Below are 107,343 nucleotides of genomic sequence, written 5' to 3' on the forward strand. Positions count from 1 at the left end.
GTAGCGATTGTACTCTGGGGTCACCAGTTGTAGCGTACTGTACCCAGGGTCACCAGTAGCGCACTGTACCCAGGGTCACCAATTGTAGCGCATTGCAATTCGGGGTCACCAATTGTAGTGTACCAGTTCGGGTCACCAATTGTAGCGCATTGTACTCCGGGGTCACCAATTGTAGCGCATCAGTCTGGGTCACCAATTGTAAAGGCATTGCATCGGGGTCACCAATTGTAGCGCATTGTACCGGGTCACCAATTGTAGCGCATTGTACTCCGGGGTCACCAATTGTAGCGCATGTACTCCGGGGTCACCAATTGTAGCAAACTGTATGTGACCAGTTGTCAGGCTCTTTGTATGGGCTCACACGTACGTGCAAGATGTATGTACAGTGCAGTGCTGTGCTGAGGAGTTGCTGTGTGGTGAGAAGCTTGCTCAGAGATCCTGTTGGGTGAGGAGCTTGCTGAGGAGCTGGTTGGTGAGGAGCTTGTTGGGAGGTCTTGCTGGTTCTGGAGAGTAGAGTAGAATGAGTCTGATGATGATGATGATAATGGAGATAAAATGGCAATGGCTTGCCATGGGAAGGGAAAGAAGAGGTAAGGTAGAAGGAAAGTTATGAAACGGGAAGTAAAGTAGTAGCCAGGCCTACGCGTATTTATACGGTTGGTCAGCATCAGGGAAGTGGCTGCCAAGCTCTTTCAATAAACCGTTAATTATTATTATTATTATTATTATTAAAATGTGTGGCGCCAATCACCGTGCAGTTCGCGAGAGAGGCCTGGTGTGCTAAACTCGTCGCTGCTTGGCTGGTAAGCGGAAGGTCAGAAATCAGTCCGCGGTAGTACTCCTGCTTCCGCACCTGAAACCTAGTCTGTGGACGTCGCTGGCTGTAAGCTGATTGGCTGGTAAGCGAACGGCAGGTGATCAGTCGGCAGTTGTAGGGGAGAGTATCCACTACAGTACCTCGGGAGCAGAAGATCTTGCCTCACCGAGGTGCAGTTCTCATTCTGTCTCTCTTCTCTCGGCACTGTCGTTGTCCTCGACTTTTCCACAGAACCAATAACACACTCAGAACTTGAGGCATCATATACTGCAAATGGTTTTCCTGAAAAACAGAAACACATGAAACTAAAGGAAATATCTTAACATGGAACTTTAAGAATCACTGTTAGATCAAACGGTTAGTGAGGGTTGTGTGAGGATTGGACATTTAGATCTAAAAACCTTTACACGAGGAAACTTTTATGGATAAACTGCAGTGCTTTATAGGTATGAAAATATCATAAAAAGTGAGGAGAGATTCCCTACCGGTAACAAAGTGATGGCTGCATCATACTCCAGTCCAGTGTTTTGTTTGGCTGTGAGCTTCTTGAATGTTGACCAAACACATTATCCTCGTTTTTGGCTTCTTTTTTTTCCCTTATTGAATAATAACATCCGGTATACGTTTGGAACGTCTAATTATTTTCTACTTCTGAACGATTAGAACAGTTGAAAATAGCACAAATGTTCACCATCACTTAACACAACTACAGTTTCACCGTTAAGATCATGTTGTTTGACACTCAGTTGGCAAGGGTTATAAAATCACACGATGCGTTGGCGTCTTTGGTAAAGGGACTATATGCTTCAGTAGCCCAGGCATGGATGTAACTGTCTGCTCCTTCCTCTTATTTGGTTAGGCTCATATTATATGTGCACTGCCGAAATATTGTAGACGACCACAGATGTGTTTGTTTCCTGGGCACAGATGTGTTTATTCATTGGGCACAGATGTGTTTGTTCCCTGGGCACAGATGTGTTTATTCATTGGACACAGATGTGTTTGTTCCCTGGGCACTGATGTGTTTGTTTCCTGGGCACTGATGTGTTTGTTTCCTGGCACTGATGTGTTGTTCTGGCACAGATGTGTTTATTCATTGGACACAGATGTGTTTGTTCTGGGCACTGATGTGTTTGTTTCCTGGGCACTGATGTGTTTGTTCCCTGGGCACTAATGTGTTTGTTTCACACAGATGTGTTTGTTCCCTGGGCACAGATGTGTTTGTTTCCTGGGCACAGATGTGTTTATTCATTGGGCACAGATGTGTTTGTTCCCTGGGCACAGATGTGTTTATTCATTGGACAGATGTTTGTTCCCTGGGCACTGATGTGTTTGTTTCCTGGGCACTGATGTTTGTTTCCTGGGCACAGATGTGTTTGTTTCCTGGCACAGATGTGTATTCATTGGCACAGATGTGTTTGTTCCCTGGGCACTGATGTGTTTGTTCCCTGGGCACTGATGTGTTTATTCATTGGGCACAGATGTGTTTGTTCCCTGGGCACTGATGTGTTTGTTCCCTGGGCACAGATGTGCTTGTTCCATGGGCACAGATGTGTTTGTTCCCTGGGCACAGATGTGTTTATTCATTGGGCACTGATGTGTTTGTTCCCTGGGCACTGATGTGTTTGTTCCTGGCACTGATGTTGCCGGCACTGATGTGTTTGTTCCCCTGGGCACTGATGTGTTTGTTCCCTGGGCACAGATGTGTTTGTCTCTGGGCACTGATGTGTTTGTTCCTGGGCACTGATGTGTTTGTTCCCTGGGCACAGATGTGTTTGTTCTGGGCACAGATGTGTTTGTTCCTTGGGCACTGATGTTTTTGTTCCCTGGGCACGATGTGTTTGTTCCTGGGCACAGATGTGTTTGTTCCAGGGCACAGATGTGTTTGTTCCCAGGGCACAGATGTGTTTGTTCCCTGGGCACAGATGTGTTTGTTCCCGGGCACAGATGTGTTTGTTCCTGGGCACAGATGTGTTTGTTCCCTGGGCACAGATGTGATTGTTCTCTGGGCACTGATGTGTTTGTTCCCTGGCACTAATGTGTGTTTGTTCCCTGGGCACAGATGTGTTTGTTCCCTGGGCACAGATGTGTTTGTTCCTTGGCAGCTGATGTGTTTGTTCCATGTGATGGGCACATGTGTTTGTTCCCTGGTTGGGCACAGATGTGTTTGTTCTTTGGTTGGGCACATGTTTGTTTTGGTTAGCACAGATGTGTTTGTTCCTTGGTTGGCATAGATGTGTTTGTTCCTTGGTTGGGCACATGTTTGTTCCTGGCTAGGCACAGATGTGTTTGTTCCTTGGTTGCACAGATGTGTTTGTTCCTTGGTTGGGCAGATGTTTGTTCTTTTGTCTGGCACAGATGTGTTTGTTCTTTGGTTAAGCACAGATGTGTTTGTTCCTGGTTGGGCACAGATGTTTGTTCCTTGGTTGGGCACAGATGTGTTTGTTCCTGGTTGGGCACAGATGTGTTTGTTCCTGGTTAGCAACAGATGTGTTTGTTCCTTGGTTAGGCACAGATGTTTTTGTCTTGGTTAGGCAGATGGTTTGTTCCTTGTTAGGCACAGATGTGTTTGTTCCTGGTTGAGCACAGATGTGTTTGTTCTTTGGTTGGGCACAGATGTGTTTGTTCTTGGTTAGCACAGATGTGTTTGTTCCCTGGTTGGGCACAGATGTGTTTGTTCCCTGGTTGGGCACAGATGTGTTTGTTCTTTGGCTGGGCACAGATGTGTTTGTTCCTTTCGTTGGGCACAGATGTTTGTTCCTTGGTTAGGCACAGATGTGTTTATTCCTTGGTTGGGCACAGATGTGTTTGTTCCTTGGTTAGACACAGATGTGTTTGTTCCCTGGTTGGGCACATGCTTTGTTCCTGGTTGGGCACAGATGTGTTTGTTCCTTGGTTGGGCACAGATGTGTTTGTTCCTTGGTTGGGCACAGATGTGTTTGTTCTGTTGGGCACAGATGTGTTTGTTCTTTGGTTGGGCACAGATGTGTTTGTTCCTTGGTTAGGCACAGATGTGTTTATTCCTTGGTTGGGCACAGAGTGTTTGTCCTTGGTTAGACACAGATGTGTTTGTTCCTGGTTACACAGAAGTGTTGTTCCCTGGTTGGGCACAGATGTTTTGTTCCTTGGTTGGGCACACAGATGTTTGTTCCTGGTTGGGCACAGATGTGTTTGTTCGTTGGCACAGATGTGTTTGTTCTTTGGTTGGGCACAGATGTGTTTGTTCCTGTTGGGCACAGATGTGTTTGTTCCTTGGTTGGGCACAGATGTTTTGTTCCTTGGTTGGGCACAGATGTGTTTGTTCCTTGGTTAGGCACAGATGTTTTTGTTCCTTGGTTAGGCACAGATGTGTTTGTTCCTGGTTGGGCACAGATATGTTTGTTCCTTGGTTGAGCACAGATGTTTTGTTCCCTGGTTGGGCACATGTGTTTGTTCCCTGGTTGGGCACAGATGTGTTTGTTCCCTGGTTGCAAGATGTGTTTGTCTGGTTGGGTAGAGATGTGTTTGTTCCTTGGTTGGGTACAGATGTTTGTTCTTGGTTGGGCACAGATGTGTTTGTTCCTTGGTTGGGCACAGATGTGTTTGTTCCTTGGTTGGGCACAGATGTTTTTGTTCCTTTGGTTGGCACAGATGTGTTTGTTCCCTGGTTGGGCACAGATGTGTTTGTTCTTGGTTGGCACAGATGTGTTTGTTCTTTGGTTGGGCACAGATGTGTTTGTTCTTGGTTGGGCACAGATGTGCTTGTTCCTTGGTTGGGCACAGATGTGTTTGTTCCGCTGAGATGTGTTTGTTCCTTGGTTGGGCACAGATGTGTTTGTTCCTGGTTGGGCATAGATGTGTTTGTTCTTTTGCACAGATGTTGTTTGGGCACAGATGTTTGTTCCTGGTTTAGGCACAGATGTTTGTTCCTTGGTTGGGCACAGATGTGTTTGTTCTTTGGTTGGGCACAGATGTGTTGCTCCTGGTTAGGCACAGATGTGTTTGTTCCCTGGTTAGGCACAGATGTGTTTGTTCTTTGGTTGGGCACAGATGTTTGTTCTTTGGTTGGGCAAAGATGTGTTTGTTCCTTGGTTGGGCACAGATGTTTGTTCCTGGTTTGGCACGATATGTTTGTTCCTTTGGTTGGGCACAGATGTGTTTGTTCCTTGGTTAGGCACAGATGTGTTCTTTGGTTAGGCACAGATGTGTTTGTTCCTTGCTGGGCACAGATGTGTTTGTTCCTTGGTTAGCACAGATGTTTGTTCGGTTAGCACAGATGTGTTTGTTCCTTGGTTGGGCACAGATGCGTTTGTTCCTTGGTTAGGCACAGATGTGTTTGTTCTTTGGTTAGCACAGATGTGTTTGTTCCTTGGTTGGGCATGTGTTGTTCTTGGTTAGCACAGATGTGTTTGTTCTTTGGTTGGGCACAGATATGTTTGTCCTTTGGTTGGCATAGATGTGTTTGTTCCTTGGTTGGGCACAGATGTGTTTGTTCCTGGCTAGCAATGTATTTGTTCCTTGGTTGGGCACATGTTTTTGTTCCTTGGTTAGCACAGATGTGTTTGTTCTTTGGTTGGGCACAGATATGTTTGTTCCTGGTGTTGGTTGAGTGTTTGTTCCTTGGTTAAGCACAGATGTGTTTGTTCCTTGGTTGGGCGCTGATGTGTTTGTTCCTTGTTGGGCGCTGATGTGTTTGTTCCTGGTTGGGCACAGATGTTTGTTCCTTGGTTGGGCATGTGTTTGTTCCTGGTTGGGCACAGATGTGTTTGTTCCTTGGTTGGGCACAGATGTGTTTGTTCCTTGGTTGGGCACAGATGTGTTTGTTCCCTGGTTAGGCACAGATGTGTTTGTTCCTTGGTTGGGGCATGTTTTGTTCCTGGTTATGCACAGATGTGTTTGTTCCTTGGTTGGGCACAGATGTGTTTGTTCCCGGTTAGGCACAGATGTGTTTGTTCCTTGGTTGAGCACAGATGTGTTTGTTCTTGGTTAGGCACAGATGTGTTTGTTCCTTGGTTAGGGCACAGATGTGTTTGTTCTTGGTTGGCACAGATGTGCTTGTTCCCTGGTTGGGCACAGATGTGTTTGTTCTTTGGTTGGGCACAGATGTGTTTGTTCCTTGGTTAGGCACAGATGTGTTTATTCCTTGGTTGGAGCACAGATGTGTTTGTTCCTTGGTTAGACACAGATGTGTTTGTTCCTGGTTAGGCACGGATGTGTTTGTTCCTTGGTTGAGCACAGATGTGTTTGGTCTTGTTGGGTACAGATGTGTTTGTTCCTTGGTCAGTGTGTTCTGTTCACAGATGTGCTTGTTCCCCGTTGGGCACAGATGTGTTTGTTCCTTGGTTGGGCACAGATGTGTTTGTTCCCTGGTTGGGCACAGATGTGTTTGTTTGGTTGGGCACAGATGTGTTTGTTCTTTGGTTGGGCACAGATGTGTTTGTTCCATGGTTGGGCACAGATGTGTTTGTTCCTTGGTTGGGCACAGATGTTTTGTTCCTTGGTTGGGCACAGGTGTTTGTTCCTTGGTTAGGCACAGATGTTTTTGTTCCTTGGTTAGGCACATATGTGTTTGTTCCCTGGTTGGGCCAGATGTGTTTGTTCCTTGTTGAGCACAGATGTGTTTGTTCCTGGTTGGGCACAGATGTGTTTGTTCCCTGTTGGCCACAGTTGTGTTTGTTCCCTGGTTGGGCACAGTTGTGTTTGTTCCTTGGTTGGGTACAGATGTGTTTGTTCTTTGGTTGGGCACAGATGTGTTTGTTCCTTGGTTGGGCACAGATGTGTTTGTTCTTTGGTTGGGCACAGATGTGTTTGTTCCTTGGTTGGGCACAGATGTGTTTGTTCCTTGGTTGGGCACAGATGTTTTTGTTCCTTGGTTGGGCACAGATGTGTTTGTTCCCTGGTTGGGCACAGATGTGTTTGTTCTTTGGTTGGGCACAGATGTGTTTGTTCTTTGGTTGGGCACAGATGTGTTTGTTCTTTGGTTGGGCACAGATGTGTTTGTTCTTTGGTTGGGCACAGATGTTTGTTCCTTGGTTGGGCACAGATGTGTTTGTTCCTTGGCTGGGCACAGACGTGTTTGTCCCTGGTTGGGCACAGATGTGTTTGTTCCTTGGTTGGGCACAGATGTGTTTGTTCTTAGTTGGGCACAGATGTGTTTGCTCCTTGGTTGGGCACATGTTTGTTCCCTGGTTTAGGCACAGATGTGTTTGTTCCTGGTTGGGCACAGATGTGTTTGTTCCTTGGTTGCACAGATGTGTTTGTTCTTTTGCTGGGCACAGATGTGTTTGTTCTTTTGTTGGGCACAGATGTGTTTGTTCCTTGGTTGGGCACAGATGTGTTTGTTCCTGGTTTGATACGGATGTGTTTGTTCCTTGGTTGGGCACAGATGTGTTTGTTCCTTGGTTAGGCAGATGTGTTTGTTCCTTGGTTAGGCACAGATGTGTTTGTTCACTGGTTGGGCACAGATGTGTTTGTTCCTTGGTTGGGCACAGATGTGTTTGTTCTTTGGTTCGGCACAGATGTGTTTGTTTTGCACAGATGTGTTTGTTCCTTGTTGGCACAGATGTGTTTATTCCTGGTTGAGCACAGATGTGTTTGTTCCTTGGTTGAGCACAGATGTGTTTGGTCTTTGGTTGGGCACAGATGTGTTTGTTCCTTGGTTGGGCACAGATGTGTTTGTTCCTGGTTGGGCACAGATGTGCTTGTTCCTTCGTTGGGCACAGATGTGTTTGTTCTTTTGTGCACAGATGTGTTTGTTCCCTTGGTTGCAGATGCTTGTTCCTCTTGCAGATGTGTTTGTTCCTTGTTGGGCACAGATGTGTTTGTTCCTGGTTGGGCACAGATGTGTTTGTTCCTTGGTTACAGATGTGTTTGTTCTTTGTGCACAGATGTGTTTGTTCTTTGGTTGGGCACAGATGCTTGTTCCTTCGTTAGGCACAGATGTGTTTGTTCCTTGGTTGGGCACAGATGTTTTGTTCCTGGTTGGGCACAGATGTGTTTGTTCTTTGGGCACAGATGTGTTTGTTCTTTGGTTGGCACAGATGTGTTTGCACACAATGTTTTCTTCACATGTGTTTGTCTTGGGTGTTTGTTCCAAGATGTGTTTGTTCCTTGGTTGGGCACAGATGTGTTTGTTCTTTGGTTGGGCACAGATGTGTTTGTTCCTTGGTTGGGCACAGATGTGTTTGTTCCTTGGTTGGGCACAGATGTGTTTGTTCCTTGGTTAGGCACAGTTGTGTTTGTTCCTTGGTTAGGCACAGATGTGTTTGTTCCTTGGTTAGGCACAGATGTTTTTGTTCCTTGGTTAGGCACAGATGTGTTTGTTCCTTGGTTGGGCACAGATGTGGTTAGAGTGATTGTTCTGTAGGTGTGAACTCTTATATCGTGTACATTGCAAAAGTTGAGAAGTATTTTTTTTGTGCTTGCACGGGTGTGTGGGTGTGCGTGTGTTAGACAATCGTGACGAAATTCATGCTCATGCGTTCAAATGGTCCTCGCATGTTTTCAGATATACTTAAAATATACGTATTTATTATACCAATATTTAAAATTTTCCTTTACGAAAATTATTGTATTTAATATATTATGATTGTGTGTGGGATGTGGAAGAGAGGGATAAATGAGACAGTTAGGAGAGGGGTGAACAGTTAGAGTGGGGTGTGCACCGTGTGGGTGAGGGGTCGGGTGTGCACGCCACTGCTCAGCGTTACTGTGCAAGAGTCGAACAGTTACTCACTAGGAAGGCTTGGGACCGCACACGTCTCACCAGCTCCAGCCAACTTTGTTCTACATCACCCACGTATTCCCCCACTTACTCTACAGTACATCCCAGTCTGTCTCCAGGTAACACCCTCTTATATGTGGTCCTGTATAGTGTATCAACAGTGACGGGATCCAGCACGGGTGTGTACAAGTCGTGTATGTGGTACTGTACATGCACAGGAAAATGTGTGAGTAGCGAAGAGCAACATATGCCACAGGAGCTCAGGACAAGCACCACTTGAGTGACGCCTTGAGTGGAGTGTCGTTGATAACTTATTGATAAGATTGTATTGTTACCCTGAGGAGGTGAGAGACAATGGTCGGTAAAGGCTTCACCTGTCTGTCATAAGGGAGAGCTTCCTACTTAATGAACCAACAGGAAGCGACTTTACCTCCTTATATGGTGGAAACTGGGATAATTTTCGGGTGTTAGTGTATCATTATTGTATAATTAACAGTAAATAGGAAATGTTCAAGGTGACAGTGTAGGAGTTAGAGCCCGCTGTCTTACTGCTGCGAATCGGAAATAAGTAACACCTCTAATGATATTGGAGGTGCTAACGGTAAAACATAAACTGGTACTGTACGTTTTGGTAATTCTTCTCTCAGTGTTGACCTATAAAAGTAGTTACGGTTGTCTCCCAGCGTGAAGGAGGAGAGGAAGAGATGGAGGAAAATGGGCAGTAATTGTTAGATGTGTGCCTGAGGACTGAAGTACGTGGCGGCGACAGTGGTACTAGTTACAGACCCCAACACCTCCTACCCCTGCTGGCTAACACCTCCTACACCTGCTGACCCACCTTGCTGCGGCGTCATGATCTCCAGCACGTCCACACCGCTTGGAAAACTCTCTCGCCCTAATACCTGTGTTCCCACTCACCTCCACGTCACCGCCCTGGCCTCCGAGTCGTCAAATATTAACCTCACATTGCTTTTTACTCTGATCAGTGAAGGGCTTGTTACCTCTGGCGATCTTATTATACGGAACTAAATTTTATCTGCAGCAGTCACGAAGTACATAAAGTGTTGGGTTAATATAACACTGTGTTTCTAAATAACTTAAAGCTTTCATGTCGATAACTATTTAAGATTTACTTATATTTGGACATTATTTTGATACTGGAGTCTTCGTGTGTAGGTGGGGGGGGGGCACCGGAGACCAACACACACCTTGTTTATTGAGGATTTCTCTTCTCAGGGGAGTGTCGGAGACACCGCTAGGGCTTCCGGTGTTGTATTCACCACCTTAAGTAGTGCTTTCATGGTTGACATTTATTTATATTTTGGTGGATAATTTAAGTAACTAGGGCGATGGAAGCTTAACACTTATACTTCATCACTACACTTATTAAGATCATGCATTTGTTCTTAAGATAGGAAAATAATAATATACTGTCTCTCCAAGAAGTATCCCCCCCCCGGTCTGATGTAGTATTTGGAAATGAACACAATAACACGTGCACAACAGTCTCGGTTCAGTTGGTATTTCTGATTGTGAGTTGCAGCTTTCGTTCTTTCTTGCACCTGATAATCACCCTGATATCTGCAGTATACCACCTATGTATGTAATAAGTCATTCATGTCCAATGTATATTTTCAGCCTTCGGGCTGCAAACTTTTTCAATAAACCGTTTATTATTATTATTATTATTATTATTATTATTATTATTATTATTATTATTTATTATTATTATCTACACGAGTAACCCCGCTGATTTATGCATCTTAGATACTATTTCAACCCCAGGGGATGGGTTGCCAGATAGGAATATAACGTAACTATGTTTTCCTGAACCGAGGTTACATTAGAATCGCTTCGAACGAAATGTGAAACACAATGATCTGATATTACATTCATTTGCAAATATAGTAATTACAGGTGTATTATGATGCCATATCCAATTACAATGACTGCATTTCGATTTTATTTGTACCTCAATTGATGAGGTAACAATTATGAATATAACGTATCATCTCATGATTCGTGCTGGCATCGGAGCATTATCTGATACACACTACGAGGCGATGTTTGTCGGTGCAAGCTGTGTTTTCCAATGAGTCTCGGGTACTAGTGTTGTTCATGGATTTCCAGCAGAAAACACCCTCTATTTGACTGCCGTTGATATATTTTCGCTACATTAATATCATTATATTATTCTACTAAAGTTGGAGCACAGTGATGCACCATAATTACAACAAATGCCAGAAATAATAATTGGCGACCTCACATACTAGGAAGGCCGGCCTACCAACATCATGCAGGAATCAATTAGTGATCGGAAATACTCGTCAATTGTGACACATTGTATCGATGAGAATAGAGGCGATACTTTTTGGGGGGAGTGTGTATATGTCTTGTGTTGCTAGACACTTCACTCTCTACACTTGGTCAGTTACATTAATACCTGTGTTGCTCCTCACGTGGACGATGAAGTAATATTTTAGCAATCACTTCACCTGTCTATCACCTCGGTAACATATCCATGTCTTTAGTTATAATACAATAATTGGTGAAATATGTCAAGTCTGCGTGTACAGTCTATCACCACCACAGGATGTGGAACGTTCTGAAGGTCGTGATATGGGTCAAGGTCAGTGATCCCTGACATTTGCACATCCCGTCACTGTAAGGCACTTGTGTCCTAGATTACATGAGTCAAGAAGGCGCTGTAAACGCCTTTGCGCTTTACCTTGCACAGGATGCAAGGGGGTGCCCAATAAACTAGCCACCTCGCGGGGTAAATCAGGTATAGAAAAAAAAGGTCCAGGATGCGATGTCACTTAACTACTTCCCTGGTGGTTGTCCCGGTCCAGTACGTCTTAATTTTATTATCCACGGACAAATCATTACATATGAGGAAGACAATAGTCAGAGGTAAGGAGGTACACTGATTCTGCCGCGTGGGTACAGTGACCAACAGTTTTGAAGGAGAGAGAGAAACAGGATGCCATCGTGGTACCTCACGGCCGCCCCTTAACAAACTGCAAGGCCTCCAATTGCCGCCATCTGGCCACACATACTGTACCTACCTCACCGCCTCTCGTTAAATACCAAAGTTGGCAAATTTGTTAATATAATTTTATCTTTATCTGCACAATTAATTAATTCTCTAGCAAATTGAATACATGTGAGAATAATTTGTAGCGGTGTAAATTCCGTGAAGATATTCGTCAGTTAATTTTACGGGTTAATAGTTAATATGGTGGTTAGTGTACACGTTATTACTGTACACTACAACTGTTATCAGGGGTTAGTGTACGTAGCACTGATCTCAGCTACCCCACAGGTGTAGAACAAATGGGTTTAGTGGATTTAGGTATCTAACAGGTGTTCATAGTGATGTAAATTACACACCTGCACCCCTCATAAACTCAGGTCTCACAGGTGTTTATTGTGATGCAGTAGCTATTATTAACCCGTCGCCGGTTGATTAGCCTGGGAGTTTATGTACCCGGGACATCTACATAGACAGCCAAGCTATTCAGCCGTAAACCCTTAAACAACTGTATATCTGTAACTACTGTACAGTCGGCCACAAGAATAAGTATAAACCTACGGTTCGTGTTTGAGACAAAATATCTGGTAACACTGTCCTGAACGGAACAGAAAATTACAAAATGACCTGTAATTTATGTTTTATTCCTACATATATGTTATAAATACATTTGTTGTGAATGTTTTACTAGTGTCTTGTATTTATATTACAAGTAATATATTGTATCCAATGGTAGTAAACTTGTTGCCGAATGGGATTGCAGTTGTCGTACAGCTCCCACCTTCCCTCATATTTTTCTCTTGCCCTTCATTTTTTTTACTGATGTTTGGATTGGTAAAGGAAGCAAGAGGAGTTAGTAGAAGAATAAAGAAGGGGAAAAAGAAAATAGTTAGATATAACAGGTCGGGGGGGTGGGGGGGTAGCTGAGTTTCATCATGCGTCTGGATGCGCAGTTTCAACGTTACCAAACCATTTTCGGACCTTACAGCTACAGTGTACGTACTTATTCCTGTGGCCGACTGTACATATACAGTTTGTGTAATATCGCCGTTTAGGAACTTAGGTAAGGTAGGTTAGGTTAGGCTAGTTCAGGTCAGGTTAAGTTAGGTAGGTCAAGTCAAGTTAGGTTCTGTACATTGTCATTTGCGTTTTCTTGTTTAGTATGATGAAAATAACATATCCAGAAATTTTTGTGCAAAATTCTATAAACTCGTTCGGGGGCTGAGTAATGTAGTGATGGTTAGCGTAGACTACCTGGCTATTCAACCGGTGATGGCTTAATAGTCAGAGCCTTATTGTGATGCCAGGTGACTGACAAGTGCTCATAATAATGTCAGATGACTCACAAATGCTTATAATTATGCCAGGTGACTCACAGGTGTACTTATAGGTGATGCAGGGGTTCATACTGATGCCAGGTGACTCACAGGTGTACTTATAAGTGATGCAGGTGCTCATAATAATGCCAGGTGACTCACAAGTGCTCATAATAATGCCAGGTGACTCACAAGTGCTCATAATTATGCCAGGTGACTCACAAATGCTCATAATGATGCCAGGTGACTCACAGGTGCTCATAATGATGCCAGGTGACTGACACAGGTGTACTTATAGGTGATGCAGGTGCTCATAATGATGTCAGGTGACTCACAGGTGCTCATAATGGTGCCAGGTGATTCACAGGTGGTCATAATGATGCCAGGTGACTCACAGGTGCTCATAATGATGCCTGGTGACTCAGGTGCTCATAATGATGCCAGGTGTCTCACGGGTGCCCATAATGATGTCAGGTGTGTCACAGGTGCTCATAGTGATGCCAGGTGTCTCACAGGTGCTCATAATGTTGCCAGGTGAATCCAGTTACTCAATGATGCCAGGTGACTGACAGGTGTATTCATAATGGTGCCAGGTGACTCACAGGTGCTCATAACGATGTCAGGTGTCTCATAGGTGCTCATAATGATGCCAGGTGACTCACAGGTGCTCATAATGATGTCAGGTGTTTCACAGGTGCCCATAATGATGCCAGGTGTCTCACAGGATGCTCATAATGATGCCAGGTGACTCACAGGTGCTCATAGTGATGTCAGGTGTCTCACAGGTGCTCATAATGATGCCAGGTGACTCACAGTTGCTCATAATGATGCCAGGTGTCTCACAGGTGCTCATAATGATGCTAGGTGTCTCACAGGTTCATATAATGATGTCAGATGTCTCACAGGTGCACATAATGATGTCAGATGTTTCACAGGTGCTCATAATGATGCCAGGTGTCTCACAGGATGCTCATAATGATGCCAGGTGACTCACAGGTGCTGGTAATGATGCCAGGTGTCTCACAGGTTCACATAATGATGTCATATGTCTCACATCTGCTCATAATGAGGTCAGGTGTTTCACAGGTGCTCATAATGATTCCAGGTGACTCACAGGTGCTCATAATGATGCTAGGTGTCTCACAGGTGCACATAATGATGTCAAATGTCTCACAGCTGCACATAATGATGCCAGGTGTCTCATAGGTGCACATAATGATGTCAGGTGACTCACAGTTGCTCATAATGATGCCAGGTGTCTCAAAGGTGTGCATAATGATGCCAGGTGACTCACAGGTGCTCGTAATGATGCCAGGTGTTTCACAGGTGCTCAATGTTGCCAGGTGTCTCACAGGTTCACATAATGTTGTCAGATGTCTCACAGGTGCTCATAATGATGCCAGGTGTCTCACAGGTGCTCACAATGATGCCAGGTGCCTCACAGGTGTATTCATAATGGTGCCTGGGTTTTGTTAGCGTTAGGTTCGGTTGGGTTAAATAAGGCTTGGTTAAATTGGTTTAGATAGAACTGGTTACGATACGTTAGGTTATAAGTAAGGTTTAGTTAGGTTAGATAGGGGAGGTTAAGTTAGGTTAAGTTACGTTAGGTTAGATAGGACAGGTTAAGTTAGGTTATAGGTAAGGTTTAGTTGGGTTAGATAGGAGTTAACAGGTTGTTGCTGTTAGGTTAGATAGGAGGTTAAGTTAGGTTATAGGTAAGGTTTAGTTGGGTTAGATAGGGGAGGTTAAGTTAGGTTATAGGTAAGGTTTAGTTAGGTTAGATAGGGGAGGTTAAGTTAGGTTATAGGTAAGGTTTAGTTAGGTTAGATAGGACAGGTTAAGGTAGGTTATAGGTAAGGTTTAGTTAGGTTAGATAGGGGAGGTTAAGTTAGGTTATAGGTAAGGTTTAGTTAGGTTAGATAGGGGAGGTTAAGTTAGGTTATAGGTAAGGTTTAGTTAGGTTAGATAGGACAGGTTAGCGTTAAAGTGGTTATTCTTAAAGTGAAGTACCGTAAGCTGGAGGATCTGTTCAGGTGATCCGTGCGACACATCCACTAAGTTAGTATAGACTGGCGGGTGACCATTGCTCCCTGTTATTCTGCTTTGGTTTATAACGAGAAATGGAGTCACCAGATGTAAACAAACCACGTGTACATGACCTGTAAGTAAACGTCAGTGGCGAGAGAATCATTGGGTCGCAACTGTATAACTGATTTAAAAGGAAAATCTGTCTTATCTCGACCTAATTAAAAATACAGTTTTTATCACTGTGTAGATATATGCAGTAGTTAAGGTAAGGTATAATATATATATATATATATATATATATATATATATATATATATATATAATATATATATATATTTATTTATTTATTTATATATATATATATATATATATATATAGCTTGTTTGTGTGTGTGTAAAATCTATTTTGAGACCCACTAGTTACATGCCCCCCTCCCTTCTGTAGTTACCTGGTCATTACGTTAAGTGTGATATACTGCCTGTTCATGTTAGTTGACGAACGTTGTAATTTTAACCGTCTTTTCCTGTGTGCTGTGTGCGCGCGTGTGTGTGAGTGCGTGCGCGTGTGTGCGTACTGTATGTGCGTATGGTTATTGTTGTGATGTGTCCCAACAGTGAAGGTAACGTGTTGAGAGCAAGGGACGGGACTTCACGCTCTTACCACACCTATTGCTTTAATTGACCGGAATGTGTTAACGATATCGACTATAAATTGTAGTAATTACTGTACCGTACGTTATAGTAATACTGTATTTTACTGTAATATTTTGAAGCCATAGGTGGGAGGTCATGGTGGTGTGGTTGGGTGTGTTAATATAGTATAAGATGTGCCTTTGCGGTCATATATTCAGACACGATATATCCAAAACCTTTTATTTACTCTTAACTGTGAAGAAGTTAGTCATAATGGTGGTATTTATGTTATTATTAAAGGGGGCTTATGCGTCCAGTTTATAATGGTACAGTAATGGTACACTGAACGCCTCCACAACTGTATGTATGTGTTGTGAGGGGAACTAGTCAGCTCGTTCAAGGAATTATCATGTTTGATTCTTTTTCGTCTTACATGTGTTATGTTTGTTTGTGGTATGTATTGTTGTAGGTTATATTGTTGTGTTGTAAATTGTGTATTGTGTGTGTCAATGTTTACATCCTTGTGAAGTTGTAGGTTGTGGCGGTAACTCGACAGCTGGAGTGCGTATAGGCTGTTGTGTGTGTGTGTGTGTGTTTGTTTTTGTTTGTTTCTGTATGTCATGTTCATATGCTGTAGAAGACACCTGTAAAGTGATTAAGGATAGTTGATTGTTTCCAGTGTAGCGACTGTAAGCCTTCGTGTTGTGGGGACTGTTACCTCCTGTTGTTGTTATTGTTGTAAGTCATCTGCTGTAGTCACATTTAAAAAAACCCCATGTGGGAAAAAGTCTAACCTAATCTAACGTAACCTAACTTAACCTACCCCTTAACGTAACACTCTACAAGTTGGTGTACTGTACCTGTGGTTATAGGTGCCACACCCAGTTAGGTTATCTTGGAACACGACTCTCTCTGAACACTCATTAGTTCCCCCCATTTGTCATTTAGAATACTAATGAACCCCAAATGAAGCCAGGTGGGCCAAGATGGGGAGGGATTACGTGATGAGAGCGTCGAGGTGAAGTTTGTGTGTGTCGGGGGAAAACATTTATACCCCTATCAAAGTGACCAATGACCTGCTAAGAGATAGCGTCTTCTTATTGACTCATATCTGGTTCACTACTACTACTACTGATAATAATAATCGTAACCAGAATGACAATAATAATACTAACCAGAATGAACTCAAGCGAGGTGCTAAGTCGTGTCAGGTGGTGTCGCTCAAAGCTGTGATGTTAACCTGTGACATTTTGACCGTAGATACAGCAGCTCTCGTTATGGTGAGGGTAATAGGGAAATAAGTATATACTGTACAGATGTTATTAAGTGAGAGACATAGATACATACAGATCTGCTCGCCCTACTTACCTGCTCTCGCTGGCGTGTGTAAAGGTGTTGGTGCGTGTCTGTTATAGTGTTACCTTCAGCACCACCCTGATGATATTGTTCATTGTGTAAACATTCCTGTTCCCTCGCCTAGTAGGACGGTGTTTAGTGTAGGAATCCAGACTTAATGAGATGAGACGGCACAAGACTTAACAACAACAGTAATCCATCGTGTGGTTGTGGATTATTATTACTGTACTGTGGTGTAATGGTCAGCATACTCGCCTTGCAAGCGACCGGATCCGGGTTCGATCTCCGGACAGGATGAAACTAAGGGCAAGTTTCCTTACGCCACTTGCCTCTGTTTACCCAGCAGCAATTGGGGACCTGTTAATCGATTTGCGGATCGTATTCCGTGGTAGTGGTTAGCCAGTGCAGTTGGCGAGTTGTCCGGTCTTGGACTATTCCTTGACACTAGGACATGCAGCTCGTTGACTCAGGGTGTTGTGTTGGCGACAGCTTCTACACCTTTAACAAATTCACGCCTAGGTGGCCCTTGGGCTCATCCTCGTTACACGAGGTGCAACCATTATTATTGTACTGATGCTGATGTGTTATTGTAGGGTAATACCTTCACACCCTCCCTCACCTCCTTGTAAAATTAACAAACTCATCTCATGACCTAACCTTTAGCGTTACCATAATGTGGACGTAGTGGATTTATTCCAGTTGTTGGTTGTTTTACACGACCGGGAACTGTGGGGCGTGGTGGCCTAACTCCACCCAACACGACCTCCACACCGTCACGTCGACAGGAAAACATTACTCAGGGGTGAATCTCCGTTATTGCTGACGGTGTGTGACGTTTCTGGTCGTATCGTGAATAGCTCCAAGGGGTGAGTTAACATGGACTAGTATAGTATATGTTAGTGTTGGCCAGTGCTGTGTTGAGTGGCTGAGTTTTGCTTTCGGTTCAGTCATGACAGTAAGTTTCCATCATGTTTAAAGCAAGAAGGATGACCAGTTCATGGCCCGTTCACTAACCCCGTACATACATACTTGCGTGTGTGTGTAGGTGTTTGTGTGTGCAATGACTGCCTAGAACAATGTTAAACAAGCGTAACTGTTCCTCAACACCGGGCCGCGGCAGGTCACCAACTCCCGTGCACGTCGAAACTAACACTTGACCTCTAACTGTTACCTCGTATTGTTGACCTCTAACTGTTGCCAAGTTGGTGGTGTTTGTGTCTGGGTGTCACGTCTTGACTATCAACATCCAGTGTCGTTGTGACTGTCAGTGACCTGGTAACGTTCGCCTCAGGATATTACCTCGCAATTGTCAACATTGAAGGAAGTGAGGGCGTCCTTTGAGGGGTTATCGTGGCGAGGAGTTGGTGCCGTGCCCTATACTGTAGTAAAGTGAGATGAACAAGGGTAGAATTACTAAGTTCTGGAGGGTGAGGGGTGGGGTGGGTGTGGTAGGGTGTGGGAGGGGTGGTGAGGGAAAGGGGAGGTGGCTGTGGGGAATGGCTACTGATGACTAAACGGAAAGGTTGGTTTCGGAACTTTTATCTGCTTCCTTCATCTCTATACCCCCTCACACACACCCTCATAATGTCGCTGTTTGTACCACACCACCTCCTCATCTTCCCCACCTGTGCTCATCATCCCCATCTTCCCAACATATGGTCACTCCCTGCCCATACCACACCACCCCACTTCACGTACTACCACCACCTCGATATCACCATCCAATTCCCTCACATGTCTCTCTCTCCCTCCCATCCCGTACCATCCCAATCCCTCAGTATGGCTCTCATCCCCCTCACCCCTCCTTCCTCATATCTCTCACCAGCCATGACTTTTCTTTCTCTAGTCATTATTTCTCATCGTTTCCTTTCCCCTCCCACACACAAGTTGGGGGTTGCAGTGATCGTATTGCACATTGCAGTCCCAGTGATGAATATTGCAGTGCCGGTATTGCATATTGCACCGCCAAAATAGTCCCCGACCGTTTCGACCTTGATGGGCCGGAATCTGTATCATGGCGGTCGGTGTCAGTATTGAGTGGCGGTGAGGTGTCAATTTAACGTACTGGAGCCTCACCTGTTGACACTGACGGCAGATGGGGGAGGATAGTGAGGGGAGGGTTACTTAACTGTACAGGTATTCTAGGAGAGGGGGTAATGGGGCGAGGTTTACGCGAAGGTGTTGTACGAGGCAGAGGTGTGAGTACAGGTGTTGGACATAAAAGGGTGAGCACAGGTGCATCACGGGATAATGAAAACAATTGGTAAGGAAATAATGCTTAATGCGTGGAAAAAATGGTGCTTAAAACGAGTAGTAATTGGTACTTAATAGGAGGAGAAATTGAAGCTTAATAGGAGGAAAAGAGCTGCTTAAAATAGGAAAACATAATTGGTCAGTTGATGTACCAACCTCATGTATTGCACACAAAAAGAAGAATGTGATTTTGGTAGAGACGCATTGCTGTGGTGACTTACTGCTACCATCACCATTACTACTACCAACCCTAGCTACCACACACAGTTCAACTTAAGCTACCACCACTAAATCCCAGCTACCACCACACCACCACCACTAACCCTAGCTACCACCACCACACCACCACCACCACTACTACTAACCCCACCTAACCCCACCCACCACCACCACTACTAACCCCACCTACCACCACCACTAACCCCACTCACCACCACTACCAACCCCACCTACCACCACCACTACTAACCCCACCCACCACCACCACTACTAACCCCACCTACCACCACCACTAACCCCACCCACCACCACCACCACTACTACACCCCACCACCACCACCACTACTAACCACCCACACCACCACTAACCCCACCCACCACCACCACTACTCAACCCCACCACCACCACTACCAACCCCACCTCACCACCACTACTAACCCCACCTACCACCACCACTACTAACCCACCTACCACCACTACCACTAACCCCACCTACCACCACCACTACTAACCCCACTACCACACACCACTACTAACCCCCACCTACCACCACTACTTACCAACTCACCTACCACCACTACATAACTCCCACCTACCACCACCACTACTAACCCCACCACCACACCACTACTAACCCCACCTACCACCACTACTAACCCCACCCACCACCACCACTACTAACCCCACCTACCACCACCTACTAGCCCCACCTACCACCACTACTAACCCCACCTACCACCACCACTACTAACCCCACCTACCACCACACACTAACCCCACCTACACACCAGGCTGTGGAGTCGGAGTCGGAGGAAATGCTTAGGAATCGGAGTCGAGTCGGTAAAATTGTCCAGACTCCGACTCCGACTGAAGCTATTCTGTTCCTAAGAACAAACATATGAACTCAGGCATATTCATTGCAGTGATTCCACTGATCCCACTAATTTTCTAAATTATTACAATTTATTTCCATTTTATAATCATTATTATGATTTATTGTAGCAGGCACAGTATAGCACTATAATTTTGGACGATAGTCTCTTCTTTACCATTTGAAATTTGAATTATATCAAATTTTGTTTCGTTGAAAACTGCACAGAGGCTCTTAGCTACAAAACAATTAGCTACAACCTGTTTTTGGTGAGATTAAGGCAAATTTAATTTAATAACTTAATCATGTAAGGTTTATCCATTTCCTTAATAAGGTATTCATTTCTTTAATGTACATAAATATATAACTTTACTTTAAAAGGAATTGTAGGATCATCATTTGGATCACATCAGATTATGAGCTTAAACAAAATTCATATGCTGAGATCGAACTTTAGATATACATGTAAATGGTGTTTTCTAGTTAATATCTTGAATTCTTAATAAATTTATTTTTCTTTTGATTGAAACTTTGAAAGTCAAGCCTATCATCTTTGTAGTTCTTAAATATCGTCCAGATCATTAATAAAGCTGTAGCAGTATAGCCACGGTGTTTACTTTTACCTACGCAGGTTACAACATACAAATTACAATTAGGATGGTAGAAATAGTTGTTACAAATAGGCCAAGGAGTCGGAGTCGAGTCGAAGGTTTTGTCTTCGACTCCACAGCCTACCCTACTAACCCCACCTACCACCACTACTACTAACCCCTACCACTACTAACCCCACCTACCATCACTACCAACTCTGCTTTCTCACTTGAGTATTTTCTTGAATGTATAAAATCTCTTCTTGGAATTTTAGACCCTGGATGGTGAGAGGAGAGGAGGCGGAGTGGTGTGTGGGCGTGGGTGAGAGGGATAGGTGTGGGTGGGTAAATAATAATAATAATAATAATTAACGGTTTATTGAGAAAGTTCTGCAGCTCGAAGGATGAAAATATACATCGGACATAAATGACTTATTACATACATTGGTGGTTTAACAAAAGCCTTCATTAGAGAAAGGTAAAGGAACATACAGTGAACATACAGATTAATGTAGGTGTTGAACAGCAAACAGGTAGTGTAGTAACTCCCTCCCAGATGGTGTTAGGAGGGACCTCACATGGTGGAGTAGTTCACTCACAGATGGTGCTATGAGGGACCTCACGTGGTTTAGTAATTCCCTCATAGATGGTGTTATGAGGGGCCTGACGTGTAGTAATTCCCTCACAGATGGTGTTATGAGGGACCTCACGTGGTGCAGTAATTCTCTCACAGATGGTGTTATGAGGGACCTGACGTGGTGTAGTAGCTCCCTCACAGATGATGTTATGAGGGACCTCGTGGTGTAGTAGTTCCCTCACAGATGGTGTTATGAGGACCTGACGTGGTGTAGTAGTTCCTCACAGATGATGTTATGAGGACCTCACGTGGTGCAGTAATCTCTCTCACATATGGTGTTATGAGGACCTGACGTGGTGTAGTAGCTCCTCACAGATGATGTTATGAGGGACCTCACGTGGTGTAGTAGTTCCCTCACAGATGGTGTTATGAGGGACCTCACATGGTGTAGTAGTTCCCTCACAGATGATGTTATGAGGACCTCACGTGGTGTAATGGATTCCCTCACAGATGGTGTTATGGGGACCTCACGTGGTGTAGTAATTCCCTCACAGATGGTGTTATGAGGACCTCACGTGGTGTAGTAGTTCCTCACAGATGGTGTTATGAGGACCTCACGTGGTGTAGTAATTCTCTCACAGATGGTGTTATGAGGACCTCACGTGGTGTAGTAATTCCCTCGCAGATGGTGTTATGAGGGACCTCACGTGGTGTAATTCCCTCACAGATGGTGTTATGAGGGACCTCACGTGGTGTAGTAATTCCCTCAGATGGTGTTATAAGGGACCTCACGTGGTGTAGTAGTTCCTCATAGATGGTGTTGAGGACCTCACGTGGTAGTAACTCACTCACAGATGCTGTTATGAGGGGCCTGACGTGGTGTAGTAACTCCCTCACAGATGGTGTTATGAGGGGTGACGTGGTGTAGTAACTCCCTTACGGATGGTGTTATGAGGGCCTGACGTGGTGTAGTAACTCCCTCACAGATGGTGTTATGAGGGGCCTGACGTGGTGTAATACTCCCTCACAGATGATGTTATGAGGACCTGACGTGGTGTAGTAACTCCCTCACAGATGGTGTTATAAGGGGCCTGACGTGGTGTAGTAACTCCTCACAGATGGTGTTATAAGGGGCCTGACGTGGTGTAGTAACTCCTTACAGATGGTGTATAAGGGGCCTGACGTGGTGTAGTGCTCCTTCACAGATGGTGTTATGAGGACCTGACGTGGTTGTAGTAACTACCTCACAGATGGTGTTATGAGGGGCCTCACGTGGTGTAGTAATTCCCTCACAGATGGTGTTATGAGGGGCCTGACGTGGTGTAGTAACTCCCTCACAGATGGTGTTATAGGGGCCTGACGTGGTGTAATCTCCCTCACAGATGGTGTTATGAGGGCCTGACGTGGTGGTAACTCCCTCACAGATGGTGTTATGAGGGGCCTGACGTGGTGTAGTAACTCCCTCACAGATGGTGTTATGAGGGGCCTGACGTGGTGTAGTAACTCCCTCACAGATGGTGTTACGAGGGCCTGACCTGGTGTAGTAACTCCCTCACAGATGGTGTTATGAGGACCTGACGTGGTGTAGTAACTCCCTCACAGATGGTGTTATGAGGGGCCTGACGTGGTGTAGTAACTCCCTCACAGATGGTGTTATGAGGGACCTGACGTGGTGTAGTAACTCCCTCACAGATGGTGTTATGGGGGCCTGACGTGGTGTAGTAACTCCCTCACAGATGGTGTTATGAGGGGCCTGACGTGGTGTAGTAATCCCTCACAGATGGTGTTATGAGGGGCCTGACGGTGTAAGCTCCCTCACAGATGGTGTTATGAGGGGCCGACGGTGTAGTAACTCCCTCACAGATGGTGTTATGAGGGCCTGACGGTGTAGTAACTCCCTCACAGATGGTGTTATGAGGGCCTGACGGTGTAGTAACTCCCTCACAGATGGTGTTATGAGGATGAGGGCCTGACGGGTGTGGTAACCCTCACAGATGATGCTATGAGGGACCATGGTGGTGCACCCTCACAGATGGTGTTGGCGAGGGGCCTGACGGTGTAGTAACTCCTCACAGATGGTGTTATGAGGGGCCCAGACGTGGTGTAGTAACCCCTCACAGATGGTGCGGTGAGGGGCCTGATGGTGTAGTAACCTCTGGCTGGTATGTGTTATGAGGGGCCTGACGTGGTGTGTAGTAACCCTCACGATGGTGTTAAGAGGGGCCTGACGGTGTGCAACCTCGCCAGGATGGTGTTATGAGGGCCTGACGTGGTAGTAACTCCCCACAGATGGTGCTATGAGGGCCTGGACGTGCTGAGTGCAACTCCCTCACAGATGGTGTTATGAGGGCTGGACGTGGTGTGTAACCCCTCACAGATGGTGTTATGAGGGGCTGACGGTGTAGTAACCCCTGCCAGATGGTGTTATGAGGACCCCACGTGGTGTGGTAACTCACAGGATGGTGTTATGAGGGCCTGGATGGTGTAGTAACTCCCCACAGATGGTGTTAAGGAGGGCCTGACGTGGTGGCACCCCTCACAGATGGTAAGCGCAGGGGCCTGACGTGGTGTAACTCCCCACAGATGGTGGCCAGGAGGGGCTCATGGTGTAACCTCACAGATGAAAGTGAGGGCCTGACGTGGTGGGTAACCTCGCCAGATGGTGCGAGGGGCCTCGTGGTAGTAGTTCTCATAGATAAGCAGGAGGGACCCCTGTGGTGTAGTAGTTCTCACACATGGTGTGTTATGAGGGACCTCACGTGGTGTGGCAGTCTCACAGATGGTGCGTTATGAGGGCCTGACGGTGTAAAACTCCTCACAGATGGTGTTATGAGGACCTGACGTGGTGGTAGCAACCTCACAGATGGTGTTAGAGGGGCCTGATGTGGTTTAGTAACTCCCACAGATGGTGTTATGAGGGCCTGACGGTGTGTAGTAACTCCTCACAGATGGTGTTATGAGGGGCCTGACGTGGTTTAGTACCCCACAGATGAAAGCAGTGAGGGCCTATGGTGTAGTAACTCCTCACAGATGGTGCTAAGAGGTGCCTGACGTGGCTGCAGTAACCCTCACAGATGGTGTTAAGTGGGGGCCTGACGTGGTGTAGTACCCCTCACAGATGGTGTTTAAGTGAGGGGCCTGACGTGGTTCAGTAACTCCCTCACAGATGGTAGCTATGAGGGCCTGATGGTGTAGCAATTCTCAAGATGATGTTGGTGAGGGGCCTCACGTAGGTAGTAACCCCCCTGGCCAGATGGTGTTATGAGAGGCCTGACGTGTGTAGTAACCTCACAGATGGTGTTAAGAGGGACCCTCACGTGGTGTAGTAACTCTCAACAGATGGTGTTAAGAGGGCCTGGATGGGTTTAGCAACTCCCTCACAAGATGGTGTTATGAGGGGCCTGACGTGGTGTAGTAACTCCCCTGGGCTGATGGTGTTAAGTGAGGGCCTGACGCATTTAGCAACCCCACAGATGGTGTTATGAGGGACCCCATGGTGTGGTGTGCACCCCTGCCAGACAAAGCAGTGAGGGCCTGGACGTGGTAACCCCTGCCAGATGGTGTTATGAGGGGCCTGATGGTGGTACCCTCACAGATGAAAGCAGGAGGGGCCTGGACGTGAGCGAAAGTAACCCCCAGCACATGGTGTTATGAGGGCCTGACGTGGTGTGTAGCAACCCTGTTATGAGGGACCTGACGTGGTGTAGTAACTCCCTCACAGATGGTGTTATGGAGGGACCTGACGTGGTAGTAACCTCACAGATGGTGTTATGAGGGCCTGACGTGGTGTAATCCCTCGCAGATGGTGTTATGAGGGCCTGACGGTGTAGTAACTCCCTCACAGATGGTGTTATGAGGACCTGACGTGGTTGTAGTAACTCCCTCACAGATGGTGTTATGAGGGACCTGACGTGGTGTAGTAACTCCCTCACAGATGGTGTTATGAGGGACCTGACGTGGTTAGTAACCCCTCACAGATGGTGTTATGAGGGACTGACGTGTAGTAACTCCTCACAGATGGTGTTATGAGGGACCTGACGGTGTAGTAACTCCCTCACAGATGGTGTTATGAGGGCCTGACGGTGTAGTAACTCCTCACAGATGGTGTTATGAGGGACCTGACGTGGTAGTGAGAGGTAATAGGTGTGTGCGAGGTGTGGGTAGTGTGAGTGGTGATAGAGTGGGTGTGAGAGGTGATAGGTGTGGTGTTGGTGTGAGAGGAATGGTGGGTGGGAGGGTGTAAGAGTGAGTGAGTTGTAAAGGGTGGGTGGGTGTAAAGAGTGGGTGGGTGTAAGAGTGAGTGGGTGTAAGGGTGAGTGAGTGTAAAAGGGTGGGTGGGTGTAAAGAGTGGGTGAGTTGTAAAGGGTGGGTGAGTTGTAAAAGGGTGGGTGGGTGTAAAGGGTGGGTGGGTGTAAAGAGTGGGTGGGTGTAAAGAGTGAGTGGGTGTAAAGGGTGAGTGAGTAAAAAGGGTGGGTGGGTGTAAAGGGTGGGTGGGTGTAAGAGTGGGTGAGTGTAAAGGGTGGGTGAGTTGTAAAAGGGTGAGTGAGTTGTAAAGGGTGAGTGAGAGTGTAAAGGGTGGGCAGGTGTAAAGGGTGAGTGGAGTGTAAAGGGTGGGTGAGTTGTAAGGGTGAGTGGGTGGAAAGGGTGAGTGAGTGTAAAGGGTGAGTGGGTGTAAAGGGTGAGTGAGTGTAAAAGGGTGGGTGGGTGTAAAGGGTGAGTGGGTGTAAAGGGTGAGTGGGTGTAAAGGGTGAGTGAGTTGTAAAGAGGTGGGTGGGTGTAGAGGGGTGGGTGGGTGTAAAGGGTGGGTGGGTGTAAAGGGTGAGTGGGTGAAAGAGGTGGGTGGGGTATGCAAAGGGTGGGTGGGTGTAAAGGGTGAGTGGGTGTAAAGAGTGGGTGGGATTGTAAAGGGTGGGTGGGTGTAAAGAGTGGGTGAGGAGTGTAAAGGGTGGGTGGGTGTAAAGGGTGGGCAGGTGTAAAGGGTGAGTGGAGTGTAAAGGGTGGGTGAGTTGTAAAGGGGTGAGTGAGGTGTAAAGGGTGGGTGGAGTGTAAAGGGTGAGTGAGTGTAAAAGGGTGAGTGGGTGTAAAGGGTGAGTGGGTGTAAGGGTGAGTGAGTGTAAGGGTGAGTGAGTGTAAAGGGTGAGTGAGTGTAAGGGTGGGTGGGTGTAAAGGGTGAGTTGTAAAGGAGGTGAGGAGTGTAAAGGGTGGGTGGAGTGTAAAGGGTGGAGTGGGTGTAAAGGGTGGAGTGGGTGTAAAGGTGGGTGAGTTGTAAAGGGTGAGTGAGTGTAAAGGGTGGGTGGGTGTAAAGAGGTGAGTGGGTGTAAAGGGTGGGTGAGTTGTAAAAGGGTGAGTGGGTGTAAAAGGGTGAGTGAGTTGTAAAGGGTGGGTGGGTGTAAAGGGTGGGTGGGTGTAAAGGGTGATTTGTGAAGGGTGGAGTGAGTTGTAAGGGTGGGTGGGTGTAAAGTGAGTGGGTGTAAAGGGTGAGTGAGTGTAAAAGGGTGGGTGGGTGTAAGGGTGAGTGTGAGTGTAAAAGGTGAGTGAGTGTAAAGGGTGGGTGGGTGTAAAGGGTGAGTGGGTGTAAAGGGTGAGAGTGAGTTGTAAAGGGTGGGTGGGTGTAAAGGGTGAGTGGGTGTAAAGGGTGGGTGAGTTGTAAAGGGTGGGTGGGTGTAAAGGGTGGGTGGGTGTAAAGGGTGAGTGGGTGTAAAGGGTGGGTGAGTTGTAAAGGGGTGAGAGTGGGTGTAAAGGGTGGGTGGGTGTAAAGGGTGGGTGAGTTGTAAAGGGTGAGTGGGTGTAAGGGTGGGTGAGTTGTAAAGGAGGGTGGGTGTTAAAGGGTGGGTGGGTGTAAAGGGTGAGTGGGTGTAAGGGTGGGTGGGTGTAAGGGTGAGTGAGTGTAAAAGGTGGGTGGGTGTAAGGGTGGGTGGGTGTAAAAGGATGGAGTGGGTGTAAAGGTGGGTGAGTTGTAAGGGTGGGTGGGTGTAAAGGATGAGTGGGTGTAAAGGGTGGGTGGGTGTAAAGGGTGAGTGAGTGTAAAGGGTGGGTGGGTGGAAAGGGTGGGTGAGTTGTAAAGGTGGGTGGGTGTAAAGGATGAGTGGAGTGTAAGGGTGGGTGGGTGTAAAAGGGTGGGTGGGTGTAAAGGGTGAGTGGGTGTAAAGGGTGGGTGGAGGTTGTAAAGGGTGAGTGGGTGTAAAAGGGTGGGTGGGTGTAAGGGTGAGTGAGTGTAAAGGGTGGGAGGGTGTAAAGGGTGGGTGAGTTGTAAAGGGTGGAGTGAGTGTAAAGGGTGGGTGGGTGTAAAGGGTGGGTGGGTGAAAGGGTGAGTGAGTGTAAAGGGTGGGTGGGTGTAAAGGGTGGAGTGGTGTAAAGGGTGGGTGAGTTGTAAAGGGTGGGTGGAGTGTAAAAGGGTGGAGTGAGTGTAAAGGGTGGGTGGGTGTAAAGGGTGGGGTGAGTTGTAAAGGGTGGGTGGGGTGTAAGGAGGGGTGAGTGTGTAAAGGGGGTAAAGGTGGTGGTGTGTAAGCGGGTGGGAGTGGAAAGGGTGGGTGAGTTGGAAAGGGTGGGTGGGTGTAAGGAGTGGGTGAGTTGTGGGGGAGGAGTGTAAAGGGTGGTGGGGTAGGGGTGAGGAGGAAAGGGTGGGGTGTAAAGGGTGAGTGAGGAAAGGGTGGGGTGGGTGGGGCAGGTGTAAGGGTGGGTGGGGGTATAGGGTGAGGGGTGTAAAGGGGTGGGGTGGGTGGAGTGGGTGTAAAGGGTGGGTGTAAAGGGTAGGGAGTGTAAGGGTGGGTGGGTGTAAAGGTGAGCTGAGTGCTAAGGGTGGGTGGGTGAGGCAAAGGGTGAGCGAGTGCTAAGGGTGGGTGTAAAGGGGTAAGGGGTATAGGAGTGGGTGTAAAGGGTGGTGGGTGAGTGGTGTAAAGGTGGGCAAAGGGTGATGAGGGTGAAACTATCCTACTGTAAATGACGTAAAAGAGGCCACTTTAATAACTGTATGGTGCAGAGAGAGAGAGAGCTCTGTGTTTGAATCAACTGCGGCAAGGAGTTAGCTGTGTTTCTCAGCTCGTGTCTTACCATATTATTCTTGAAATTCTTTATAGGCATCATGCTTAAACTGTGACTGTCGGTGGTAGTGACTGTCGGTGGTGGTAGTGACTGTCGGTGGTGGTAGTGACTGTCGGTGGTGGTAGTGACTGTTTGGTGGTGGTAGTGACTGTCGGTGGTGGTAGTGACTGTTTGGTGGTAGTGATCACGGTGGTGGTAGTGACTGTCGGTGGTGGTAGTGACCGTCGGTGGTGGTAGTGACCGTCGGTGGTAGTGACTGTCGGTGGTAGTGGTCATGTCGGTGGTGGTAGTGACTGTCGGTGGTGGTAGGGCCGGTGGTGGTGGTAGTGACTGTCGGTGGTGGTAGTGACTGTCGGTGGTAGTGACTGTCGGTGGTGGTAGTGACTGTCGGTGGCGGTAGTGACTGGTTGGTGGTAGTGACTGTCGGTGGTGGTAGTGACCGTCGGTGGTGGTAGTGGCTGTTGCTGGTGGTGTGATGTCGGTGGTGGTAGTGACTGTTGGGGTGGTGATGCTGTGGTAGTGATTGGTGGTAGTGACTGCTGGGTGGTAGAGACCGTTTGTGGTGGTAGTGACTGTCGGTGGTGGTAGTGACTGTCTGGTGGTGGTAGTACTCTGGTGGTGGTAGTGACTGTCGGTGGTGGTAGTGACTGTCGGTGGTAGTGACTGTTGGTGGTGGTAGTGACTGTCGGTGGTGGTAGTGACTGGGTTGTGGTGGTAGTGGACTGGTGGTGGTGGTATTGTCGGTGGGTAGTGACTGTCGGTGGGAGGAGGTGGTGTAGTGACTGCTGGTGGTGGTAGTGACTGTCGGTGGTGGTAGTGACTGCTTGGTGGTGGTAGTGACTGTTTGTGGTGGTAGTGACTTGGGTGGTAGTGACTCGGTGGTGGTAGTGACTGTTGGTGGTGGTAGTGACTGTCGGTGGTGGTAGTGACTTGGTGGTGGTAGTGACTGTCGGTGGTGGTAGTGACTGTCGGTGGTGGTAGTGACTGTTGGTGGTGGTAGTGACTGTCGGTGGTGGTAGTGACTGTCGGTGGTGGTAGTGACTGTCGGTGGTGGTAGTGACTGTCGGTGGTGGTAGTGACTGTCGGTGGTGGTAGTGACTGTCGGTGGTGGTAGTGACTGTCGGTGGTGGTAGTGACTGTCGGTGGTAGTGATTGTCGGTGGTAGTGACTGTCGGTTGGTGGTAGTGACTGTCGGTGGTGGTAGACTGTTGGTAGTGACTGTCGGTGGTGGTAGTGACTGTCGGTGGTGGTAGTGACTTGGTGGTGGTAGTGGCTGTCGGTGGTGGTAGATCAATGGTGGTGGTAGTGACTGTCGGTGGTGGTAGTGACTGTTGGTGGTGGTAGTGACTGTCGGTGGTGGTAGTGACTTGATGGTGTGGTACGTCGGTGGTGGTAGTGACTGTCGGTGGTGGTAGTGACTGTCGGTGGATGTAGTGACTGTTGGTGGTGGTAGTGACTGTCGGTGGTGGTAGTGACTGTCGGTGGTGGTAGTGACCTGGTGGTGGTGGTAGTGATTGTTGGTGGTAGTGACTGCTGGTAGTGAATTCTGGTCGGTGGTAGTGACTGTCGGTGTAGTGACTTGGTGGTGGTAGTGGCTGTCGGTGGTGGTGGACTGTTGGTAGTGACTGCTGGTGGTAGTGGAGTGCTGGTGGTAGTGACTGTTGGTGGTGGTAGTGACTGTTGGTGGTGGTAGTGACTGTCGGTGGTGGTAGTGACCGTCGGTGGTGGTAGTGACTGTCGGTGGTGTAGTGACTGTTGGTGGAGGTAGTGGACTGCCGGTGTGGTAGTGGACTGCCGGTGGTAGTGACTGTCGGTGGTAGTGGACTGTCGGTGGTGTAGTGACTGTCGGTGGTGGTAGTGACTGTCGGTGGGTAGTGACTGCGGGTGGTGGTAGTGACTGTTGGTGGTGGTAGTGACTGTCGGTGGTGGTAGTGGACTGCCGAGGTGGTAGTGACTGTCGGTGGTGGTAGTGACTGTCGGTGGTGGTAGTGACTGTCGGTGGTGGTAGTGACTGTCGGTGTAGGGGCTGTCGGTGGTGGTAGTGACTGTCGGTGGTGGTAGTGACTGTCGGTGGTGGTAGTGACTGTTGGTGGTGGTAGTGACTGTCGATGGTGGTAGTGACCGTCGGTGGTGGTAGTGACTGTTGGTGGTGGTAGTGACTGCTGGTGGTGGGAGGACTGCTGGTGGCAGTGACTGTTGGTGGCAGTGATTGTTGGTGGTGGTAGTGACTGGTGGTGGTGGTAGTGACTGTCGTGGTGTAGTGACTTGGTAGTGGCTGTCGGTGGTGGTAGTGACTGTCGGTGGTGGAGTGACTGTCGGTGGTGGTAGTGACTGTTGGTGGTGGTAGTGACTGTCGGTGGTGGTAGTGACTGTCGGTGGTGGTAGTGACTGTCGGTGGTAGAGTGACTTGGTGGTGGTAGTGACTGTCGGTGGTGAAGTGACTGCTGGTGGTGGTAGTGACTGGTTGGTGGTAGTGACTTGGTGGTGGTAGTGACTGTTGGTGGTGGTAGTGACTGTTGGTGGTGGTAGTGACTGTTGGTGGTGGTGAGACTGTCGGTGGTGGTAGTGACTGTTGGTAGTGACTGTCTGGTGGTGGTAGTGACTGTCGGTGGTGGTAGTGACTGTTGGTGGTGGTAGTGATTTTCGGTGGTGGTAGTGACTGTCAGGGATGGTAGTGACTGTGTTAGATTTGACTGTTGGTGGTTGTGGTGACTGCTAGTGGTAGTGACTTGTGTTGGTGGTATGACTGTCGATGGTGGAAGTGACTGGTGGTGGTGAGACTGATCACTGACTGGAGACCTTGCTGACTGATTTAACCTCTGACCTCAATAATGTTTCCTCAGATGTGTTGTTTTTCTTGGTGGTTTCTCATCTCGTGTGTGTGGGGGGTTACTGACAGGTGGGGGAGAGGAGGAGTTTTGCCGAGTAATTTTTCTTCAGTATGTGCGTGATGTGACACTGTTGAGTAAGCAGATTTTGTGAAAGGCGGGACAGGTGTGTGTGTGTGTGTGTGGGGAGGGGGGTAGACTGCAACACACACACACACACACACCTGGAAACTGCAATTATAAGAGGATAAGAGGAGGAGGAAGAAGAGAAGGAGGAAGAGGAAAACAGCAGCAGGAGTAATCTGTAGGAGGAGGAGGGGGAGGTGGTGGTGGTGCAGGATCTTAAAGGTGTCCTGTCATACCTCCTCAGGGCAGCGCCGCAGCTCACGTGGTTACACTCATTCATTCACCATATTGCTGCCCACTTCCCTATCCTCTCCTACCGGTATCCCCTATCTTACACCTGCCTCCCATATCCTTGTCCTTCTCACACTCTTCTCTATCACTCCATCTTGTTACCTCCCAACACACTTTCAACACTTCCCTGCGTGTTAATGGCTAATGTTTCTTTCGTGTGTGTGTGTGTGTGTGTGTGAAGATCATCTCCTGGGTGCGGCCCTCCTTCAGCCAGCTGTCTTAGCCTATGTAAGGTATCTGGGTTGTTTTGCTCATACTGTCTCTCAGTTGTGTTATGCTTTATGTTTTTGATATGAAGTGAACTTACGTTCTTAGAGAAGTCTCATTCTGAGTCAGTTTTTAGCTGTACCTCGTTTTGTACTTTAGATTTAATTAACCGGAGGAAAATGTAAGGGAAATGTTAAAACAGTTGCAGTATATTTCGTAAATCCTGGTCTGTGACGTCAATAGTTAATGTTTTCATTCAACCTCAACATTGCAGCTCATGTTGTCATTTACAGTGAAGATGAGAAGATCTTTAGATAGTTGGACGCCTGCAACTAAGGAGGCATGTCGAGTTAGTTTGTTGATATAAATTTGGCTTTTATATTTGTATCCTTAATTTTGATTCATCAGGCAGTGTCATTAATGCCTCAGAACACAGGTAAAAATGGTTGTCCCAGTGAAGGATGCATTGTTCACTTCCTTGATGGTTGTGGCGGGGCAGACATGATTTTTTTTTACCTTGTGGCAGCCAGCACCTGGGTGACTGGAATTTGGGTTTTGTACTTAAGAGCCTTTCTTTAGGTGTGTAGGAAGCATTTTGACAAGGTAGTGTGGCCCAGCATCGGGGGAGGGGGCGTAACTTTGCAAGGGTGTTGGTCTTGGGGTGTAGGGGACATTTGACTTTATGTACTACTAAGGACACAAGACTTGGGCACATACATCATTTGGTTGAATTATTATGGAAGATGGAAATGTCATCCCCCTCTTCATCTCGCCCTGCACTTCCGGCGCCACCCTTTTGTAGATGTGAAGTTAAAATGTAATATCTGCTGAGGTTACAGATGTAGCCGTTGACGTCACTGGTCATGGGTGTGGTTAACTATTACTTACGCACAAGGGTCGAGGATGGAAATAACTGCAACACTCATATTTACCATTCGCTGTGTACATGTATTGGAGAAAACAACCATAGAGCTCTCGTGTTTTAGGGTCATCAAGTCTGAAGTCAAGACCACAGCTTTGAAAAAAGCTCTAACCAGCTCGAGTTGCCACTTAGCTGAAGTGAAATACTGTATATCGCCAGTTGTGCAGTAGTACATGAGCAGAAGGGACACTGCTGGGGTTATTGAATCTATTCTAGCTGAACTCGTGTCCTGGAAGAACGCTTGCACTGTATTACTACTTTTTTTGTGGCATGACGGAATTACGTTTGACATGCACTAGTTGCACTACCATTTGCAGGAATGTGTGATTTAATGGTCATCTTTGAGTATTAGGTTAATGGCCGGCTTGGAATATTGTGATATTTAAAGTCTGGAATTATCGGTTTAATGAAGCGCCTGCAGTGTTAAGAAAGGGATGTGTGGGAGTGTTTGTTTAATGGGTGGTTCTGATGTTAGTTTGATTTCATTTCGAGGTATTAGTCTTGGGATAGCCAGCTCCTGGGTGTTATTTAATAATAATAATAATAATAATAATAATAATAATAATAATAATAATAATAAGAAGAAGAAGAAGAAGAAAATTGGCATATGGCATGTTGAATTATGATTGTTGGAATATCAGATCTAACGGGAGTTTTTAAGAGCTTTAGATTGAGTAATTGTATATTGAGCAGAAAATGACAGGTGAAGTGAATGAGCCTCTGTATATAGCCTTATGGCAGTGCGTGAGAAGTGCCTGGCACCGTAGGACAAGGCTAATCAATATAGCGGCTGAGTTGGATTTACTTTTTTATTCATTTTTAGATATTTGTGGAGGGTTGGGGTCACACTATGTGTCATTGGCCAAGTGAAGGTCATCCCTTGGATATGAAGGTAATGGCTGGATGACTTCTTCATTTGCCCTTAATTGGTTTTCAGACACTGGCATGATTATTTTCATTGCCTCACTGGACCTCCTGAACAGTTTGTGTTAACACTTAATGCCTTCTCTTGACGTTTAATTTGTGGGAGCATGAAGAATGGCGTAGTTAGCTTGTGTATGTGTGAAGTGCTGTTAACCTAGCAGTTAAGTGACTGGTGTGTTTATGGGGGAGATATAGGGGCAGCTATTATGAATGTGTACAGGTACAAGTATCTGAATCTGTCCATGAGTTGCTTAGCCTCATCTACCATAGCTTTTAGGTGTTCCTCTTAGGTAACCCTGGATAATTTATAATGTATACAGTATTGGGAGTAGCAAAAATGGCTGGTCACGCACTCTGAACACACACACACACACACACACACACACACACACACACACACACACACACTAATATAAATAATAATGGAAGCCCCTTGAAATCGAGGATGGCCGGCCCAAGGGCCTCCTGGGCGTGAATTTGTTTAAGATTTAGAAGCTGTCGCCAACACAACAACCACACCCTAAGTTAACGAGCTGCATGACACAGTGTCTAGGAATAGTCCGAGAAGACCGGACAACTCGCCAACTGCACTGGCTAACCACTACCCCAGAATACGATTCCCAAATCGATTAACACACACACACACACACACACAGTCTGCCACTACAACAAAATTCGGCCCATAAGAGCCCACACTGATAGATATAAGAAGAAGCACCATCCCATCTATTGTTAAAATAATAAATAGCTCCTGATTTGCGTACTGTACAGCCCTGTAAATGTATTGAACTTATATTATTATTATGTCTAAATCACATGTAAGTTTGTATGTTTTCAGCCACCGGCTGCAACTCTATTAATAAACCGTTTATTATTACAGGTTGACAACCCTTTATCCGAAATTCCGAAAACCGAAAAGCTCTGAAAACCGAAAGTTTTTTGTGGATCAATTTTTTATTTATTTTTATTTATTTATTTTTTTTAAACAGGGATTAGCCCACCCAGGCATAGATTGCTGACCCACATTGGGGCCTGGGGGGCGAAAATGTAATAGTAATACTAATTATAATAATTATAACAATAATAATTCATAGTTAATTAAATTTTTAATTGCAAAATACACCAAAATAAAATAATAATGAGAACAATAATAATAAAATATAATAATAAAATTTATAATAATAATAATAATAACAATAATACTGTATTAATATAATAATAATAATAATAATACAGTGACCCCTCGGTTAACGAACTCAATGCGTTCCAGAAGGTTGTTCGTTAACCGAAAAGTTCGTTAACCGAAACCATTGTTTCAATGGGTTTTTGGGTAATTGGTTCCAGCTCACCGAAAATTTCCTAAATTCAACAGAAATGGTAGAAAAGTTCACTTACTTTGAGGTGTGTATGTAGAAGGCTCCTGGATGATGATGATGGGAATTAGAATGGGGGTGGAGGAGAAGGAAGAAGAGAAGTCACCCCATGGCACCATTTCACCCATAAAATTTTAGTTCTCTTGGTGTATTTCAAGATTATTTTCTTTAAATCAACACTGCACTGCATTATATATTGTCAATATGTAAAATATATTTCAAAATGACCAATAATTTGCTTGGAAACACAGAAAAAAGCGTTTAGTTGGAGAGTCTCAAGCAAGATGTTACCTCCAGTGAAAACAGAGAGAGACTAACGCCTGTCTGGTGTGTTAAGAGGCTGGATGCCGCGCATTAAACTAGTTACTTTACCTTCAATTATATTCAATAATTGTTAGAATGACTAAAAAATTGAATATTAAACTTTTAAAATTATTGAATAGTATAAACTTCTTGATATTTACTAAAATAGTAAGGAATTTAAGCCCTAGAACCGATTCATATATTGGCGGACTGATACTGAAGCTGGTTGCCCGGTCAGTGCAAGCGAAAACATGTTGAGGTCGGTTCGTAAGAAATTCGTTAACCGAATTGAAGATCCTTATGGAAGGCAGTTCATTAACCAAAATTTCGTTAACCGAGGCGTTCGTTAAATGAGGGGTCACTGTAATAATAATTTAGAAATACAAGAATGAAAAAAGATAAAAAGTGAGAAACACGACCTAGACCTATGAATTATATATTATTATTATTATTATTATTATTATTATTATTATTATTATTATTATTATTATTATTATTATTATTATTATTATTATTATAATTATTATTATATTTTCGACCCCCCAGGCCCCAATGTGGGTCAGTGACTTGTGCCCGGGTGGGCTAAAAAAAAAAAATAAATAAATTCTGAAAACCGAAAAATTCCAAAATCCGAAATGCCACTGGCCCCAAGGATTTCGGAAAAGGGATTGTCAACCATATTATTATTATTATTATTATTAATTATTATTATTATTGTTATTATTATTATTATTATTATTATTATTATTATTATTATTATTATTATTATTATTATTATTATTATCATCGCCGCTGGCTTTATCACTGGTATCAGTGCTGACGTTTTGCTGCCTTACCCGAACAAAACATAAGATCTCAGCCTGCGACCACGTGCCTCAACCTCCCCCCTCCCCCCACGCGGCCTGTTAACACGTCAGATGTGGCGGCTAGGGGGGAGGGGGCGGTGTTTACCACCGGGAGTGTCATCACCACTGGTGTGAGTGCTGAGAGGGTGCATGACGCAGATCACCCTCTTGAGTGCCCCCATCCACCCAACCAATCACGACCTGTTACCAACAGATGTGGCTGGGGGTGGGGGGGTGTGTTTCACACGGAAGTGTCATCGCCACTGGCGGAAGTGTCATCGCCGCTTGCATTGCCGGGAGTGTTATCACCGCTGGTGTCAGCGCTGGCGTGTAAGTACTGGCGTCTTACTGCCTTACCCGAACAAAGATTAGGGGGTGGGCGGTGTTTACAGACAAGAGGTCCTGATTCTGCGAAATGCATGGTTTAAAAGACGACGTGGCCGCCTGGACTCCAGTAGACTGCCCCCTCAAGTGATGCTGTGAGGACCAGCTAGTAGTGGTGAACAACAACTCCCAATCCTGGCCGAGTCTTCTGTACTTGAACAATTTACAAAGTACTATCTTCCCTTGGAACACCACACTGGTTCGCATTGACCCGCACTTGTAAGTACATTACAGCCAAAGTGATGATATATCCCTCAGTACTGAAATATTGTGGACTAATTATGCCTACTCGTTCCTTCCTTATCTGGAGCAATAAGACAACGCGGAATGAAGTGTAGCTAAGATTAATAGAGTTATGAACTTTGAATCATGTCATTATGTTCAATAATCAATTATAATTAAGATAAATTGTGTGAGACTAACTAATTATGTATCAGATAGATCACCATGTAGTACTAATGAACGCCTTGTTGTCTGCAGGTTTTGACCACATCATTAAATATTGAATGCATCAAAAGACGGGTTTCAATCATTCCCTTCAACTTGCCCGTCACCTGAACGTCCTTAACTAAGGCGTTTATTATTATTATTATTATTATTATTATTATTATTATTATTATTATTATTATTATTATTATTATTATTATTATTATTATTATTATTACACACACACACACACACACACACACACTCACACTCACACACACACACTCACACACACACTCACACACACACACTCACACATGTCAGGCTAGGTTTGCTGGTGTTGTGTCCTGTCATAAATGATTCTTTGCTGTAGCCTCCCTGACCCAGATTTGTTAATATGCCCGTGGAGTTTCGTGTTGTGACTTAAAACAATTTAGAAAATATATAATGGTTTTCTCTTTGCCTCCTCCCTTCTTCTCCAACCAGATTTGCATTTGTGTACAAACTTAACAAATATGTCGTCCTAAAAAATATTACTGTATACAGTGAACCCTCACTTTACGCGGTCAATTGAACCCATGGCGGCCCGCGTAAAGTGAGAAACGCGTAAAGTGAACAACATAACATATGGGATTAATTGAAATAGAGACCGGGCCGACCCCCAAACTCCACTTTTTCAGGCACAATACCTACGTTGTAGTAAAAATAACTTCTTAATTTTATGATGGTATGCACACACAATTAATAATTAAGAGAAATGTCAATAATATTAGGTTTTTTAACACTTACATTAGTAGAAAAGATGGCTGGGCACACGGGGATGGGGGGTTGGTTCCGAGGCAGAGGGCAGATTATTGGCCCTCACCTGTATCCTTGTATCAATTGTATCACTATCCACCACAGAGGCTTGCAGGGCCTCTTTGTCAAACCCATCAAAGTCCATATAAGTCCATATCCTCACTATCATTATCACTGACTTGGGCCGGCTGTGGCGGGTGAAGAACTCGGTAATGTTTTGATGATTGGGCGACCTTGTGCGCGCCCTGCTCGCGCCGCTCTCCACGTAAAAGGGTACACACACCGCGGAAAGTGAGCATTCCGTGTTCGGCAGGGTACCGCGTAAACGTGGAAACGCATAAAGTGGGACCGCGTAAAGCGAGGGTTGACTGTAGAGTATTTTTAGGGAGAGAGAGAGAGATGCTATTGCATCATGAATTTAGTGGCAGCCAATGTAGATTTACACATTGGATGTCTGCCCTGTTGAGTCCCATTTAATATTATTTTCTTGTGATCTATGCTTGGATTTACCAGATTTTTTATATAAATTTCATATTAAGAAAGATAATTTCTTCAGTGGACTGCATTTTCATACGATAATATTGTAGTCTGAAGCAATGTTATTTTCTTAGAAAAGTTAATTTAGAAAAAAAAAGAAGAAAGATTTGTGGTACAGTCTCACCCAAAAGTTTGTTAACTCTCCCAGCCAGCTATTGCTGCACTGTCTGCTTCAGATGTTTGAGAGTCTGTTTCTTCGAACCTTTAGATTCATTCGTATCGGTTTCATGTTCTGGTTGGTACTGAGACAGTTTCAAACATCTGAAGCAGGCAGTTCAGCATTAGCTGTCTGGGAGAGTTAAAGAACATTTGGATGAGACTGTACAGTACAGTATTTGGCGTGCCATAATTCTTGTCTGCTGCAGTCTGACAATCATTGCAGGAAACTTAACACTCCTGAAATTGCTTGGCACATACATGGCACATTATCATATTCAGACTAGGTAAGTGTCCAGTTCTAACTTAAAAATAAGTACAGTACTCTAATCCAACAAATACTGTACAGTACTGTGCTATACTTATAATATTGGGCCTTCCCAATACAATAGCTGTATACAGCATTTTTGTCTCACAACATACAGTATACTCAAAGTGAAGATATGTCCATAGTATGTATATATAGCCAACTACTGTACTGTATAGTGTGATAGAAATACATATTAATCAAACAAAACCTATGCCTGTTAGACAGAGTTTGGTTAAGTTAGGTCTGGTTAATTTGTATCTGGTTATAATTGTTATTCTGTGCACATACAGACACCTAATTCCACCAGTGGGAGAAACTGGGGATAATTTACCTCACATGAATGCTAAACAAGGATAAGTAGACTTCCAATAATAAACAGTGAGACAATTTGACCAAGGATAGCCAACAAAACCATCAGATGCTTATATCCAGATCAGATGTATTTTCATCATAGGACAGTGAACTGTTCCAGAAACTGTAGAATGAGGCTGTGTATGGTTGAACCTTCCTCAGCAGAGTGCCATAAGTTTTGAAGTGATTCCTTCCTTCTGCATGTGGTAATTGTATGTATATTATGTATGTATGTATTCCATTCATATATAGTATTTATTTAGCCAAGCCAGTAGCGTGTGGCAATGCATTCATCATGTCCCACACGCTTAGTAAATGTGCCTGGCAACATCTGGAAGCTGCTACATGTATCACTTGCCACATGTCGCCTGAGGGCTCAGTTGACACTTAGTCAGAGTACGGAGTGCCGTCTTGCTTGTATCTCTGCATGTCCAGCAAATAGAACCTACAAAGAACTCTACAGGTGTTTGTGTTTGCTCCTGTAGGTAGAACTTAGTACCCAGAACATGTACAGTAATGAGTGAAGATTTATATTTTTTTAAATTCACAACTCATCCTTATTGCTGTAGTATACTGTACAGTATCTGTGATTTAAGGAAAGTCAGATTTACTGAGTAAGTTGATGTATTGCAAGAGTCAGTGATGTACAGTACTGTAATGTTGATGCTATGTTGTAATAACTAGTTATCAAGCATGAAAAAAAATTATCATTTAATTCTGTGAATGATTTTTGCCAAGATACCAGTACACTGTATTATTTTTATTATTTTTTATTACAGTTTGTAGCTACGTAAACAATAGTGAAGAGGTAACGAGGATGCAGAAAACAGCTATAGCGATGGTCACTCGCCTAGGGACAGTGTTGGCAGTCTTGCTAACTCTTCCTCAGGCGTTTGGTCACAACTTCATACGGCGAGGAGAACCTTCAACTTTTACATATAAGAGAAACTTTACCATGCCTGGGGTTACTCCCAAAGAGGTAGGCAGTATTTTTATACTATAACAATGATGATGTTGTATTTTATACTGTAGCTCTTATTGATGCTAAGTTTTTATTTTAAGAAATTTTAATACCGGTATTTGTGTTACTTTTTCTATTCCACTTGTAGCTGTTTAATGTACAGTATACCAGAGACTTGGAATAAATTGAGCTTGTTATGCTCTTTCATGAAGTATTTAATAAAAGATCTTTTCCTTTATCTGTACGTGACTGCTATACAGTACTTAGTATCCCTAATTCTGCTGTATAGGAGAACATTTACAACCCTCTTGTAGACTTTATTCACCTCTTGTCAATTTCTTGTAAAGGTACAGTACAGTTGAGTAGAGTACAGTACAGTAGAACAGTACAGTACAGTACAGTACAGTACTATCTCCGATAGCCGGAATTTAAATTTTCTCTGGGCACATTTTTCGGAAAATTCAGAGAAAATTTTTCCGTTTCCTGGAAAATTCCGGGGATGGGGATTTCTTTCCGGATTTGAGAGATGAAAATCAGGCGCATTTTCTGGAAATTCCGAGAAAAATTTTCCGTTACCTGGAAAATTTTGGAAAATTCCGGGGATGAGGGATATTTTTCCGGGTTCGAGAGATGATGTAATGGGCAATTTCTGGAACTTCCGAGAAAATTTTTTCATTCCCCGGAAAATTCCGGGGATGAGGGATTTTTTCCGGCTTTGAGAGAGTCGTCTCGATACCCAGAGATCTCTCATTCCTGGAAGTGCTCTGCACCAATTGTTCCGGCTAACAGGGATATCATTGTACAGTACAGTATTGGGATACTGTTCATATACTCATTTATCCCCCCTTTGGTGTCTCATCTGGTTATCAATACAGTATTCCACAGTAGAATACCTCTTCTTGCTAACATCACTCTTGTACATTCTCTCCAGTTTTCTCTTCCATCCATTTATTCACATTATTCAGCTCTATAAGTTGCCAATGCTATTCTCATTTTTCTTTGTGTATGTACTTTACAATTCTGAAAAATCCACCTCTGACTCATTACGAAATCCCTTTCAGCTTCCTTCAGTAACTAAACTAGCTACTTTTACTCTTTACCTCTTCGCCACTGATAGGCTCGTTAGTTGCTTGGGCGGTCGGTCACGTCTCTGTTACACACCGTTGGCAAGTACTGGGCATCTACTGGCCCCTGAATGTATCTGAACCTGTTCCAGTGCATGTCAAGTCTGGTCTTGAAACAGCTCACACTCGGTGCCGTCACAACACTCTCCGACAGATTGTTCCAAGAGATCACAACTCTCACTCCGAAAAAGTTTGCCCTCACAGTTTTCTGGAGTTTTCTCGAGTTGTGACCCCTTGTGGGGCGGGTGTCAGCCAGCTCCAGGTATGGACACTCGACTGAGTAGTGCCCTTTGAGATGTTTATGCACATCAATTAGGTCCCTCCTTGCCTGTCTGTAGTGTAAGCTAGGCAGTTGCAGGCACTCTAATCTCTCTAGATAGCTTAGGTGCCGAAGTGCAGGCACCAGTCTGGTGGCCCTCCTTTGGACATTTTCAATCAATTGACAGTCCCTGGCACATCTCGGGGACCAGACGGGGTGACAGTACTCCAGGCTGGGAAGTACCTCACTCTTGAAGATCGTTATAAGGGATGGACCGTCTAGATATCTGAATGACCTTCTTATATGACCTAATGATTTAGTTGCTTGATTCACCTTCTCACAATGGCCCGAGAACTTAAGTTCCTTGTCGACATACACACCCAGGTCCTTTTCTTATTTAGTGTTTATTAATGCAGTTTCTTCGTCCTGTTGGGACACATGGTATGCCTCTTTACCATTGGTACATCCCAGGTGCATCCTCTTACATTTCGTGACATTGAATCTTAGCAGCCATTTCCTCGACCATTCTTGAGGCTCACAGAGATCTTTCTGCAGCTCTTCACAGTCTGTTTGGTTCTTACTTTCCCGGAATAACTTGGCGTCAGGCAAGTGTACAACGTCAGGCATGTCATTTACGAAACCAACAAACAACAATGGGTCCTATACACTGCCCTGTGATACCCCACTTGTCATGGGTACACTGATGATTTTGTACCATTCATCACCACACACTGCTTGCGATCATGCAGAAAGTTTCCGATCCATGCAACAACACTTCCTAAAATCCCGTACCCTTCCAGTTTAATTCTCAGCCTTTCAGGGGACACGCTTTTGAAAGCCTTGGCAAAATCTAGGTATACTTTGTCGATGTTTTTTAGGTGGTTGCATTAGTTATTATAGGAATCCTTAGAAAACCAATGGCTTACCTTTCTATCCCTATGATTTGAGATGTGGTGACAGTCTTGCTAGGTACTGTCTGTGTGAGTCATTTGAGGGTTTCTAATTTGTCAGGGCCAGGCAGTTTTTTATACATGATCTTGTTTCTGTAAATTTGTTTTTCATCTAGTTTACAATTTGTTAGAGGAAGAAAAATAACATACAAACCAGATATATTGTGGATTATCCATCTCATTTCCTGCCTTCCTTTGAGGTATGTGCAATTGTGCAGCATTGAGTGTTGTATTTGATATGCATTTCCATTCACTATTTTGTGCAGTACTGTGGGGTATAATTGTAGCTAGCCTCTCCATTGTCAGTCCTTCTGCCCATATTTCTTATCAGAATACTGGACTCCTTACTCTGGTCTGCATTACTCATCATTTCTGATTTATGCAGCTCATTCAGTCTCTCAACTTTTCCATTAAATCTGTAATAACTCCAGCACTACACTATACATATATATATATATATATATATATATATATATATATATATATATATATATATATATATATATATATATATATATATATATATATATATATATATATATATATATATATATATATATTATATATATATATATATATATATATATATATATATATATATATATATATATATATATATATATATATATATATATATATATATATATATATATATATATATATATATATATATATATATATATATACACACATACAGTCATCTTGGTAACGTCGACCAAACAATGTCCGACGATAATCGTCCGTGGCTCCCCCAAAAAATAAAAATAAATAAATAAATAAAATAAATCTTGACGCCTGCTGGACCACCACTCCACCACCCTCTGGCAGAACAAGTGATCTTCCCCATACTGGTCAGATATTATGTGTTAAAGGAAGATGCTTCCTTGATTAGGCTATTTAACATTTCCTCCAAGTGTGTTAACCTACATCTATTGAGGATAAATCCTTTCACCTACAAATTGACAATAACACATTTGCTGTAATCAGACATTATCTAGTTGCCTCAACAATTGCAACCCCAGTTGCAATTGGGGTTGCAATTTCAAATTCTATTAGCAGCATTACTAAGTATAGTGAAGTCTCTGGTGCACTCTAAGATTAGAGAAAGGAGGAGGACTCAGGTGTCTGATGTGAGAGAAAAGCAGGGCTAAATTATGTGGGGACCAAATAAAAAAACATAGCAACATGTTTGTGGACTACAGTATTAAGTGTATCCTTTTTCATCACTTTGCTTCAATAAACCTAGCCATACCTATGTGTGTTTATGATATTTTATATATATATTAACTGTTAGTGGTATACATGGTGGTAAATGGGGAAACTTGGGGTTGGGTCTTGGGTGCCTAGAACCAATCAAATAAATCTAGGTTCTGTACTTTCCGTTATTGGCGGGGTCCCAATTAGGCACTATAACCAAGGGATGACTGTACTGTACTGTATATACATGGCCACTGGCCAGTTATTTAGATGATACCCTTAATTTTAGGGTACCAAGTGACAACACTAGGATCCCGTTTCCTTTATCAAGGAATAAACAATTAAAATTTAAATTAGCTTTTTAATAATAGGACCTAGAAGAACCTGAATAGCCCTAAGCGGGCACAATCACGTATGCATCGCGTATTCTTATAGATTAATGCTGCAAATGCGTTATCTAGTGAATTTAGTCAATATTATTGCAGTAACAATGGACCTCGTGCAAACCTGTGTACATGTACTAAATGATTACGTGCTAAAATGCTATGTGTCTTACCAAATATGACTTCTTTACAGGTATTAAATAAATTTTACCTTACAAAAGAATCCCTCCAATGTAAGTTATATTCACCCGAATTAGTTTGGGTGTGAAATTATATGAGAAGAGCTTAGTCACTCTTAAGTAATGATAAATAAACACGCGGAGCAGACCTTCAAGCGCCAACTGTCAAATCTTATCTCAAATAAATAAATAAATAAATAAACAAACAAACAAACAAGCATGGGCAATTCCTCACCTCACCTCACGCCCCCTCCTCCCAGACAAAAGGTGGTGATTTCTTTATGTTTATTTTATATAATATCTCAGACTAAAGTTGGGATAATATAATTTGCTGAAGTCCCTTCACCAAGACAAGGGTGTTTAATATATCGTCTATATTTTGCTCAAGATATAAAAAATGTAGTACATTAGTGTACAAAATACTGTAGTACATTTTATAAGTTTTCAACTGTATTTTGGGTAGATTTACATAAATTTCTTCATTTATTTTCATCCATTACATACACACCAAACTAAAAAGCATCTAAAATAATAAGCCTTAGTGCAAAGCTAGATTGCACATGTACTAATTTGATTACGGTACTAAAATTGTTATGTCTAGTGCAATTACAACATGTTTATATTCAAATAAATCAGTATCTTACAAGAATCAGCTATATTAATTATATTCTCCTAGGTCATATCCTGGCATTTAAAAATGAAAGAGAAGCTTAGTAGGTCACCATTAAATAAACACACAGAGACCTTAGCCTCCAAACTTATCACCTCAACCACCCCCCAACCCCTCGGCACAGGTAGGCGTGGCTGGCTCCGTCAGTCCCTCCTCCCTCCTCCCTCCCTCCTCTCTCCCTCCCTCCCATCCTGGCTTTTTAAAACACGGTTTTAACATATAATATCTCAAGACTAAGATTTAGGAAATTATAATTTACATTACTGGAATCCTTGCAGGCAATAATTTGAATATAAACATCATATATTTGCTCAAGAGATAAAAATTTTGTACATTAGTGTATGCAATGCTGTAGTACATTTATAAAAAGTTTTCAACTTCCTTATTTTTGGGTAGATTACATAGATTTCTTCATTTATTTTCATCCCATTTACATGCACACACACCATGTACTAAAAGCAGTAATAGAAATAAATGACCTTAGTGCAAAGCCCCAGTGCACATGTACTAATTTGATTGCGGTATAAAATTGTTTTGTCTGAAATTGCAAATTATAGCATATTTATATTCAAATTAATCAGTATGTTACAAGAATCCCAGCTATGTTAATTTTATTCACCAGAGTCATTTCACTGGCTTTTTTATGAAAGCAATCACCTAAGAACTGATATAAATACACATCGTTAGACCTGGGCCGTACTTGCCAGCTGTCCAAGCAATGCTGCCTCCCCCTCCCCCCCGCCCTTTCGCTCTCCCACCCCTCTCGGCGTTGCTGGAATCCTTGTAAACAGTGAATAATTTAATATAAACGTCATGTATTTTTTGCACAAGAGATAAAAATTAATCACCTGTATCATTACAGTAGTGATTTAGAGTAAAAGTGTATGTCGTATAGTATTCCACACCCCATAGTATAAATAAAAAGTTTAAAAGTTTATGTGATGATCGATTATCGCCCATTTCGTTAACGTCACGTTTCCAAGAACGTATCTAGGACGTTAACAAGCGCATGACTGTATATATACCCTGTATATACAGGTACTGTATATATATTATAAATTAACAAAAACTCGGAAATATTGCAGTAAAACAAACACGCACGCATGCTCTCTCTCTCTTCTCTCTCTCTCTCTCATTTTTTCATAGTTTTTAAACTATATTTGAGATTTAATGTTAATACAGTACAGGGTATTATTATTTCCTCAGGCAGATGCTTACTTGTGTACGGCAGTGGAACTGAATGAGAATCTAGAGGGAGGGTAGTTAAGTTTGACCCTCTAGCCTCAGCCAACAGGGCCCACCACATGCTGTTGTTTGGCTGCTCAGACGTTCCCCAAAATATGAGGGATGGCTACTGGTAAAGCTGCTTTCTATTAATTTTAAGTTCCTTCTACTTTTCGGTATAAAAAGAATTACTGTACAGGCATACTGTAATTATATTCAGAATTGTTAATATACTTTTTCAAATATTGTATATAAATTGCTTGAAAAATTGTAATCAATATTTTAAAGATATATACCAAACATGGTTCAACATACATACAACATTGATTATTCCAAGAATGGTATAATATAATTAATTTATTTTTATGTAGGGACTGTGGCCCATGGTGTATGTGAAGGAAGCAGAATAATGTATGCATGGGCTAAGAATGCACCATCCACAGTTCTACCTAAAGGGGTTGGCTTTCACATTGGTGGGAAAACAGGAATACGATTTTCAACACTTCAAATCCATTATGCAAAGCCATTACCAGATGGTGTGGCTGACCATTCTGGCCTACAAATGGAGCTTACAGAGCAACAGTAAGTATCACAGGGATTAAGAAGATTATCTTAAAATCTTTTAGGAGAATTAGTTGTAGTACAGTACTTCAGTTTTGTAGTAGAGCTAATGGTGTTTATTTATTTTTTACCCAATTCTCCTGTTCTAGAAAACATACCTTTTGTATGTATCTTGGAAAAACTCGGCTTGAATGTGGATTTTGATAGATAATAAAAGAAAAGAGGAATAATTCATGTCATTGTGAGAGGACTAAACGGGCATCAGACATTTTCCTGCACATGTTCCTCACACTGCTATAGCATCTGTTGGCTTTTTTCTCCACTATACAGGCCATGCAAACTCTGATCCTTCAATATATTCCTTGTGGCAGTACAAATTTCTTATCTTCATCAGGTTAACCTCTTTTAATGTAAGATTTAGTACATTATCCTTATTCATGAATACTGAGTTACCAGGTAAGAGGCCATTTGGAAGTTCTACATATAAAGATCAGTTCCCACTGCAAAAGTGGTTTGGTGATAGGCAGAACATCCAGCTGTAAAACTTGCCTTCAGAGTTGCATGATGGCAACAGGGACATTGTGTCATCTGGTTGGCAGCATATGAATCTCTGTACTGAATGCTTAATTTTGAAAGATAAATACGTTGAGACTGCTCCTTAAGTTGATTTGGCTGAACAGTCTCTGCTCCCAAAATTTATTTTTATACAATATTCTTCCATTTTTAGTTTCTGCAAGTGGTTCTGCTACAATTGTGGCTCTTGTACAGTGAATTATGGTTTTAATTTATGAGAATTTTAATAAACTAAAAGGTTGAATTTTTTAAATGTGTGAGGAAGTTGATAGCCTATCTTGATTTTTCTTTCATTCATATAATATTAAAAATATACATTTTGGAGAATTGTATGATATTTTTTGTTAGACTTTTGTTATTGGTTTTACCTTTAGAGTTAACTAAATCTTTTGGCAATATAGTTGTGTAGTTTATTAAGGTAGATCTTGATGGATCAACTGTGTGTCAAGATAATTCAACTTTTAATTAAGTGTCTACCTTTTCAGACAAAAGTACAAAGCTGGGATATACTTACTGGCAGCTGGTAATATTGATATCCCGCCACACACTGAAAGTAAGTCAATACTGTAGTATAAGGAAAGTTTTATTCTAAAGAACAAACAGATTTTTTATATACAGTAGTAACATTTCACATTACAGGACCTTAAATACTAGAGTTTATTTTACTAGTCCATTACTATGAAGGTCATATAATAGTCAGTCATGATATGAGTGACACAGTATAGTGGTCCATATAGATAATGCATTGTATTGGGGTACATTCAGGACCTGACTGGCTTTAGTCTTCCTCATATGGGGTTTGAAACAAAGATTTGTATTTTCCTTTTATGAGCTAAATAAAAAAATTATACTTCACCCGCGTATATGAGTAGATGCACCGCGTAAAATGAAATTCCGGTTCTGGCGGTACGTAAATGTAGAATCGCGTAAAACCAGCGTAAATCGTGGTATTACTGTATTATTATTATTATTCAATTATTTTTAATAAGTAGATACCATTTCATACTGAACCTTAAAGAATGTCTGTTCATTTGTTATTAATGTATTTTACTGTATATACTTTATCTGAATAAGGAAATTATCCATTACAGTATTAGTCAAGAATAAATTGAAATTTTTTTATTTTCAGAAACACATGCTGATATGAACTGCATGATTGGAAACTCTGGTGAGCCTAAAGATATATATCTGTTTGCATATCGTGTTCATGCTTACGACTTGGGGACCGTCATCTCAGGATATTTGTTTGATCCAGAGGTAAGAGTTGAATTTAGTAGAGATGACATTTGTATATTCATACTTGCATATACATGAACATACAGTACTCATATACATTACTGTATATGTACACATGCACTCACACACACATAGAATTTTTCAGTATATGCAATACAGTACACTGCAGTACACTTAACACTTGAGGGTGTAGAGGTGGCCATTGGCTGAAACATTTTAGAGAATCTTCTTATGGGCCCTTAATCTCAAGTCCTAGAGGAAATAAGACATAATACAAGATGGTGGTAGAGTAATGTTGAGTTTTTTAAAGCAACAAGGGTAAACCAGGTGGATATGTAGGTCCTTGTTGTGGTAAAGTAGTACCACATGAGCACATTTTTTATAGCAAACGAAAGGAAAATGTCTGTTTACTCTTGAATCAACCACCTTGTGCTGGCCACTCTTATCTTATTGTGAAAAAAGGCTTGAAAGAAAAAAAGAGAGAAGATTCTTAATTAAAATTTTGTATTATAGTCATTACATTTTTTATTTACTGGTGTTGCTTCTGGTCATCTTATACTGGCCACCCTGTGCCAAAAGGCTTCCATGAGAGGAAAAATAGAGTTTAATGTTTACTTTTTGGTTAAAATTTTAAAATAATATTTGCTTTAGTATGTGTGGTAGGATTCTGTTTTCAACTTAATAAATTGTATTATATTTTTTGATGTTTTTTTTTCCAGACAAAAGAATATACAGAAATAGCAAAGGGTAACCCACACTGGCCACAAGCATTCTACCCAATGCATGACATACATCATATAAGAACCAGTGACATACTTCATGCTCGCTGTACCTGGAACTCAACAACCCGGAACCGTCATACATTTATAGGTATTATTTGCTTTTTTATGTGCATTAAGGTTTTTCCTTCTTCAAGATAAATGAGAAACTTAGAAAGTAATGAGGACACTTTCAGTCTTATCATTTTACCTTTTTTAGTCTTATTTTTACTGTCTGCCTCTTCCTAATTCAGTTATTTACAATGAACCGTAATGAATTCTTATGGAATAGCTGACCTTTCGAACTGATGGATGTCAGACTGGGATAGAAATTATATGGTGATCAGAAATGTGAAGGTGCCTTTTTTTTTTTTTTTTTTTTTTACACATGATGGAAAAAAGGTAATCCATAAAAAAGTCATCAGATATTCACTAAAAGAGTCAAACAAATTGAGAAGTACTATACATGCGGCCCTTAACATACTGTACGCGAGTTTAACTTACACGGATTTGCAAATCACGCGGTTACGCTGGAATATACATTCAGAATATATATTATTCAAATACACACACACACACTGCATGCCTTATACACTACCCAGTCCCCTCACTCCTCAGTCAGTTAATCCTGTAACCATGCTTGTGTTGACATCAGCATTGTAAATGCAAAAATAGTATGAAGAGAATATCACTAATATAACAGTATTTACTCGAAAACTATTAAAAACAAGTAACATATATTTAAACATCTGAAGGTTAGGTAAAATCTGTTTTCATGTAGTTTATCCTAATTTACATTGAAATACATTACGTTTCAGCAAATACTATTTATTTCTGAGAATATGGAAATGTAATATTTGCTGAAATGACGACGTATTACAGAGAAAGTGGCGAAAGCAATGTTTCGCTTTCTCATTCAAAAGATGTTACCGTAATCGCTTTTTGAATGGTTTTCTGATTCAAAACTGTTGTACACTGTATTACAATAATATTCTATCCTAATTCATGATGCAATAGGTTTTTAACTGAAAACCATTGACGATATCTGTAATCGTCGTCATTTCAGCAAAAATATTATTTTCGATGATATCAAGCGTATGAATAGAATATCATTGTAATATAACAGTATTTCCTTAACTATTAAAAAAGCAGTAACATCTCTTGAACATGGCTAGGTAAAGTCTTTTGTTTTCGCCATGTATTTTATCCTATTTTACATTAAAATACATCACGTTTCACCAAAACTACTATTTATTTTAGAATATATTCATTCAGGCGCAGTTTAGGTAAAATATACTTGTGATGTAACAGTTTTTTAACTGAAAATGATTAAAAAAACACGTACCGCTGCCCTGTTCTAGGAGAAGACTGGGAGCTGTTTGGTGCTGAAGACAATGACAAGGAAAATGATTTTGATGGATTTTAATGAAAATATTCAGAAATATGGTATCGTAGTATTTATTCAAGTAATTAGGATAGAATATTATTGAATACAACAGTTATTTAACTGAAAACCATTAGCGATTAGGTAAAATCTTTTGAACAACGAAAAGCGAAAGTCATTGTTTTCGTCATGATTTTATCCGTTTCCTTGTCGTAGTATTACATTTCCATATTTATTTCTGAGAATATATTCATTCAGTCACAGTTATGGTTATACTTGTGATGTAATATTTTAATAAAAATACCGGTTTTAGAAATACGGTATCGTAGTTTTCTTTGTTTCAAATTTAATTAACAAAAGATTGCTGTTTCAAATGTAATGGACAAAAATTTATGTATCTATAAATAAACTTTAAAAATGAATACTCTATGTTTTACATCGTCCTGTGCTACCATGACATGCATTTGGGTACTTTGGGCTTGCCATGATGGCAAGAGATCTGCCTGGCAACTGTACCTCACAGCTGGTGGTGCGTGTTTATTGTTTACTGGTAGTTACTGGTAAATATTTTTCAACCTCTTGAAACTATTACCCGTTTGAGGTCAACCCCAATTTTTTAATTTGGTCTTCACTACTCACAGGTATCAGTGATAGGACAGGGTGTTTTTAGGGTGGGGGCAGCAAATATGCAGATTCTTAACATTCACGGGTATCTCTGTTTTCTTGTATGTTAAGGGCCGACTGTACTGTAATGTCATTCACAGCTTCACCTTCTGTATGTTATTCTTTTAGAAACAACTTCATATTCAAATTCTCTTTCTTGGTCTGGTATGTTCTTTAAAGTTCATTTTAATGTTTTGTTTTACTTTGTTTATACAGGCAGCACCTCAGGAGATGAAATGTGTAATCTCTACTTGATGTATTACACTGACCGAGAACAAGGCTCAGAAATGGGTGGATGTGGATATGAAACTTTTCCTCACATTACTCATAATCTTCCTGTGGATAGTGATGTGCCTTTACCTCCTAATCCCCTTCTGGAGGAACATGCACATGGTGAAAACAAGCATGATGTAAGTTGTGTTGTAATATTGTGGTGTTGATACAAATTTATGTTCACTAAAGAACAGTTGCGTTACTGCAAATATATCATTTATGATGAGTTCTGCTATCTGGCGTGTTTGACACAGCGAATTGGCTCTAACGCGATTTATGAATGAAGACGATATTTGTATAACGAACTCTTGTTGCTGTAAACGTTTTGCTTACTATTTCTCCAATTTTGTGGTATTAACTGTGAATATGGTAAAAAAGAATATCTCCAAGCGTTCTGGTGATAGCATTAGGTGTTAAAACCAGAAGCTCGATGTTATCAACCTCAAAATCACCCTTCTCCCCCATCAAGTTATATTCATATTTTTTCAAAGTAAAGTGTTACATTTACTGTATGATTTCATTATTAGATATGAATGTAACATTTATTTAGACTGTGCTATCCTTTGTATTAGGCTAACTACTAAATTTTTTTCGATTTCGAGTAGTAATCTGCACCTAACCCTATTTTCTCCATAAGCCCTGTTATTTCTATTACGCGAATTTCTATAACACGATGTTTTACAAGAATACAACTATCGCGTTATAGCAGAACTGACTGTACTGTACTGTAATACTTATCTGCTGTGAGTACAAGAAACATAATATGTGATACAATAGATTTGATTTAGGTCAGAATTTTTCCTGTAGATGTTTGACAAATTTGATTACAAATGACATTGACTAGAATGGTTTATTGTTATACAGAAACTGTAAAAATGTTAGTATGTTAATACAGTGATGGTGTGTTGTCCTTTTTCTTTTTCAGGAAAAAGCATACTCATACGGCAATGTAGGTGGGGAATCAATTGAGCTAGAGAAGAAGGCTCATTCTCGCAAAGATCCACGACCAGGTAATTATTTGTTTGTAAACACAGTACTTGTATTGTATATCATATTATAGTTTTCATTTAGCTGTATTTGTTTTAAAGATTTTCTTTCTAGTATATGAGAACTGAAAGTGTAGAAAATTAGATTGAAGTATATTATGATATTTCCTGTAATGTTACCCGTAGTTGGTACTTTATTTATCAAAAGCACCAATCCTTTATACAGGAAAAATTTCACTTAACTTACAAAAAAAAAAGAGATAAACAAAAAAGAAAGACAGACATAATCATTACAACTACAGCAGCAACAGTTGATTAATAAAAACATTCACTACAGGCCATAATTTTCATTTAACACAGTTAATACTGTCATATGCCCTCAAAAAAAGCCTTTGGTTGCTTCTGAAAGTCGTCACCGAGTCCAGCTGCTTCGGGGAGATAGACAGCCAATTTTAAAATAGAGGCACTGTGTTGGAAAAAGATTGGGCTGGAAAAGAATGTTCACTTATGGCTCTAAACTCCAGAAAGTGATATGGATCATCTTTATTTTACAGGGCCACAATCAGAGGTGACAAGATCAACCAGATATTTTCATTCACAAAGCTTTACAACTTTAAAATTAATCATGTACAGCTTAAGTTAAATTTTAGCTTTAGTAGGAAGCTAAAGTAATTTGGTTATAATGAAGTATGGGAGTTATTGGTAGAAGTGAATAGAAAAACCTATACTGGACAGTCCCGTTTACACCCAACCCCTATCGCTCCTATATCCACCCAACCCCTATCGCTCCTATATCCACCCAACCTATGTTTGAAGCTATCCAGCGTATTTGAGTTAATGATGATGTTTGGTAACTTGTTCCACTCATCCACTACTCTATTTCCAAACCAATGTTTACCTATCTCACACCTAGGCTTCCTTCAATGAATAGTCTTCCCAAACCACAGAGAATTATAGTACAGGTTGACAACCCTTTATCCAAAATTCCGAAAACCGAAAGGTTGTTTTTTTTTTTTTTGTTATAACAGGGATTAGCCCACCCGGGCATAGATCACTGACTCACAGTGGGGCCTGGTGGGCGAAAATGTAATAGTAATAGTAATTATAATAATAATAATTATTCATAGTAAATAAGATTTTTAATTAAAATACTGTACAGTGGTCCCTCGGTTAACGAGCACAATCCGTTCCAGCATGTTGCTCGTTAACCGAAAAACTCGTTAACCGAAACCATTGTTTCAATGGGTTTTTGGGTAATTGGTTCCAGCTAACAGAAAATTGCCTAAATTTAACAAAAAATGTAGAAAAGCACACTTACTTTGAGGTGTGTATGTAGAAGGCTCCTGGATGATGATGATGGGAATTAGAATGGGGATGGAGGAGAAGGGAGAAGAGAAGGCATTGGGGCGGAAGAGAAGTCACCCCTTGGCGCCATTTCACCCATAAAATTTTAGTTCACTTGGTGTAATTCAAGATTATTTTCTTTAAATCAACACTGCACTGCATTATATATTGTCAATATGTAAAATAAATTTCAAAATGACCAATAATTTGCTTGGAAACACAGAAAAAAAGCATTAAGTTGAAGAGAGTCTCAAGCAATATGTTACTTCCACTGAAAACAGAGAGAGACTAATGCCTGTCTGGTGTGTTAACAGGCTGGATGGCACGCCAGAAACTAGTTGCTTTACCTTCAATTATGTTCAATAATTGTTAAAATGACTAAAAAATATTAATATTAAACTTTTAAAATTATTGAATAGTATAACCTTCTTGATATTTACTAAAATATTAAGGAATTTAAGCCCCAAAACCGATTACTGTATTGGCGGACTAATACTACAGCTGGTGGACCGCCAAATGCAAGCGAAAACATGTTGAGGTCGGCTTGTAAAAAACTCGTTAATCGAGGGATTGCTTGTTAACCGAAGTTAAGAATCTTATGGAAGGTAACTCGTTAACCGAAATCTCGTTAACCGAGGCGCTCGTTAACCGAAGGATCACTGTACACCAAAATAAAATAATAATGATAACAATAATAATAATAATAATAATAATAAAATATTATTTAACAAAATTAATACTAATAATGATAACAATAATACTGTAATAAAATAATTATAATAATAATAATAAAGAAATACAAGAATGAAAAAAGATCAAAAGTGAGAAACGCAACCTAGACCTATGAATTATTATTATTATTACCTGTATTATTATTATTATTATTATTATTATTGTTATTATTATTATAATTTTTATTATATTTTCGCCCCCCAGGCCCTGATGTTGGTCAGTGATCTATGCCTGGGTGGGCTAAAAAAAAAAAAACTAACCATTCTGAAAACCGAAAAATTCCGAAATCCGAAATGCCTCTGGCCCCAGGGATTTCGGATAAGGGATTGTCAACCTGTAATGTAATACACTCTGGATACAACCAGTGGATATACCGTATATCACGGCCTATAAGACGGAATTTGAACCAGAAAAAAATTAGCCCAAAGTTAGGGGGTCGTCTTAAGCACCAGATATAAAATTCTTACCTCTTAAATATTGCGGGTTTAGCGTGTCAAGAGTGGTGCGTAAACCACTCACAAGGTCCTACCACTAATTATTTTATACTGAAACTTACGTTTGGGAAGCTGGATTAAAAATAAGATTACCATTTGGGAAGCTGGATTAAAAATAAGATTACCGGTATATTAAAATAATAAAAATGTATTATAAACCTGTCTAACATACCGTAAAAGAACAATATACCCCGGTAATAAACACAGCTGCTATTATCACCCCCCGCCCCCCCATTTGCCGGCGACAAGAAAGGGAAAGTGACCTTGACTGTGACCGCCTGTGGCTATTTTTAGCCGTCCTTGTGTTCGGAGGTGGTCAGTAATGCATATCTGTTAGATGACTGTCAAGTAGCCGCTTTTGCAGTCTACTGTCGTCCATGCTGTAACATGGCCAGTTCAACGTAGTTGTTCTTGGATAATGGTAGCCTCGATGCTCCTACAGTTGGTGTCAGCGAGACTACTGGCATTTGTTCTCATCTTCCCAGCGAACTCGGAGGATGGAACGTAGTCTACGTTGGTGAAAGTTTTCAAGTGCTTTGAGGTGCCCCCAGTATGTAACCCATGTCTCACTGCCATAAAGCAGGGTGGGGAGGACCACTGCACAATATGTGTGCAACTTTGTGAATAATTTCAGCTCCCTATAGCTGAAGACACGGGTACGGAGTCTGCCAAAGGCTTGAGATGCACATCTGATCCGATGTTGAATCTCTTCAACGATGTCTGTGGTGGTGGACAGGTGGGAGCTGAGATACTGAAAGTAGGTAACATTAGAGAGGGTAGTACCGTTAAGCTGGATGGATGGTGGAAGTGTGGCTGAACCAGGGGCAGGCTGAAAGAGAATCTGAGTCTTACGCACATTCACTTCAAGGCCGAAGTGTGCATACGCATCTGCATAGGTGTTCAGGATCTCCTGCAGGTCGTGTTCAGTGTGAGCGACAAGGGTGAGGTCGTCTGCATATGGAAGTTCAGTAATGGAAGCTTCCGACACATTTGTTCCTGCCTGGAGTCATCTTATTTTGAATAGATCCATCATCCGGTACTCTATGTCCACCCTGCTGGCTAAATTGGCAGTATCACGAGTAAGGAAGGCAGCCAAAAAATGGAAAAGAGAGTTGGTGCCAGTACACATCCTTGTTTTACCCCCATTTGGATGGGGAAGAACTCAGACTGGGTGCCATTGTGCAGGTCACTGCCGTTCACGCCGTTGTGGAGTTGTTTCACAATGGCGATGAATTTTGGTGGGCAGCCAAACCGGCTGAGGGTCCACCAGAGGGCTTCCCTGTTGACTGAGTAGAAGGCCTTGGATAGGTCGATGAAGGCCATGTATAGGTCACGGCGCTGCTCTCTGCACCTTTTCTTGTATCTGGTGGGCAGCAAATATCATGTCAGTGGTGCCAAGTGATGGTCTAAAGCCACAATGAGATTCTGGGAGGAAGTTTTCCTCCTCATGTAGTAGTCTGCTTAGGAGGACTCGGGCGATAATCTTCCCAGCTACGAACAATAGCGAGATCCCGCGGTAGTTACCACAGTCTGACCGGTCTCCCTTGTTCTTATAAATATTGATGATGGAGGCATCTTTAAGAGCTTGGGGGATTTTCTCCTTTTCCCATACAGTGATCCCTCGGTTAACGAGTGCCTCGGTTAACGAGATTTCGGTTAACGATTTACCTTCTATGTGATTCTTAACTTCGGTTAACGAGCAATCCCTTAATTAACGAGTTTTTTACAAGTCGACCTCAACATGTTTTCGCTTGCATTTGGCGGTCCACCAGCTGTAGTATTAGTCCGCCAATACAGTAATCGGTTTTAGGGCTTAAATTCCTTACTATTTTAGTAAATATCAAGAAGTTTATACTATTCAATAATTTTAAAAGTTTAATATTAAAATTTTTTAGTCATTTTAACAATTATTGAACGTAATTGAAGGTAAAGAAACTAGTTTCTGGCGCGCCTTCCAGCCTGTTAACACACAAACAGGCGTTAGTCTCTCTCTCTTTTCAGTGGAGGTAATATATTGCTTGAGACTCTCTTCAACTAAACGCTTTTTTTCTGTGTTTCCAAGCAAATTATTGGTCATTTTGAAATTTATTTTACATATTGACAATATATAATGCAGTGCAGTGTTGATTTAAAGAAAATAATCTTGAATTACACCAAGGGAACTAAAATTTTATGGGTGAAATAGCACCATGGGGTGACTTCTCTTCCACCCCAATGCCTTCTCTTCTCCTTTCTCCTCCACCCCCATTCTAATTCCCATCATCATCATCCAGGAGCCTTCTACATACACACCTCAAAGTAAGTGTACTTTTCTACCTTTTTTGTTGAATTTAGGCAATTTTCAGTGAGCTGGAACCAATTACCCAAAAACCCATTGAAACAATGGTTTCGGTTTACGAGTTTTTCGGTTAACCAGCAACCTGCTGGAACGGATTGTGCTCGTTAACCGAGGGACCATTGTATATTCTCCAGGAGAGAGTGGAGACGGCTAGTAAGCAGAGGTCCTCCTGTTTTATACACCTCGGCTGGGATTCCATCAGGCCCTAAGGCTTGTGTTATTTTTCATCTGTTTGGTGGCAGCTATCCCCTCATCCAGGGATGGGGGATAGCTGAGGTGGGTCAGCTCTGGATGCTGAGGGACCTGCTGGGTAGTCAGGACATGCATATTGGTGTTTCGGTTGAGCAGCTAATGGTAGTGCTCTTTCAGGCACTGAAGGATGGATGCCTTCTTCATCTTTAATTAGGGAGTTACTGTCAGATGAGCAGAGGCAGGCTGTGCCATGAGTGATAGGCCCATAAAATGTTTTAGTAGAATTGAAAAATTCACGCATCTTGTGTTGATCTGCAAGTTTTTGCATTTCACATGCTTTTTTTTTAAACCAGCCGTTCATTAGTTTTCGAAGTTCGTGTTGGGCCGCCACTTTCATCTTGCAGAAGGTATCAACTTTGGTCCGAGACTGAGGGTTGTTCTGCCAGTCAGTTAAAGCAGCACGTTTATCATCGATGAGTACATTGATTTTTTGGGTCATTTTCATCAAACCAGTCCTGGGGTATTCTTTCGACCTGGCCGAGGGTCTCTGCAGGTTTTTGTCATGACATTGTCAAGAATACTCCATTCAGCAGTGGGATTTGAGTTATTTGTTGTTGGGTTGTTTATCAACCCATGTTCGAGCTGCTCTTTGAAATCATGTGCTACCGCTGAATCCTCCAGACGCTTAGTGTTAAAACCTCTTCTTGAAGATTGTTGCCTTCACTGTTTTGAGGCGACATGAAGTGAGAGCTTGGCTCTGACGAGCCGATGATCAGTGTCGCAGTGGTCTGAGTCACGCTTGGCACAGGTGAAGAGGCCTTCTCGGCGATCTCTTTCTCTGACAATGATGTAGTCAATAAAATGCCAGTGTTTGGATCGTGGGTGTTGCCATGAACCCTTGAACTTGTCTGCCTGCCTAAACTACACACACACACACACACACACACACACACACACACACACACACACACACAAACACACACACACATAGTATATACAATACTACAGGTAAAAGAAATAATTGTCCTGAGGTCAAACACGTAAAGGGAATATACATTTCTTTGAACACAAGTAAAAACGTAAAAAATACACACACACACACACACACTTCCTTCAGCCTTCATAGGGTAAGGACGTGTGTAGTCGGCGCTGCCCGCTCACGTGGCCGTGGTCTCTTGACCATGGAGACAGCTGCCAGCCTGGTCTGTCGGGCCCTTCCCTTTCTCCATCAGGATTTATCAACATCCTCCCACCAACAGTACAGTGCAAAGATTGATGATCAACCCACAAGTGATAAACAAAAGTGACAATTTCAACTCGAAACAAAGAAACGACTGTTAGAGTGACAATCGGTGCTTAGCGGTCAATGTTAGCCTGACGCGGACCTGACACACCTAGGGTCCGCAGTACACTCTCCAACACCAACACTGTATGAGAAGCCATGAAACTCTTCAAGCTACACCAGGAGAGAAATGAGGACTCCCTACTCCACCCAGGTGAGGAACTATGAATTCCTAACTACATCACATGATGAACAAGAACCATCCCCAACATCCTGTGTGAGCTGGAAGACCTACCCGGACCACGTGGTACATCTCCAGCAGTAGTGAGGTAGCGGCTTAACAGCCAGGCTTGGCTCTGACATCAGGTCAGAAGAATGTCTGCAGACCAGCTCCCACAGTACCAGATCTAAAGTTAATTTATATGTTGACTCTATGTTTCTTATGTTTTTGTATTTGAAAGCTTTTGTCAATCAAGTGACCCACTCCCCGATTTCACCATATGTAACTTGTCATCTCTGTTCATTGTATATTTTCAGCTTTCGGGCTGCCATGTTATCTTAATGAACCGTTAATTATTATGATTATTATTACACACACACACACACGCACACATGCACACACACACACACACACACACACACACACATACACACACACACACACACACACACACAGCAAATTTTATTCGCGGATTTGGCGATTCACTGCCATTTTGAGAACCTAACCCCCGCGAATTTGAAGGGCATGCTGTATAAGGAATAGATGGAGACGTAAAGGTGTTGTGAATGGGTAACTTTCAGGTTGAGTAAACATATGAAGACAACTTTTTTGCCTTGTGTAATATTTTAACAGCTTCAATTCTACTTTATATGAAGTATCTTAGGCATTCATTTCTTAATGGTAGACTATTTGTGAGAGCGGAAGATGCTGTGGGAGATAAGAGAGAATATTATTACCAGTATATGTATCTGTGTTTCAGGTTACTTTGAAAATATTGCTGAATTAGACTACGACACGCAGTATGATAGACTGCCACATAAAGTCTTGCCTCCATATCGTCAAAGGTTCGGAGGTGGGGAGTCATAAGTGATGAGGCTGTGTCATGTTTCCAAGCCTCTTATGTCATGCCTTATCAGTGTGTGTATGAATAGCTCTCTAGTTGTGAAGCTTTTATTTCCTTTTTTTCATTTACTTATTATTTGACCAATGATTTTCCTCCCATACAAAATTACCATTAGATTGCAGTATGTGCATTTCATAATCTATCGTACATGTTTACCTGTACTGTATATATAAAGCACAGTGTGTATCTATCTGTTTGCTATGCACAGCTACAGTTTTGAAGATAGAGAGCTGAAATTTGGCATGAAGATGTGCATGCACCCTAGGATTGTCCAGAAGATGGAATTTTGGGGAGTTGACCCAAGGGGAAGAGTGCTGGGAGCTTTACAGTATGATAACATTTTCCTCATCATCAACAACCCCTACATACATGCCAGACATAGCAACACGCATCCCACACCAGCACTTGAGTAACTAAAAAAAAACACCCTTAGTGGTCGGGCCTCCACTCCAAATTCTGTCCATGGTATTCACAGCGACATGTTGAACGAAGAGAGGTGAAATTTGCAATGCCTTAGCCCTGAGAATTCTCACAAACATTTAGTTGGAGGGGGGGAGGTTGCAACTCCTACCTGAAAGGTGGTCCTCTTGTGCATGACCACAGTCTGAAACTAGAGCTAAAATAATTTTATACCCTTTACTGTCGCTATTTTTTTCATATGCACTTAATTTTGGCCATGGGCTGACATAGACTACGAGTTGGCTCTCTAATTCAAAGACCTAGACATTCTTAGGTACCCCAGCTAGTGTAATTATATTCTGCTTGTAAGTAATGTAGATTATGAATGTATTTCTTAAGCATGATCTTGATCTGTAGGTGCTAGTGTTTATTATTGGATGTTTATTGTATCACCTTTGTATCGAAGGTTTGTTAATTCTTCTTAAAAGTACAGTTCTGTACATGTAACAGAAATCTGTTTTAAGTAAATGACCTTTTAGCTTACAGTAACAAGTGTGTCTCCTGCTGACCCTGGAAAACATAGGAGTATAGTGCAGGCTTTCCTTCTGTGCATCTATGTGTTTCTCAGAAATACAGTACAGTGAACCCTCACTTTACGAGGTTAATTCAACCCACAGGGTACCGCGGAAAGTGAGAAACGCGTAAAGTGAGCAACTTAACATATGGGATTAATTGAAATAGAGACTGGGCCGACCCCCAAACTCCACTTTTTCAGACACAATACCTACGTTGTAGTAAAAATAACTTTTTAATTTTATGATGGTATGCACACACAATTAATAATTAACAGAAATATCAATAATATTAGGTTTTTTAACACTTACATTAGTAGAAAAGATGGCTGGGCACACGGGGATGGGGTGTTGGTTCCGAGGCAGAGGGCAGATTATTGGCCCTCACCTGTATCACTTGTATCAATTGTATCACTATCCACCACAGAGGCTAGCAGGGCCTCTTTGTCAAACCCCTCAAAGTCCATATAAGTCCATATCCTCACTATAATTATCACTATCACTGACTTGGGCCGGCTGTGGTGGGTGGCGGGTGAAGAACTCGGTAATGTTTTGATGACTGGGCGACCTTGTGCGCACCCTGCTCGCGCCGCTTACACAACATTGCTGATGGTGGGAGAGATGGCTGGAGGTTTGGATCCAAAAATGGCGCGGCTCGCCAGCCGCTCTCCACGTAAAGGGGTACACGCACCGCGGAATGTGAGCATTCCGGTTTCGGCAGGGTACCGCGTAAACGTGGAAACGAGGAATGTGGGACCGCGTAAAGCGAGGGTTGACTGTATAGATAATGAATGTGAATTTGAGTAAATCTTGGTGGATTTCAGCCAAGCTTGGTATAGTAGGACCTGTCAAATTCATTATCTGATAATTCAGCTTCACTTATGAATCAATCTGCATCTTGCCGTCCTAATCTTTTTCTGTGGGACAGTGCGAGGGGGGGGGGGGGTCACCCACTCTTATTGGTCACCTTGTTGGTGAAAGTTGAGTACAGTATTTAGGATGACTTTTTGAGAATTTTATATCATAAATTTATATCACTTACATTGATATTTATTCATAATTTTGTCAACACAATTTTTCAAGGAGTAATTTAAAGAAATACAGTTAACCCTCACTTTACGCGGTCCCACATTCCGCGTTTCCACGTTTACGCGGTGCCCTGCCGGAACCCAGGATGCTCACATTCCGCGGTGCGTGTACCCCTTTACGCGGAGAGCGGCTGGCGAGCCGCGCCATTTTTGGATCCAAACCTCCCGCCATCCGCCATGTTGTGTAAGCTGCGCGAACATGGTGCGCACAAGGTCACCCAGTCATCAAAACATTACCAGTTCTTCACCCGCCACCCATCACAGCCGGCCCAAGTCAGTGATAGTGATAATTATGGTGAGGATATGGACTTATATGGACTTTGGGGAGTTTGACAAAGAGGCCCTGCAAGCCTCTGTGGTGGATAGTGATACAATTGATACAAGTGACACAGGTGAGGGCCAATAATCTGCCCTCTGCCTCGGAACCAACCGCCCATCCCCGTGTGCCCAGCCATTTTTTCTACTAATGTAAGTGTTAAAAAACCTAATATTATTGATATTTCTCTTAATTATTAATTGTGTGTGCATACCATCATAAAGTTAAGATAATATTTTTACTACAACATAGTTGTGTGTCGTCAAAAAGTGGAGTTTGGGGATCGGCCCGGACTCCATTTCAATTAATCCCATATGTTATGTTATTCACTTTACGCGTTTCTCACTTTACGCGGGACCCTGTGGGTTACATTAACCGCGTAAAGTGAGGGTTGACTGTAGATACTATACAGTACCATTGTTTGGAGTGGTATAGGACATCCTCCTTAGAGTATAACTAGATACTCCCCTTCTAACATTGTCACACACCAGTTTGATGCTTATGAATTTGTAATTCAAAACCACTGTACTATATTGTATTCTAATCATCATGTATATTTGCCTCTTTGTACTCAAGTAATTTTTTTTTACATAATATATTTATTTCCTTCGTAGGCAACAGGATCATCCCAAGTCTTCAGTTACCTGAAGATACACAAGAACCTGTGATAGATCAGACACCAAGGAAGTCAAAACAGCTGAAATCATCTGGTGAGAAGAAAGATTTTGTATTTTTATTCCCTTCCCCCAACCTTATCTGTAGTAATTAGGGAGCTGTTCTATTATAATTGCTGTGCCTGTCTGTGTAATTATGAGTACAGTAATCTGTCTGTAATCTTGTGTTGTCTCCATTCCTCCTTACCCTGATGATCACTTGGCCTTTGATTAGTGATTATCTCTGAACATTTACTTAACTATCAGTTTTCCCTCACCTCTGTTCTTGTCTCACTGGATGGGGGGGGGGGGGGGGGAGATGAAGGTTCAGGTTTGGTGCATTTCCTTGATCAACCTTGTGTGTTTGGGGATGGTGACTTACTTGTAGCTACTTCATGTTTATCTTGTCTTTCAACACTTGTGAGGAAAATCTTACCCACAAAGGTGACCAATTTCCTCGTCACATCTTCATCTTCATTTCCATATTCTTTACACTGAGGTTATCCTTGTGTCTGTCATTCTCCAGTTATCCCTCAAATCATCAGTCTGCAGTGTTTGATTATGGGAGTAATTACATAACAAACAATAATCATTACTGATTACAGTTGTACCCCGCTTTACGCGGTTTCACTTAACGCTATTTCTCATATACGCGGTGCCTCGCCAGAACCGAACTTTCACTTAAAGCGGTTCATCTACCCCTATATGCGCAGTGTCCGGCTCGAGACGCTATTTTTAGATTCGCCCCACCCGCCACCCGCTGCTCCCGCCTGCCTTGCCTCTCCCTCCTCCTCCCTCCCTCCCGCCTCCCTCCGCCTGGGCAAGCCGCGCTGTAAGGTTGCGCAGTGTGTGTCTTCTACTAATGTAAGTGTTACACCTAACTTTTAGTTTTCCTAACCTAACCTTTATTTTTCCTAACTTAACCTTTATTTTTCCTAACCTAACCTCTTCTATATTACTTGTTTGTTCATACCATCATAAAGTTAAGATAAAATTTTTACTACAACATAGTTGTGTGTCGTCAAAAAGTGGAGTTTGGGGGTCGGGCCAGTCTCTATTGGAATTAATCCCATATGTTCTGTTGTTCCATTTACGCGGATTTCACTTAACGCGGTACCCTGTGGGTTCAATTGACCGCGTAAATCGGGGTACAACTGTACTGTATTATCTTATTTCAGATTTGTATTTTGTGTCACTCCAATTTATTTGTCGTTCTCGAATTTTAGCTGCCAGTTAATGTGTTCAGTTGCCATTAGCGAACTGGTGACTTGGTAGAGAAGGATTTGTTAAACTTAAAATATTTGCCAGAGGCTATGAAGAAAAATAATGCAGGGAGTTTAGGGCAAAATGATGAATAATAGTTTTGGTAATTACCCTCTTGTACATCAAGATGTGAATCGCTTCAGATCATTGGGTAGCACTACAGTATATGCATTGGTGATACAAATTGAATCATGATACTTTAAAAAAAAATCCAAAAGAGTTTTCAAGAAACTTGGGTCAAATTTTTGTGCGCTATAGATGTCTACATGATCTTACTAGGGAAGCTTCCAGAAAGTACCAAAGCGTGGGTGGAGTACCACGGTCCATCAGTTTTCTCCCATCAGCCATGTTGGTAGGTCACATATGTCTCTTCTCTTCTCTTCCCTCCCACCCTCCCCAGAATTAGTCTTCTCAAAATTTCAAAACCACCGTCTGTAACTATGATACTGCAGCAATGCCTTGGTAGGTGTGAGAAAATATCCAAGATATGATGCTGGGAACACTAATATTTTTCTTCATTCCGATTGAAAATATATACTGTACTGTAGTCTTATTCTCATCTTATTTATTTTTTTCTGCTCAAGTTAAAGTTAAAACAATAACAAAACAGTGATGTATAAATCATGCAAAAATTTTTGTTTAGATATAAGACACTCCCCAGTTTACAGAAAGGTTCCATTCCTGGACCCTATCTGTGACCCAAATTTTCTGTTAACCAAAAATGACCTTCATAGGGTTAATATGTACTGTACCCTGTACTGAATCACAGATGGTGTCTCACAAGGGGATGCGCTCGGCTACCTTATGCATAATCCTTCACAAATAGTGTTGTAACGGCATACTAGTTACCTTCTATAATAATAGAAACTCTTGTGTAACCCCAAAAAATTTACCATGGAACTAATGGGAGGCATTCTGTATCCTTGAATTTCTGGTCATGGAAATTTGAAAACTTATTGCATGCACAAGAGGGTTAAGATGAACAGAATCTGTGTGTTGCAAGTAAAACATTCTTCTACTGTATAGCATTTCAGTGGTGAGAGAGTGAAGAATTGTATCATGTAAGTCAGAGAAAAACTTTGATGGTTTAATGTTTCAGATGTGTGAGCACCAGAACCATGTCAGTACTGTACAGTGAAGAGATTAAAGGTTATTATTCTCTGGTTGTATCCCTTCACCTGCATCTCTTGCTTATACGTATGTCTCATTATCTCAGTAAACACTTGCTTCCAAACATTTTTATGGTGATTTTGAGTGTTTTTGTGGATGAAAAATATGTAAACATGTTAATTTCCAATTTCTAAGAGAAAAGGTGTTTTCTGACCAAAACAAATTACCTTGCCATTTTGGCAACATGATTAAATTATTGGGTTGTAATTTTTAAAAAAAAAATTTGCTTTGCAACCCTGATTATTCATCACTGTATAGTACAGTATCTGTAGCTTTTATTTATTTTTTCTACTTTTTTATGTACACAGTACAATTTTAAAAAATCTAGGAGTTAAAGTCTGTCTCCTGCGTAACTCGTTATTCTTAAATTGTGAGTACCTCATCTTAGTAATTTTTTACTTAACATAGTCTTTATGTTATTCCAAAATTTACTGTGAAATAATTTTAATAGAAATATAAAAGTCATCAAACGTGTAGTATATCATTGTCTTACAATGAATGTACTGTAATAATTCTTATAGATGCTTAGAGGTCCACCAATGACTGATTGCTGTATTATACAGTGAATATGTATTTTCCAGTACAGTATTTCATTTCCCTTTTCTCATTCCAGCATATCGTTTAGTGAACAATTGGGGCCAAAAAGAAGTGAAATATGGACAAGTAGTTGCAGTTGCCTTGGACTCTCATGGTGATGTGGTTGTTTTCCATCGAGGAAACCAGACGTGGGACGGCTCAACTTTTGTAGGCAACACTTTGAAGAATAAGAAGAAAACCATTGCTGAGCCAGCTCTTTTACATTTGGATAAGGACACTGGTCATATCTTACACAAATGGGGAGAAAATTAGTAAGTTTGTCTACTCATTAATTTCCTGAAGTTTCACCTATTCAAGATACTAGGTTGATTGTTATTCGAAAGAGAGTTATTTGTCTCATTTTGTAAATTTGAAATATTATTTGAGGACAGAAAGGAGTTGAAGGTAGGAAATTTTATTACAATACTGTAAATGTAGAGTAAATGGATGACTTGTTGGCAGCTCAGGATAAATTGAGGGAATATGGAAAATTATAGAAAATTAAAAGTGATCACTAAAACTAGTAATTCATAAGAGGAGGTTGACATAGTTGGACAAAGAAATCTTGGTGAGTTCTCTGAAGTTAAAAGTTCTTTAAGGTGTTCTATACAAGAAGTTGATGTGTCCAAGAGTTACAGTAGTATCTTGTTATGGATGATGTGGAGGGAAAAGAGTGAAAATTAGCATGTGTGGCCAGTCCTAACAAAAAATATAGTTTTACCCTTTTTATGTATGGGATGCAGTTACAGTGACAGGATTATGGAGGAGATACAAGCAGTGGAGAGTGATTTGTAAAGATGCATATGGTGTAGTATAGTATAGTATATACAGAGATAATAATTGGTAGGAGAAAATACATAATTAGACAAAGGAGAGGTTAGCAAAGTATAGCTTTCTGAGGTGGTGAAGATACAGTACTGTACACTGACAATTTAGATTCTTAAGATTGATAGCAAAAGTACATATAGAAGACATGCTTTACAGATATAAAAGGCAAGTTAATATTTAACCTTCTGTGCAACATGTTGTTGATAGTTCAAGATAAACATAATAATTGTACATCTCTCCATAGTTTCTTCATGCCTCACGGTCTAACATTGGATAAGGATGACAACATCTGGGTAACTGATGTTGGTCTTCATCAAGTTTTGAAGTTCCCTGCAGGGTATGGCGAAGGACAACCTCTACTAACACTTGGCACCAGGTACAGTATAAGTATTACAGATATCAATATGTTGATAGAATATACTGTTTGGGTTAAGCAGGTGTTGAAAGATTTTAGCTATGATAAATATAGAAGGGACCATTTATCGGACATCCGATATCCAGAATGTTCCAAAACCTGGTTGTGTTCTGGAACAAATTATTTAAAATGAGCGCCAAAAGTAAATCCCAGGCCGAGCGGGGATATTTCAACCATTTCCCACCTGTGAGCTGTATGTTATGGTTATTTTTCAACTACTGTAGTAATTTGGGGTAAATAGAGGTACCTGTATATGTAATTTCTTCAATTTCTTTTCTCATTTACATACACACTCAATCTTACATACAGAAAATGAAGAAATTAAATAAAGGAAATAATTATCATAAAGTATAAAGTATTTTTCAAGTCGTAATTTTGGGTAGATACAAGTAATTTTCTTCATGTTTTTTTTTTCTCGATTACATGCGCATAAAATTCTACATACAGAAAGTGTAAAAAGAAGTAATTATCCTAAGGTATAAAGTTTTACGTATCTGTGGGTTTACATCCGTAAGCTGTGTGGTGAGTGTGTGGAGAGTCGGAGGGTCCATGGCGGAACATCATTGCTGAGGCGATTATTAGGGGCGACTACGACATAGTAGTTTGTATACTAACATGTATCATATTCGCTGTTTTAATGCTTTCATTATTACTGTACTATTTATATGATTTTGTTATTGCTGTTTATGTACCTCTATTTTACAGTAAGTTTTAATGTTACAGTGTACAGTTAAAGCTACTTTTAGGGGTGACTAGTGCTCTGAACAGTCTTCACAGCCAATTATAGAGGATTTATTGTAAATTTTTTACATTTAGGTCTCGCGCTCCAAAGCCCAGTTCTCAAGTGTGCTGGGTAAATGGTCCCATACCTGTAGCTTCACCTTTGTTTGTTTGTTTGTTTGTATGTTTATGTCCAGTAAGTCCGCGCTTAACGTCGTCCCGCTTAACGTTGTTTCGGTACTACGTCACTAAACTTTAGAGACCAAAAATTTTTTAACGTCCCGGTGTTCCGATACTACGGCGTTTTGCGTCGTCACAGACTGCATTTTACGGTGCAATAGCATGGATTTATGCTGAAATATGAAAATACAGCAGAAGTCCAAAAATCCGGACTGCTTGGGGATTGGGTCAGTCCGGATTTTCGGATTTTCCGGATTCTCAGGCAGTACTTTTAAAATTCAAATTTAAGGAGGAATAAAGAAGAGATGAACAGGTACATTTTAATAGTTTATTCATTAGCAAATATAACATGTTTCATTTATCAAAACGAGCAGTTTTAAAGAAGAAGCCGTGAATTCTAGAATTTTATTCTTTGCCTTTTTTATATCATAAATTGTAGACTTTCCAATGTCGTATGTTTCCATTAGATCAGTATTGCTCACACCACTTTCTAGTTTCTTCATTATTTCAAGTTTTCACTCAATTTCAACGTGTTCTTTCTCTTCACACAACGAAGTTTATCAACTTTAGGAGCCATTATTATGGGCTTGTACAGTACTCTGTAAATGGAAAGAGTAGGACTCAAAATTACATATGTTGTCACAGTTTGATTGCTCGTTTTAAAGTGGTGACTGCGTGGTCACTTGTTGTCGTTGTGCAGCTGTGGCGCTCACACATGCGCACATACACACAAAAGCCCACTAAATTTAAAAAAAAAAAAATAAATAAATTTAGTTTTCGAAAAGTCCGGATTCTCGGGTGGTCCTGATTTCTGGCATCCAAATTTTTGGACTTTTACTGTATATAAAAGCATTGTTACTTTTGTATGTAACTTTGTTCTATTATTTTTTTTCAGATTTGAACCAGGAAGAGATAGGACTCATTTTTGCAAGCCAACTGGAATTGCTGTCTTGAACAATGGAGAATTTTTTGTTTCTGATGGCTACTGCAATGCTCGAGTCATTAAATACTCTGCTGATGGAAAATTTCTCTTTCAATTTGGAGAACGAAGTGTTGGTAGTATTGGAAGTAAGTATTATGTTCTGAGAATGTCTTAGTCACTAAATGATTAAGAGAATGTGTACAGTATTCTTCCTTTTGAAAGTGCACTTTGTTTTTTCCTCAGTGTTTTCTGTGTGTATTTAGTGATTGTCTATTTTAGGAAATTTGTTTTTGCATTTACTATAGATGTAAAGTATTATATATACTATTGATCACTGGCTTTTTGCTCTGGTAGTGTCATCAGGTATATATAGTATGTATGCCATCTGCCAGGTTCATCTTCTAATGTAGAGGTGACAAAATAAGCTAAGTGTGCAGCCTAGCCTTGTAGCCTTACAAACAAGAATAAATGGAGAGCATTTAAACCCTTTGATTACAATGAAAATTAATTAGCAATAATAGAAAAGAAAGTAAAACAAGGCAGATGGTGCACTGATGACATACTTTTGACTTTTATCATTTGAGGTTATTACAAGTACAGTAATAAAATTGTAATCGCTCATAGGAGCGATTTTGGCTTGTGCAGGACAATAAGACCCTTGTCGTTGACGTTATGAGTATAATTCGGTCAATACCTGTCAAATACAATTCACATATAACAACTGCTGGTACATCAGGACACACAGTTTGAATAATACGATCAATATACAGTACATAACCTGTTAAATATAACTCACATGTTACAACTGCTGATACATCAGGACACAGTTTGAATAATATGATCAATATACAGTACATAACCTGTTAAATATAACTCACATGTTACAACTGCTGATACATCAGGACACAGTTTGAATAATACGATCAATATACAGTACATAACCTGTTAAATATAACTCACATATACAACTGCTGATATCAGGACACAGTTTGAATAATACGATCAATATACAGTACATAACCTGTTAAATATAACTCACATGTTACAACTGCTGATACATCAGGACACAGTTTGAATAATATGATCAATATACAGTACATAAATACACTTATTAAAGTTATTTAGAGTTCTTAGAGGATTTAACAGTTCACAATCACACTCACGTTTTCGGGTCTAGGGTTAGACCAACGAGAACAAATATAATGTCCTGCAGGAAGATGTTGGCTGACGAGAATCAAGATGTTGCCCCTACAGTAGAAGGCGATAGTCTGCCCTTCAGGCAGTCACACAGCTGCTACCAGCTCCATCTCGCTTAATAAGCTATTCTGAGTTGTAAACAGTTTCTTCACATAACATGTGGCCGGCAAGCGATAACAAAAATAGAAAACGAAATATATTCTGATTTGTTAATATTTATTCTTTAAAATGAAATCACTTATAGAAAAATATATACCCCGGTAAGTGAATAAATTTGTGAAAAGATAATATGTCTCATCCATTTTCATGTGACGAAGGCTGAAAAAAATTAACTCATATTTCAGGTTGACATATACTGTACTCTAAAGTATAAGCTGAAGATTATCACAAATATTTCCGCAGTTAAAATAAAGTGCAGTACAATACAGCAAAATGTAATTAATATTAAAAAACCTGCATCCCATATTTATCACTGTGGTAAGCAAGTGATTCCTTCTATTATCAGATCCAACATCACTTTACAAATGTCTCTTATGATTATCCTAGGGTTTGTATGTTTCCTTCTCTGTTGACAGGGTATGGCACAAGTCTTTGCTATCTAAACTTCCCTCTTTTGGTTTCTCTCCCCCACTTTGTTCTCTCATCTCTAGCTTCCTTGAGAATCGATCCATGGCAGTTGTTGTCGAGGGATCGATTTCTCGCTCTTTCTCTACCAATAGTGGCGTCCCACAGGGTTCTGTTCTTTCACCAACTCTCTTTCTTCTTTTTATCAATGATTTACTTCACACTACAACTAATTCTATCCATTCTTACGCCGATGATTCTACTCTTCACTCTTCCTCACATTTTCCCCTTCCTCCTAACTCTCAAACTAGATCTGTTTCTAGAACTGATATCATTACTTCTATCAACGCGGATCTGTGCAGCATCTCTGAATGGGGAGATACAAACTTGGTTAAGTTCAGTAGTAACAAAACTCAATATTTACCAATTACACTTTGTAAAGTAGACGATCTCCCACCAATTACATTTCAGGACGCTATCATCCCCCCAAATTCTGAAATAAATATGTTAGGCCTCACCATTTCCTCCAATATGTCCTGGAAATCACACATCCTTAGTATAACTAAAGCTGCCTCCTGAAAGTTGGGAATGCTGTACAGATGCCGCAGCTACTTCACTCCTGAGCAGTTGCTCCAAGTATATAAGGGATTCATTCGTCCTAACTTGGAGTACTGCTCTCATATCTGGGGTGGCTCTTCTTCTGTCCAACTATTAGATAGGGTGGAATCAAAGGCATTTCGTCTTATTAACTCTCCTCCTTTAGTCGACAATCTCTCTCCCCTTTCTCTTCGCCGCAATGTTGCTTCACTCTCTCTCTTTTACAGGTACTTTAACGGGCAATGTTCAGGGGATTTGGCATCCTGTGTACCGCCGGTAAGGCCGTGGGTTCGTAACACACGTCTTGCCCGCGGTGCCCACCATTTCTCTGTGGATATCGGTCACACGAGAATAACCCGTTATAGTACCTCCTTCTTTCTTCACACAGCCAAACTGTGGAATGCTTTGCCTTCTTCTGTGTTTCCATGCTCTTACAATCTGTCTCACTTTAAAAAGCTGGTTTTCCGGCATCTTCGTGGTGTAGATTAATACAGTATAACTTTTTTTCTATATTTTCAATTTCTTTCCGTTCTTTTTTTTCGCCCCCCAGGCTCCGTTGTGGGTCGTTTGACCTGTGCCCGGGTTGGCTAATTCCCGTAAAAAAAAAAATAAATAAATAAAAAAATACAATATGTCGAGGAAATATTGGCGGACCTACATCTCCTCCACCCACTGAGAGCAGTAGCCAATCATATATTGTACTTAGAAGCTATTCTATGATGTAATAATTAACCAATTAGTCTTTCAAAAGAGGTTTGTTAAATATACTGTACCAGTACAACCCAAATTCATTACAGTATAGTATACAAATTCAAGAAAATCAATATTCCAGCTTTTAATATAATCTTCTTTATCTAAACTGTAATATTTACTACAAATCTATTCCAAGTAAGAATTGTTTAAACACTATTTTTATTTTTTTATTTTTTTTACAGGTTATTTAGGCAATCCTGATCCAGGGACATTCAACATTCCCCATGCATTGGCTCTTGCTGAGGACAAGGGGGAATTGTGTGTTGCTGACCGAGAAAATGGAAGGGTACAATGTTTTACTATTGAGCAGGGGAAATTTACGAGGCAGTTCCAGTACGATGCTTGGGGAGGTCGTGTGTTTTCTCTCAGCTATACCCCAGCTTTTGGTAATTATCATTACCTATGTACAGTACTTAGCTAATAGACATTGATGTACAGTTCAAACTCGGGGTAAAAATATACAGTACTATACTGTACAGTATTCATAAGAGAAAAAAAAATTCAAAAATTTTATTTAATGCTCAAAGAATGATTGTGGGGTGTGTATAGTGGAGAATTTAGGTCATATAAGTGTTAAGATGAGCTATGTGATGAATTATCTCGCTTTGTGTTGAATATTTTTACATATCTTAGTCATACCCTGTTGCTTTCTGCACTTGTTTTGTATAAGGCTCCCTACTGTAGCCCATTTCTTTGAAACTTATGTATTTCTTGATTCAGCAAAAGTCACACTGCAGTGATGAGAGACAAGCTCGCTAAGGTTGTAACACGGACATCCCTTGAGGAATTATTTGATACTGTCAACCAATACACTTCATTGTACGTACTTATATATGTCAGGGGTTTTGTTAGGAATTGAAGGAGGGAGCCTTGGAATAATAGCAAAAGCTTCTCTTCAGTAACCTGTGGGTTATGTAGTAGTTATTGTGACTTTTATTTGATGAGGTGTTCCTATACTGTTGTTACATCAGCAAATCAGAGTAGGATATTTTTTAATGCCATTTTGGGGATAATTAATGATTAAGATAACATTGTTTTCCAGGTGGGAAGTTATTTACAGTTAATGGGCCACAAATGTTTGGTCTGCAGAAACTATCAGTTTTTGAAGTGTCCTTCACATCCAGAGAGCTTCAAGGTGCATTTAGCCCAAACAACCAGGTAAGACAAATTTAAAATTTTAGAGGGCTTAAATACAGTAATATCTCCGTTAACCGGAATCCTCAAACCCGGAAATCTCCGATGGCCGGAATTGAAATTTGCTCGGAAAATCATCCCCAAGGCCGGAATTTTCCAAAAATTTCCGGCTTTAGGAACAAATTTTCTGAGGTTGAAAATCGAGAAAATTTTCTGAAAATGTCTTGAATAAAGATGAAAGTTAAATTTTTTTGAGAGGCTGACCTGACTCAATGTGGGTGGGGGATTAGTGGTTTCATATTACCGACCTGATTGAATGTCAGGTCACCCTTTCTTGGGTGGGAGATTAGTGGGTATCATGACCCGAAGATGTCTTGAATAAACGCAAAACCTAAAGTATTTTTAGGGAAATCGTGGTAAGTATAAGTATAAATGAGCAAAGTTGTATCCCTTCAACATTACATTACATAACATTCTAAAAAGGTGTGGGGTGATTAGAGAGATGGAGTGGAAAGGAGTGGTAACATGCACCAGTGTTGCCGAGCGATAAGCTCCTCAACAGCTGATCTTTTAATTCGCCTCCATGCAGTCACACAACAAGACCCTCGCTGGATGCTTGTTGTCTTAATTCCCGGTTGTGTGCGTGCATGTAAATAATAATAATTAACGGTTTATTGAAAGAGCATGGCAGCCGGAAGGTTGAAAATATACAGTTACGTAAATGGGGAATGGATCTCTCGATTTACAAATAATATACAGTGGTCCCTCGGTTAACAAACACAATTCGTTCCAGAAGGTCGTTCGTTAACCAAAAATTTCGTTAACCGAAACCATTGTTTCAATGGGATTTTGGGTAATTGGTTCCAGCTCACTGAAAATTACATACCCAAACTAAAAATAAATGCAGTAAAGTACACTTACTTTCAGGTGTGCATGTAGAAGGCTCCTGGTTGATGATGATGATGATGGGAATTAGAATGGGGGTGGAGGAGAAGGGAGAAGAGAAGGCATTGGGGTGGAAGAGAAGTCACCCCATGCTGCCATTTCACCCATAAAATGTTAGTTCACTTGGTGTAATTCAATATTATTTTCTTTAAATCAACACTGCACTGCATTATATATTGTCAATATGTAAAATAAACTTCAGAATGACCAATAATTGTACTATAAAAATGTAAAAATAGTTTGTTCAAGAGAGTCTCAAGCAAGAAGCTTCCTCCTCTGAGCAGGGACACACACTGACGCCATTTTGGGTGTGTTGAGTGGCTGTTTGGCGCGCTAAAAACTACTTCCCTGTACTTCAATTATGTTAAATAATTGTTAAAATGACTAAAAACTTTAATATAAGACTTGGAAAATTATTGAATAGTACAACCTTCTTGATATTTACTCAAATGGTAACAAATTTAAGCCCTAAAACCGATTACTGTATTGGCGGACTAATACTACAGCTGGTGAGCAGGCGAAAACATGTTGGGAAAAATTCGTAAGGAATTCGTTAACCGAAGTGAAGAATCTTATGGAAGGTAATTCGTTAACCGAAATTTTGTTAGCTGAGGCGTTCGTTAACCGAGGGATCACTGTACAAGTGTGTGTGTGTGTGTGTGTTAATAAAAAATAATAATAATTAACGGTTTATTGAAAAAGTTCTGCAGCCCGAAGGCTGAAAATATACAATAGACAAGAATGACTTATTACTTACAAAGACACGGGGTAAGTGGGTCGTTTAACAAAAGCTTTCATTTCTGAAAGGAGAAGGACATGAACTGAACAAACAAATTATTTTAGTTTACAGTTGATGGTCTGGGCTGGTTTCTTGCCATACTGTGTGAGGTCACATAGGCCTCGTGGTTCAGTAACTCGTCCTCGGGTGTTGATCTGAAGGACCTCACAGGGTCATGGAGACACTGGGTGGAATGGTGTTCACATGGTGCAGTAACTCGTGTGTCTGTGTGGAGTATGTGTGTGTATCAGTGGCGAATCCTTTAGGCATGCGGCGCATGCTCACTGCTCAGAGCTTTTTGTTTGCTTATTCATCTTAAATAGTAAATTTACATTTATACTCTAAAATGCAGCCTAGCGCTTAGTAACAGCACTGTGTAAGGGAGCGAGGCCGGGGCTAGCTCCTCTCCCAAGCGCATTGGTAGGTGCTGTTTCACCTCGATGAAAGCCTGCGCGTGCAGCTTGCTGACGACACAGTCATACCACGGTGAAATGGCAGATATGATGCGCCAGGCCGTGGAGCATCAGTGTCGCTCCACCCAAGAGTCCGTGTGGGTCGTGCGTGTTGTAAACATTCTTCCGCTCGTGTGTTGTGGTGCTTCTGCTACCCGAGTGTTATAGACTTATAGTGTTATAAATATTCTACTTGTGATGGAAACTGTGGTAGAAGAGGACACTTGTTTAGTTAAGGAACTGCTGGAAAAGCCGTTTTCGAGAAGAAACATTTCAGAGAAAATTGAAATCGTAGGAAAACGTATAAATCGGCTGGATTGTACAATTAACCACGCCGTTCACATATATTTATTATTTGGGTTTAAGTAACGAAACCCAAACTGTAGTTCCTTGTTTTATTATAAAAGGATTGTAGCTATAATTCCTGAGTGTAGATCGACCGTAAGATCCATTGTATATGAGTGAATGAGAAAGGGACGGCGTTTATGTATTATAAACATTAGGTTACATCCTTACGATATAACTTGCTGTGAGCGACTACTCGAGTAAGGGCCTCGCTGTGCGGGCTTACAGATATGCTGACGATGGGCCTCTACCCTATTGGGAGAGTTGCCCTCTCACGTGTACAACTCATGTCTTACTCATAGACAGTGGAAAGTTACAAGGGGTGAATCTGAATATAATATCAGATGTATTGACCCATTTATATAATATGTTCTGTTGATGAGACAGGAGCCCATTACACGTAGACCATGTCCGCGAATTCCAGGACTTGCAAAGAAGCATACAGATAAAAACAAAAAATATGTTAGGCATTTTAATATTACGCTGTATGAAAGCACGCATTGGTTGACTGGCTCAAATAAGCTTTTATTATCATATTATATCAAAATAGTATTTAATGTTAAACCACCTAGGTACAGCAACACCCCCCCCCCCCTACTCTAAAAAATAGAGAGCATGCTCAAGATCTTAAGTCAGGATTTGCCGCTGGTGTGTATGTATGTGTGTGTGTGTTTGTGGTGCAAAATTAGTGATGTTTATACTCAAATTAATCGCTACCTTACAAGAATTCCAGCAAGTCAAGTCAGTGACATTTTATAAGCGTTAATCTATCCTCCGTGGGGGGTTAAAAGCGACCGTTCCGCCCCCTCCCACAAGGGTCGTCTCACAGTTTGTTTACTGTACTGACTCTTCATGATACAATATTGTTTATTTGTTTTCATTAATTAGCACAGATACGTTACTGTAATAATCTGTGCTTACTAATACATGTACCCTTCATATACAATACAGTATAGTACAGTAGTATGTATATACCTCATAGGTAAAAAATAATGTCATTCAAGACATATTCAGGTCATAAGACCCACTAATCCCCCACCCAACAATGGGTGACCTGACATTGCATCAGGTCAGGTTAGTAATGTGACCCATTAATCTCCCACCCAACCTTCATCGCAAATGTTAAGACATGATTAGTTATGTATTACAGTCAATTGAGTGAAGTGTGTAACAGAGACGTGACGATCATCCAAGTGAGTAACGAACCGATCAGAGGTGAAGATTAAAGAAACATTTCTGTAAATGCCCGTACTGTATCATATAGAGCTTTTTTTAATATATATTTATTTAACCAAACTTTTAGTTTAAGTCTTCAGGGTTATTTTATCAAAAATAATAATAAAAATAAAAAAGTAATGGACTTCCCATCACTATATCACAAAGAAATATTTTGTTTAAGGATATCTCATTGGAAACATTTCGTAGAGAATTTATTAGGGATCATAATGGTATCAAATTCATCTCCCTATCACAATTAGCCACACTTGAGTGAGGAAGGGGGTTCGACTCCCACACTCTTCAGCCAACATCACACCAACACACACACACTCTCTCTCTTTTTTTTTTTTTTTTTTTTTAAACAAGGGAGTTAAGACAGCAGACAAAAGGAGTGAGGGTCTTATTGTGTGACAAATTTGCGTGTGTGACTGAGTTAAATATCAGCTGTTGAGGAGTGCTTGGCAACACTCATATCCACTCCATCTCTCTAATTACCCACGCCTTTCTGCTTTCTCACTCCATTTATACTTATACTTATCACAATCTCTCTAAAAATACTTTAGGTTTTGTGCTTATTCAAGACATCTTCAGGTCATGAGACCCACTAATCCCCAGGCCAAGAAAGGGTGACCTGACATTCCATCAGAAGGTCAGTAATATGAGACCACTAATTCCCCACATCTCCATGGGAGTGGAAAATGCCAGTCTTTGCTGTAACACAGTTTTATTCACGCCCATATCGTATAGATTTTTTATTTTAAAATATATTTATATGACCAAACTTTAAGATAAACTATTCTGAATTATTATAGTAAAGAAATGGAGTTTCTAAATTTAATTAGAACTGCATTTATGGACTCCGGCAGTTTAGACTCAAGGAAAACATCCCCAGCACCCAGAAACATTCTGGGGTAGTGGGTTAGTGTCTGTGTGTGCAAGATATCTAGTTTAGATACTCAGAAACTTTTCACAGTAACTGGAAAATATTCCAGGGACAAGGAATATTTCCGGGTTTGAGAAAGTCGTCTGGTTAGCAGGAAATCTCTCATCCCTGGAAGTGCTCTGCACCAATTGTTCCGGCTAACAGGGATATCACTGTATTTCGTTTATGCAGAAGTGACAAGATAAAAAGATGATTGGTGGTTAGCAAGTTCAAATTTAAAGATATTAGCCAACAGACTGTTGGAAATGAATTGTGACAGCACACAAAGTTTACATAAATCTAAAGTAATCTCGTTTATTTATTTTTTAATTTTGGGTAGGTGCTGTAATTCAAGTGATAAAGTTATTGGCACTGTTGATATTTTCTATTATGTGTGGTACAGTATATACTGTAGATCCAGTAGTACACAGGCTGTGGTGAAAAAATGAATCCACTAACTGAGTAAGTACAGTTAATTGTCATAAGTGTTGTGGTTGAATTAGGATGCAAAAGATTAACTTTGTATGCTGTGTACACAAGTACAGTATTGGATATAAATAAATATTTGTGCAGATATTTCAGCTTGGTGGGCTATCACTTTCCTGTAATTTTGTACACATGTCCTTACTAAAATTCTGTCCTTTCTTTTAATGCTGTGTACCTTTTGATGCTTCTAACACACAAATGGTAGAATAATAATAATGATAAGTAAATACATAAATTGACAGATCATCATTCACTTTAATGTTACCATTCCTATGTAGTTTACCACTCACTTAGTCATATTGAAATGTTGTTCAGTAGTCAATTACGGTAATATAGAATTGTTTGCAGTGAAGTTTTGAAATTATTATTTTCAGGGATTGAGTCAACCCCATGATGTTGTTGCCTCTGTTGACGGATTTGATGTCTATGTTGCGGAAATTGGACCAAATAAGTTGTGGAAATTTGAATTAGGTAAGTTCAAATGATTTTCTTTTAAATGGAAATGTGTTTTCAGTCCTATGAAGTCACAAGCCTTCTGTAGTTATTGATGCATTTAAACATATTAATATGTGTTTATTTAAATACAGTACAGTATATGCAAATTCATGTCTTTTTTACCATGGCATATTGTTATCTTTTCCATTTGTCATATACAGTACATTACTGTATACAGTAATTAAAATATAATTAACTCAATGAACCAATTGAACCCAAGTCGTTAACGTAATGAATAACAGAACATAGGATTATAATAACCACCCACCCCCAAACTCACTTTTGCGACAAATACTATGTTGTAGTAAAATAACATCTTAATTTATGATGACATGCACACAATTAATACTTAAAGAAATACAGTCGCCAATTAATGTCCATTCAAATAATGGACCAACTCCTCCTCTCCACTACAGACAAGAGCAACAGATGGTCAGCGTCCTCCTCCCCCCCCCACCAACTCCCAAGGAGATGGGATAACCTCAAACTAAAGTTAGAAATATAATTGACATTGGGATTCCTTAAGACCAGGAATATTTTGATATAAATGTCATATATTTTTCACAAAAGATACATACTTACTCAGATTAAACATTTTATCTAAAATTGTATGTTTAATCAAAAATATGTTTTATATTCAAAATGATCACCAAATTATAAGAATTCCAGCAATGTAAATTATATTCTGGCGGATAATTTGTATGAATTTTATGAGCTAAAACAAATATCTACAGTTAATAAAAAAAATATATATTCTTCACACTATCTGTCAATCAAGTACCCACCTTGCCTCCCTTCCAACGCGTGGTCAGTCCCAACCTCCCCCACCCCCACCAATCCTCCATTCAAGAGTTTTTAACATTTAGTAATAAATAATACCTCAGATTAAAGTTAGGATAATATAATTGACATTCTGATTCCTTGTAAGACCAGGAATATTTTGTATAAATGTCATATATTTTGGACAAAAATAACATACTTACTCAGATTAAACATTTTATCTAAAATTGTATGTTTAATGCAAAATATGTTGTTTATATTCAAAATGATCCAAATTATAAAATTCAGCAATGTAAATTATATTCTGACCGGAATGTATGATTTTATGAGCTAAACAAATATCTTCAGTTAAAATTCACGGTAAAGATGGTCGTGTGCCCCCACCACCCAAGAATGTGTATAAACTAAATTTAAAAAACCAACAAAAAAATATAATTGAATTGCTGATTCTTGTAAGACCAGAATATTTGAATTCATATATGGACAAAGATATACTTACCAGATTAAACATATCAAAATGTATTGCAAAAAATTTGTTTATAATGATCCAAAAAACAAAACAAAAAAACCACACACCCAAAACCATTATAATTTTTCTAATCAGTTTATTTATATTTTATTTATTTTTTATTTTATTTTTATTTTTTATTTTTTGCTGGAAAATTATCACCTGCTTGTCTGTAGTGATGTAGTGGATATTGAATGTTATGAGGTTCTTCATGAATAGTGCCATTGCAAGACAAGAACTCCTATCAGTATTTAATTTTAATTCAGTTGCATTATCACAGATAAGAAAGCACCAAAATTCTAATTTTTGTGTGACTTTTTACTACTAGTGTTACTCTATTAAACATGAAAATTTTGGGTGAGAAATTGCATGTAAAGTATTACAACAGGGTCAGAAAAGTTCAAACATGATTAGTAAAAGCTAAGTAACTCTGGTAGTGATTCCTATATCATTATATCTCCTTTGCTGGCATCATGGTTGACTTGTAGTGTCTTGATAAAGGTACTCGGGTATTAGCTCTGAATTTTCCCTTTACCTGTATTGTGTTCGTTAATCTAGAGCTTTTTCTGTGCTTCTTCATCTTTGTATTTTAAGAGTTCAAAGTTAGTTGGTTTTGTCCTTCTTTGAATGACTACCCAGTACAGTATGTGTATACTGTATAGACAGTTTTTCAGAATTAAAAAAAGTATGTATGTACAGTAATCTTTTTGAAATGTTGACATATCATGTAGTGTACAGTATAAAATTAAATAAAAGCATCATCATACAGCGATCATAAGCGCCTGGGGAGGGAGCATTATCTTGCATGAGTCAGTGAATGCAGTACAGTATTTCTTATTTGCATCAGTTTATTTCACAAATCAGTGTACCTGTAATGGCTAATAAATTTGCAATCCTTGTAATAAGTTGATAAGCATTTAATCTTGGGTCTGGACAACATGTGAAACTGAGCTATGAGTGGTGAGGGACTTTTTGCAAGGATGTGATTACTGTACTGTAGGCCTGATGCAGATTTATAGTGTTTCATCCAAATCCATTTACAAGTACAGTACTGTGCATTTAAGAAACATACCAGGAACAAGGGATAATGAATACTAATATGTACATATTGACTGTCCTTTGTTGAGGTAAAAGATATTGTAAATAACTATGTATTGGTTACTTATGAAAGAGTTGAAAAAAATATATATATTTTTGTGCTTCTCGGTCTTTTTCTTCCAAGAAGTTAGACAAATATACCTTGACCATGTCTGGAGGACTGTACTAAAATGAATGATCTTGGATCATAAGTTCTAATTAGAAATTATATGAAGTGTAATCCAAGATTATTCCTTTGTCTGTGTTGAGATGGTAACTGTCACATGCATATACAGTACAATGCAACTTTTGTTTCTTGACAAAAACTCAAAAGACATAAGACAATAGATTTTGTATAAGTAATAAATCTGTTCATTCAGTATACAGTGTGACACATTGTATAGTAGTAAGAACTAAGGTGCTTAGAAGAGGTTTCTTGCTTATACCAGTGTGTTCTAGGTAGAAAGCTTTGCTTATTATCTTCACTACTGTAGTTATTATTATCCTGTGGAAATTTTGCTGCTTAGTACAGTAATTTGAAACATGAAAATACACTACTGTACACTGCATTTGTGGTGTGCCATTTCATCCCTTGTAACTCAAAGGGTAGATGGAAACTTATACAATTTATTGGGCTTTAATATGTGATTCTTTACTTTTTTAATGTTTTCATATATGGGCTACTTTGTGCTTTAAACTGAAGGACAGAGACACTGCAGGTGCCTTTACTTGTATCTACACTGGTGAATCTGTGAGGATTTCTTTGTGACATAAACATAAGTGATCCAGGGTAAAGAATATCAGGGTTTATATATGTATTTATGAAATTATTCACCTATACTTTATGGGAATAGTGAACAAGATGATGGGAAATTTTCCATAACAAGTAACTCTCATTAACTGTTGCTGACTCTTTAGACTTACCATTATAACAGGTTATTAACTCTGGTTTTATCTGTTTGTCTGTGCTACACCTGTTATAGAAGAGGAGGACTTGCATCAAACTACAGTATTCACTATACAGGGTACTATTATCATTATGACACACTTTTTCAGGTTCCTCTTTCCCTGTTCACCTCTTCTTTAGGTAATTCCATAATAAATTTTGTTTCATTTCCCACAGCTACTTCACAAATACTCAGTTCATTCACAAACACAAGCTCATTCACTTGACCTCCATTCACTCTACATGTTTGTGCCACCTTTTCCCTCATGCTTTGTCAATGTTTCCTTTAAATATCACATCTAACTAAACCTAAACAGTCATTCACTCGTTTCATCAGTTCTCACAGTGTCCACAGCCTATATTACATATCCATTTTCTTTCTTATTAAGGGTATTTCTAGTAATAACTAATTTTTTCTGCCATGCTCTTGCTTTTGTACATTTTAAAAGCTTGGAGTATTGTACGATACACCACAGTGCTGTTGAGAACAATAACCACATAGTTTAGCTCTTGCATTCTCTTTTTTCTCTCTCTCATGTATAAAGTCAAATAATATATTGTACATGCTCTTTGTGCAGTGTTTAGTAGTACTGTATTTCAGCTTATCAGCTGTACTCAAGAGTTTGACTAAACTTTTGCATATTTATAATCTCTTATCTTTTGTCAAAACAATTTTTAGTGCATTGAATGTTAAGGCTGTAGTGAAGTCAGAATATTGTAAATAAGAGAGGATGTTAAGGTTGTATGGCAGAAAGCAGTCTGTTGGCATTGTTTCTGGGGGGTGTGTGTGGTCTATATTTACATTTTCAGTTCTATTATGTTTGTCATTTTTAGTATTTTTGTGGTAATGGCTCACTTTAAGGCTTACCATAGGTCAAGGCAATGGTTTAATGGCGAGTCATGTTAAAAATTGCAGTCCCTCTTAATATTACTGCATGTACTGGGTACTTTTTTTTTTTTCATTCTCAGAATTCAGATGCACATATTCAACATAAATACTGTACAAATAGTAATTGAAATAAGAAAATTTAATGCTATTTCCAATTGTTGGTATGTTTTATAATTAAGAAATCTTCATCCATCAATCTGGCAACTGCATAAGTTGTTAAGTTGTGACATCATTTTGTAGCAGAAATAAAAAAAAAAATTTATGGGCACTTCATCCAGTCATGAGCAGTGGGTATATATGAGACATTCTGTAGGTCTTAACCAGATCTATTCCTGTGAGGAGGAAAAAGTTTCTCTTTTGTAAAGTAATGATTATGTATTTTAATTGACATACAGTAGATAAATTATTTTATAAAAAATCTTCCTTCTTTAATAAAAGCTTGATCTTGTATTCTACATAAATATATTACATTGCATGATGTAAAGAATGGGTTAAAATTTAGATAGAGGTGTTGCATGATAGAGGAACATAATGGGTAGCAGCCATTAGAGTTTGAAATCATTTAGGGAATAATGTTAAGTACAGGTAGCCTTTGTATAAAACAACTTCGTAAAAACTGGATCTATTCTCATTAGGCGCTTCCACCGTCATTACCACTGAGGGACCTTTTTCCAGACATGTTGACTTGTAAGGAAAGGGACAAATAAGTGGTCAGAACAACTATATGTCACCCATTACAGTACAGTACTAGTTTAAGCAGTGTGAACAAGCTTCTGCACATGTTACCAGTGTACACAAAGCATGTAACAGCTTTAAGCAGACTTTACACCTTGATGAATTTTGTTATTATGGATATGTTTTCATAAATCAAAGTTTATATCACTAATATATGCATTAGAGTCTTGTAAAACAAAAACAGAATTTTCACAAAAAGATGTGTAAGAATTATTATATTTGTTCACTTCAAGTCCACTACATATATACATTATATATTTAGTTGTTATATTCCTATTAGTGTACTCTTGAAAACTTAATACAGTTCAGAATCATCAAAAGGGAGACTTGGGCTGTGGCTGGAAATGTAACCCATCTTTTATTTTTATGGAAACTTGTCTTTGCTTCTACCAGTTTTGCCTTAGGCATCCCCCAGGCTATGGAAGAGTCTGTTCCTGAAAATCTTTCTGCAACACAAAATTCTGTATTGTGAAACCATTTTTTCCCTATACTTCTGTTATAACAGTTGAGATGCGCTCCTACAAAAAAAAATTTAGGCCAAAAACGTGACACAAGCATATAAATGTATGTTTTAACCACATACAATGAGCCATTCATGATGTAACATGATAATAAATGAACAAAACACTCAATTTTTACTTATCAGAAACGAATTTAAGCTCTGAATTAGGTGAAATGAGGTGGTGCAATTAGAGTTCCTGGGAGGGAGGCAGGCAGTGAGTCACTGCTGACTCCTATCTCTTCCTGTAGACCATCATCATCATCTTTAGCTGCTGGCTGTGGTTTTAAGGCAAAGGACTTGTCCAATGTGGTCTGTCCTTGACCACATTTTTTCAGTGTACAGCTCCTTACACTCCTTCATGGCATTCTCTAATTCTCTTGCAAATTTGAGGCTGTGTTCACTCTCTGGATCGTGTGTCTCAGCTGTTTGCATCACATCTTCCAGATGACTAAACATTTTGGACAAAACCTTTGTTTTCAATTCATGGGATGGAGCTGGAACTTCTGTACAGGTATCCTCCTGTTCCTCATTGGACTGTTCCTCTCTATGTGACTCTAACAGCTCGTCTACACCATCCTGATCCACTTCCTTAATCCCGGCACCATTTGCCAGGGTTACAATTTCCTGCTGCACCTGATCGAAGATCTGAACCTGAGGAGAACCTTGGAAATCAGATGTTCTTCCACACACCATTCATAGTTATACAAGCTGTCTAAAAGTCCTGCCTTAAAGCTGACAATCACACCTTGATCCATAGGTTGTAGCAAGGAAGTTGTGTTCTTTGGCAGGTATTCAACCCTGATATTAGTGGAAAGGTCATTAAGGTTAACAGAGTGGCTGGGAGCATTATCTAGAAGTAACAAGGCTTTGTTGGCAATATTTTTTGGGTTACTGTACCTTTCTACTGCAGGACAGAAACAGTTTGTAAACCAATTTAACAGTTTGTAAACCAATTTAACAGTTTGTAAACCAATCTTGGAACAGGCTGCCAGTCATCCATGCTTTCCTATTGGAATGCCATATCACTGGTAACCTAGATTTGGCATAACCCTTGAAAGCCCTTGGATTTTCTGAGTAGTACACAGGCATGGGCTTTAGTTTGAAATCTCCTGCTGCAGTACTCCCAACAGAAGCATTACACAATCTTTGGAAGCCTTAAACCCAGGAGCTGTTTTCTCCTCAGTTGAAATAAATGTCTTGGCAGACATACGCTTCTAAAACAGGCCTGTTTCATCAACATTGTACACCTGTGGTGTGTATCCGTCGGTCTCAATGATTGTCTTTAGTTCAGCTGGATAATTACTAGCAGCCTCAGTATCAGCACTGGCTACTTCACCTGCCATCTTAATGTTGTGTAGATTTGACCATTTAAAACACTCAAACCACCGTTTGCTGGCATTAAAGGGTTTTTCATCAGAACGAGCACCTTGTTCCTGCATTAAATCTGCTTGCAGACTCTTAGCCTTTTCCTGAATTACCATGGTGTTAATGGGCACATTTCGCTAGGTTTGGTCCTCAACACACACTGAGTAAGCATTCCATTTTTATAATACTGTAACATCACTACGATGAAAATACAGTTTACGGGCTGACAATAGAGTAGCAACCTTAGCATAAGCCCCAATTTTGTCTTTGTTATCACGGATTGTACCAATAGTGGAGGTAGCAAGACCTAAAGTCTTGGCAATGTAACTCAGTTTCTCTCCTGGTAAAACCTCCTAAGCACACATAATTTTGTTTCCAAGGTTCCCTTGTTCCCTTTCGTGGTCTCTTACCACCACTGCTAGCACTTGCACTTGATGGCTTCTTTCCACTCCTCTTGAATAAGAATGCACAGTACAAACCTGTAATACAGTCCGGAAAATCCCTCCCGAACATTTGCTGGAGATTCAAACAGACTGAAACCGTTGTTGTTGTGGGACCACAGTCGCCTTGTGGCCACCACAGAGAATCCACAGGAATTTATTTTTACAATTTTGGTAAGAATTGCAATTATTATTATTATTTTTTAATTTACCCAAATTTTCTGTATCCTGAAATTTTGGTCATATGTAATTTCAAAATTCCGTAATCAGAGATTCCATAATGCGGGGGATGCCTCTACTAGTACCAGCCTTACCTAGGGACACAGCGCCCATTATAGATAAGGGCAACCTGTACTTCAGAATAGTTTCCTTTGGGTGTATGTTAGATAAAAAATAATACTCTATTACCTCCCTGTGATTAGCAACTCTTGGTGGTTGGTTTAATAAAAGATTGTAGCTTTTACAAAGGCTTTCATCTTCCTTTTGAATCATATAGCTATTGGTTTTGAGATTGTTTAAAAGATATTTATTTACCACAACTGAAAAAGAATGAACAATTATTTTTACTACATATGAACCAGTACTGTAAGCCTGATGATGTGATGGTTGTATTGTGTATTTTGTCCCAGATGAGGCTGCTCCACCTACCACCACACAAAAGCCGGGTCTGCTTGATCGTATCTTCAACATCTTCTCATTTATGCTTTTTTAAGATTTGATAATACAGGAACCTCAGCTATTTTACTTTGTTGGCAGTTGTCGTTTTATGTTGATGATTGTAATATTTTGTATAAATCTCTTGAATGTTGTAAACATACATTTTTGCTAAATTTCTGGGGTTTGATTTTAGACTATCTAAATTGAAATAGCCTGTTATTTTCTACTTTGGTCTGTGAGAAGCATCTGCAACGTGAGTTGGGGAATAAATCTAACCTCAGTGATAGGTATGTGACCTTCATTATAATTTAGCACATTTTATGGCTGTTAGTTCCCTCCTGTGAGATGTATTACCAGATTACTTCTATGGTTACTTTGTAATGACTACGGAGATACTGTATACATAGGATTTTCACCAGATGTTGTTAAAGCAATGCTGTTAATAATTTTTGCTCCATAATGAGAGTGGTATCTGTCAAGTTGTGTCAGGCACTTCTTTTCACAGTCAGCTGAAATTCTGTATTTGATTTTAATTTTAAAGGCATATCATAGCCTCGGTGTCAAAGTGTTTTGAGACAATACTGCACTGTGTTACAAATATTGAGCTATTCCCATGTAAGTTATGATTTGATGGAGGAAATCACTGGAAAGCCACATCAGTTTGTTGATATGTTAATGAATCGTGTAAATAATGGGATTACCTGCAGATTAGACACCCCCATCTTATTTCACCTTAAGATTAACTACCAATATGCTAATCGAACCTAACCACCCCAGGTACTAATAGTATTTGTCTTCAGGTGAAATAACCTGGGATGGCTAATCTGCGGGTATTCAAATTAATATTTGTTTATGAAGAGAGAATAAGGGTAATTTACATTACAAAATAATAAAGAAGGGATTGCAACACTTTGTCCTGAGGCAGCTACAGTACAGCATGCCCTGACAATTCGCAGATTTTTAATTCGCAGACCTTGATTATTCACGGATGACACCCTGGATGTGCCCAAGAATGTCTAAGGGTAATTTTAAAGTTGCTGGCATTTTCGCAGCTGGGACAGGGATCCGTTCGTTCTAGAGACAGTAATTGTATGTGTGTTTGTGTGTGTGTCTATGCGCACACATTCATGTATACATTACTACAGGTAAAAGAAATAATTGTCCTAAGGGCAAACACACAAAGGGAAAACCCTGTATACATTTTATACATTTCTTTGCGCACAAGTAAAAATGTAACCACCACCACCCCCACCACCCGGTCACCAAATGTTATTCGTGGCCATTTTGAGAACCTAACCCCGCGAATTTTAAGGGCATGCTGTACAGTACAATACTATGTATCCAGATGTCTCTCCTCATCAGAGACCATAGCATTGATTTAATTTTTTCTATAATTTGCTTTTTGTTATTGGAAATACTTTTAAGTTTATTTATTTTTTTAGGGGTTTTTAAGGTAATTTTGTTATACTATAGAATTTGGACAGTTTCTCATCAATAAGCATGTTTTCTCTTTTAATATATGTGAAACACACATAAGTAGGTCTCAGTTATTTTAGTGATACATTGTCAGGTTTTCTGCATTAATTGGAGAATAATACAGAATATAGAGGTACAGTGCCCAGTAAGCACCACTATAAAGTTGTAATGGCCAGCATCCCTATAGTGGTGGCATCACTATAGAAGTGATATATAGTGGCCAGTATCCCTATGGAGTTGCAGTGTCCAGTATCTTTACATGGGTGCAGTGGCCTAGGCACCATCACTTCATCCATCTGTGAATGGTTACCTAACTTTACAGTTTGGGAAGGGAAGGCAGTTGAATACATTGCCTCCATATGTACTAAAAAAAAGACTTTCTGGTAGAGTACTCTTTATTGTGCTGGATCCACACAATTATTAATGGAACTTCAGGCCTATGAGCCTGTGCCTCGAACAATGGATTCTATGTGGGAGAATAAATTATACATTGGAAAATTATTATATGTCGGAAAGGAGATTATACATAGGAGACTCGGTTATCCAGCTGTCTCTCCCCTTACATAGGGTATGCATTCCTGGAACACACCATGTAAGATAAATATGTGTAAGGTAATTAATTATTCTCTTGGGAGAAATATGGCTCATTTTCAAGAAAAAACTCACTCTCATAACCCAAACAACTAACATCTTTATAAGTTTTATAATATGTACTAATACCTGTTTAACACTCAATACCTGCTGTACTTAACATTTACCATCTGTATAAGAGGAGAGGAGTCCTAACTATTGATTCTTGAACTCCACACACAGGCTATACCCATGATTCGTGCACCACCTCGAGGCTTGTAACATGTCCACTTTGTCACTCAAACTCCGAGCTTTTCTGACTTTCTTTACAATTCTTGCCTTACTAGCACCATCATTTTGTTTCTGAGAATTTGCTAATAGAATAAAGTCCAACACAGCAGTCAAATTTACCAAAAGAAACATTCTGTAGACAATCTAAGATTGGTGTGAGTAAATAAAACATGCTTTTGAGCTGCATTATCCAGTATATCTCTATATATTAGGGTTCTGATGAGTCAACTGTGATATTGCAAAAATACTAACATGTAAGTAGACAATAGGGTGAAATAATGTTAACCGTGTATAAGTAAGAACATATAAAAGAAATGTGTGTAAGGTGAGGGACAACTGTGTGTAGGGTTATGTTATATATACTGTATAGGAAAATGGATCGTACATAGGAGACTGATATATTTATACTCTCCAGCATTTTTTCATAACATAAGAACATACGAATGGAGGAAACAGCAGCGGGCCCATTGGCCCATACTGGGCAGTCCCATTTACACCCAACCCCTATCACTCATATATCCATCCAACCTGTTTGAAGCTATCCAGCGTATTCGAGTTAATGTTGATGTTTGGTCACTTGTTCCATTCATCCACTAATCTATTTCCAAACCAATGTTTACCTATCTCATGCCTAAATCTAAATTTGTCTAATTTAAAACCATTGCTACGAGTTTGCTCCTAGTTGGATAGTTTGAGTACCTTTGTTATATCACCTTTGTTTAGCCCTGACTTCCATTTATACACCTTGATCATATCGCCCCTCACTCTACGTCTCTCGAGGAAATGCAAATTGAGATGCTTTAACTTGTCTCTGTACTCAAGGTTCCTCATTGGTTAAAACAAGCATGGAGAGAATCAACCTCTACCCAATATATATTTTTCATCTGAGTAAAATAATTTCTTAAAGAACCACACAATCTAGTCTTCAAGTTCAATTGAGTCACATTAAAATACCGGTGGAAGATATCTGAAACTATACTTCGGTTCGTTTTTTCAACTTTGTTAGTCACATCTGAAGACTATTAATTGTGCAAAATAGCCCAATAGACAGCTAAAACAAAAATCTTAATTCACTGATGGTTATTGACTAACAAAGATGATGTGGAAAAATCTGCTTGAGCTATTTACCTGGAGGAAATTTGTTTGTGTGTTTTATCAGATATACTGTACAACAAAGATTAACCTAACTTCATTGTTATATAATTATTTTTCTTACTGCATGATATATTACTTCAGGTTTTATTATGAAACACCTTCAAACTCTGAGTATTCCTAAATTTAATAGATTTTTTATTTATTTTTTGCTATGCAGAGCAATTCACATCAAAGAAATCTAAAAATTTCTAGCCCCATTTACTGATTATTTGTAAGCAGATCTGCATCTTGACTTGAAAAGTACACGATAACAGCACTGCCGCCACTTTGTCGTAACTTTTCCCGAAGGCCTACTTCTTTATAAGATATAATTTTTGTTGCTGCTCTCTGCTTTCTAGATTGGGTGCACCTGCACAATTATTTTCTTTTATGACTTTTGAAGGTTTTAACTTTGCTTGCATTGTTGGTGTTTTATTACAAAATGTCTTCAGTACTGTCTGTTTTCAATGTGATCACCTTCTTAGACCTACTTTTTTTAGTGTCACTCTCAATGTTTTCTTCCTCTTTATCTTTTCAAGATCAGTTGCTGCAACCATTGTTATAGATTCTTCTCCTGTGCCTTGCCCTGCCCTAGTTGCTGTTTCTTACCATGTAACATATCCTTCAATTCTGTGGTAGGTAACCCACTTTGAACATCCCCACTACCTCAACTCATATGGCTGTTAGCATTGCAAATAATACTGTTTATGCAAAATTCTACTCTTCCTTATCTTGAAACAGAGCATGTATACAATATTTAGAGAAGCTGTCTAATTATACTGTTGTTGTATTTATAGCATACTTAACTTATTGTCTATTTATGTGATGAATGCTGAGTGCACAAAATCTAGTGTGCAAGGAAGGAACCCAACCCTTCCCTCTGGTCAGGAATTTGATATACAGTACTACAGTTTTTTAGCTGTATAATAGTTTTATATTATATACAGTCTCTCCTGGACTTACGATGGGGTTTCGTCCCAACGACTAGGTTGTAAATCGAATTGGTCAAAAAGGCGAAAATAATAAATAGAAATTCTAAAATGGGTGTCGTTTTCTTCTCAGCACCATGAAAACTCTCACTTTTATGCTTTCCAGCCATTTTAAAGGGAATTAAAAAAAAATAATTGTCAATACAGTGGTCCCTCGGTTAACGAAATTTCGGTTAATGAATTGCCTCCCATAAGGCTCTTCAATTCGGTTAACGAATAAAACTTCGATTAACGAAATCCTTACGAAAATCTTGGTTTGTTGTGAGCATCAGCTGATCAACTGATGGGCTAGTCTGCCAATTCAGTAATCTGTTCTATGCTTACATTCGTTTCCAGTGGAGTACATATCAAGAAAGCCGTGCTCTTTAATATTTTTGCATTTTTTATATTATAATTATTAGTCATTTTAAAATTTAGTTAACATATTGATATAAATGTAGTACAGGGAACTAGTTTTTTGTGCGCCCATCAGCCGCTTGACTCACCCACCAGGAGTCAGTTTGGCTTTGTTTACAGTGGAGTGAACATCGATTTTGTTAGTGTCTTGAATAGTTTAGCATTTTTACATTAAAATTATTAGTCACTCTGATATTTAGTTAACATATTGATAATATATAGTGCAGTGCAGTGTAAATTTAAATAAAATAATCTTGAATTACACCTAGTGAACTTAAAATTTTATTGGTGAAATTACTGCATCAAGCATGGATCCCCTGAAAGGTGATTTCTCCTCCATCCCCACTTCCTTCTCTTCTCCCTTCTCCTCCACCCCCACTTCTAATTCCCATCATCATCATCAACCAGGAACCTTCTAAATACACACCTCAAAGTAAGTGTACTTTACTGCATTTTTGTTTTTACTTTGTGTGTACTTTTCTGTGAGCTGGAACCAATTACCCAATATCCCATTGAAATAATGGATTCGGTTAACGAAATTCTCGTTTAACGAACGACTCTGTGGAACGAATTGTGTTCATTAACCGAGGGACCGCTGTACACAGCGCAATCACTAATGTCGGGACTCAAAAATACGTAATGTGAAAAATATTTTATATGACCATGGCCGTATTATGTCCGGGTTGTCGTAAGTCGAGGAGAGACTATATTTGTTGTATCACTTTTTTATGCAATTTATTGTTGATGATAAAAAAATTAGATTCTGCACAAGAGTCTTTCTATCCTGCTGGACATTTGTCTTCTGTATTTTTAAAATTCTTTTATGTTTAGAAATATTGTACGTTGTCATTAGATTTCTGAAGATCCTTGGTTGGTACTAAACTTCAATTGGTACTACCCATTTCTCTCTTAGAACTGTATTGTACTGTATTATGTTATTATAAACTATGGCAAGGATGAATGGATGGCTGAGAATGAGGGGGGAATCTATGATTTTCTTTAATCCAACTTCCTTTGCATCAATGTGAAAGTCTTAAAATGAAAGCTTAGAATGTGCTGAATAAAATTGTCTGGTATTAGCCATATAACAAATTAAAAGTTACATGATTGCATGCCCTTAGTGAAGGGGTTAATGATTGCCAGAGGCTAGTAATTCAAGTACATTACAATACAGTACAGTATTTCAAAACCAGTGCAAACATATTCTATACATTGTGTGCAGTACTGTACTGGAATGTTTATCCTTACAATACTGTATACTATATAACCCCTATCACACTTGATTACAGTAATCCTTGGATATATTGCACCAATATTTAACTAGAAGGTAGACTGAAACCTCCCATTCCTTAGATACAGTAGTTGTGGCATTTGCTCTGTGTGCCATCATTTGTCATGTGTATGCTCACTGCTAAGGTATCAACATTTTATGTATACAAGCAGTGCTGTACACTCCACATTTTTGCTCATCTCTCCTGTACTCCAGTCTATTTCTTACCTGCAATTTGCAAGTCACAATTCTCAACCAGGTAAAAAAAAACTACCTGTTCAAAATTTATGACATGGTACAGTATAGTATGCTATACTGAGTATTTATATATGGTAGTTAATTTGTTTTATACTACTGTACATGTACTTGCAAAACCCTTTCACATTTTGGTACAAAGTGGATAAAATATAGAGCAAGACAGACTCCAATTCTGTCATTCAATCATTCTAGCTGCATTATCAGATGTGTTATTTATATTAATGATGAACAAAATGGGGTTCAAGCTAAATATAGCTAATAAAATTATCTTCTCATCACAGACAAGCAGCAAATATAATTTAGTATATTGATGCCAACTACATATAGGATTTATTTCTTAACTAAGTAGTACAGGACTGTATAGGCAGCGGAAAAGTTGCAGTATGCCTATAGGGTGAGTACCATATTTCTATACAAAGAACAGTATACAGTACAGTACTCGGAAACAACAATCTGTATTTATTATCAGATTACTCTTATTTATCAGTCAACAGAATTATAAGGGTCTCTCTCTGCTGTGAGGAAATCAAGTGCAAATACAGGCAGTCCCCTTTATGCATTGGGGTTTCGTTCCAGAGAAATGTGGCTTATAACAAAACAACGTATTACGGAGAATTAATTCCCATAAGGATGAATGTAAAAGCCTAGATAATTTCCAAAACCCCCTCTCATAACTTTAATTACCCTTATAAAGTAGTACAAAAATACATTTAGTAACACAATACAGTGTGTAAAAAAATAATACTGTACATGTATATTCTGTAGTTCGACCCTCTACATTTTGCATAAAAATCTGAACTGTACTCGAGTATATACGGTACACAAATATGTAATGATAAAGATTCACACGACGCAGGGGATCACTTAGATAAGTATGTCCTACACAAGGGAGGGGTGCTGGGTAAACTAATGTCTCTCTGGGCATGTGTTGAGAACCCACGGAGAGCATCGCTTTGCACACAGCCCACACACAGTACTCTCCCCCCACATGTTCACTCCATTACTCACCCAAGCAGACCATGTAATTGCAGAACAACGACTTACGTATATAAAAAAAAGTTCCTAAATAGCCGAGTTACAGATAAGGAGATGATGTATAACAGGAACCCCTGTACTTGAAACTAGATGATCCTGAAAACAAATCTCTCATGTTGTACTAAGTTTTTCATTAAAAATGGTGAATGTATCTTAATTAAATTTCAACACAGTCACTCATAAATCAACATTATATCTGGTAAACTTAATTTGTTTTGTTAAAATTGACTTCATTACTTTAAAGTGATGACATTAGAATTATTAGTATCATCTTTGACACATTTTGGAAGCTGTTTCTGAATTGTAATTAATAATTTGTTTGTTATTGACTCAAGTATTTTTGGTTATGTGATTTTTCTTATAAGTAACAGTGACAATGACCTTTGACCTAGTGATCCAAAATCAGATGGACCCATTATTAAACTTAGTACAGTAATCATCTGTGAAGTTTGGCTTACCGGTACATTGAAGACCAAGTGTTGTGTGGGGAACCAAGTACTGACAGACTGACAGATGGATTGATAGATGAATGGAATAACAGATAAGCAGGATCAGCGCTGTGTCCCCCTTGGTCTGTTAGTTGGAATGGAAATAACCCAAGATCTTCATTTTAGTATGTATAGGTGTGTGTTGTGTTCAGTGTGGTGCCTTCTTTCATGTCTGTATCATATACTGTACAGTAGTCTTAACTTTTGTTCTCTTTGAATATTTGTATTTTATTTATTTTTTATATAAATCGATGTAAAGGTAACATTTGTGTCCTGTTATTTTATTTCGTTCATCATCATCAATCATTTTACTTATTGGGATGATTAGTTCATATATGAAAATAATTTTATTTTTATAATGCAGCCATAGCTTTAAATTTGGGAGAGGTAAGGATATCTGCATCAGAGATAACAAAGCTAGATAGGGTGAAGAACTGGTTGTTAGAAGAGGATGCAGTATATGATCAGTAGTAATGCTTGTAAGTCTTGTTAACCTGAACAGTATTTGAGAGATTGGTAGTAGGACTGCAATGTAATACAGCCATTAATAAACCTAAATAGGAGAAATATTGTTATAGAAAGGAAAATACTCTCCTTGACTGCCCTGAACTTCTCTCTCACATATTACAGTACTGAACTTGCTTAATGAATTACTTGGATTTTGTCACAAGCGTATTTTGAATGAATGATGGCATCACACATGTATCTCCAGGTCCTCATTCATGTGTATGATAATAGTACAGGTATCCCTCGTTTAGCGTTAATTTACTTAACGTTAATCCAGTTTAGCAATATAAATATTTATACACCCTTTTTCACTTAGCGATAGCTTGACTCACTGGGAAGGGGAAAAACTGTGGGTGAGGTGGCCTGTGAGGTGGTATGTTGCCAATGTTACATGTAATGAAACTATAGATATTGTGGGAAAATCAATAAAGTTTTCTCATGTGCCTGAGAAATAAATAAAATATATTATAAAAGTAATATAAAATTATAAAATAAAAAATGAAGAGCATGGGTGTACAAGGGGTCCCCGGGTTACAAATGGTTCCGTTCCTGAGGACGTTCTTAAGTCGAAAATGTACATAAGTCGAAGCACATGCTTTGTGCATACCGTACTTACAGAACAATGTTTAAAATCCCACTATATTATAACCTAAGTCTTTATATACATCTAAAATCACTTTATTTAAGAGAAAAGAAGAAATAGATTGACAAAATACAGTAAATGAAAGTAAAAAATAAGTCATCAGGTAAATAAAATACTGTAAATTTAAAGTTTAACCTCATTTGTATCGGCGAGCGTTCGTAAGTTGGGACCCCCTGTATATGTGTGAGAAATAAACATCTTTGTGGAACCAGTGGGCTGTAATTGACGTTGCCTGCTGGTCCAGCACCAGCTGCTCCTTTCCCCGATGTGATGTAATGGCATACACAGCGCAGCAGCAGCCACATGTCTTTGAGTCAGCTGGGTGACTGCCTGGTTGAACTGTGTCGCATCGCCCAGAGGATGGTTTGAGTGTGGAAGGAGCTATTTTTTTTTTTTACATAAAATTTGTGCTATTTTATAATATAATATGCTATGTGTAAATTTTATTGTTTATCATAGCAGTTTTTGACATATGTAATATGAAATTTGTTCAAATTAAGCTCGCCTGTTGTTCACTAAATCGTTTAACTCTGAACTACATAGTTTATATATAAATTTGGTGTTGAAAAATGAATCTTTTAACTTCAAAACCGTTTATAATAAACTCATTATTATTAGGGGGTACAGTACTGTACTTAGTGTTTATCGCATTACCATTTGAACCTGTTGTTCGCTCTCCATGTTTTGTTGTTATCCTTTATTCAGCAATAATTTCGCTTAACGTTAGGTTTAAAGGAATGCAACCCCATTGTTAAACAAGGGATACTTGTAAGAAATCAGGTGTGCTAGAGGATTTTCTACATGTAAACTCATCCTTGTATGATCTTACTGTATAAGTACAGTTCATAGCATCTTGGTCTGTCCAAAGTCATATATCTTTTGGAGTCTTGACCATTTCCTCAACTGTTTCACTACAATGAAGTTATATCAGTACATTATACTATTGTATTGTATAAATAAAACACTATTAATATACTTCAACTATAAAATTAAAAATATGTTGTAATACCGGTACATCCTGTGGTGTCATATATATGTGCTCATTTCCCTTTTTCTTTATTTGTTGACAGAATCTGCAATGAAGGTACATAAAAAAAATATAAATGCCACGCAGTTACCCAAGATTGAGATTAAATCTACAGATCACATGGAAGGTAAGCTGATTTTATATTTGTTTCATCTCCAAAATCACCAAATCGTTTAACGTAAAGACTACTCTTACTCACAGGCTGACGAGTGATTGACACTTATTTTTGAGAGATTTTCGTTAAAAAACTTGTTACAAATTGACGGCCATGTAGTTTTCATGGCAACAGGTGTAAAGGTTCTTGGCAACAGGTGTAAAGGTTTCATGGCAACAGGTGTAAAGATTTCATGGCAACAGGTGTAAAGGTCAAGTTTTTATCTTTCCAGTCACTGTTTAAACTGATGTGCAAGAGGGCATGAAATGTGTTGAGGATAAAATATTTGGTTATGTTGTATCTAATGTAAAAATAACCCATAATCCTAATTTTGTGTTTGTTGTTTCTCACTTAGACACAAGTAAAGTTGTGAAAGTACCCATTGCACTGAGGAGTAAATGGTCTTCTATTGGAGTGTCAACTGTAGTACTGGGACTTTTGGCTGTCCCAATAATTGTCCTCACTGCTCTTACCCTCATTATACGGGCGAGGGGAACTGGTCTGTATGGATTTTATGGTTCAGTGATATATTTAGTGGAATATGGCACAATTTACGTAACCTATTTTTTTTATAATGCAATATTTTAACTTTTTCTTTTATCAACAGGACGTTTCAAAGTGAAAAATCTCCATAATGGATCTCTGGGTGCATCTGTCCTTGGTCGCTCAGGAAAACATGAAAATGGTTAGAAATTGGTTCCTTGTTAAATAAACACCATGGATTTGAGAAAGTAGCAACTGAAGATTTAGACCTTGATGGTCCAGACTAGGCGACTCAGACATAGAAGAATTTTCTCAAGTTGCAACTAGAGCGTGAAAATTTTATTTAGTTTTAGTTTTTTACCAAATCCCTAGATAATTACCTATAGAAAATTAATAGGCATATGCTTGTAAAACATTTTTAAGAAAAACTAACCAACTTTCAGTTTCAGTATAATCAGACTGCATATACAGTATCCAGAATCTTACACTGCTTCCCAGAATTAATTTTATACCTATGCTGTTTTAAGCATTTTTAAAAACTACTATGCTCTTCCAAACTTCCCAGTAGACTGTAGAACCAGTTGGAGCCAATAAATATTTGTAACTGAGAAGCACACTGCAGTTGCAAATGAAAGGTTATTGTTACCTACCAAATATAAGGTGGGTAATCTATCATTTTACTGGAGGATGATATCTCAGTTAGGGTAAACGGAAAAGTCAAAGTAAAGGGAAAGGCTGTATAATGTCATAACACATATTGATTCATAACCATTACCTTAGTTACCTTGGCCCTTTTACTTCCCATAGTGGATGAAATTTAGTGCCCTACGGACATAAGGCTAGAATGACCAGTACTAAACCAGTTGTAGATGGATCAAATTAAGAGTATTGTACTGTACAGTACTGTATACCAAGTAAAGTATGTCTTGTGGTTGGGGGACTTTAATCTAGGCTCTTGAATATGATAGATAAGTGCTGAAACCACTTGGTCAAGACATCCACAGCATGAAATAACTCCATTTATAAAAACCATGTTGTCAGTCCATTTTCTATAAGTAGAGATTAGGAGTAGGGAAGCAAAGAGATGTGGAGAGGTAGAAGTAAGAGATGTGAATTACTTTTAGGGAAAAGTTTGGAGAGTTGGTGTGTTAATCTGACTATGAGTCGAGCCATCAGAGATGTAAAGACCACTTCCAAGGTGACGCTATTTATACAGAACTTTGTAGATGAGATGAGCTAATACGAAATATTTAATACTGTATTCGCATTTTTTGTCTTGAGAAATAGGGATGTTGACATAAAGGCAGTTAGTGAAGAGCGTATAATGTATGTTATCAGTACAAATCACAGTAATGCAGTAAGTAATAATTTATCATGATCTTTTACTTTGCTTTTAAAGTTTGTGGAAAAGATATCTTTAGATAATTTAAAGAGATATTTCTTACCTAAGAATTCTACGAAAGGATTTCCATTCATACTATGTAAATTATTTCTTTAATCAATTTTTATGTACTGTATGTATTAAGCGTATTTACAAGTTAACAGGGTTTATATAAGATAATTCCTTCCTGCTGTTTGCAATTTTAAGAGTAAAGCAGTAGCACAGATGTGGGAATTAACAACATTATTGTGGATGTTCTTAAGGAGCTCAAATTGGGGGAGCAAAAAATTACTAAATGTATTTGTGAAGACCTAATAAGAACTTGAAACATATTGAAATACAGTATAAGGAGAAATAATTTCACCTGTCTGATAAAGTAACAGGCTTGGAAAACAACAGAGCTTAGTTATAAGAACTTACAAACACGCATTGTGCAAAATTTATTTATAATTACAGTATTACTGAATGTTTGCAATGTGTAACTTACCATGTATGTTTGCCACATGAATTTGCCATGACAAACATTTACTCATGTTCATTAGTTACAACACAAACACACACAGGTATACACAGATGTACACACACACACTTATATAATCAAAAACACAAAACAAAACATACACTGTATACTGTATGTGATTACTGTACTTCTCATGTTGCTGTACAGTACTATTACAAAGCATTTTCATATATGGGAAAAGTCAAATGTAAATATAAAGTATGACGAGATATTTATAAAGCTTATTTCTTTATTGCAATGAAGACAAAAAGTCTTTACATATATTTTGGGTATTTGTTCATATATTTTAATGTTTATGTAGTATTTTGAATCTTCAGTGGAGAGTAAATTTTTCATAGTTTCCATTAACATTCCCTTTATTATTGACTGAAGTTCATTTTATGCATTCGAGTTTCTTTAGTTTTGTGTTCAAAAACATTTTTGGATCCAGTAAGTTGTGAATACTGCCTGCCTTCCCTTCTTAGTCATAGTCTGAATCAAACTATGATCCCATAGTATTGTTTTAGTTAGTTTTCATCTTAGTCTCATTAACACAGTACAGTACAGTATATGGAATATTTAATACTGTACTAAATAAGTTTTACTAAGTAAAAATTATGGCAGTACTGTATTGAGAGAAGTTGGTGTATTTAATATAATTTGCCTATGGCATGTAGTTCTCAGTAGTGAGTGGTGTGTATTATATATATAGTAAGAAATATATATTTATGTATGTACAGTTGCCCACAAGTATAGTGTTCCACCCCTCCGTGGCCTTTCTGAACATGTGACAATGTCAGAGTCACTTTATGAATGAATCAGTAATGTGACGAGAACAGTTGCCAACAACTGCTCTCCTCAGATTGCTGATTCAATCATAAGTGATTCTGACTTTGTCCATGTTGAAAAATGAACACTATACCTTATGAACCTTACCTTCTGATGATTAGGGAGAAAAGAAAACTTAACTGATTTATCAAGAAGTTGTGAAGTATTTTTAAGGGAAATTTAAAAATAATATCCAGGTATATTATTAAGCAGACATTCTGGAGTGTATATTTATGTACAGGTATTGTCTTTTTGTACTTGGTTATTTCATGAATGTTTTATATAAGTGCTCATAAGTTTGTGCTCCTGAGAGTAATTAGTCTGGTGTGGACAACTTTATGATTATTCTACAGTCTCCCAAGAAAAGTAAATCCCAACCATTAGTTAACCCTCTTTTTGTCTACTGCTTATGGTGCCAAGGTGAACACTCAAAGAATACATTAAAAGGGTATAGTACCCAGTTGCTCCATATTATGCATTGTTGGGGAACGTCATCTTCAGTTTTCTCTTTAATTTTTATCATAGGATTTTACCTCAATTTGTTCAATGTCATGTGACCACATTCAATATAGTAATAGTTTCAGTGAAGAATATTATGAGTAGAATTCATTTTTTTTTTTTTTTATGTGCAAGGGTTTTAACATTTAGTAAGCAATCTAATCGTAGAATCACCATCTTCGTTATTTCAAACAGCTTTACAAGAACTAGATTTGTATTTATACGGTTTACCTTTTATTCCCCAAATTCAATTATACCGAGCTGAAGTACAGATGGCCATTGTGCTTTTCCTATCTCCTGTGTGTAATGTATCTGAGGAAAACATCTTGCTCACCAGAATGCACCTGGAGCTTCTTATGTAAACATTTAATCTCTTTGTTGACTACAGGTCTACTTGATTTCATCTTTTTGACACTTAATATCTCCCCCAAACTATCCTTCAAGCTGTTGTCAAGTAAAGAACCCCTGAAAAAAGCCTAGGAATGGGTTAGTTAACACTAGAAACTAAGTTGGAGATACATTACTGAAAAATATTTAAATTGGTGAATCCGTTGCAGGGCTTGACTAGGTACAGGCAGTCCCAGAGTTAGGGCAGATCGACTTCTTAACACCTGCAGTATGAATGGATCTCAATACATTCATCACAATTGTTTTAATTAAAATCCAATTTTTAATTATATTACCGTATTCTATATTGTTTAACATCACTTTATTTACATTATTTGTTATGTATGGGATATTATTGTTGTTTTGTATGGGCAGGGTTGTGCTTTAACTTAGCCTAACCTAACCTTTGGAATTAACACTGTTATGACCTATAAACAAATCGACTTACGATCAGGGTCCAGGAACTTATCCCTGTTGTAAATTCGGGGACTGCCTGTATACCGAGTGAATGAGTCAAGTGTATGTATTCTAAGAGGAATGCTGACTAAATTAGGAATGTTGTTGAACAGTCTACCACAGTTTTAGCTCAGGTAACAAGAAAAATAAGGAACCCATTGCTAGAGAAATTAAAAAAAAAAAAAATTTGTTTGGATTGAAGACTAACATCAGATGTCAACATCACTAAGCATATATTCAATTTTTAAAATTGCCATTAGTTGTGGCTGGGAAAGTAACTCAATTTTTATTATGATAACCTATTCAGTATTCATTAATACCAGTTTTACTTATGCCAGATTTTTCTAGGAACACAACCCCCAGTATAAATGAATACAACCTGCACTTTTCTTTGGGTATATTAACACAAACCCTTTCAGTTCGTCTCATTACATTGTCTTTACTTATTTTTTCAGGTTTTTATGTATGGTATGCCCCCCTCCCCTATTTTTTATACTTTAATAAATGAAAATGTTGTAAGCATAATAGAAACTATTTATCAACTACCGGTATGACTTCCTCCTTGGTCTGACACAGGAGGAAAAATAATCCAAGTATATTTGACCCTTTTGGTGTGACTCTCGAATAGATAGCTGGACCTTTTGTGTGGAGGAAAAGTAGAAAATTAAAAACATAAAAAATATATGACCTTGCTAAGTTGTCATATGATGTGAAAGGGACATTTTAAGCAATAAATTACAGTACAGTATCTAACTACAATTTGTGTACACACACAAATACACATGCACACACATATATTTATCTGCATACACACATACACTTGTACACACATGTATGTACAAACACAATCAGACTGGAATGGGTTCATTTCATCATACACTAACCAGTACATTCACTCTTACATACAAGCATGTGCTCACACTGCAGTACTATGCATGATCACATCCTGCTGTGGGGTCACTTGGATGCACAACTAATCTTGGCCACGACTAAGAAGCATTGTCTGGCCTAGAGATAATTTGTGGGTTGTGGCTGCCTCCTTACATGCCAGCTGATCAAATGGGATGAGTATCTGACAATAAAATTAAAAGCATGGGCGGGAAAATTATTACAGTATCTGGTGTGGTGGTTACACTGGCATTGTTATTGTATGGGGTGCGGGAATCGAATCAAAAGGGTCAAGAAAATGGTCATACCAAAAGGAGAAATCAGAAAAAAAAATTGAGTTTTGAGTGTGATTCAGATTCTAACACACATGAATCAGGTGCAATGTTAATACAGTACATATGATACAGTATATTGTACAATTATGCAGTACTGAATTATGTAGATATAACCAATATCACATACACTGATTTTATTTTTATTGAATAATTTCTCGTTTTATATTTTCAGTTTCATTATTCATGTTTTCAAACTGCACTCAATATGTTGTGTAGTTATCCATTTTCCTCTGAATTTGTAATGTAAATACACTTTTCTTTATTCATGTGACATAAGTAAATATTAATACAGCATCTGTAATTAAGGTCACATGCAAAGAGTTTTTTCTTTTTCTTAATACTGTATACTATGTTTATATACACTAAGTCTTTGTACTTCATTCTTTATGTGACTGTTTACACATATATATGCTTGTACATGTATGTATGTGCTGTATGTGTGTTACCATTGTGTGAATGTTATAACTGTGTGGGTTAAGGTTAGTTTTAGGGGGATGAAAGTACAATGTTGCCTGAGGTAACTTACTGATTAGATCATTGTGTGTAAATGATGCTTACCTATACAGTACAGTATTAGCTCAATCATAACAAAAGCATGTGTGTATGATAAATTAAGATTTGATGTTGTGTGGAAGATATCTAATATATGCATTGTATTTACCCATTTATGAAAGATTTCAGCCCATGTCTTTAGTGAGAGTTTTATCCAAGGAGCACAGTTACCTGTATATGACTAAAATATGTTTGTGGGGATATATACTACTTATAGTATTGCTATGCACTTATAATGTAGTGAATGCACAATAATTTAAAACTAAACAATAGATTTTGTTGATATCCTAATTTTGTTTTTGCTGCTGTGTACTACAATTACCCGGTAGGCTTTTCAATCATAACAACCATCTCGGACACACATACCAACGGACTCTCCCCTTAAGCACTAGCTCACCGTCTTTCCTCTTAGCTCTTCATACTTGTCCCATTTATCTCATTCAAATAAATTCTTTAAGCATTTCTCCATCGTTACTTACCATTTACTCACTGTCTGGTCTGTGGTTCCACCTACACACTTCATAGCAGCATCTAAGAATACCATCTGTTGTGCCACCAACTCTTCATATAATATCTAATTGCTCATCAATTGTTGTACCTACAATCTTCATAGTACTGTACCAATAATGTGCATCCTCTGTTCTCACACCTCATAGTACCATCTAATTGCTCTGTCTTTTGTGCCACTTGGCCTCCTTATTACTATGTACAGTACTAAGTGCTCTAATAAATGTGTCACCTACACTCTTCATAATGTCATATCTTCCACATATTTCTTCATCTCACACACTGAACTATCTTGAAAATAATAGTAATTCTAATAATTATTATGTACAATGAAAGACAGAAGTCGTGTCTTGAAATTTGGTGAAAACATATGCCGAAGAGCTAAACTTTTGTGCGCTTTGCCTTGTGGTAGGGGGCTCTCCTAATGTTTCACTAGTTATATTTACTCTTCGGACAAAAACGCGTCACCACTTTTGTATTTGATTGAACTTTGTATAGTAATTTGATTTTTTCAGGATGAACTTTTTATAGCAAGCACGTTTGTACCTCCTTAAAACTACTGGACAGATACAGCTGCCTAGTTGAAGAGTTACAAAATATGCTGGACTCCAAGTGGTATGTGTGATATTTATGATAATGGAACTCAGGTCATTAAATTATAAATGCAGCATACTGAACACAGTAGCTTTTACTGCAGTAGTGGTATTTATTCTATTGTTATAAAGAATGAAGTCTAATTGAGTGAGCATTTTATGCTATAACACCAGTAAAAAAATACTTATTTGTAGTGTTTATAAATTATAGTATTACAATTAACTACTGTATATCAGACACACTACCCAGTCACCTGATGTATAAAGCTCTTTATTTTACCACTGAAGAGATAGTATTGGTCAGCCCCTTAATTATATTGTTCAGGAATGTAAAACTTTGTACAGTACATCAAAGTATATATGAAATACAGTCAAACTGTTTCAGTGACAATAACACCTGTTCTAGTCAGTTTTAAAACTAGAAAGGATCATATTAGTACCTGTACAGATTGTAGAAACTTTTTCATATTAGGGAATCATCAACCAAGTCCAACTGTTGCCAAGCTGGTGTGTCATCCATTGGTAATGAAGCTGTAGGAGTCACATTCCAGCCAATATAGGATATACTGTCCTGTCATAATGTATTATGATACATGTTATACAGTTCAATATTATTAGCTTTATTAGCATCTGTGTGTGTGTGATTACTTTGATAGGAGCAATGTTTCTCTACAAATGATATGACACTCGTTTTAATTTTATTTGAGATATTATTAAGCAAATCTTATCTGGAGACAAAGTTAATTTGTGAGTTTTGTTGTTGTTGAATAGAATCCAGTATGTAACTGGATTTTAATCCCAGATTTACAATAAAATTACCTTTACAAACTGCAGTCACTTTGGCTTCTGGTTTATGTATTAAAGAATGGATGCTACTGTTAAGTTGAACTTGAACATATATCCATGTTAAAAATCTTTTGACCATTTATATACTTAATTCTTTCTAGCTTAATATATCATGAATACTGTTTAAAGTTTCACATGAAAAGGGTCTGTCACAGTATATGTTTTTTCTTTTTTCATATTTCCTGTATAGATTTATTTTAAAATTGTTCTTTAAATAAATATAAACTACATTCTACCATGTCTTTGGCTTCCTACACTTTCATTGTGTAATACAGTAAAAAATCTCCCTTTCTTGATGTGTGTCCAATGATCCACCCCATACACTGTATGTGGGAGTGGAAAAAAGTTAATAGATACAGGACACATTATTCACTTTTCATATATAAAAGTATTTCATAAAGAGAGTACTAATAAGAAGCAAAATTTTTTGTTTCATTCAAAAATTTATTTTTGTCTGAACTATAGTATATTCTTACTATTTCTTTATTTTTTAAGTACACTTAATTATTTTATATGTGGAAAGTACCATATTATTCAGCAGTTACTGCATTGAGTTTACCTGCATCCTCTGTTAACGAGCGCCTCGGTAACAAAATTTCAGTTAACGAATTACCTTCCATAAGATTCTTAACTTCGGTTAACGAGCATTCCCTCGACAATTCCTTTCGAGCGTCCCTTAACATGTTTTCGCTTGCACACTAGCCCGCCAATACAGTAATCGATTCTAGGGCTTAAATTCCTTACTATTTTCGTAAATATCAAGAAGTTTGTACTATTCAATAATTTTAAAAGTCCTATAAAAATTTTTAGTAATTTTAATAATTATTTAACATAATTTAAGTATTGTACAGGGAAACTAGTTTTTAGCGTACAAACAGCCTGTCAACACATCATACAGGCGTCATTCTCTGTGTCTTTTCAGTGGTGGTAACATCGCGGCTTTAAACTCTTCAACATAAATGCTTTTTTTCTGTTTCAGTCATATTATTGGTCATTTTGAAATTTACTTTTCATATTGACAATATATAATGCAGTGCAGTGTTGATTTAAAGAAAATAATCGTGAATTACACCAAGTGAACTAAAATGTTATGGGTGAAATGGCGCCAATGGGTGACTTCTCTTCCACCCCAATGCCTTCTCTTCTCCCCTCCACCCCCATTCTAATTCCCATCATCATCATCATCCAGGAGCCTTCTACATACACACCTTAAAGTAAGTGTACTTTACTACCTTTTTTGTTGACTTTAGAGACCACTGTACTGCACTGTACAGTGGTCCTCGTTAACGAGCACAATTCGTTCCAGAAGGTTGCTCGTTAACCAAAACCATTGTTTCAATGGGTTTTTGGGTAATTGGTTCCAGCTCACCGAAAATTGCCTTAAGTCAACAAAAAAGGTACTAAAGTACACTTACTTTGAGGTGCAGTATGTAGAAGGCTCCTGGATGATGATGCTGATGTGAATTTGAGGTGGAGGAGGAGAAGGGAAAAGAGAAGGAAGTGGAGGTGGAGGAGAAGCACTTTACTGCCTTGAAGAGGAGTCACCTCCATGAAAATGCCAGGAACCCTGATTGACAGATTCTCCAGCAGAACATCCTCTCTCCTTCTTGAAGTGAAGGAGGGCCAGCATCTTGTTCCCGCTTGCCTTTATAAAAAGAAACTGTCGATTTTGTCTGTGGGGCATCTCTCCTCCTCATCATTAACTGATGTTTGAAGAAGGAGACCACTGTGTCCCCTGTAATGACAGCACACAAAGCTAGTTCTGATTTTTCCTCATCTGGGTGCCTTGAAGCTTTCAGTTTCCTGAATCCTTCCCAGTGGTCAACATCATCTTCAAATCTGACGCGACATATGAAGTCA

The 107,343-nt window shown here is 39.7% G+C and overlaps 1 protein-coding gene across 1 annotated transcript; it reads left to right on the forward strand.

The window, feature by feature from the left end:
* The first annotated feature begins 8,510 nt into the window (after nt 1-8,510).
* LOC121866941 (peptidyl-glycine alpha-amidating monooxygenase B-like) lies at nt 8,511-100,476 on the forward strand. Its single transcript, XM_042366693.1, is given in 24 exon segments — nt 8,511-8,638; nt 39,998-40,197; nt 46,148-46,196; nt 46,199-46,298; nt 46,537-46,545; nt 46,547-46,747; nt 47,785-47,852; nt 48,429-48,556; nt 49,255-49,405; nt 51,557-51,750; nt 52,539-52,623; nt 59,962-60,054; nt 63,095-63,190; nt 66,180-66,414; nt 67,215-67,346; nt 69,181-69,353; nt 72,501-72,704; nt 73,361-73,476; nt 78,973-79,069; nt 97,120-97,203; nt 97,586-97,729; nt 97,838-97,915; nt 97,918-97,995; nt 97,998-100,476. Coding segments are annotated over 23 exon segments (2,727 nt in total). The 5' UTR covers nt 8,511-8,638; nt 39,998-40,035; the 3' UTR covers nt 98,048-100,476.
* Nucleotides 100,477-107,343: the final 6,867 nt, after the last annotated feature.

Source organism: Homarus americanus, unplaced genomic scaffold (assembly GCF_018991925.1).
Source record: "Homarus americanus isolate GMGI-L3 unplaced genomic scaffold, GMGI_Hamer_2.0 scaffold14393, whole genome shotgun sequence".
Lineage (NCBI taxonomy): Eukaryota > Metazoa > Arthropoda > Malacostraca > Decapoda > Nephropidae > Homarus > Homarus americanus.